The sequence below is a fragment of the Anticarsia gemmatalis genome, chromosome 23, assembly GCF_050436995.1.
Source record: "Anticarsia gemmatalis isolate Benzon Research Colony breed Stoneville strain chromosome 23, ilAntGemm2 primary, whole genome shotgun sequence".
Lineage (NCBI taxonomy): Eukaryota > Metazoa > Arthropoda > Insecta > Lepidoptera > Erebidae > Anticarsia > Anticarsia gemmatalis.
In genome coordinates this window covers 4,892,125-5,007,282 of record NC_134767.1, presented here as the reverse complement: position 1 = coordinate 5,007,282, position 115,158 = coordinate 4,892,125, and the positions used below count along the sequence as shown (strand labels likewise).

The following is a 115,158-nucleotide window of genomic DNA, read 5'->3' as shown; positions in this document are numbered from 1 at the left end:
ACGGTGCACCCAAAATTTAAAGGAGTAAAATGCAAGGGTTTCTTTTACTTTTTGTTCTTTGAACATATCTTGAGGACCATTGATGAAGTATTAGTACCTACATCTAAGAATTTTTTTTAGATAAGCGGGATTAAAACTTTCTTCCAAAATCGAATAATAATACAATCAAAATTAACGTACGTCTATTTATTAGATACATACATTTAATTCTAGTTTCCCACATCGGAATCCGTCACGGTAACTTTATTAATACCTGCGGTACGTTAAGGTAACATAATGACCATAAAATGAAATAACACTGATCTTTATCTTTGTAAGATAGAAGTGGTTTCTATAATGAAGTGTCATCGCATTTATCTCTACACTACATCGTTAAATATAAAATACCGTAAAACGCATATTTAATATTTTCTTGTTGTTCCGCATTCTTTGACAGCGGTTTTGTTTTGGGTTCAGCTGTTTCCGAGATGGTCTCGGATAAACTGACACACTGCGTTCTGCACATACCAATATGCTCTTAAAAAGGCAGTAAAATCGAAACAACGCACAGGTATTTCAAGTTATCATAAGAATGTGATTTACACAATATTTTACCCAGTTTTTACAGATTTTATTCGTTGATTCGGCCAGTGCTATTGATTCCTTTCGAATTTCCACGTTTGGTTAAGTTTCCAGTAAATGGGGGATGTATATTCGGGATTTAACACAGCTTCGGGGCAAACGCGTGCGATATAAAAAGTAAAAATGTTTTCGCATTCAAATCCATTTTCTGGGAATTTTATGTAACAAAGTGCTACTTTCTAATGCGTGGAATATAATTCGGCTCAAGAGAAAACTGTCAAACGTAATTGATTCCGGTAAATATTAAGTTCAAGACGTGTTTAATGGAAAACTCTGATACTTCGATTATAATAATAATTTAATACTTCCCGCGCGAGAAAACCTGAACGTAACTAAATTAATCCATCAAAATAGTTGGTAATATTCCATTAGAGAGTATAACTTGGAGAGTATTTCGTGTGTTTATTTAATATGTTCAGGAATTTAATATGGTTTTGCTAAAAGGTGGTAGTAAGTTGTGATGAGTTTGAACGTAACAGAGTATTTATCTTTCACTGTTTTTCTTTTATGTTATTCTCTAGTTAGGCACGATATTACGCGAGGAAATCATTCTGATTGCAAATAATGTTTCTAATTACATGTCACTAATTTAGAATCGCACTGAAAATTGATTCAGATGTCATGCTACTGCCAAAAGATAATCTTCTGTAACGTATTAGCTTGACACAACAATATTATGGACAGTTTTACAGCTTAAAAATAGATTTCAGATTTATATACAGAACTATCTGCTAGATAAAGTGAACACAAATTTATAAAAACAAGTTTCCATCTAAAAAGTTATCTAATACTTAAACAGAATGGTGAAACCAGGGATTTTTCTTTTTCTTGCGAGACACCATCAAACATGAAATTATCTCATTATTTCTATTCGTTCCAACTGGAAAATAAAGCCACGACCGATACAATACTGGTAACTACTCTAGCCAAAGACATCGTACACTAAAGGTCAAACTCCACAAACTTCTTCCAGTCAACTATCAGGTAATCTGTTCTTCAGCCACGTATTTTCCGTCTACCGGACCTACTCGTTACGCAAAATTCAATCAGAAATCAGCATAATTCCTGGCAACTAGTTCTAAGTTTAGTACACCGGTATCCGGTCTCCCCACTACTTAGTACGATTGCGGAGGTCAGGTGCCGAGCTTAGTGTAAATACTAATCAGTCTCCGGCTAGATTGGAAATCTAGCGATTTAAGTGCCAGCTCCCGGTGGAGCACTGAAGGGTTATTGAATAGAATTTCGTATTATTACTTTGTAACGATACTGGAGGACTACGTGAGTCTTTCCATCAGATTTTTGTAGTTATTTTCTGTAAACTTTTTTTTTCATTTACCCACATATTATTCAACTAATTTTTAAGCTTATGACACCTAAATTCGTTTTATTAGTTTACTTGAAAATACGGTTCGATTAAAAACATTTTAAAACGTGCTTCAAAGTTGATTTGATACCATTCGATTCAATCGTACCTTAATGTGACAAAAAAAAAGCAATAAAGTAGATTCACAAATAATTGAGTAATACAGCATACAGCCATACAATAGTATAGTAAACATCCATTCCCCCCACATAATGTCACAGCTTTGTCACAATACAAATCGAAAATTCGCGACTAATTCCTAAGAACCATTCACATCCCACATGCTCCATACAAAACGCAACAAAAGTCTTTTGACGGAAATAATTCACTTCAGGCAACGTGACGATTCAATTCAGAGCTTCAAACAATAGCTACCTATTAAACATTGTATGTACTGTTTGACTCGACTCTTGTGACTCACAATCGCATTTATTGACAAAGCTCCGACATCTGGCTCCCGTCGGATCAGTCCAATTAAGTATCTGCACGCAAACTTAAACAAAACCCAAACCATTCGAATTTACACCTTATTACTTGGTACATAAGAGTCATGTGAAACGCAAACAGTTGCATAGCAGGAACGCAAGTCTCTTCCCTCATTTTGATGCCAATTTGCAATATGAAAATGTTATTGTAATAGTTGAATGTTTCTCTTTGGGATAGGCATAGTTATGTCTGTGTTAAAGCGACATTGAATTTTATTCGGATTGATTAAACTGTTGATTAACATGTAACAGTTTCTTGGAAGATAAACCTTTATTGGTAATGCGTGGTTGTATTACTGCATTCTTACGTAATACTTCATTAAAGATCAGTACTTACATGTTTTTTTACGAACTGTATGCATAAACTAGGCCTATTTTTTAAGAACTATATTATGCATATCGTTCTTAGGCTAACTGACTAGGCTTCTCATCTAAATATTTTGGAATCAAAGAAATAGTTAATACTTCTTATGCAAAAAACGAATGATGTAATTGTTATGTTTTAGTGACCTTTGACTTCTCACAATATATTTAGAAATAATATCCTCAAAAGAAGACTAAGCGAGAGTAAAAATAAGAGTGAGAGTATGACAAGTCAATGACACATGAAAACGTCAAGAGAAGTCAAGAACAGGAATGACTGACGTAAACGGAAGATATGCAGTAAATTGATAAGTCACAATTGATGCAAATTGTACGAATACCGTCCCAGTACGAGTCTTACACAATCGTTTAATAAACACTGCGAGTCCAAAATTGCAGTCCGAATGTGGTATTCGACAGAATTCTCTCAGGAACCTCAAAAGTTAAATTGAATCTCACTATAGGACCTCATTTACGTACAGCATTGAACAGTGAGTTCAACCAATGAACAAAGCGATCAATTGTGTAAAAATTGTTCTATTAAGTATTTAAACTCGAGTTAATGAGTACATAAATTGTATAACATTTTTGTTGTTTTCTATTAAGAGGGTATTTTTATTCCTTTAAATGTCCTTTTGCTAAACAAAGGGCAGCATCACATAGCAGGTCTTAATTAAATTCTATAAATTATCGAGTTTTGGCTAGCATAAAATCCAGCCTGATATTGTCACGGTCTCATAGCAAATTCAATTTGAGCTTACAAAACATTGTTCATTGTCCATTGATTGGCTACTGCATGGTGCACTGTCGTATGCGGACTATCTGGTTTCTGAATATGAACGTGATGCAAGCAATCCTTAAAAGGAAAGGTTGAAGGTCCTTGTGTGCTCAGATGCTTATTTGTTTTATCTCTGACTTTTGTACGCAAATCTATGTCTCACCAGTTCATGATAAACTATATGAACCAAATCATCGAGAATTGCCCACCAAAATTACTGCAGAACTTTTTTTGTTATATTACTATCTTTAAATATTTTAAACAACATCAATCTTTTGTAACCTGTGACTAACTCTGCATGTACGACAGCTTCCATGGTCTTTCGATTAAGCAGTGATAACAAAAAATAATCTAGTTTAATCATCAATTAATTCCTTGATACAAATTAGTACAAATGGAAGATTAAATATTCAGATAACTAACTCAACTCGTATGCTCGGTCTAAGTATAACAACGTGAGTTGCAATTCAAAATGCCTATATTCATTGACGTAGATTCCAATATTACGAGCAAGTGAAACTGAATACCATCACCAGTGAACTAGAGGTATTGTGTTCGATGCATCGTGCTGTACAGCTGTACACGTATCGCCTTTACCTGCCTGTATATTCCCTGAGGACAGTCGGCTGTGCCACCGTGTCGATGTCATCGTCCCAATGTGTGCGTCGAGTTATGGACATATACAATTAAGCAATTCATGAGGATCATGTTCTAACATTCAGCAATTTATTAGGGACCTACTAGTCCGAGCGAAAAACGATCCGCGATTCTTCTAAGGTAATATTTTTAGTGCTGTTTTTATTTACAGAAAGATATCGATTATCTTTGCAGTATAAGACTTTGGCCTTGAATGTATGCTAAATGTTCAAACCATGGTTTGATCAGCATTTGAAAACCGGGAAGAACTTTGTAATCTATACTAATCTATACTAATATTATAAAGCTGAAGAGTTTGTTTGTTTGTTTGTTTGAACGCGCTAATCTCGGGAACTACTGGTCCGATTTGAAAAATTCTTTCAGTGTTAGATAGCCCATTTATCGAGGAAGGCTATAGGCTATATATCATCACGCTACGACCAATAGGAGCAGAGTACCAGTGTTGCGCGGGTCAGCTAGTTTAATATAATTTTCAATAAATACATGTGTTAGTTATTGGCTGATTTAAGAGGCAATGTTACAAAGGGCCCAAAAATGCTATAACGTCTAACTAAGAAGCCTTATGGAATACACTAATAGTATTATACTTTAAGTTAAATAACGAGAAGCCAATCATGAACCACTTGATACTGTAGCTCAATTCTGTACAGTCGGTATTGTCGAGTATCGAAATTTTGACATTTAGAACGTACTGCCAAAGTATTTCCTACGACACTCATCAGAGGCGCTGATCAGATTTTCATACAAAATTTCTCGATAGCAGGTCGGTAGTTGATGTACTTAGTTTCATTAATCAAACTACACCAAAGCTGTAAAATTCGAAACAAAACTAACCCAATACTTAATTTCTTAAGTAAGTGTTACTTCAATACGATTATTCATATTTGACCGGAGATAACAGAAATAAGATAACAGAACTAAAATAATCCATCTTGCGTGATCGCCCCATATCAAGCACGTCACAGTTTCTTGAACTTGCCCAAACAAATGAAATAACAATAAAAGCTCATTGATAACAGTTGGCCTACCAACGACACTCGAATTTGAAAGGAATCGTGTTGAATTCGAGTTGATGTCAAATCTTTCTTTTATATTTCAGATGAACTAATTATCTTATTATGTATGACAATGAGGCGATCTTATGTATAACAAATTTTCACAATATTATGCATGTGAATTTGGCGAAGGAGGTTGGAAAGATTCGTACCAAGTAGCGTTTTCTAGTCTCTGTCTACACGAGAATAAAACGAAAAAGTAGTCGTATTTTTTTTATATCATGTATCTCAGTTAAAAACTAATAAACGTCAAATGTCAATGGTCAAATTGATAGCCACTATGCAATACATCGCTGCTTTTGCGTAACGTGTTTATCACTATAATCAAAGGGAGAAAACAACGTACAGCAAGTCTTTCAAATAATTGTCAACCGAGATCCGTGATAGCACCCCAGATCATGCGCCCAGTTTGAAATTTAAACCACAATTTTGACATTGGCTCGAATCTGACTTGTCTGAATTCAAATTCGAGTGTCATTAGTAAACCAACTGTTTGTATTCACATTGATCGTTATTGCGACACATTTACTGATTCATCAGTTATGTGGAAACTTATCTAATTATTTTATATGTTATTCAAGTTTTTATGGTGAGAGAGTTGATGATAAATGATGCAGTTCAAACTTGAAAGCAGTTATTGTTTGAAATATCCAGCAAGATATTGAGGACCTTACTGCCTGGGATAATTTTAAAACAAAGATCAAAGGAGTTTTACAGCTTATGGACTGACATCTAAGACCTATACGTTATCTAGGACCTAAGCGATAGATAAAGTGACTGTCAAAATTCCTTTTTGTAAGCTATCGGATACTGCAGAAGTTCATAAAGTCCAAGAAAGACTATGGAGCCTAGTTTTTTTATTAATAGCTTAAATAATAAGACGATGGTGGTGGCTCAGGGTAAAAAGGAAGCGTTCATATCTTAGGACTTCAAAAGGGAGCCTATTTCTATTTTAAAAACTGGTTAGAGATTACATTTCGATTCCAATTAAAGATCAAGAGATGAAGTTACACTAGTTCGGCATCTCCGGAATCCCCTATTTTCTTGCTTTTTCTGCCCAAAATTCAACTCAATTTAAAGAATTTCGTAAATTGCAAACATTTTCGAAGCTACCCATAGATTTGTCCCATTTTCGTAGTAAGAGTTTCGCTTTGGTGGGTGAAAAAGTTAAAAAACCCAATTTGTTTAAAAATGTATAATATAATATATTTGTGCTGGAATAGATGTATCACCTTTAACAATTAGGTACATATTTCGAGTCTGTGGTAGGGTAAGTAAGTTTAAATTAATTATCAGAATATTTAGATGTGGAATCTTTTTGGTAGTGTATGCTATAAATATACGATCTTCTTCATCAACATCAATTCATAAAATGACCGAAAACGTACACCAAAATATGAAAATACTTTTCACTATTCAATCATTCTTACAATTCCCTTCAGACTATTAGTAAACAATAGGACAATTATCGTTTGTTACAAATACTATAATAATGAAAAACGTAAATCTTTGTCATCTCTCGCGTAAACAGGAGTAAACAATAGAGATATTACCTCATTACGAACAATAGGGCAAGAATGAACTAACATACGGGACCCAAAACTAAAACTCAGTGTCAATAACGGTCGGTAACGCGAGCGCGTCGATTTCCGTCGTCCCCTCTCCCTACCGAACAAACCGCACGATGTTTGCACTACACCGTACATTTATTACAAATTATAATTAATACGTCCACATTTCGAGCCAGTTCCGCCATTATAATGTCCCGATAATATTGTTTGTAGTGACCCCAAACTTTGAACTTATCGATAAGAAATCTTAGTCCGAGTTATTTGATGCTCAGCGTGCGAATCGGATGGACTAACATGGATCAATGATTTGTGCAATATGTATTTGGGTGTGATATTTCTGTGTTTGTGCATCTCCGTGGGTGTTTACGGATCGCCAAGTAAGTACCCCTTAATAAGCTATTTACTTCTAAGAATTCGTAGAACATATTAAACACATAGATACCTACATTTATTTATCGATTTATGTGATAAATCTATGTCAAGGGATTCTGCCCTATATTTAAATTTAACTTTAATATCTTGCGATTGTGTAACATGAGACCAATTTAGACTCACTTATCTACAAACAGTAACTTAGCGAGTGGCCTTTAAAACCTCAAAAGCAACCAAAAACTTTATCAAGAAATTTTAATGTTGTTTTTTTAAATGTGGTCTATATGACCCGATACCCGTACAATCATATTAATAGTCTTTAATTTAACTAACTAGGTACTGAATGAATTAATCTAGAGGTGATATGAATTTGTTCATAAATGATAAAGTGATAACTAGCTGTAGTTATAGGTGCGACTTTCTGACCGGCCTTCAATATTCGCGGTTGCGGTCTACATGCATAATTATAAACTTTACACTTCAAAGACTTATAAATACGTAAACCATGTTCATGTTTACCTAATACTCGATTTACATAATCCACGATTAGACGCATTTATATAGATTTAAAGTTTTAAGTTTAAGTAAACTAACTGCAACGAGCGTAATCCACTAGACTAGAACCAATTCGAAAACTTTAGAATTAATTTATATAAAACCTCACAATCCAATCGAGAAGTTAGTTTAGTATTATAACTACTTTTTTAATAAAAACTTTTGCATTGATCGGATTAATGTGAAGTATTTTCTAATTATTGTTGTATTATTGGAAAATGTTTGGTTAGTTTGTTTTTATATTGAAAGTAAGTAGGTACTATAAAAGAGAATGCTTACATTATTTATAGTGATAGGGATCTATGCGTTTTATAAAGGAATGCCTCGTACAATAATACATTCCGTGCGCGTGGAAACCAGATTGTTTGTCAGTGGCTCCGTGAGATCAATCATTGAATTAATCTGGGGTCTGAACGCATTAGAATTCTGTTAGCGCCTGTTAGAAAATGCTACTGCAGAGAATAAAACGTGAATCATCTTTTACGTGGCTGATAACATAATGATAAATATGTTGCATACTTAGCTGCTAACACGTGCTTTCTATAATATAACATTTCTACCAATTTAAGTAATCTAAAGTTCTATAGCCTGCCCTCATGGATGTATTGAGTTAGAAACTTGGTTCCAGCAGCACGATAACGCTTTGAATGAATAGGCTATGACGTAGGGACATGGATGGAAATGAATTAAACTCTTGCCGCATGTGGCAAAACCCTTTGGTACAGTAATCGTGATAGGGGAACTGGGTTTTACCAATCTAGCGTATGAAATTTGTATATCTAAGCTTCCACGCTAGTTACGAAATTATGATTGAAATAAATCCGGTCATTTGCGTCATTGATATTTCGCTTGTTTGACTGTTATTTTCTTGTTGTAAGTTTTAAACTAATTCTCGGAATATGCCTCGAATACAATACAGGCCTGTAAAAATCCAAGAACTATTTTTATCACATTCAATAAATCATTTTTGTACTTGTTTACAAACAGCCACACTATCCTATCGTCTGAATGACTCCACCGTGACCCTTCAAACGAGGGTAACAGATAAGGATCACTAAAATTCACTATACGCGTATCTTCTTGACTAAATCTTTGCGCATCATCCCTTGATTTATGTTTTCCATAAATAACGCACCAAGGGCGCGCGACATTAGCCCTATATTTTCTGCATTATAATTTATTGAAGTCATATTTGAAGGCAAAAGGTCCCGCGGACAAACAATATTTCCTTCAAAAACGTGTTAACCATTTGCAGTGTGTCAGTATTGTAAAATCATCTTCCAACCGAGGTTATTGACTGCAAAACTGACCTAAAATCTGTAAACAATCGCGTTTTATCGAAACATTAATTTCACACAAAATATAATTATACAATGTAAACATTTTAACATTTATGATGAATTTCTGCTTATTGTAATAGATCTACATAATCATGATAGACGATTAAATATTTCCTGTATTATCTTGGGAGACCCTAATGTTACATAGCTTATTTGAACTTAAACAGCATTATCTTTTTGACCAATTCACAATGAGGATAAAGTTATCTTTTAGTTGTAGCTTTGTTATAACATTGAATGAATAACGTGCTAATGATAAATATGACTTATCGTCATTTTAACTATTATTATCTAAATTAAAAGCAAAACTAAATATTTGTAAAATGTTTTATTAACAAAACAAGGGAACTGAAAAATATGCAATTAATGGAACTAAACGTATTTGACTGCTGTCATCTGTCATGTATGTCAGTTCACAGCTGATTTTGTTTTGCCTGAGCTGTTATTTGTAAACACCGGTAAACACTACTAAATTGTACTGAATATTTCGTAGAGAAAAAGCCGGTAAGAGTTATTTTCTTAGTATATGTTAAATTAACAATTATTTCTTATTTGCAGACTCGCTGAAAGATCCATACATTTGCGGAGCTCCTTCATGCGCTCGTGAGTACCACTTGTAAACTTTTTTAATAAAATATTATCACTGAATTCGTCTTAGCACATTTGTAGACTTTTATTATGAATATATTTTTTATTTTATCTGCCAGTATTGGTACCACCGGTCGTGCTTTTCCTTAGATAGGTACTTAAAAGGTTTGTTTTCAATTACAGCCTCAGAGAAGTTTAAGTACCTTTCCGATGTCATCTATTACTATGAGTACAAAGTGAATGTGGAAACATACTTTGCTGGCTCCAGTAACAACAGATCTACATTAGACATTAGAGCTGTGGTATGTATTTTGTATAAGAAAGTAGTCTAAACTGTATAGTTTACTTATTAATTGTTGAGCTAAGTAGATAAAAGGTTTATGCACTCTGTATATTTCAATCTAAACTACTTATAATTGAGAACACTTTTCGGTAAAGGCCATAGAAGGCCAAGAAACAGAGGCTTTATTGAATTAAATTATGAAAACTTTACGATAAAAACTAAGCAACAGTTTAGTTTTGAAGCAGGTTATTGTGGTTTGTTTAACTTCAAACTGTCATGGCTTTTGGAAGTGTCTCCGTGTGGTAGTGACACTATTCTATTGCTATATTAATTGTAAAGCAAAATGTACTAAAACAATTTGTTACTTTTCTTTTCCAGACAAAAATCCAGTTCATAAGTCCCTGTGAAGGTTTGCTGCACCTGTCCGATGTGACTCTCATTGACCAGGATGAGAGCTACCCAGTTGAAAGAGCAGAGAAGTTCATACATGCTCTGTCTTTACATGACCTCAGGTATAAACTCTTCTTTTGACTATTAAGCATTGGTAGATACAGGAGAGTGGTCTATTATATCAGAATATATTACAAAATTACTGCCGGAACTCAATCAAATCTTAGATATACTAATTGTATAGAAAATTATTGTGATTTATGCTTTAATGAACAAGATAAGAAAGACCTAATTAGCATAATATTGGATGACACATAAAAGTATTGTATGTCCATATCCTACTTATATTATAAATACGAAAAATTGTAAGAATGGGTTATTGTCCTAAAAAAAACTATTTGACAGATTTTAATGAAATTTAATACCTTAAAACCTAGATTAACACATAGGATGCTTTTTACCCCGGGGAATCTTCTCACATGCACTAAGTCGTGGGGCTAGTCCTGTAATAAATTCGGTCTCCTGATTGAAGACAATACAATTTAATTCATCCACAAAAGTCCCTTTAGTTTTGATTAGTATAAGTAACTTTTCAATTTAGAGGCAAATTAATAAGTACTCTATGCTCCCTCTATTCAAAAAGACATTCTTATACTTAATACAGTCAATAGTGTAATAATCATTATTATTTCAAAGAAAACTAATGATGCATGAATGACATACTAACACAATAATACATTATCTGTATGTTCAATCATTTCTACAATAATAGGCCGTAAATGTAAACATTGATATAAATGTGTATATAATGCGGATCTAGACTTTGGAATTCCGTTACGTACTATAGAGTTAATTATCTATTGACTAATAATGTAAACACTATCTCTGTCTTAAAGCAGATATGATAGGTTAAAGTATCTAATAGATATCATTCAGATAGATGTGTTATTGAGTACAAGAAAACTATGGTAGTAAAACTATGTCAAATTGTTGCAGTGATTGAAAATTTTATTGTATTTAACAAAGTTCTTCTTTATTTTTTAAGTTATGACTCTTTTTAACTCTTAGAGATGAAAGTTGATGATACATTTAAATTTGTCTTATAAATACCTTAAAAGAGTACAGCAAAAAAAAAGAATTGTAATAGTATCTTGTTAATACATATACTTTGATTACACAATAAAGTACTTGAATTCAAACTTTTTCTTGACATGCTTTATATCTATATTTTTTTCTTTAACTTCTGTGCATATTTTATATTAAAGTGTGTACTTATGTACGGAATAAAAAAAAGATATCTCAATTCGTCAAAATAGTTCTAAAGTATGATTTTTGTCAAAGGTTCGCGTTCCACGATGGTGCGATATCCGAGATTTGTCCAGAAGATGAGGAGGAGGACTGGGTGCTCAACTTCAAGAGAGCCATATTGGCACTCTTTCAGAACACCATGAAACGATTCGACATACACTTCAAGGGAGTTGAGGTAACAACACTATATTCTAGTACTTATTTATTAGTGCTTGTTAAGGGGTAACGCAATAAAATGTAGTTTCTTTTTATCATACTGGTTAAACCCTAAGATAGGTAGGCATCTTTCTAGCCAATAAGGCAAGGTTTTTCTGTAAGCCTGTTCATATATATTATGGCAAATAAGAAAATAGAAAATTCTAAACTACAAGGTACTGAAAATTCCATGACCGGTGAACCAAAAATCTTAAACTCAAACCTAGGCTTGGACCTACTGGACCTGATATAATCGTTTAAAATTTAACGATTAAATCAGGTCCTCAGGTAAACTCCTCTGTTTATTTATGTATAATTCCATATCTATAATCGTCCAAAGCTGGCTACATAAGCCATCTTTTTGCGCATCAGCGCCAACCTGATTAGGGGTCGAAGTGGTCGCCTTCGACGAAACAGCTCAGATAGATCATCAACATCATCTACTACGATTGTTGTTATGTTTTCTCATTAACATTTTTCTTTTACAGCAAGACGTCCACGGCACATGTAACGTGGACTACGCAGTGCGCGGTCAAGAGAACACGAGTCTAATACTAATAAAGACCCGCGACCTCTCTCAGTGTACCAACAGATATAAGTACATGTCTATACTGCAGACTGTTAGATACGACTTCCAAAGCGTAAGTAGAATTATAGTTCTTTACTTGCAATGCATTTCCAGCCTGTATCGCTCCGTACTCACATACGGTTGTGCGCTATAGTTTTGCTCGAGTTCTGTAGAAAATCGAGGTTTGGACCACAAAACCTGCAACCTAAATACGCCCATAGTAAAGTTTGTCTTAATGGAACCATCGCTTCGAGTAATACTCACGGCTTGATGGCGTAAGACTGAGCGTGAGTATGAAGCATAGGAGTACTTACAGATAAAAATATGCTCTGTTTAAGCACAAAAGCTTAAAAGTGTGCTCCCCACATTCTTCTACCACCAAACTTCCTGTAAACGGCATCATACAAAAAGCATTCACTAAAAGATCAACTTAGTTCTAGCAAGATATTTTTTATTGTGAATGTGTCTGATACACAGGTACATTCACTATTCCCGTCTTATAAATCTCACGACCCAACTATAATATAATATTATTTTCAACAGAAATTCCAAACATGGCCAGTACTAAAGTCAGAGAGCAAATGCCGCATCACGGTAGACCACCACATCTACAAAGAAGTGAACTGCCGCGAGCGCCATCTGTTCGAGCCGTTCTCCGGCAAGAACTCCGGCGCAATGACCACGGTTATACAAGACCTTGTGCTGTTGAGGGAACTTAATAAGACTGACTCGGAAGTAATGGAATCTCAACCCAAAGGTACGTATGTCCTAAGGCTAGTTACTAAAAAACAGGTTTATATAGTACAAGTCACCTCTTCGAGTCGTTCATTAGCAAGAACAACCTGCAATGACTACGGGACCAAAATGAAACTCAAGTAACGAGTTAAACGGAAATCATCAATGAACTTAATACAAAACGATGTAAAGGAATTATTTGAAGCTAGTATTGCAAACGACTTACAAATACATCAGTTTAATTGACAAAGAAAAAACGCAGCAAATCACCTTAACTTTTTATTTCTTACAGCATGGACGGTGATTCAGAAACGATCAAACTTGCTTCACCATCACGTTCCATATGTCGGTGATAACACCGCTGGTTTGAAACCTGCTAGAGATGTACTCAAACTATTGTGCATGTAAGTGATTAAGTACAATAATGTTCATAAAACTCACCTATTTTGCATTACATAAACGTCTTACTTTTTCCGTAACTTTATATTTTACACTAATATCTTATTTACTACTTCATTGTTGCTGGATAGTTTTGCTTTATCACAATAATCTCAGCCTAGGGACTTTTTTGTTTAACATGTATTACATTCACGAACATAATAATAAGAGTTAAGTCATATTGATTTTTAGAAATCTAAGAAACGTACACTGGCTACAACTTTCTTCTCATTGAAAGTGCTTTTTTTTAATGTCGGTGTCATTAATTAAATATGGTTAGGTTACTTACAAGTTTTTATTCCCTTAGGGTAAAAGACACAACGGCAGACTCGCACCCAACGAACGTAGACGCAAAGATGGACAGTAGCTCAACGGTCGGTCTGTGGGGCCGCCTGGTACGGTCCGCCAGACCACTGGACTATCCCGCACTAGCGCAACTATTAGCACGTGCACCTACCATCTGTGAAGCTGCTTCGTAAGTATTTGAATATTCAACTGACTCAAAACTGGAATGAAACTCGACGGCTTTGTGCATGTTTCTGGGTTCCGCACAAGGCTTTTAATCAAATATCTCTTTCGGTTCTGATCGTACTTTCTGTCCGCTGTGTTTATGTTCGGCAATGCTTCGAGAAGCAACATTTGTACTTTATTCTTAAGGGATTTTCTTGTATATAAAAATTTTGTGAGCATATTGAATAGGTCTGAGAATCGAAAACCAAACATAAAAACTGTTCGCTCATATTTCAGCAAGCACATCTTAGACGCGCTGCCATACATCGCTAGCCCCGGCTCAGTGGAGTTGATCAAAGACATGATTATGAAGGACTCAGTATACAAAGACACTAGACATGAGTGGCTCATGTCCATGGCGATGATACCAAGGTACGTTTAATTTTTATATTATAATTGCCATCCATTCATTTATCCATTCATGCATTTGTAGAAACAATAATAATATCCATATGATAATAGGCGATCGAAATTATCTTAATACGTGGTATTCAACCTTAAACTACGCAAAGGAATGTTAGCACTTATGCATATTTAAAATGGTTCAAAACGACAAATTAGTATTAATCAAATACAAATTATTCGGAAATGTCATTCTCGCCACATATTATTTTATTGGCCCTAGCCGAAAATCACTGTACGTTTTGAACTGCAATTACGTGTTTCCTCTACACTTTTTTCATTTTCTTTTCTCCACAGGCCTAAGAAACAGATGTTGGACAGCATGTTGGAACTACTGAGACAACAGAAGAATGACAAAGTGATCAGTTTTACCGTGTCTTCTATGGTACATTCGTACTGTAAACATAGTGGGAAGAGCCGTAAGTGTTTCACAGTCTTTGTACATTTATTTCCCTGTATTTTATTACTACTATAATCAAATAAATATCTGACTAAACACCATTTGTGTCACCTGCAATATAATATCTACAGACACAAAATCGAACAAGATTACCGCATAATATTAAATTACTCTTTTTTTACTTACTTTTTTATATATTTTATTATTTTCTTACGTCTTCTTATAGTACGTGAATGCTGCGAGGAAGAAACACCTATGGCAATTATGGAGGAGTTCCAAAGTATCGTCAAAGAAATCGCCAGCAAAGAAGTTATTAAATCCAGGGAGGATAGAAACAATGTAAGATAATTAAAATTATTGGACTACTTAGACTTGATGACTGACTTAGATTTTTTTTAAGTGTGATAGTTACATCATTTTCATTATTAACAGACTTCAAAAAAGGAGCTGATTAAAAAATATTTTAAATTGTCATCTAATAATAATAAAATATTTTTTGTGATTTTGAAGTTTAAGGGACAGTTAGTGATTTTTTTAACCCATTATTTTATTTTCAGATAATAATAGCTACAAAAGCTCTAGGAAATATCGGTGGATTCAAGCAAGAGTTCGCTGACATACTGATGGACATTATCGGCTACAGCTACGTGCCCGTGCCCGTTCGACTGGCGGCCGTGGACGCGTTCAGACGTACACCTTGCGTTGAAACACGGTAATGGAATTATGTCTAGATGGTATTGTAGTAGTTTTAAAGTGAAGAGATTTAACGATTTTGATGACATCGTATTAATATTGTGCAGATAACGTATAAATTATTTCTGTTAATAATGATAGTCAGACCTGTGAAAATATCGCTAGGATTTGTTGACAGACAGAAAGCCAAATGCAGAAACGTCTTTTACTTTAAGCAATTCCTGCAAATCATCATTGGGTCATAAATTTAAGTAATAATTGGACCATAATACACTTTATTTTGAAAAAAACTTATTAAAACGTATTTGTTACAGTGAATACTTCCTAGAAACATTCCGCGCTGACTACATGAACATAGAAGTGAGATTGGCTTCATATCTTCAAGTTATGAAGTGTCCAGATCTTGGTACACTCAGGAAGATTTTCCACACGCTCCGTCACGAGTCTGTAAATCAAGGTACAGGAATCTTATCCTATGATGTTGAATATTAATGTTTAACTTTTTACGTTCTGTGTTGTTTTTATACCTTTTAAATTATTTTAACACTACAAAAATAGTTATAAAGAAATGGTTCAAAGGCCATAAGAGATAAACATTGTAAAACACTCTAAATGGAAGGTCATTTCATGTTACGCGCCCTGTTGTGTACGGAAAGATAGGTCGTAAGTATTAATTCATGTTTTAATTAATTAAATATTTTCTCTCTCTTAGCTACAACATTTGTATGGAGTCACTTGAAAAACCTCGGAGAGTCTTCGCTTCCATCTCGTGTAGAGATTCAAGGTCTACTGACAGGCAATCAAATTCCACACCTGGATGACAGCCCGGACTTCAGAATGTACAGCAGAAACTATGAACAAAGCATCTTCTTTGATCAATATAATGCAGGTAAAGAAACAGAATAAAAGTTAACTTTACTTTGTTTATTGTTTTTGAGAATAATGAGTGCTAATAGGCCATTTTGATACTTCTTCAAGTAAATTATTTTGTTAAAGCACTTGTTCGCTAATTTATCCTTTGGAGCCCAAAGATATTTATTCCTTGCACCTCCAAATTGTCATAAACGATGTCTAATATAAAATTACTTCACTTATAATAATTTATTTTACCGATTTCAAGCTACTCGATACCCTTGTACTGATAAATTTCTTTTTTTCTACTAGGTGGTAACTACGAAGCGAACGTGATATTCTCACCTGACTCTTACATCCCACGTTCCATGTCTGTCAACTTGACTGTCGACATGTTTGGTGAATCTATCAACGTGTTTGAGGTGAGTTCTTTACATCATTGCAACAATTAATGGTTTTGTAGGAATGTGTGTAAATGTATGTACCAAAATCTATACTTATAATAAATCTGTAGAGAGGTCAATTCTGTACATTGAATATATTTAAAAAAAAAATCAACCACCGAATCTGCAATTTATAATTTTCTTTTCTGTCTGTCTGTCTGTCCTCCGTCTGTATGTGTCACTATCACGTAAAAACTACCGGATAGAATGCACTGAAATTTGGTATATCCATAGAATAAGTAGTGGAGCAAGTTTTAAGATACTTTTTACCTCATAAAATTGTTTAATTTTCTAGAAAATTGCAAATATGTAGTAAAAATCGTACACAGGTAACATAAAAATATAAGCGATAATTTTGGCACCACTCTTAAGCGTCGCTGTGGCGTATTGGTATATTGTTCCGTATACAACCATTTCGGTGTGCGATCGAACCTCATCGGAGACAGTACTTTTTGTGACTGTTTTACGTTTCAAAGTACTTTTTAAACATTTTCTATGGATTTTGTTAAGATTTTTGTGGAAATTGAGATAAATTTTATTTCATAGTGCATTATTTTATTTGGGATCAAACCTCATCGGATACAATGGCTTTTTGTGACTGTTTTACGATTCAAAATACTTTTTTAGCATTTTTAAACATTTTGGGTAAATTTTTGTATAATTTAATATTAATTTTATTTCATAGTGCATTATTTCATATGAACCTGAGTTTACATATAGGTACACATCATAGATGGCGTTGCAATCAATTTTACAACATGCACCAACCTTATTGGTTTTTGTTTTTTTTTTTTTTTTAATTTAATGTCAATCAAAATTTTTATGCATTATGTATCATATGACGGGATGATAGGTAAAATTAAATTATCTACAATGTCTTATGAATATAAAATAATGGTTAACGCGGCGTTCGCGCCGGCCGGGCCGTATCATCGTAGATCCCTACATGATTTCGCGAGTGAAGAACTTTAGCGCGGTTCCATATGCGTACGCAGTACGCTACATAGCAGGTAGGTACGCGGGCGCCGACAGGAACATGAGAGAAGACGGGTACGGACAGAAGGATAGGTCAAAACGAAAAAGTTTTTAAAGCATTTGCATGTAGGTAGGTATATTATTTTGAAAGTATCTAGGTCTAAGTGAGCTGCAACGAATGCAACAGCACGACATTCACGCGAGCGGAGCCGCACGGGTCAGCTAGTACTGAATAATACATTAATAAATAAATGCACGTAGCGTGCACGTTTGTTCGTACGTTTTGCGCACGCAGTATACGCACTCGTCAGTTCAAAAACAACCTTTATTTAGCTTGTATAACTATTGAACAACTAAAGGCACAACGCTCGATTATGTTAACTAGAATAATATTTAAGCAAAAAAATACTTGTATTGTAAAAAGTCGTGTGAGTTTAAAAAATGATTTATTTTAGTCAAATTCTAATATCTATTATTCTAAACCTTAGATGAAAGCCCGCGTGGAAGGTTTTGAACGCTACTTCGAGAGTTTCTTCGGCGACAACGGACCGTTAAACAAAAACAAATGGGCGGAGACTATCAACAACTTGCGCGTATTAAGAAATACGAATGAAGCCGATCAAGTGAGGGAGAATATTGACAATCTGGAATATAAAAATGAGGCTCTTAAACATAGGTATGTAAGGGTTAATTTTCCGTGTACATATATTTTTTGCCTCTTTCCATTTTTCTTTATTCTCATAACTGTGTTTCTTTTGTCACAATCCGACAGCTACTTTTCCCAGACCCCTTCTTTTACAAATTCTACGCTGATAGATATTATTATATTTTTACACCCACTTATTAACTAAGCAATAAAACGACCTTGCCAAAGCAAAATTATTTCCTTGCTTTCATTATTTAACCGTCTTCAACACAAGAGAAGATGTTGCGTATTTTCTTTATTTTATTTCTTTTCACATATATTATTATTACAGGTTCCCAATGGCAGAGTTAGGTATCAAAGTGTTCGGCAATGAGATATCATACTGGAATGCTGAAGGTGACGACGAGATCTTGAAGTCTTTGGCCAGACTCAACCCGCAGATCAGAGTACTCGAGATATTGTCTGGAAAGGTATGTTATGCTGTTTTAAACATTACTTACATTAATTATGTGTATGTATTAAAGTATGTTAGCACCAAACCCACTGCATTAATGGGGCGTGGTTACCACCTCCCGTACGCCAATCATGCCATTCTGTAAGTGTTAAAGAGCCAACAGTATTTTTTCTTGCATTAACATTTTTGAAAACAACTAATCAATTATTTATAACTTATTCCTATATCTTATATAAACTGTTACACAAGTTACGAGAAACAATAGCCATTATAAAAGACTTAAATTTATTTACATTAAAAACTCAAATATTTTTCTCCTCACAGGAAATATCCTACAACAAAGCCTCTCTCTTCCTGGACACGACGTTCTCAGTTCCGACGGGTTGTGGTCTGCCAATGAACATGAACCTAATGGGCACCAGCTACGTCAACACTAAGATGTCTGGTACCGTCAATGATAAATACACGCAGTCTGGAAACTTAGACTTTGAAGGAAAATTGAGACCTAGGTAAGTGACGCTATTGAATAGATAAACTATCGCTAAATGTACTCAGAAACCGGGGGTGAGACAGCTAATATAGCGAAACTCTGCTGACATTGAAAAGCTAAAGAATTGGGACAAATTTTACTACCAAAATAGGCGTACGAATAGGCATATTTAGATTATGAGTTGTAAATATATGAAACAATTTGGCGTTTTGTGGTTTTTACTTTATAATTTGCAACACAATGTGCTTAGTTGTTTAGAACACTTTGAGAATCAATATTTATGTTTCAACGCAAAAGGAAATCTGTTTTACTATGCTCTTCTTGGTTTATAATATGTCGTTAGATATGATTGTTCTAAATTCATAATCTTATAGTTATAAATTAAAGAATTACAGACCAATTTAATCTTTATTCTGAACATAAATAGTCTCCTTTAAACTACTACAGCATTATTTTCTTCCTTTCCCCAGCGTGGCAGTAAACATAGCAGCAACGATGAGCGTGGACGCGGGCGGGCTGAGCGCCAGCGGCATCCGCGTGAACTGGCGCCTGTACACGGCCACGGCCGTGGAGGCCAAGCTCAAGGTGCGCGGCCTGGCCGCCGTGCGCCTCGACCTGTCGCTGCCCACCGACAAGCAGGAGATCTTCGCTGCCAAGTAATTGACGACTTTACTAATATACAAATAAGAACTGTACCGCGATTTTCTACCACTATCGACTACTGACAACCGGCTAGCTATCGGATTATTTTGTCCTAATGCCACCCACCACTTCTTTCGCGAGGAAACCATAACTCGTTATTCCCGTGTAAATCCCGATCCCTCGGAAAATCTGGAATAAAAAGTTTCCTATGTGTTATTCTGGTCCTTCAACTACCTACATACCAAATTTCATCGTAATCAGTTCAGTATTATTTGCGTGAAAGAGTAACAAACATCCGTACGCACAAACTTTTGCATTTATAATATTAATAGGATTTGGTTTCATAATTCCAAAAACGATTTGATCTTCTCCTTTAATTAAGTATAACGCTCTTTATAGATACTATATTACTTATTCCCTGTACAGATCGGAGCTAATCATCCTTCACGGTGACAAAGAGAAGCAACAGCAAGGCTTGAACAAGAACAGGATAGAACAGAACACTTGCAGTTGGTCTACCTTTGATAAGGCTATTGGCATCAAAGTCTGTGCTTCTTATCAGGTAAGTTGAAATATTTTCTACGAGTAATTTTATATTATGTGGATTGTGTACGTAATAAATATATTTTGCTAGGATTTTATCTACTACCCTGTCAATTTTTGTCTGAAATTAGTAATGTTCTTTTAAAAAAATCCTAATTTTTAATTGAGTTTTCCTTTTTTTGCTAATTCCTATTCTGTAATATGTATTGTATGTAAAAATAACCACTTTTCTTACAAAAGATCTATCACAATTGTCATTAAACTATGTGTATTTTTCAATAGTCAGTGTACCTTTTTTTGTTCTAGTTCCCCAACATGACGAACCTCCGCAACGCTCCATACTTCTTAATGAGTGGACCTGCTAAGTACATACTCTCTCTCGAGAAGGCTGACCCTACGGCCGACACATACGCGTTCCAATACAAATGGGACAAGAACGCTACGGACAACGTTGTCAGCTTCTCTTTCGATACACCTGATAGTAAAGTAAGTATATGTAAAAGGTAGTAATAGTGATATCTTCTGTCAGTCTAATTTGTATTTTACTTTAAAGTACTAAGGTCGATTTTTCTCCAGTCATTATGCATTACAATCGGATACAAGAAGCAACTATTGACTAGTCATTTCGATTTTACAATATCATGTAACTGTGCCTATTATACAATATTAAGTTTCTACTCTGAAAAGACGTCATTATACCTTTAATGTAGGTAAAAAATGAACACCACCCCTTGTCTAGCAATCCCTAATTTTAAACGTTGCCACACAGATTAGCTTCAGAGACTTCACATGACCCACATAAACTCTTAACTCATACGAAAACTGCGTCTACACAATAGTTTCTTTACATAACAAACCCTATAAAAACAATTATTTTTTAGGAAAAACGAATGATCAATGCAGTAATAGCACTATCAAACACAACCAGCTCAGCTTCCTTAGTCCTGCAATCAGAGAAAAGCACACTTATAGCCAAAGCGATGTATCGCAACATGCCATACGACAAGTCTCTATCAGCGAGTCTGGACGTGGACGGACGCAAGCAGTTCGACACGGTGATGTCGATCAAGAGACACGACATCAAGTACGGCTTCGTGTGGATACCGCACGCGTATTGGGTCGTCGACAATGAAAGAGTCGCTGAACTATCCGGTAAGTTCTTTATGATATTTTGACCACAATTTCTCTCTAAATAGTAGGTATAAATTATCAGTACATACAGATGCAGTTCAAGATTTTTCGGTCTTATATAATAGGGGTGAAAAGTAATGTCATTTAAGGTACCCATTAGCACAATTTGGAGCTCAAAATACACTTTAACATGCCTGAGGGCTACATCCAAAGTCGAAGGTAAGTATAGTAATGATTTAATGTATCGCAACATGCCATACGACAAGTCTCTATCAGCGAGTCTCGACGTGGACGGACGCAAGCAGTTCGACACGGTGATGTCGATCAAGAGACACGACATCAAGTACGGCTTCGTGTGGATACCGCACGCGTATTGGGTCGTCGACAATGAGAGAGTCGCTGAACTATCTGGTAAGTTCTTTGACCATTTTATCCTCGAATTTTAAACATGTAGTCCCAGGAGAACATACTTGTCGCTCAAGATTTTTCCGGTGACATATTAAAAAGGTCAAAAATGTTGCCATTTAGCGCATTTTGGAACCTAAATGACACTTAAACGCCCTAGGGGTTGTATCCAAAGACCAAGGTAAGTTTAGTTTTGTTTCGATGTATCGCAACATGCCGTACGACAAGTCTCTATCAGCGAGTCTGGACGTGGACGGACGCAAGCAGTTCGACACGGTGATGTCGATCAAGAGACACGACATCAAGTACGGCTTCGTGTGGATACCGCACGCGTATTGGGTCGTCGACAATGAGAGAGTCGCTGAACTATCTGGTAAGTTCTTTGACCATTTTATCCTCGAATTTTAAACATGTAGTCGCAGGAGCAAAAAACTGGTCGCTCAAGATTTTTCCGGTGACATATTAAAGAGGTCAAAAATGTTGCCATTTAGCACAATTTGGAACCTAAATGACACTTAAACACCCTAGGGGTTGTATCGAAAGTCCAAGGTAAGTGTAGTTATGATTCAATGTATCGCAACATGCCATACGACAAGTCTCTATCAGCGAGTCTGGACGTGGACGGACGCAAGCAGTTCGACACGGTGATGTCGATCAAGAGACACGACATCAAGTACGGCTTCGTGTGGATACCGCACGCGTATTGGGTCGTTGACAATGAGAGAGTCGCTGAACTATCTGGTAAGCTACTTATAAAGTCGTCGGATTAGTGTGATATGAATGAAATAAGGTACTCTGACGTAGGGAACTCTTGCTGCGTTATATACTAGGCTTTGAAAATGCTCAACTACTCCGCAAGACCCTGGAATTGTAGCCAAAGGTCTTGTCAATTTTAAAGGTTCAAGCCTCTACTTTTAAACAACAAAATTTTAGAACATCACCCATTTGAAAAAGCCAGATAAAGTATATAGTGGAAAACAATCCTCACTTGTTTAAAGGAATGAATGCTCTTACCCTGATAAAAACTTGTCAGAAGCAATGTAACACGCAAAAGTCTATATCTCTTATTCTACCACCACCGCAATCTTAATTATATCTTCTTTTCAGGCGTAATAAAAGTAAAATCCAAAGGCAGCGTGACCCAGAGCGACATAGAAGCAGAGTTCCAAACTAAACAGCTCGCTAGTCACCTAACAGGTTACTACACACTAAACGGACCGACTCATGGCATCAAGTTGCACTTCGACTATCAATTCTTTAAGAGTCCCAAGCAAACTATCAAGATTGAAGGTGTTTATAGTGAGAAGGCTGGCGGGTATAGACATGATTTGTATGGAGATCTGTCTATGCAGTTTACGGCTTATCCAGGGTACAACTTCTATGCGATTTTGAGGAACATTGTGAGTATAAAATATTATATTAATCGTTACTTAAGACCTTTCTTAATAAAATCCTTCTACAGAGTGAGTCTCTGATCGGACTGGATACAGGCTGATTTTTTTATGGGAATGAAGTCAGTTTCCATTTGTATTAAAACTCCCTCACTACATTTTGTATTAAATATGTTCATCAACGAAAATCAGGCTTATTCATTTTATAGAAAATTTCATTTCTAGTCTTAGTACACCACCAACTAAAACTACTAGATTAAATTACTTACGTGAGCAGAAACCTGCGTAAACAAACATTTGCGAATCACAAAAAAATATACACACATTTGAAACACCAATCTGATCTTTTTTTCTTTTACACAGAAAACCCAATCTCACATGGACATAGGCTTCAACGTGTCAGCTAGTAGAGAAACAAAGTTAGACCCAGCCTTTGCGTTCGGGTTCTCCCGCGCCGAGCGGCTCAGCGGCATCAAGCTGGACACTCGTCTAACACTGTACAGACCGCGCCTTGTTGACATGAGGTTCCAGTTTGAAGGAGTGAGTATTATTTTGTTACTTATTAAAGAAGTCGTGACAAACTCTCGTGGACGTGTACAGAATAATACTATCCAGTCGTAAGGCATAAATGGAAGCCGTGTGTTTTATTTCGTTCTTGTATTCCGGAACTTTAAGATGCACTAGCAACATGCCAGAGACTTTTTTTCACAATTTTTTTCACATTCTTACCTTTTTCGTATTTAACTTACTCTCTAGTATGGCAGATCGTCTGAAATGCGGAATCTCCCTCGAAATTATTTACCAAAACTAATAACTTAGCTATCAACCATTTCCTCATGCAACTTTTTGCCGATGTTTTTCTTTTTTATTTTGTTATTATTTTTATCTTTATTCAAAGTATACAAACACTTTTTTCCAACAGATTGGTCCAAAATACACGGCACTAGCGCTACTAAACTTCAATCCTAAATCTCGCGAGATCCTAGTATCCGGCTACTTGTACTTCCCACCCGGTACGCAGCTGTACTTGGACGCCGAGTTAAACATGACACTGCCCACATTACACCCTTGTGTTATCAAGACGAAAGTTCATGAGAAACAGCCTAATGAGTTCCAGGTTAGTGTTCAAATATGAAAAAAAATGCTTTATAAAATGTTTTTAGGGAATTACGCCCTGATCTTTAAGATATTTAAGTTTTGATTGCAAAATGTTGTATGCATGAATTTTATGGGAAAAGGTTTATAACAATATGTTTTATGGAAACTTTAGTAGAGTTACTAAATCAAAAAAACATGTTTGGTAATGACAATTTACTAATGCAGATATAATGTAAACCTAGATTACAGATCCGAATCCACGAAAAAGTTTAAATCAGAATCTTATTTGCCTTAAAGTTCTTTAACATGTCACAGTTTTAGCGTGTGTTTAATTTATGACAATTAATTGCATAGTGTAAGGTTAATAATTCCCCAAAAAACGTAGGAATAACTTCAAAAAGTCAAATTACAAAATATTTACAAAAAATAAATTTGTGGCCCATGAGGGGATCGAACCCGCGACCTTCGCGTTATTAGCACGACGCTCTAACCAACTGAGCTAATGGGCCGATGGAAGAAATGTCTGAAATGACGACTACATACTTTTATCAACATACTATACAATGTCGCTATTGAAGTAAATGATAACATCTTTATCATTGTACACTTCGATCAATCACTTAAGATAAAAATAATATTGATGTACGAAATTTATAAGAACAAGACTATAATAATATACAAGTTCGAATATATAGTCCATTGAGAAACTTATCTATACTTTTAAAGTAAAATACTAAAGGAATATGCAGTCATTGATTAAAAGAAATGGTCAATGACCTTTACTATAACATAAGGTTAAAATTCATACGTCACATGTTGCATGCGTAATGCGTTGAATGATGTACCGCTACTAGGACACTATAAACAAAAATAAGGAAAACAACGCAACATCTTAATGCACATGAAAATAAAGTTCAAAATTACAACATCTTTGAAGTAATTTATGTAAGCAAATCTATGTGTGTTATATAGTTACTTTCCAAACTACAGTGAATGTTATTTTTGAGGAACTCCAATAATAAGTATACGAATCATCAAAAAATGTCTGTAGGTACTTACAGATTTAAATATGTAATAGGAAGCCTTTTATAAAAAACAAGTTAACGATACTCACAAAAAAAGGTATTTAGACTCATATAAAATCCAGGATTATCGCTTTTAAGTACTTTTATAATGAATAGCTTGTATTATTATGTGTAGGTGAACGCTTTTGGAGTATGGTTCACAGGCGTAGACTTCAACATAGATGCCCTGTACCAAGACCAGTCGAAAACCAACATGGCTTCACACAGGTAACATACATTAATTGTATTATTATTAATCCATCAAGATGACAGATACAAGACGATAAATGACGGAGTTCTCAAATGGAAAATGTTGAGTACTGGATAAAAGTATATTTAGATAGAAAATACTTTGCTACATATTTACATTTAGGTAGCCGTATCCCTCTATCTCCATCTGAAGATGTATTCGTGAAACGAGCATTTCAATGGTTACATTTTAAAACGCCTGGCATTTTTGTAGGGCGGTTTAAAATAACTATTGTACATTTTGTTCTTCACAGGTTGAAGGCGTTGATCAGTAGTAGCCACTTCAAGAACATCGCTATGGATGCAAGGTTTACTCAAGATAACAGACAAATCACTTTTATTGGACAGGTAATAATAATTATATGCATAAGACACCGGAATACTCTTCACATTAAGTAGTTTTGGACGCAGTGAGGTGTTACAAGAGCAGCAAGTTGTCACCTCCCCAGTGTTCTAAAAATTGTAGTCACATAAAAAAAACACAATTTATTTAACCCTTTAACCGCCACCGCAAATGTCGACAAAAATAGAGCGTCATGAGCACGTTCTGATTTGTCGAGTATAGCTGACCGTGGCGGTCAAAGGGTTAAGTATGTTTAAAATTCTTCTGCTTAGGTAAATAATGAATAATGAAATATTTGTGACCTACTAAAAACTTTCCATTATTCCAAATGTATTTCATTTTCAGGGAGAATATAATGAAGACAAATATCGCACGTTGATTCGTTACATACTGCTCTCAGAACAAAACTTCACAACGTATGTTGAAGTGGACATCAGTGGGAAAGCGTACAGTGTTAACTTGAACGCAGACCTTAGTAATAATACTAATCTTAATATGGATATACATTTTGATCAGTAAGTGCTTTATACTTTATTTTTACCCACAGATAGTTCATAACCTTCCTGGATTAGTCCGAACATTATTTTTTTTATGAAAGAATTGCATACAAAAGAAGTTGTTCTAAGAAAACAATCATAACTTATAACACCAATCTCTTTGCGTCGGGTGTTAAAAGACTAATTAGTTCATGTTCAACAGATGATTTTGTAAGGACTAGATCAAAAGACTTTCTTTACCACCACGTCTACCCATCTAAACTGATTGCTTAACACATCATCTTAACAGCAAGTGCCTGTTAGCTACTACGGCCTTTTCTTCTGTTATTCCCATTTAAACTTCGTTATTTCATAATTCTTCTCTTCCCAGACTCCGTGACCTCCACTTCTCCTACCAGCGTTGGGCTAAGGCGCAGCAGAAGCGTCTCTCAGCGGCGTTCAACTGGGATGCGAACCGCGACCCCTCGCAGAAGGTCAGCATCGACGTCCAGCTAGACAACAAAGGCACCTGGCACCACGCGGGACATGTGTCGCTGTATTATCCAGGAAGAATGCTGACGGGTGATGGAGAGTTTTTGTTGAAAGGTATGATGACACTTTTAAAATCCATTATGCCCCCCCCCCCCCCCTTTTTTATTAAAAGTAAATTTTACGCGTTTTTAATTAAAATATCCTTGTAGGCATCATACAGTACTTAGTTATAAAATGAAAATCTGACCAATTAAATGTGTTTATCGAGATTACAAGTATATTGCCGTTTGATCGGCTAAAATGAGTATTTTCTTGCAATTCATAGTGTGTCGGTGCGGAAAGTCAGTGTTTTAGCTCACAAAACATTTGGTATAATCATAAAACCTTTACTGCCTACCGTGGAAGCAGCTTTTGAAAACCAACAAATACTAAAACCGTTATACTAAATCATAATATTGGCGTATTTTATAGATTGGTTCTGTCAATGGCACGTTCGTATGGGCTGGTCGAGCGCTGCGAACATACTGTGGCGAGTGAAGATGTTCTCTGAAGCTCACAATGAAACGGTTTACGCTCTACTGTCCAGCCTCAACACACCTTTCGCAGGCTGGAAGGATACCAGCTTCAATGTCATGTAAGTGTAACTATTAGTGGTTTAAAAAAACAGCGTTAGAAAAAAAACGTATACGTGCACGTTACACGTTGCATTATTTATCTATAGTTTGTCTTATTTACAGAGTTACTATAGTTTTATTTATTTTATGTAAGACACGCGGTCTTGGACTTTAAGTAAAGTTACTACAATACTTGAACCGCGGTCTTGTCTGAAGTTGTCATTGAAATGCCACTAACACTTAAATCTTATGTTTAGATTAAACATTCTTTGTCACTTTAACATTATGACTAATTTTTTCTACGCTTCACTTTGCCTATAGTGTAGCGAAATTAGTCACAAAAAATGCTAATGAGATATATACCTAATATGACATTATTATCCAATCAGGTGGCGTTACCACGACAACCTCCAAGCTCTAAACGGCAGTATGAACTGGCAAGAAGACCACTTGGCCTTCAGCCTGCTAGCGGACTATCTGTTCAAGACCAACGAGTTCTACGGTGAAATCAACGCGGTCGTCAACTCCACTATACCGACGTTGCCTAAAGCGTCTGCTATAGCCAAACATAGGCATGTGTGGAAGAAGAGCGCTGATACTTTGCTTAGTTTCCAAGTAAGATTTATTTAGTGTTACTCTATAAAACATCAACTTGAAGCGGTTATTGTAAAATATGTTGCTTCTAATATTTAAGCTATGTTTTGTTCAAGACTCCTGTCTCAATGTATGTGATAAATAAGCCATAAGCGTAACTCAATAATCACTACTTTAGATCGTTTTTAAAAGTATGGTATTCCAAACTATTTGGTAAAGTATGCAGCGCATCTTTAGCGCTGTCAGCTTACTAACTTCTTCAGTTTTTTAAACAAATACAGTCTCTGCGATAAGTATTTACATTCTTCTTTAGTTAGCGATATTACAGTGATAGCTACTATACTATTTTATTATATTTATTGTTTGTGTTTGACAGTATAACGAAGACGGTCTACTAATGATCAACTCGTCGTGGCTTCTCGACAGAGGACAAAAAGAAAACAACATCACCGGCAGAGTTACTTTACTCACGCCTTTCCCGGTCTGTATAAGAAAATATCGACTAAAACTTATTCTTTATCAGATAACTTTAAAACTTTACCTTTAAGCTGCATAACTATTTCATATTCACACAATAATTAAAGTGATCTTGCATATTAATCTCGATTTTTCCTTGATGCTTCGGCACAGGCAATAATTGCCATGGTAGCAAGATATCTAAAGCTTGCTTGTCTTACATTTAATAAATAGCTTTTCTACGAGGAGAAACACATGTTAAATGTTACATTCTACTTTATTATTATGTGATTTTTCCACTAATAGGGCTACAGGAAAGGTTTTCTCCGGACACATTTCATCTTGGGTCACAAGCGCGACATCAACGGTATCACATATTTGGATCTGGAGGAGAAGGTGTTCAAGATTTATGTCAATGGTATGTTTATTGCACTATACGTGTACGGGAACTAATGAGGTACTATCATATTACAGGGATTATAGTTAAACAAGCACTATATTTTTAATTATCATACGTTCGTTAAAAAAGTCATGTGCATGCACGTATACGCTGTTCGAAAAACGTGTTGCCATAATCATAGACATTTACGAAAACAGATATAGGCTTATGCGCTGTATACTTGCGAGTTATCACCTAATCTTACAATATTGATTTGCTTACTTATGGGTTCCTAAAAAAATTACTCCTACCAGAAGCCCAATATGATTAAATATGTCTACTGAAACAAGTATTATTTCACAGGTCACATGCGTCGTATAACGAACTGCATGTTGGTGGTGAACGTGACGAGTCCGATGATCGAGTTCCCGCAGATGACGGCGCGCTTCGGCTTCGTGGAGACAGACAGACATCTCGTCGCTATGGTCGTCACTGCTAACTCTACTACCGGTAATGTTACTTTGACAGCCTATTGAAATTGAGATGTAAGGAAGTATCTTAATTCCATACTTACGCATCAAGCTAGAAGCAATTTTTCATACCAGTTGGCTTCGATATCTCGACACTCGAATTCGGTAGAAAAGGATTTAACTTATTGAATAAGCTTTTTTTCCATAAGTGCACCTTAAGATAATTTTGGAGACAAGTTGGTTGATGGTCTTCAGAACATTATTTTCCTAAAGACTAATGTGCTTAATGTTTATTCCTGGTCGAATATTTTCCTAAAGCTAGATTAGCCTATTTTTTACACGTCTCTTTGATTATATCCTACAGGTATCGAAGTGCTTCTAAAACTGTTGTCACTTCAAGACTTCCACGTGTTCGGTCATGTCGCTCTACCGATACAATACTTGAATAGAGCTATGATCACTGCGAAACGAGCTACCGAAGAGGTAAGTTAAATACGTTTAAACATAAGTATTTTGTAGTTAAATGAAAACGAGTAAATACGAAAGATCACATAAAGCTACTTACTAAACCAATTCAGTGCTCTCGTAAAGACAAAAAAATAAATTTTGTTAGAGAATGTTGAACACGTTACAATAGTCATTAATAATCGTTCCCAGTATCGATTTTCAGTTAATTATTAGTTACTGTTTAGTAAATAAAGCAGTGCCACGGTGTAATTACGAGATATCAATATGATACTGAACCAGGAATCATACCCCAATCCCTACCCTAAGATATGACATGGGCTATTGCTATAATACATATTATCTATTAATTCCAATCTCAGGTGGACTTCCGAGTAGGTTGGGGCAACATGGACTTCGGCTTCACAGGCATCTGGCATTACCACTCACCCATCAACTTTGTGTACTTATACAAGCTGTACACGCCGCTAGAAGGCTTTGAAGAGAACGGCCTTGTCTTGAAGAACTTGTACGGAAATGGTTTGGATACTGAGCTGTCTATGAGATTGTCTACTCACAAGGTAAGTGATAATAGTGTTTTTTAATTTTTTATTATTGCTTCTGCATCCGCAGTACAGACAGTCTTTCTTTGTGCATAAATGCGTATGTGATAAATATGCTTTCTGAAAGAACACACACTTATAAAACAATTTTACTTACTTCAGTTTTACATCAGTGCCATCTATTGACAAAAGTTTTGCAACACTTTTCATAGACTCTGCATAATCGCCTTTTCTAAGCCATTACCGTCCCACTGCTGAACGAGGGTCAGATACTGAATTCGGAAGAATTTGAATCGATATAACTAAAAAAAAATGACAACTTCACTCACTACATACATCTTATATACAAATAATATATATCTTACTATATCTTCTTACAGTTCGGTATAGCAATACTCCTAAAAGACAACGGCAAGGGTCTCCTAGACGTGATCAACGAGATGTACACGCATCAGTCCAAGGCGCCGGCTGACATGATCTTGGACAACTTCGACACGCGCGCCAAAGTCGTGCTCGATACACTCTACTACCCCACCATCACCTTTGATGCACATCTTATGAAGGTAAGATCACGTTACGTCATATCACGTTACGTCACGACACGACACGACACGACACGACACGTCACGACACGTCATTTTACATCACGATACTTATTGTAACGTCACTACGGGTCACGATACTTATTGTAACGTATAGCTACTGCGCTAATACAGTCAACAATAAGGGTCTACTGGACATTATCAACGAGATGTACACGCATCAGTCCAAGGCGCCAGCTAACATGATCTTGGACAACTTCGACACGCGCGCCAAAGTCGTGCTCGACACGCTCTACTATCCCACCATCACTTTCGATGCACATCTTATAAAGGTAAGGCTAGGTTACCGCATGGCATGTCGTGTTATATCAATCGCGTATCACCATTTGGCACACACTATAAACGACTGCCTCCGTGGCGCAGTGGTTTAGGTCGCCACGCCGATACCACTGCAACGGGAGGTCGTGGGTTCGATTCCCACACGGGACAATTATTTGTGCGATCCACAAATAATTGTTTCGGGTCTGGTTGTGCTTTGTGTCCGTTGTTTGTATGTTTGTAAAAGTCCCCGCGACACAAGAGCAATTCTTAGTGCGGGAGTTGTCTTTTTTAAAAAAAAAAAAAAAAAAAAAAAAACTATTGGATCTGATCAATGTGACGGACACGCGCCATTAGAAAGTGATATATTATGACATATCGCTTTCATGTCGCCACATCACATCACGTCACGGCACCACAGCACGATACGACACGATGCAACACGACACGACACATCACATCACATCATATCACATCATGTCTCAAAAGTCACTGATCCTCTACATAATTCTCGAAATATAAGCACCTGATGTGAGCAGAGCAAAAAATAATTGTTAATTTTTGTTTTAGTTCGTCGGTCCGGATACTGAAGACATTCTGGAAGTAAACGCAACTCTACTACTACCTAACAAGCCACCAATCGTACTCACAGATGTTTTCATATTAGAGGTAAATAAATAACATGTTTTGTGAAACCATTTTCATACATCTGCGGTGAAATTTTAGAGAAAGATTTACGAAATAAGTTATATTTTTGAGGTTTGACTTCATAAATACAATGCAAAAGTATAAAAGACACTTTTTTCTTTCAGGAATATGCATTATTCCGCAACACACTTAACCTGGTGACTCCATTCCAAGCGGTGAAGGAACTCAAATCGGTGTACACAGTCGACATAGTGATGGGAGAGAAGATCAACGTGACTTGCTTAGTGCTACTGTATAATGGCACTTATTGGCACGAGGTAAGAAGCATATTACTTTATTTTTACTTATTACGTAGCAGTGAATTGTTCCAGTCTCAGTCAAACGATACTTTATGGATATTCTGTTATCATCGCACTATATTTTAGTGTGATAAGAGAAGTACTAAAGCTGTTAGATCTTTTCTAAGGGGTTTTTTATTTCAATGCACTAAAACCATATTTTTATTACAGTCCTAAAGTCCTATGTTTGAAAAAAAAGGTCTTTCGGGTACTTAATTAAGTCACTGAGATGACCGGTGACTTCGCTCTGAGACACTTTAGATTCAAACAACAGTACCTTGCAACAGTGCATTGACATTGTAACAATCAAATCACTTAAACTAAACATATTTTGTACAGATTTCATACAAACTCTACTACGAATACGAATGTGGTGAAGACGACACGTATCAATCGTACGTAGCGTCGGTCGGTATAGCGACGCCGCTCACCGTACTGCCGGCGTTAGAGGCGAGAGTGGCCGCGCGGCTTGAAGACGCGCTGTGGAAGATGAACGCAGATATCAGCATGCCCGCGTTCACTATCACTGCGTTAGCTAGCTTGGAGGTAAAGAACCACTATCAAAATTTTTTATAGGAAATTAAAATGTTTACGTGCTTCCTATTTTAAGAAAACCATTTTAAGAACTCTCTTAAACGTTTGCTGACTTGTGAGTGCTCATTTGACAGCAAAATAACTATGATACTAATAACTGTTCACGCTTCAAATCCCTCATCGACCCCAGGCTCTTTCATCTGCCAAATCTGCGGTCGTGGCTGTCACTCCCGCATAGGTATTTAAAGCCACGAACGAAGATGTTACTTTGTAACAAATACTCCTATGTCTAACGCCACCTGAATCATCTGCAATAGATGGACACGGGCCAATGATGAATAACTGTTTCATATGAGAATCGAAATTTTTGCGCTCTGCACTATTTGGTTAACCTTACCATCACGTTTGCCAATACGCCTTACGGGCAGCCAGTTTATAGCGTATGAACGTGGAAAGATTACTAAACTAATATTTAAGATTGGTCATTGACGTAATTAATCATAATATTCTAACCCGTCTTAAAATTTAAGTAAGACCTTAGTCTTAATATAAAAAGTAAGTGGAACTCAAATTAAATAATGTTCTTTTATTTTAACAGTTAGACGACCCGTTCGTGGAAACTTCAGGCAGTCTGAACCTGACGTCACAATACCTAGAGGACTACTTCATCAAGATGCAGTTCAAAAAGGACTTCTCAGATCAAGAGAACGTGGTCGGTGGCGGTATTCAGATTCAACAGGGTGACCAGAATAATTATGTAAGTATTTAAAGGAAAATAGATGGAAGATATGTTTATTCTTCAGTGTAGACCTATAATTTAGACGAATGTTTGGAGCGCTTTTGACGTTATAGTTAAGGGCATATTTTAATACTTCCTTTATTAGTATATTTTTTTAAAGTAACATTAGTTAAAAAAGCATATTTTCTTCTTCTAGTATGAAAGTCGCCCAATGCGATCAAATGTCGCATTTATATATTTAACTTTATGACTATTATATTTCTTATTCCTTTCTAGCCCTTATTCATGGACATTTTAATAAAATAAACCCTTTATTCCAGCTCTTCGCCGACGTACTATGGCGTCCGTCCCCCCGGCACATTCGCTTCAAGTCCCGCGGAGCACTGGTCCCAGTACTCCCCCCTGCGGAACTAGCGCTACAGTACACTGAAGAGAACTCACAACACTCACTCACAGTCGATTTTAACAGTGATAATAATTACTATTCACTGAGTGCTGATCAAACTAAGACTTCTGTCAGTGTTGCTCTTAGTAGCCCTCATAAAGGATTTAGGTAAGGTTTTCGAGTGTACTGGAAGCAGTCAGTTTGAAACATAAATTAAGTTTTGTTAACATAGAAATATATGATCGAGCTTTAAATAATTCCTTTATTTTCCATCCATACTAATAATATAAATGCGAAAGTAACTCTGTCTGTCTGTCTGTGTCTGTCTGCTACTCAATCACGCCTAAACTACTGAATCAATTTGCATAAAATTTGGTATGGAGATATTCTGATACCCGAGAAAGGCCATAGTCTATATATTATCACGCTACGACCAAAAGGAGCAGAGTACCAGTAATTAATGTTACAAAAACGGGGAAAAATTTCACCCATTCTCTCTTATGTGACGCAAGCGAAGTTGCGCGGGTCAGCTAGTACTATATAAATTGCACCCTCTAATTCCAAACCGTATCGACATAGTCTACTTTATAAAATTATGTTTATAACCTTAGATTTGTAGCAAATTCGCTTTATTGACGTGTATGTAAATAAGTTTATATTTGTTTCAGGGCTATGAAAATCATTGGCGAGTTTGACGAGGATAATATCAGAGGCTCCTTTGTAACTGATTCTACTGAGTACAGCATTGACGGCAAAGTGTTGAATCGAGAACCACTTGAAGTAAGTATCACCTATTTACACAATTGTTAACCCCATAGAAGTAAACTGAGTAAAATAGACTATGTATATTTTCAGTGTATAGATAAACTTCAGTTTGATTAAATTGTGTCCCATATTCCATATGAGGTAGTCTCTAATTGTACTTGGACCACCAGAATTTATTGATGTTAAAGTTACAATTAACAAAATGTTAAAGTTTATTAAAGATACAACAAAATTATAATGCCGGGAAATTGGGACGAACCCTACATATTCGTTTAAATCAACACAAACAAAAGAATGTCATTAATTAAATAATTTTGAATCCTTCTCTTCCAGATGTCCCTGAACCTAATCCCCAAAGGTCAAGGCGAGCCCATCAACATCCGCGTGAAGTACGGCAGCTCGGCCACGCTGTACACCATGTCGGCGCACTTCGCGGGCTCCGTGGCGGCCACGCTGCACGCCGTCGTCGAAATACAGACCAACTATACTGATATTAATGTTAAAGTGAGTAGAAGACTAGCTTCTGTGACCTTTAGGTAGGTCGTCTTTTCTGACGTTAAAAGTTGAGGCGCCCATAGCCAGTTGCGCTCACCGGTCGGTAAACGATCTGTGGGTTAAGCAACCCTCGGCGCGGTTATTCTATAGATGGGTGACCACATAGTGGTATTTGAACTGGGCGTCTCCGTGCTTCGGAGGGCACGTGAAATGTCGGTTCAGGTTGTTATCTATTAAGATAACAGTCGTTAAGCCATGTCAAAGGCCTTTCGGGCGGCTTGAACAACTTTGACACTAGGGTGACCACTAACCATACGATAAGAAGAAGAAGACGTTAAAAGTAAGTCTGATGCAAAGAGCTCTGGTATTAAATGTGACACAATGGTTTAGGTAGTTTCATCGTGCCACTACAATGGTACACGGAACTTAATTCCCACGTAATCAAAATAATGTTGTCAAGATGTTTTAAGAATACGTATAGTTTTTGTAAAAAAGAAGCTGAATAAGGGATGCGAGGTGTCCTTAAAAGTACTTAATCTAACTTCTTAATATTAATCTTGTCCTCAAATATGGAAATGCAAGGTTCAATAGAAAACCTAAACGTTGGCATTAAAAGACCATGAAAGATGATAAAGATATGAAAAATAAATTAATAATTAGCTCAAGTGCTCTATCGTCACTGTTCACTAACTGTTTATTTCGTTTACAGTTGGACATTCCCCAGTCGAAATACAAAGACATATACTTTAAATCACGAGTGGACAGTTACGACGGTCTGCGCAAAGTATTGAGTGTTCAAGCCGCCACGCCGTTCAAGAGAATCAAATATGTACAGGGAGATACCGACTTTTTGTAAGTAGACATAATGGTTTAAAATCAAATCATTTGCAACTATCTTAAAACAATAGTCAATGACATTATATATTATTAACGAATTAATCTTACATTCCACATAAGATAAATAAAATAATGAGGATTCTGCTTATTAAAATGTTACTATACTCGGGCCATTTCACGTATACAAACGACGTCATAATGAATCCGTTAAAATGATATGACGCATTTTGTAATAGCCCGAGTATAAAGGGTTAATATATCTTGAGATTTTTAACATTATTTTCTGAAATCTTATCTAATGTTATGTTTTAGGTTCGGTCCGAAGACTGGTTATCTACTATGCAAATACGAGCTACCAGACATGCAAGGAGAAGGTGATCTTAAGTGGAGTTTCTTACTTGGCGATCTGTTTATTCGGGTAAGTTACCTATAGAAAATCTAGTAAGACATATAACACACTTTTGTAGAATCAGCACGTGTTCAATAAATCATTTGTTCATGATTTAAGCCCGGTGACAGACAAACAAACACACATACGGGCACTGTCTTAGTAATAGGATCCCGTTACTACCTTTTGGGTACGGTACCCTAAAAACAAGACGTAAAATCAAAGTAGAATTCTGATATCATTTGATTGAGTCACAGTTAAGCTAAATTAGACTTTATTCCCTAGGCATTAGGACATCAGCACATGAAAGACATAGAGAAGAGTATAGACTTGGACATTTACTTCGGTAATAGTACTACACCAGAACTTATGGAGAAGACTGATGCTGGGTTTAAGATGGATTTGGATCATGTATGGCAGTAAGTATTAAGCCAATAATCATTATTGGTAAAGTACAAAAACTAAACTTAAAATAAAAATTCCTCGTATTCTTTCCTAGCAATTAACTTTGAAAATACCACTTTTATGTAGAATAAATAAAAAAGTACTTAAACCTTTTTAAGGATGCATCTTTCCAACTCTGTTAATCTCTATATACCAGGTAATCACAGTTGTGTTTATCAACTATTTTCTCAGAATTTTTTAAAGTTACTTTTATATAAAACTGGAATTTTCATATTATAATTAAAAAAATGTTAAAAACAAAGACACAATATGTCTACTTAAACAGAGTAAAAACATTTTAATTACCATTTTCCCCACAGAATCGGTGCAAACGCGTCATTCGGCTACATACTAAACCAGCGTCTGAACCTGATCATAAACGCGATACTGCCCAAACCGAACGTAGACGTGCACACGTTGTACATTGACGCGAATGCGGGCACGGCTGAGGAGCCCGCCAAGACTGTAGAAGCAGAGTACAGGACTGATGTTACGAAGATCATTACTGGAGTTAAGGGCAATGTAAGTAACTCGTATTTGAGTATTTTTTACCTGTATTATCTTTATTAAAAATTAAAAAAAAATGTATTTTAAATAGGTTTCTACCTATGTTTTCTTCATATTTAAGACTTGTTCTTTGTTGTGTTTTTTTTTGTGAGAATTTAAATAACATGTAAGAAATTGGAACAACAACGTCTGACATATTGGACTTTATTTCATAAAAAAATATCCTATAGCCATCATTCGCAGCTCCTCTAAAGTGACGTTAAGTTAAGAGAGAGAGGCTGTTCTAAAACATCTTCTATTGAATTTGGGATCAAACGTAGGTTTACCTTTACTATCTTCGTGCTTAACTTCAGCGGCCCTTGAAAGCATAACAGACAGACATTCACATCCACACCTAACCCTTTTATATCACTCTATCAATTCCAACTGTCATGTTGACGTCAGCTTAAATGCTACTGAATAGATAAACTACTCAAATCCGGGTATATGAACATAAACACTAACCATTGTACTTTTCCCAGATCCTACAACTAGCCGAGAGCTTCGACTCAAACTCCACAATAACCTGGACATCGGACGGCACATACATGCACATAGACAACATCATAGACTACAAGTGGGACGTCAACGGCTCCCACCACGTGGACTACACGCTCACCTCGCCTATGTACATAGAAGTAGCCACGCTGAAGGTTAAAGGCTCTTATCAGAAGGACTTGGTGCATCGGTATCATATTGTCAGGTAATTTACATAAATTATAGTTTGACAGCCACGGTCAGCTGTACTCGACGTGCGACGTGCTCACGACGCTATATTTTTGTCGACATTTGCCGACGAAAGCGTCATGAGCACTTTCTGATTTGTCGAGTATAGCCGATCGTGGCGGCGGTCAAAGGGTTAGCCTTTGAGTCGAAATGTAAAAATCGCCAATGTCATCTGCCACACTTGTTTTCATCTGCTACTGTTACTTTGTGTCCTTCCTCAGGCTGTCGATTTATAATTATCTATACTAATATTATAAAGCTGAAGAGTTTGTTTGTTTGAACGCGCTAATCTCGAGAACTACTGGTCCGATTTGAAAAATTCTTTCAGTGTTAGATAGCCCATTTATTGAGGAAGGCTATAGGCTATATATCTTAACGCTACGATCAATAAGAGCAGAGTACCAGTAAAAAATGTTACAAAAACGGGGAAAATTATGATTCTCTTATGTGACGCAAGCGAAGTTGCGCGGGTCAGCTAGTTAATAATAAATTGTTTGCTAATTTATCCATTAAAGCTTAAAGAGAGTTCTCCTATTGTAGAAGAAAAACAAGGATATACTTTATTATTTATTGTATTCTTTAGTCCACCAAGTTCCAAACTCATTCAACAAACTTGTAGTCTATATGCAAATACTTAATTCAATGAAATTCTAGGGGTGTAATGCATCGCCCAGGCAACAGTCAGATCGGTGAGATCGACTTGCGATATGGAGGTATGAAACATACGGACGGACACTTCAACTTTACCACTCCGTTCCGAAGACTGCCGTGGCTGAAATCTATCTTTGATGTAAGTAGAAAGAAGGGTTTTAAGATTGTAGCTTAAAGACAACCAATATAATCTATAGATTTTTCCAAAACTCTTATTTACATGTGGTTTGATTACAAATGTTCGTTATCGTTTAAATATTTAATTTATACGTCAAGATTTTAATCATAAGGCTTATTATTCTTCCTTAAATTCTATAATTTGTGGCGTTAAGTAACTAATGTTTCAGAATAATTGCTATTTCGTTTGTTATCATGCTATTTTCTTTATCGGCCCTATTTTATTCGCAGATTAACAACTTAGAAGAACTATCAGACAACAAAGTCGATCTATTTTGGCCGAACAAAACCGCTTCAGTGAACACAACCCACCGCTACAACAAACTTAAAAACGGTTTCACACAATTTGGCGATGTATCACTTTCGATTCCATTGAGCTCTCAGCATTTAGTCAAAACCGACTACTATTACATACAAGGGGAGAAAAACAGCAATGGAAACGCAACAATTGATTTAGATGGCGAGAGATTCGTGAAGGGATCGTTCAATCAAGTTCTGAGTAAGAGTGCCAGGAATTTGGACCTTGCGGTTATGGATATAGAGGTGGAAAATGTACACACGCCTGTCGGCATTAAGTATATTCATGAGTTTGATGGAACTGGAAACATTGTAAGTATTAGAACGATATAATACATTACGCAAAAAAGTTAAGCCCGGTTAACGTTTAGCGCAACTAAATTAAAATAATTACACACAAAATATTGTATGGGTGTAAAACTCCATTACAAACGTACAAACTACGTCATAATATGTCTAAACTTCGTGCGCAAGTAAGCTGTACTCGCACTTAGCTTTTCTTTATCGTACTTCTCGCTCTCACTTACTCGTCTTATAATTTATGATACTTTTGAGTTTGACGTAGTTTGCACGTTTGTAATCAACTTACATCATCATATTCTTACTTAAATTACTATTCCCTTCCTTCTATACTATTTAACTTAAATAAATATATTTTAGGACGTAAAACAAGCAACAGTATTCCACCTCCGTAACGCGACAAAATTCAACGTGACCGGTAAACTCGACGTGTTTACATACGACATAGGCAAAGATCTCAAGCTAACTGCTATACATGGGAAAAGAACTTGGACCTTCGACAATAAGTATGAAGCAGTTGACAAAGAGTTGAAGCAAGGCAGCAAGATCAAGTGGGCTGAGGATGTGTGGTTCAATTATGATTTACATGTCACTAATATGACTACGGTGAGTGTCATTCTGTTGGTATTTGAAGAGAAGGAATATTCCATAAAAAAACATTTAGAGAAAATTCCTATAAAAAAATCAGGGAGAATAAAACATTATGGAATAATTTTAGTCACAAAACTAAATATCAATCCAGCTGTTTTCGTAGAATCATTCATGAACGAAAAAGCTTTTCTGTTACTGATTTTTTTTTATATTTATTGGGGATTTTTTACCACGTCAATTATAATCTAGCTATCAATAACAAATATCTCTTTTGTAAATACATACTTAAATCGAAATGCTAAAAAAGGAATATGTGTATTAATAAAACATGATAAAGAATGTAAAATCTCACTATACAAGATAGTTGCCTAACCAATTATTCTTCCTCTAGGACGAAACTGAATCCCAACAATTAATAATGAACGTATGGTACCCTCTCCGTACATTCAATTTGGTCGCGTTATACAACCTACAAGACACGATGTTGGACGGCAAAGCTGTTCTCAACTGGAACGTGAAGGAGGAGAATAAGACGGCCGAGTTGAGAGGACGGTGGGAAAACCCGCCTGTTACTGAAGGAAATCTACATCATGTTGATTTGTCGCTTGCACATCCTTCCTTTAGAAAGGTAAGTTGATTTAGGGGGAGTAATATACATTCGTGTTTTTTTTATTCAAAACTTACTTAATAATATAAGTACGGATACTTTCTGTTTATGATGCGTATACCAACGTGTACATTCGAGTCTTGCACGTTGCATGTTCTGAAAATAATAAATTACCCATTATCTTTTTTCCTTGGCACAAATAAGCATAGCATTCTGTTATAAAGATAAATCAACCGAAACGTAAATATAAGAATATGACTGGAATTTTATGAAGTGTTTTTTTTTTATTCTGGTTACCAAATTAATTAATTCGTCAAGTGCTAAAAATATTTTTCATAAGTTTTATAGTATCTGAGTGTAGATTTATGATTGTCTTATTTACTAGATTATCCTAATATTTAAACTGTTACTATTTACTTACACATATTTTTATGTTCACAGGACGTAACCCTAAAAGGCCAATACCTAAGCACACCATCAGTAATGTCAAACATTTCTCTAGAACTGCAATACTCGGACTATGAGAACGAATACTTGAAACTCAAGTCAATCCTCACAGACAACTCAAATGGGCCAGTCAGAGACTACAGATTCGCATTGACTTGTAAACATCCTTCAACCAACTTGGACCTTGATATGAAGTCTGATATAAATATTGATAGTAAATGGTACTATTTCAATAATTTCTATAGGTTCCAAAAGTCGTTGTTCTATGAGAAATTGAGGAGTAGTAAACTGTTGATCGATACGGCTAAGAGTGCTATTACTTGGGAGGTAAGTTCGAAAAATCTTTATTTTAATTGCTTTTTAAAGACAATACCGGACTCTGTCTACTAATTATTCTGTTATTTGAAGTTTTATTAACATAAAATGACAATACTCTGTAATAGGGAGTATCACATTAATATTGTCTGGACTATTCCAAATATCTGCTTAGAGCTATGGTTCAACCGGTATACTGCAAATGGTGAAGTCCCGGGTTCGCTTCCCGAATGGACATTTCAATTTTTTGTTGCAATAGCCCAGAACTAAAACGAGCCTTATTTGACAATAAACTGGCCCCCTACTGGTACATATAAGCGTCGGAAACGGTATTTTTTTTCCGAATGTATTATTTTATACAACTCAACTTACATTTTGGGATGAAACTAAGATACTTTTATATAAATAATAGTAATAATACTTTACAGCGTGCCAACGAGACATACTTCTACAAAGTAAACGGCACTTGGGAGCTGATATACCCAGAGTACAAACTGAAAGCTTTCGTGAGCAGACCGACTGGAAACGACACCGGTGTTGCCACACTCTCTATGCTGGACAGATCACTGATAGCGCATTATAATAGTACCGATGGTGAGTGGCTTTTGAAACTAATATATTATGTCATTACTTCTAAAGACAGATGCATCAAGTACGCAGCAACAACGAAGTTTCTTCTAATCTTTATTTATTTAATTATCTACATACATACATAAAAGAACGTCTTTTTCCACCATGGAGTTGGCATAGATTAAAGAACTAAAAACTATTTTTTTTTTTTTTTTTTTAATATTGTTGGACAACTCACACACGGTCATTTGATTCCAAACTAAGCAGAGCTTGTACTATGGTAACCAAATAACTGATAAACATACTTATATACTTCTAAATACATACTTATATAGATAAATTGACAACCAGGCTCAGAACAAATACTCGTGCTCATCACACAAAGATTTGTCCCGGGTAGGATTCGAACCCACCACACGCGGCGCTACGGTTGTTGCGGCGAGGTGACCGCTTAAACCACTGCGCCAAACGTGCAGTTAGACTATGGTGTTTAAGGTTCTATTCTAATGCTGTTTTAAGGCGAAAGTTCAGTAAACTAGCGTGGAAAAAATTAAACCCATTTACCTTCTTGTACACAAATTAGCAAATGATTAATGTCATTTAATTTTTCTTTTCCAGACATATCATACCACATGATAGGCCAAATCGTGGACACACGCTTCGCAAAATTCGATTCATGGCGAGACTTCGATGACGTCACTACCGTCGACTTAGCATCCTACATTAGACTCAATCATTCTCGACTACTAACTAGCTCTATAAAATGGCGCCCGGAGATCTTTGGCGAAGTGAAATCTTCTGCTGTATACACACTTAAAGTTTTATACAGTCAGATTAATGAGACTTTAGTCATCATTAAAGAAATGCCCATGGAAGCCCATATGGCGTTAAAAGCTATATGGACAGATGCCAAGCCGAGAATACGAGACTTCTTAGACGATTTGAACGACTTACACGTCATCAAAGATGATTTAGATGAGTTCGAAAGATTCTTGAACCAATCATACAGTCATAACGACTTCTACGTGAAAGATATAGTTGAATTTACTTATTATGTCCTTGACGAAATGGCTATAAGGAATCATTTGGAAAGTTTACCTGGTATAGTCAATGATATGTGGGGTATGATGGGCAATACAAGTCAATCTATAAAACAAAGTTTGACATTCATTGTTGATTCGATCAAAAAGGCTTACGCTAATTTCCTAGACTCAGTAAACAAAGTCCTCGAAGCTGATTTCATGGAATTAGTCTCTGAAAGACTGGAAACAATGATAATGCAATACGATACGTTTATAAGAGACTTGCATATGAAATTCTTGGAGTATTGGGAGGAGACTTGGGTGAATGCGACCAATCGTTTGTCCAAATATTGGCACGAGTTGTTGAAGTCTATTGAACCGTTGTTCTTCAAAGTCCTGCATTATACTGAGTCGTTTGTGTTCACTGTGTGGAAGGGAGTGATGGACTTTTTCTATAATAGGACTCAGGAGCTCACTGATTCGCCTTATTTCAACTATGTGTCTACGTTTGGACATGAGATGGACCGGTAAGCTTACTTTATTAACTGACGTTACTGTTTGAATTGAGTAATCAAATGCTTATTTTAACGGCTTAGGCTTTGTTGTCAGTATACATTTTGTGACATTTTTTAAGATCATGGATTTCTTACAGTAGCTGACTCTGAGCTACATAGGACACAAATTTATATATAAAACAATTTCGCGTCCGTGAATCTTTAAACGGCTGCATTGATATCTATCTTAATATGTTACTATGAAAATTTCCACTGAAACTTATATTTGTTTCCTATTATGTTTAAAAATACTATCGAAAGCCAAATCTTTGCAATCAATTTATTAACAATAATGCTTATGTTCTTCCTTTTTTCAGCATCTACAAGGACTTAATGAACAACGACCTGATAACAAACATAAAGAAATACAGCAAGAAACTGTTCGACGTTGTATGGAGTAAGATAGAGAAGTATATTCCGTTCAAAGATGAGTTCACGCAGCTGTACACAGAGTTTAAAGCAGCTTGGCAGAGCTTCTTGCAGACTAAACAGGTCGTCTATGTTAGAGAAAAGGTGAGAGATTTTATGTAGTTTTAATAAGTTAATGAAGCGGTATGTTAGCTAACTTTGACTCAACTGATTAGTAATTATTTATCATAGTAATCAATTCCAAATTTACCGTTCCTACTAAAGAAAATGCGCGTGAAGTTTGTCCATATGTATAGAACGCGAGATGCAGTTTTTAGAATGGGGGAAAGGAGTTCAATTTACTTAAGTTATTCATAGTGAATTCTTCCATATTCTACTATCATACTTCTCTCCCAAATGCGTTCAATTCCCCAAATTCATCAAGCGTAGAAGTTGAATTGGGTTGAGTTGAAAATAGCGTGATTTACATTACTGTCATATTATCAAACATAGTAATTCTAAGAGATTTTACCATATTATACTCAGGAGTGCAAATTTCAAGAACCTATTGTTGTTATTTGCTATATTTGTTTTAGTATCAAGAAGCGTACGTTCGTCTGAAGTGGTGGTACGACTACTTCTTGATCGGAGAGGCCCTTGAGACGGTTGGTGAGATATTGTACGCCAAGTTAACTGACATGGCCAAGACTGCGCTGCAGTATGAAGAGATGTAAGTATTGTATTTTAAATAAACAATTTAGCTAATATTATAATTTTTTTTTTTTTTTTTAACCTATACTGTCCCATTGTTGGGCAAAGGTCTCCCCCAAACTCCTCATTATGTGTATGGGGGTCCAATACTATCCTAGGACCCCAAGCCAACCTCACCTGCTCGCGGTACACCCTGCTGATTAACGAACGAGGCTCTGGCCCCCCCGCCAACCCGCATTGGACCAGCGTGGCGGGATATGGTCCAAACCCCCCAAATGGATAATTATAATTAAAAATTAATATTTTTTCGGATTCTTACAAACCAAAGATATTGAAAACAATATTTAATAGCAAAATCAAAATGTTAGTGTTAATAAACCCCCGTTTTTTCATTAACAATTAAAATTTATTCAAAGTTTGGTTATAATCATTATCTTATCAATTATGTCGCTTCATGTAAAATACTAGTAGGTACTCAGCTGCAACCGGTGTGACTGGAAGCGAATCCAACATTGTTAGATGAAAGGCTAGGCTGAAAGAAAATATCAATTTGTAATTAATGATATCCAAGCTCAAAACGAAGCCTTTTGCATGAATAAAACACCTATCCATTGTTTTTCAACCGCTAATAACATAAAATTGCCATCACACTCATTGGCCCGTATACGTAGACTTAATCATACAAACCTTATTCCAGCCACCGTACACCAAAAACGAACTTCATATTCGACCCTCGCACCGGAGAGATCATCTTAGAACAGAAGCTGCCAATGTCGTGGCACGCGTTCAACAGAACACCAGACTTCACTGAGATATCCGAGTACCGCGCTGTGAAGGACTTCATGGACGAATGGCTCACCACTAACAAGAGCATCTGGAGCTTCTACTACGATATCAGACCTTATATGGACTTTGATAATCTGATACCGCCTTTTGCTGGTGAGTACCTATAGTGTTTAAGGAGTATTTTGTTTTATTTTCACCTACTTTTGACTACAACCCTTTTTTACTTATAAAAACGTTATATTACTCGATTGCTGGCATTTTTCTTATCTTTGTTCTAAATTAGATTAAACATAAACGCTTAATAATGTGTGTTTTTACATCGAATGTCGCATATAACACCTGAAAGAGTAGGCAAAGAGTGAATGTTTAGATATTTATATTTTAACCCACGTAGGCTGCAGTAATGGACGCACTTAATTATTTAATTACGACATGACAGGAATTAAGAAAATTCGGTATATACTTCCTCAAAAAAACAGAATCTAGTCTGAACTTCGCAATCAGCAGTTATCTACATATACTTACGGACTATACGGCTAGGACCATAGCGGCAACCATATTCCTTTCAACGAAATTTTTCTTTACTTTTCCACCAGGTATGGCAATGATGACCGGTCAAGGTACTCTAGTGACGTTCGACAAGCGCGTGTTCACGATATCCGAAGCGGGCACGTTCCTTCTCTCCAAGGACTACAGGCAGGACAACTTCACCGTGCTGATGGAGAGCAACGATCAAGGAAGATACAACTTAGTTATACTGACTAGGAGGAGCTTGGTGCATATTGATTTGTATCGAGAGGTGAGGAATATTATTTTAATGTATATTATTCGAGAGAGAAGAGACGTCGTTTCTAAACGTTTGTTGTTTTTTGTAGCAAATTTTGTTTGTTTATTTTTGTTATATCTAAAACAAAGGTGTTTTAATGTTTTTCATTGATTTGAGAACTGTTACATTATTTGTGACGACAATTTAAAATCTAATAATATCGAATAATGATAAATTTAGCCTGTCTATATCTCACTGCTGAGCTAAGGTCGAGCGGAATGAAGAACGGGTTAGGCCTTGAGTCCACCATGGTTGCTAAACGCAAGTTGAAGACTGCATTCCCACTAGAACTTTTCAATTTGAATATCATCTACTTTTATATTTATATTTTGCTATTAGTATCAGTATTTTAAATAATTACGAGTATTCTATCAGTTTTTCCTATAACATATAAGCTAATATCAAACATGAAACATCTCTGTTTGTCTTCTAGGAGGTATCAATCGGTAACACAGTACTAAGTCTGCCTGCGTTCGTGGACGGACTAGTGGTGGATAGACAGACGGACAAGCTCACTGTCCAGGGTAACAACGGACTAGAGATACAGTGCAACCTGCTGTTCCATACGTGCAAGTTGCAAGTTTCAGGTAATTGAAAATTGTTTTATTTCTAACTATATAAGTGAAATAAAGAAAAAACTTTTTGTCGACATACAATGCAAACGTAGTTCTTAACCGTCACTTGTCGATATTATTCTATTTTTGTTGCTTTACTACGAAATATCTATTTGCAAGTTTTAACGACAAAAAATGATTGATTTTGTAGCTATTTTGTAAATAACCGTCGCTGTTGTATCATTTAAAGCAATGTTTGTAACTTCTAAATAACTAAACTTCACCTTTTATCACGCAGGTTGGTACTACGCATCGCTAGGCGGTCTCCTCGGCACATACAACAACGAACAATACGACGACCTGCAGCTCCCTAACAGCACATACACCGACTCCATCCCACTACTAGGCCACAGCTGGAACATAGCTCCATTGGAGACACCCACTGTTATTGAGAATAAGGACCTGAAGAACGACACTCAGTGCGACAAGTTCTTCTTGAATAAGGTGTCGCCGCTCAATCCTTGCTTTGCTGTGGTAAGTACTACATATTACAAATTACGTCTTTAATCATTAAGTTATGTGTTCAAAAATTACAGACGTATACAGCGTTTTTTTGCGTGAGTTTAAACGCTATTGAATAGATAGAGAACCTCTTAATATACTTCAGAAACCGGGGGTAAGAAGCGTATCTTCTCTTTAAATTCAAATTAATAAGAAAATTAAATTATTTTGTAAAGATTGCTTCAAAGTGTATACGTGTACGTCATGTGCACGCACACATATACGTCCTTTATTATATTCCAAAAGCATTACTATGCCTGTTGCCTACTTATATTAATTCACAGTCCACATCAATCTTTGACACTTAGCAATGGTTAAAATTCGCATGATCTTTTATTAACTGTTAGTGTTAATTACTTTAATTTGGATTAACGTTGTTATGTCTAAAATATGTTGTAGTATAATAAAAGTGATTGTTGCTATGTTTGTTCGTATGCAGATCTCAGCGCAGCCGTTCTACCGCGAGTGCGTGGCGGGCGGGTCGGCGTGCGCGCTGGCCAGCGCCTACCGCGAGCTGTGCCTGCACCAGCACGTGCCCACGCACATGCCCGACCACTGCCATCAGTATGTAACAACTAAACATTTGTCTTCCAGCTACCTTTCTTCTATGTTTACAGACAAAAAATACCTTTCTGTAAAACGCACAAAAAATTATTTGGTGTCGAGTCATAGAAGCGACGTGCAAGATACTATGGTAGCGAGAAGTCGCTACCTTAAACAATCCGCCACTTCCACAGCGAAAAAAATCTCTTAAAATCTTTATGGCTATAAATGAGTGAAGAAACTGACCTTAGAGCAAATAACAGTTATTAATCTTCTAAATATATCTAGAATTATGTATTATGTCTTCAACCCACGGGTGTCCTATTACTACAAGACATGGATCGAACGACACATTCAGTAGTCTTGTTCTCTCTATGTCAATATTTTTGCGTATTATTATACTCAAATTCTATACTTTTTGAAATATAATATTACTTTGCCTTTTACCCACAGATGTACAACTCCACAAGGCGACGTTATAGAAGAAGGTTCCTTCCACATTCTAACATACATTCCGAATTCGACCGACGTTGTACTAATAGTGGAGGCACAACACTGTAACAAGAATCTGCGCAAGACTAAGAATATGGACATATTCATTGAAGCGTTCGATACTAAGCTGCAGGCTAATGGACTCTCTGATAATAGGTAATGTACCTATTAATAATTTTATTAACAAATGACTAAAGCGTGTCCAACTCAAGTTTTAATTATATATAACTCCAGAGATTTTTATATTTAATTTGCGTGTTTCTGGCCGTCGTACGAATTTCTGCTAGAAAACTAGATTATCAAGTTCAATGGGGCGAATGATATTTACGAGAACAGGGTATTTGACTACTATTAAACTATTTTTTTTTTGTAGAAAATTATATAGGTTCTGGCCATTTGACCAGATTCTCTAAAATGGCCAGTACCTGTAAATTTTCAGAATTTGGTCAAATGGCCTTTGGGCTTAACGTTGCCTATAAAGACTTAAGTATATGAGGCATCAGGAATTTTCCATCAGTCTACTCATAACTTTTATAGACATTAATGAAATGTTCGTCTGATATAAATATTTTTGTTGTACAGATACGCAATCGTCGGTTTCGGTGGTCGTGGCGTGTACAAACGTCCTCGCTCACTGTACGTCAACAACAAGGTGTTCACCAACTCTATAGAGATCTCGCAACACTTCGACAACTTCGTCATTGGTAAGACACTCAGACTACTTCAAAAACAAAGAGGTTCTCTATTCGTCGAGATTTGTCATTTACTATTTTTGTTTCCAAATTATTGTTGTAAATACTTAAAAAATCATTCGTTACAGTAATAAATTGAATCCTGACTTTTTTACACAAAAATGTCATACGATCACTGATCACCGGTCAGTTTAAGTTGTTCTGGAAATAATTAACACGCACCGTTTTTTTTTTTTTGAAGATGTACCTATTTCAACTGCTTTATATACCATTTATGGCAAATTAAAATATAATTTTATTTTGATACCGTTGTACATATTTCAGTAACTCATCTTGATACATAAAATTGTACTTAATTTATTTGTTGTTCCATTGTATCAGACAAGTCGGACCTGGTCCGCGGTAACCGCACGTCCCGCACGGACATGTTCGGCGCGCTGAGCTTCGCCACGCGCCTGCCGTTCCGCGCCGCCGTGCCCAAGACCTTCGTGCTGCTGCCCTGCTCCAAGTGTGACTCCAACTTTATGAGGGTAAGTTCATCTTATAGAAAAAAGACGTAGAAGCTAACTATATTGTTTTTGGCATTAATATGTACCTATATACAGTCATCAAACTTGTCAAATCTCTGTTTCATATCTTTTGTGCACAAATAACTTAAATATTGGTAATTACACTTTAAAGGCGAACGGCAGGTTTGTATGAAGAATTCGTACAGCTTATAAAATGTCATGTTTAGGTTTACTTTTTGTTTAAATTGGTAGCTAATATGATAGACAAGCTTATTTTAAAATTATTATATTTTTAAAAGTTGGGAGGTAAGAGTTATGTCCATTTTAAGAAGCCCCGATTGTTCGCTAAATTGCTCAGATGCTGTCAAAACCACAATCCAAAACAACAGCAAATTAGCGGATGCATAGACGTCAGAGTAACAGTGACGTCTCATGAGATTTTCTTTTTCTTTATTTGTCAACAAATATAAGCCATAGACCAAAAATTATTATTTAAATAAACAAATACTTTCTAATTAATCCGGACTTCTAAAAATAATACTCCCAAATAAAAATAGGTGACTTAGTCCCCTTAATAAGTGGTACAAATTCTGTTACGAAACAACACAAACTTTAAGCTGTACGAAATCTGCCGATCTCCTTTGAATATCGGATAAAATCATATTCTTAGTCCTTATATACAGCCGACAGCCTAAACTAAAATCTTACTTGGTTCTAATTTTGTCATATTTTCTTTAATGTTATGTTTTGTTGTAGTTGGACTACTCGACGATATACCACAACTTGATGGAAAGTTCGGTGACGCTACACATACTAATGGACGGTGACTTCATGCTTTCCAAGAGACGGGCAGCTAAGTACTTGTTCGGTAAGTTGTAATGACTCAATATACTGAATTCTGAACTATAATCTCGGTGTGACTGTAGAGAATACGACTGCCTCGGCAAGGTTCTAAATGCCCACCTTGGCCGGGTCAAAAACGACTTTTAACTTTTCTACCAAGAACATTGTAGTTAGCGTAATATACGATTTTCAAACTATTTGACTACATAGCATAAATTGTTATGTATACAGGAGTGGACAATCAATTGGCGTATACAAATAAGGACTACGAACACCTGGTCGGTGACGCTGCATTGAGGAAGCAAGTCAAACTGCCCAAGGAGAAACTTGGATTGTGCACTTCACTCGCACTCGAGACTAACGGTAAGAGTATTGATATTGAGCTAAAAGTTCAAAAAAAACTTGAAATAATTTGATTAAATTTCAATTTATAAAGTAGGTACTGGTTCAAAAGTAGTAATATCAATCATTAATACCTATTCTTAGTATGTTAATAACGTAATTACTAGCCTTAGGTAGCTTTTGATAGTGCGCAGCTGGTAAGTCGATCTAATCAAGGAACTTCGCCACGAACTTCTAAGTTCTTTGCCACGAAATACCGTAGATTGAGGTTATACTTCTGCTCTTATTGTTTATATATTAGCGAAGTAACCAGCAAATCCCTCAAAAACTTAGCCAAAACGTTTATGATGTGGTATGTCCCCCAGGCACGATATTCGCGGGCGCCAAGCTGCAGGGCGACCGTCCCACGGCGCGGCGCTTCTCCACCGTGCTGGGCGCGCGCGCCGCCGCCGCCGCCGCGCGGTGTGGCGCCGCTCCCAGGTGCGAGTGTGCCGAGGGACGCCTGCTGTGCCGGCCCTGCGCCGACACGCAGAGACTTGTGAGTCTACACATTACTTATTATGTGATAAGTCTTATACAAACCCTGAGCCAATATATGACTACGAAAGTGCAATGTGCCAGAATGTCAAGTAATCATAGTAAAATGCAATTATTAGTCTCATATTGGTACCTACACAACACTAGTAAAAAATGGACATCAATATTCGATGTTTCACATGGAAAGTAGCTTAGTTATCCTATCTCAATAGAACTGTCCCTTGTCTGCTTTTGAAATGTTACCAAATCTCAACAACTCAATACGAAACAGACACAATACCTATATCCTCATTGTACCTATACTATTCTGCCCCCGATAATATAATTGAAAAGACGCATCTGAACGAAAGACGGATGCCAGTTCGTATCTTTATTCTGTTCAAATAAACACACACATAAATAATAGAACCACACGTGTAGATACATTTTAATAGAAATTGCGTATATGCACATAAAAAGTCAAAACGAACACGTGCACACAACTTACCTACTGTATGAAGCATTCACAATTATTTATCCCAAGTTCGACCTTGAAATAAACGTAATAAAATTCAAAAACTAAAAACTCGATATCACTAATGTTATCATCTAACTAACTTAGGTCAAATTCCATACCAAAAAATAAGCATAGTAACTATCTAATATGCCTAACTCACCAAAAAAATATCCCTTCAAAACTTTGAAAAATATTTTAATTAGATACAAAATATAACTCATACACATGGCTACTGATAAAATCATTATGTAACCTACAATCTGACCTTTCGGTTATCAAACAAAACGTGTAGACTTTGTTCGTTGATTCAAATACAAACTAATTTAATCTTATATTAAAAATTAATATCTGTTAAATGTATAGAAGCGAATGGAGCTATGGTTTGAAAAGATCGTAGCGTTCTCGGGTCTCTGCCTACCCCCATGAGAAAACGGCGTGATTTTATATACGTACAAGTGCGGATTGGGGACTTTGCATGCCCTCAATAAATGTATTAAACTATTTTTTAGGCATGCAAGATTCCATCACGATGTTTCCTTTCACGGTTAGAGCAAGTGATCATTATTTCTAACATACACATAACTTCGAAAAGTCATTGGTGTGTTCAGTGTGTTGCCTCGAACCTGCAACCACTTGCATGGGAGGTGCCAAATTAAACCATTCGGCGTGTACGTTACGCCAGCAAGAAAGTGTCACCTAGAGTGATATAAGTAAAACGTATAATTAGTGCGCAATCTGCTGTAAATGTGCGCCGCATAAAAAAATTGTGCGTGTTGTAGTTTTGAAAAAAAAACGTAAAAACGATTCCTGCTGGAGTAACGTTGTTCTAGCAAGAAAATTCTAGACGAATTATCGCAGAGATAAAATACATACATGGGCAGAGAGCTTATATTTGAGCAAGTATGTGCGCCATAAATATAATTTGTGCGTCTTCAGGTTTTCGAGATATTGCGTTTCTCGCTGCAGTAACGTTTTGCGAATTCGTGTATCTCTAAGACCATTTTATGTGCGCCTGTAGAATGAACATACACGAATAGCTCTTAATTAGTGCATATTTGTGACATAATTAGATGCCAGATAATATTTATAATTTTCAAGTAATCGCGCTTTATTGAAAACTTAAAAAAATATTGTAGCCCCTAAATGAGAAGACGTATAAGCTCGCTAAAAACTGTATTCGTTCCATCTTGTTGTTTATAATTACCATAAAAAGTTTCAAAACAGAACCTACAAGCGTTAATGAATAATATTACTAAAAGTCGAAACGACGGCATCATAACTTTGACGCCAACAAACAAGAAACTGGCTCAACCTAAGATGTGTAGATGTAAACCAAAAATTAGTGCATTTATCAAATAATATATAGTAAAAATATCCAGCTTCAACTGTTTCGTGTTAAGTAAATATTAATACCAAACCAAAACAGTTATTCAGCGCAGGTTATCCGACCAAATTCGAATGACTACAAAAAAGCGACGGATTCATACGTATCGATGACCTCCTTTATTAAACGTATTACACCTAAACTGTGTTCGTACAGTCACGCTCAAATGTTCGAGAAATTCAAGGTTTCAAGGTCGATGTTTGATTCCCGCGTGTTTTTTTCAAAACACTGAAAGAATCACTTCAGTAAAATAATTGAAAAAGAGAGCTATTATAATAGGCTTTTATTTAGAAAATTTGATCTGTGATTTGTTGCCATAATTACTTTAAGAATCATGATTATGATAATAAAAATAATATTTTTTTAAACCAACAAGCTCTTTGATTTCATATGATCAGAAAGTACATTTAATACCTAGATATACATATATTATATTTTTATTAGGTCATTGTAATAATAATTCCCAACGAACATTTGAGCGTGACTGTACGAACACAGTTTAGGTGTAATACGTTTAATAAAGGAGGTCATCGATACGTATGAATCCGTCGCTTTTTTGTAGTCATTCGAATTTGGTCGGATAACCTGCGCTGAATAACTGTTTTGGTTTGGTATTAATATTTACTTAACACGAAACAGTTGAAGCTGGATATTTTTACTATATATTATTTGATAAATGCACTAATTTTTGGTTTACATCTACACATCTTAGGTTGAGCCAGTTTCTTGTTTGTTGGCGTCAAAGTTATGATGCCGTCGTTTCGACTTTTAGTAATATTATTCATTAACGCTTGTAGGTTCTGTTTTGAAACTTTTTATGGTAATTATAAACAACAAGATGGAACGAATACAGTTTTTAGCGAGCTTATACGTCTTCTCATTTAGGGGCTACAATATTTTTTTAAGTTTTCAATAAAGCGCGATTACTTGAAAATTATAAATATTATCTGGCATCTAATTATGTCACAAATATGCACTAATTAAGAGCTATTCGTGTATGTTCATTCTACAGGCGCACATAAAATGGTCTTAGAGATACACGAATTCGCAAAACGTTACTGCAGCGAGAAACGCAATATCTCGAAAACCTGAAGACGCACAAATTATATTTATGGCGCACATACTTGCTCAAATATAAGCTCTCTGCCCATGTATGTATTTTATCTCTGCGATAATTCGTCTAGAATTTTCTTGCTAGAACAACGTTACTCCAGCAGGAATCGTTTTTACGTTTTTTTTTCAAAACTACAACACGCACAATTTTTTTATGCGGCGCACATTTACAGCAGATTGCGCACTAATTATACGTTTTACTTATATCACTCTAGGTGACACTTTCTTGCTGGCGTAACGTACACCCATTCGGCTATCAAGTCTCTGTATGTTGATTATTTATGTTTTATTTCACAGTTGGAGCTTTCATTCTTCAATTCCGAAGACATAGATGAACTTATCGACATGGCTATGGAACCGCCCACGTTACCATCGTTCAGGTAGAAACAATTACTTAGTTATATGTATGTAAGAAATAAATGAAAGTTAATCGAAATCTACTATTATAGTGTATGAAATTATAGTGAAATATTATTGAAATTTGTGTAAAGTTACATATAATTGAAAAATAAAATTGAATATAATGATGACATGAATATAATCGTTGATAAATATTTAGATTATTGGAAAGATAGAGGGTAATATGTACCCTACAGTTTTATTTCACGAAGTCATATTGCTGTGTTGATATAAAATTAAATAGTTTACATATTACTAAACCTAATAGTATCTAGTTCTGACAGTTCAAAATAAAGTTTAATATTTAAAAGTTATAAGATTTAATCATTAATTAGTTTATATCCAGCGAATATTAAATAAAATATATTTTATGTATAAGAATGACGAACTTAATCGGTGCCAATGAGTGTTAGCTGTGTAAATATTTATAAGTATGACATTCCTTAGTGAAGTTGTAATAAATATTTTTATAAACAATTACTTGTTTTATTTACTTTCATTCCTCATTTACAGCTATGGAAAATGATATTCAAGCTATCTATATTTAAGCTACAGACTATAGTCACAAAAAGAGTGAAAATTTGGTAAGGTTGTGTTTATTTTTATGCAGTTACTCTGAAACTTCTGAGTTCCTAAGGAAAACATACATTTATGCTATATGATCCATAGAGAGAGTATATGGACATAGTTATGTACAATACTTATATTGAGATATACAAATGAAATAAAACATTAAATAAACAAGACAGACTTTATTACCAACTAAATTAGTCTTAAGTTACATAAGTCTTATAAAGAAATAAACATCTTCTAATAATAAATCACTAACAGGGTATTGCACACTCGCAGGTCAAGATGCCGTTACTCCAACAATATGTATTTTATATTTGTAAAGATGGATATAATAAAGATGTCTACTTATGCATCTTATAAGCTACAACGACACTAGCAATTAGTAATGCTACAGCAGAAAATTTATAGAAAAGATTATATAGGACTTTGTTTTGCCCTCCAACCGAATTCACGATAAGATTGTTCATAGTGAATACCATATTACTTTCATCAATAAATGCGTTTTTCTCTTCCTCGGTCATGGTGTCAGCTATTTCGTTCATGGCCTTCCTGAAGTCCTGTTTTAACTGACTGATGTCATTGCCTGTGAAATCTGTCACTTTGTCTGTGTATGTAGCTTGTTTGGCTGTATCTGAAATATTAAATAAGAATTTTAGAAAAATGTTAATGATACCTGAATCTTTGTTTTTGGATAACTTCTTATCTGTGCAAGAAACTTAGTTTTTTCTCTTGTGGATAGGGTTTAGTAACTTCCCAAGGGCTAAGGTGATGAGTGAGTAAAATATCATAGGATTATATGCCGCACAAATCAAAATTGCTTAAACAAAAAGAGTGATTTTTAATATTATAGGTTGCTGTAGTGTAGATGTAGTAGATAAAATAAGAAACGAATTTCCATAATTAAATAGACTTCAGTGTTAAAGCTAAATCACACCCAATGAATTATGCCTATAAATCTATAATACATAATATATGTTTTAACTACTTACCATCACCAAACACCCTTCGCTTCTTGGCCAATATCTGTCCACCACTGAGCAGTCCTAAGTACAGATGGTACACATAAGCCAACAGTAGCCTTGGATTAGATCTCTCTAACTCTTGCAAGTGATCTAAGTAGTTATCTAATGCCATGGCTTTGGGTATTGACTTCCAGTTTTCACCGAGATAGTGGGCTAGGTCTTCCTCAAAGGCTTTCTTCCTGTAAATATTTATTTAGGTTTATAGTGTTGTATATTGTGTGAAGATTATTATAATCATTGAGTTATGAGGTATTGTTACAGGTAATTGTTTTTGAATCAAATCAAATTGACTAGAACCATAGCATAAAATTGAATGTAGTAAAAACTTTGAAATCTAGAATATGAAATATTGTTATGCTAAAGAATTCCTTCAGTTTTTTTTATTATTTGAGTTTAAGACTATTCTTGGAAGGTGAAAATAAGTATTAGAGTATTGCAATATACAAACCTGTATAAGGACTTGTGTACAAAGAGTTTATCAAACTCCTCCATGTTCAGCCTTGCCTTAGCATCTTCAAGGTAACCAAAGATATGGTAGAAAATAAATAGCCCACCACCCCATACTTGCTCATCTCTCAAAGCTGGAATAATAAAAAATGAATCAAAAGATTTGCTTTTGGATGTAAAATGGAAAAGGATATTAGGTGTCACTTAGATATATAGAAAAAGATAGACCTATGATTAAACATCAATAAGCTATATATGAACATATTTACATATAGCTACAGTAATGAAGATGACAATCAAATCTCACTACACAAAGAAAATTACTTTGTTGTGCTAGTGACTAAAAATAAAAGCATTTAAATAATGCGGCACAAAGTGGCGTCACGTAAGTACATTTTAAGTAAGTGAATTTTATGAGTATCACATGTGCGTGTTTTAAAGATGATGAATGTAATAAACAACCGGCAAAACGTAAAATGAAGTAATGAATCTCAGCAAATCAATTCATAAAACAACACAAATTCGACATTTGTGAGTATGGCAGTTATGATGTAATGAAGCCTTTTTGTACAGTTACGATATAAAATAATAAATAAACTTACAAATAGCGAATTTTGCGTTCACTAAAGCATCGCTGATATTGTGTATTTTCCTTGTGGCCTTCCTCATGCGTGTTGTAAAAAGATCTCCATTTTCGGTCATTTTTGCGGCTCGTAGTAAGCAGAATTTCAAAATGTGACCACAATCGCAGAACGATAAACTCCAATAGCCCCAAAATTAGGTATTTTGACGACAAAGGAAAACAAGATGATAACTTTTGTCACTTTTGAACAAAATGATCTAACCCTAAAATACACAAGGCAGTCGCAGTAAGAAAAGTATAAAAATTTTGGAGCACAAGATCAATGTGATTGTAAATAAACTGAATTAACCTACCGGTTTATCAGTTGCTAGAACTTTTGTTTACGGATTTATTGTCATTTATATTTATAAGAGAGGTAAGGATTCGATTTTAGAATAATGAAACAGTTCAGATCAGATGAAACGATCCCCATTTATAGTATCTATTAGCATTTTAGGGTTAACAAATCAGCTGTTCTAAAAAGTGACAGCTCAGTGTGACCTGCAAATTAAATTGTGTGAACAGTTTTCATTGGAACGAGTAAACAAGTAACAATAATAGGAAATATAAAATAACCATATGCAAATAGCTAATCAAAGTGCTAATTCCACAAGGTTTGGTCTTAGCTGATGGCAAAACTCAGTTTTTATTAATATTTTCTCCTGTTATCTCCTTGAGGTTATATTTTTACGCATCTACGTAGAATCATAAATATTAAATATCTGTGGCATGAAACAATCGGATATTGAGATATAAATAAGTAGGTACCAACGAGGAAGTAGTAATTGTTATCAATAAAATAAATTGGATACTTTGACGCCGATTCACTATAGCAATAAACTAGCGAAGCATCAAATTGTTCCGCAGCTATTACCAAGACCTACAAAATAATTTATAATGGGAGACTCCAGTAAAATTAAGGTAATTACTCGTTTGTTATCACAATAGTATATTATATTAAACCGGTGTTTTAATAAAAAAACTTCAATGAATAATATGTTTTAAATAATAATATAAATTTTGCCTCATTTTATAACCCTTTTACCAATTTATGGCCCAAATTTATTAAAAAAGGATGTCAACGAGTTTGTTTATAAATTGATAAACTATCGGGTTGACTTTGACATTTCCCTAGTTGTTATCTAACCTCAATGAATTGTATTTGATCTTACCTAAAAAAATTAAAATCACGATGGCTTTTGACTTAAAACAAGAGGAAGATGTAAAGCAGTACATAGAAAATCTTGGTATCGAATATCGTTTCGGGTGTTACAAAGAGAAAAAGCCAGAAGTGTGTCATCTTCTAGGTGATTACCTAGAAGCCATCAAGAAAGATTATGATAAGGCTGGAAAAGTGTATAAAAGCAACTGTGTTGATTACAAATTTGGGAAGTCATGTTTGAAAATAGGGAATTATTCATTAGTGGGTCGCGGGAAAGAAAAAGCTGACCTTGTGGAAGCTTTGAATTACTTTGAGAAGGGATGTGAATATGGTGAGCCCGGCGCATGTCTGCACGCCGGGATGCTGCTCACAGCCACTGGACCTAATGTTAAAGTGAAACGAGATGTACCTAAAGGTAAGCTATACATTTCTTCTAAAAATCGTATCAAACCTGATTCAATTTCATTTATTAAATTCAATAAAGGCAGGTATTAGAAGATTGTCCTGTACTGATATGAATATTAAATGTTCTTTAATTTTTTCAGGATACAATTACTTGAAGAAAAGCTGTGAACAGAATGATGAGATGGCCTGCCACTATCTATCAGGAATGTACATGACTGGAGTTCCCAAAAATGTTGCAGATTACAACCCACATAACCCAGAGAAGAACAAAAATATAGAATATCTTATTAAATCTGATATGAAACAGGCATTTACGTTTGCTAAAAAAGCATGTGAGCTTGGGAACATGTACGCATGTGCCAATGTCAGTATGATGTACAAAAAAGGTGATGGTGTAGAAAAGAATGTTGATGAATCTAAGAAATTCTTCCAACTTGCACAAAGTTTACAAAAAGCACACGAAACAACCAAAGAGCTCAAATTCCAGCAAGGATTAGATGGAAAATAGTATTATAATAACTCATTTATAACTGCATTTATGTTGACAGATTAGTTGTATAGATATTGTTTGTAGTGGATCAATGTACAAATAAATTAAGTATTTATAAAACTAAAAACTGTGTTTTGATTCAACCTAAGATAGCATATCTACAAGTAAGTATTACAAGTGTCTACAACAAACATGAAAACATGTAAGAAACTATATTTAAAAAAATATGTATATATATGTAGGTACAAAGGTGGTTACAGACTGAAGAAAGTAACTTTCATTTGAAATTATAATATACATAGCTGTTACTTTTTTGTATTGGGCTATTGCTATTAGTACATTTTTTCGTCTAAGTACTGAGAAATGTTTTATAATGAAATTGAACAGATTGGCATCATTGGCGGATCAGGGTTCGATGACCCGACACTGTTCGAGAACCAGGTAGAGAAAGAAGTGACTACACCTTTTGGGAACCCCTCAGATGTCCTGATTGAGGGTCTAATCAAAGGAGTTCCGTGTGTACTCCTAGCAAGACATGGTAGAAAACATCAGTACCAGCCAAGGTATTAAATGTATTTTATTATTGCAACTACCTATTACATACAGATACATTAATATTCGTAGATTTTTGGAGAATATTTTGAAGAAGTAAATAAAGTTGCAAAATTGTCTTTCGACTCCAAATTCCACTATCTCCACTGAATCTGGGTCAAATTGTTATTTTGATAAATGGCACAAGTTGGGCCTCTTAGCGTCAGTGAGCGATATTTCTATCTACCCTTTAAAAACAAGCATACGTTATACAATCGAACTCTAATTCAATCGTTATTTCCTCCCTAGTGATGTGAATTATCGCGCTAACATCTGGGCGCTGAAGCAAGTGGGATGCACGCACGTGCTAGCCACCACTGCAACAGGTTCTCTACGCGAGGAGTACAAACCCGGCGACTTGGTCATATTGGACGACTTTATTGACCGGTAGGTAACCTAATTATTTATACCTAACTTGTCAGTTGTTTGGCTACCATAGCTAAGCTTTGCTTAGTTTGGAATCAGACGACGGTGAGTATGTAGTCCTGAGATATGAGATGAGATTACTATCATCAATTTCTCATAGAAAACTTGTAGAAACTCATCTTGCATAATAATCAAAAATATTTCTTTAATATACATAAGTATCTTATTGTTTAACAATAAGTTCATCTCATCATCTCACCATCCATGAATCGTAATATTAAACCTATTACTATTTTCAGAACATGGGGTCGCAAGTGCACGTTCCACGACCGCACAGAAGGCGGACCTCGAGGCGTCTGCCATCTACCGATGCGGCCCGCATTTTGTGAGCGGGCGCGCCATGCGTTGCTTACTGCAGCCCGTGCTAGGGGATACTCGTGCCATGAGAATGGTACCGCTGTTGTTATACAAGGCCCTAGGTGTGTATACCTACTAATTGTCATTAGCTTCTCTGAGCTGGCTAAAATTCAGGTCGATATCACTACATCTGAGATAGGTGGGAGTTAGCTTATTCAGCAAATATTGACAGATATTTCTTCACACATTTGCTGTTACTCTATCTATCAGATTAAGTTTCCGATACTTATCCAAGAGTCGTGAAACTTGCCGTTAATGTAGTAACATAAACCAGTACCTTATTTTATATTTATTTGGTTTTAGGTTTTCGAGCAGAGCTGAAAGCTTGATGCATCGTCAGTGGGGTGGACATCTGGTCAACATGACTACAGTACCTGAGGTTAATATAATCAAACATATTGAATACTTAAATTCATATCATATTGTATTATAGCTGGAACTATTTCTATCATATTCATTTCTTTGTATACAGGTGGTACTAGCAAAGGAAGCAGGTCTGAGCTACGCGGCTGTCGCACTCGTCACCGATTACGATTGTTGGAGGGAAAACGAAACCTCAGTAAGTATACGAGTATCACAATAACAGGTGCAATTTAATCTGCAAATCGTAGCTAGACATCTTTTGATAACATAATCTACATCAGTGTAATTACATTGAATTTTGCATGTTTTGTTTCTATGAATGATTAAGATATTAAGCACTTGTTAAGGATCAACTCGTTTACACTATTTGCTACAAGCACAAAAAAATGTAGAGACAATAAAACACGAACTTACAGCGCCGAAAGTATATGCTAAATTATGCAAACAAAATACGAAAGTACGAAACAGGAACACTTGTATATTTAAAATAAAAGAGCTAACTTTTAGGAAAGTACATAATGTTATTTCTGTTATTGCACCAGGTATCAGTGAGCGAAGTGCTCGCTATGTTCGCCAAGAACGTGAAGAAGGCAGCTGACGTCATCATCGACGCTGTGCAAGTGCTTGCTGCTGAAACTGAACGTGATTATTTGGCCGCACATAAGGTAAGACTTGCGTGCGTTATATGACTTGGCTTATTACGGGTGTCTAAACTGAAATTCTTTCTTATTTTTGTATTAAATAATATATTTGTATGTTACAGGAGCAAGTGTCCTCCGCAATCATGCTGAAAGAATGATAGCAGTGCATTTTTTTCTATATAAGTTACAAATATGTCTATGACCTATACTTACGTATAATAATTGTAAAGGATATCAAAATAAATCAACATTTCCTTAGCAAGTATCCATTTATTCGTAGCCTAGCTTAAAAACACATCATATAAAATGATCAAATCATTCTTATCATCTAAACATTTCACACAAATACCGTTTTCCCACAGAGTGTAGCATTACACTGCTGGCCAAAAGTACCAAAAAAAAGTTTTTTAAAAATATATAAAAATACATTATCTGTGTATCCTAAATTGAACTAAAAAGTAATAACGTGTATTCCATATTTGAGTAATTCGAGCCTAGCTGGCGGATATCATAAATAAACAATTATATAACAATTTTGATTGTAAAAAAATATTTGTCCAGCAATGTTTCTATTGAGATCTTGAATGTTCGTTCTGAATAGCACTCGAGTCTGTCATTATAAACTAGTCTAAGCCATTTTACGTATTTAAATCTTGTGCATCAATTTGTTAAACGTTGAAAAATGTCCTTAACACTAAATTATTACACTAGTTTTATGATCTATCTCCTTAAAAATGCATTCTTTTCCACGGTGTATTGAATGTATGCAGTTAGTAATTTTGTCCAGCTTTTGATACCTTTGCGAAACAGCCTTAAACCAATCAAAGTTATATAACTATAGAGCATATAGGCTGGAGACGGCTTTGAACAAACAAGTGCTAAAAGAAGTCGATTAAAAATAGTTTATTAGTAAATCACATTGAGTTTTTTAGTCACTTGACAACCCGTTCTAAAGTGCCCAAAATCCGTCAAATTAACTGGCAGTTACCACTGACCGATATTTTTTACATAACAATTAGTGTGAAGGATAAGTTATAATAAAAGAGGTGGGTATCGGTAGTCATACTTTTCCAAACAAAACTTTGTTACCTACATAAAAATACGAATCATATTATGCGTACAAATTAAAAGTATATCATATAGTGCTAAGACGAGCGCGTAACTTAAATGCGCGGTCTCCAAACTAAATGCCGTAATGTATATAACAAAACATATATTTAAAAGTTAAGTTTTAGTAAAATTTCAATAATAATTGGCCTCCGATAGGGCCGAAGTCAACTTCTTCACTTCATTTGCTTACAAAACATTTTTAACACGTTGTTGAACGAAATTTTAACTATCACTGCTCACTGTCGTTTTTCACGTGAAGTTATAATCTCGTTACTGCTGAAAAAGAAAACTGGTTTTAATAAATATTGATGGCTGCTATTATTGTAAAAGTATATAATAGGAATAGTATATAATACTCTGAAACACTGGCTAAGAAAACATTTCCCTGAATATACAAAGAATTTATGAATTAGATAGATAGAAAATTCAGAAGTCTTAGCTAGTCTTGTTTTTCAGTCACTTGTTTTAACTTAGAATGAATTTAAAAGGCAATTTAAAAATAATACTTTGGACAGTTTCGAGTTTTATATCTTTACATAATATATACATACAAATACCAAAAATACTTAGAACAGAATTTAACATCTTTGCATATAAATACACACAACTTGATTTTAAAAATGAACTATCATCTACTAAGATTTTGAAACTACCCAGTACCAATTTTCAATAAATAAGTTTTAGTATGGAAAAAAAAATCTTTTTGTTCAAACAATACAGGGAATATACCTCTTTTAAGTATAGAAAAAAGTCAGTTTTTTGGGTACAAACAATGCAGATAATATTACCGTTAGTTCTTAGTCCAGGGGTTCCTGGCGTGTTGTCCGGGGATCATGTCGAGCAGGTACTGGCGCTGCGCCTCGGCCACGCGCTGCATCTCCGCCGCCATGGCCGCGCCGCCCGCGCCGCCCGACCCGCCCTTACCCGCTACGGACACAACACAGTGAGCAGTACACGATCATCACATACAAAATAAATCTATCTATTCAAAACATATGGCATCTTTTTTTGAAATATTGGAATGTGAACGTTTATTACTAGCTAACTCGAGTATCTGTTTACATGAAGGAATAGCCCATGTATAATCTTGGGTCTTCAAATAATATATTCCAATGTAACATTCCAATGTGAACAAACGAACTAATATTAATGATATTTCTTCAAATATCACAAACATTTAGAAGTAAATTAGTTCATCACTTTAACCATTGAATGGAACTAGGCAGATAGAGTTTCAGAGATCGATTTAATTCCTCTATATGCAAGAATTAAAAAAATACCAACAACATTTATGTTGTTTCTCCTCAATTCAAGTATAGTAGAAAATCAGAGTCAATATCAAAAAGATGATGTGTAGAGAGATATAACAATGATAGTGACAGTACAACCAACTGATGTAAGAAATACAATGGATTACTAAACATGAATGTTCGATGAACAGAGCGAATAGTACCGCGATGATGAGTGTAATATGTAATGTAGTAACAAATGGTGTTGGAATACGTACAACGCTTACCGAGAGCGGAGGCCTGTGCCATCGCTAGCTGGTACGTGTAGATGAGCGGAGAGAACTGCATCATGGCCGCCGCCGCCGCCGCCGGGGTCATGCCGCTTGAACCGCCCGCGCCGCTCAGACCTGAGGAACAAGTTGCTAAATCGTTAGTTAAGATAAAGTTATATACATATGTGTTAGATATTGGTAACTACTGGCTGGTTCTTGACACTTGAATTATTTCTGTATGAAAAAAAATCGAAGAAATTATTTCAGTTGTAGCACAAAAGTTGTAGCTTTTGATATTGGCTATCTAGTCCTGCGAGGTCTTTGGTGTTTTATAGATCCTGCATAATATATTTTCACTAAATATATCAAAAGAAAGGGTTGCACGTACCTCTAAGCAATTGATGTTGCAATGCTTGCATAGCGGCAGCGCTGTGTTGCTCGAAAGCCATCTGCGCGGCTGCGGCGGCCGCCAATTGCTGGAATTTCATTTACAAGAAAAAAACATTATTACGATATTTCGAGCAGTTAACTTCGGCAGGAATCGTGATAAGGTATAACAAAAAACGTTAAACAAAATGAAAACAAAATATTGACCTGATGTTGTTTGCTGCTGCTGCTGTTTTGACTGGTGCTGCTTGATGATGATCCTGAAAAATATCAACAGAATTGAGCATACGTTTTTAATTTTTAAGTTATTTTAAGTTTCACAGATACGCTGGCTACTAAGGAAGTATTTTAGTAGCCAGAACATGAAAACAGTTTAGTAGACATAATTATTTATACCTTTTCCTTTCTTGGCGGGTACTTCACTGGTTTCTCTAGAACGATCTGAGTGGTGATTACGAAGCGAATCTGATGATGACATTGGTCTAGAGGAATAGAAAGAAAAGTTTTGAGTATGACATACCTATATGATGAAAAAACAAATATTTTTAGTACATAGAAGCGTATAGTTACCTGGGAGCCGGTGGGGGTGCGGGGGTCTTAGCCGGCGCTGGAGACGCCGCTGCAGCGCTTCGGGACGAACTGCGCGACACCGACATCTGTTGTACAATGATTTAATTGTAATGATCGCTTTATGTAATTTTCTTTTGAGGGCGTGAGTGTTTTACAGATATCAGTGAATAAGCGAAATCGACGAAGACTTATGTTTTCGGAGCGTAAATGCATAGAAACCGGGTCATATGCAGATAACATCGTTCGGGGTGGTTATATATCGCGGGCCCCGCCAGGCGCGGCCAGGCGGCGCTCGCTCTCAGTACGTACCTGCAGCGGGCGGTGCGAGTGCGCGGGCGGCGGGGCGGCGAGCGCGGGCGGCGCGGGGTCGGCGGGCGCGGCCAGGCGGCGCTCGCTCTCAGTACGTACCTGCAGCGGGCGGTGCGAGTGCGCGGGCGGCGGGGCGGCGAGCGCGGGCGGCGCGGGGTCGGCGGGCGCGGCCAGGCGGCGCTCGCTCTCAGTACGTACCTGCAGCGGGCGGTGCGAGTGCGCGGGCGGCGGGGCGGCGAGCGCGGGCGGCGCGGGGTCGGCGGGCGCGGCCAGGCGGCGCTCGCTCTCAGTACGTACCTGCAGCGGGCGGTGCGAGTGCGCGGGCGGCGGGGCGGCGAGCGCGGGCGGCGCGGGGTCGGCGGGCGCGGCCAGGCGGCGCTCGCTCTCAGTACGTACCTGCAGCGGGCGGTGCGAGTGCGCGGGCGGCGGGGCGGCGAGCGCGGGCGGCGCGGGGTCGGCGGGCGCGGCCAGGCGGCGCTCGCTCTCAGTACGTACCTGCAGCGGGCGGTGCGAGTGCGCGGGCGGCGGGGCGGCGAGCGCGGGCGGCGCGGGGTCGGCGGGCGCGGCCAGGCGGCGCTCGCTCTCAGTACGTACCTGCAGCGGGCGGTGCGAGTGCGCGGGCGGCGGGGCGGCGAGCGCGGGCGGCGCGGGGTCGGCGGGCGCGGCCAGGCGGCGCTCGCTCTCAGTACGTACCTGCAGCGGGCGGTGCGAGTGCGCGGGCGGCGGGGCGGCGAGCGCGGGCGGCGCGGGGTCGGCGGGCGCGGCCAGGCGGCGCTCGCTCTCAGTACGTACCTGCAGCGGGCGGTGCGAGTGCGCGGGCGGCGGGGCGGCGAGCGCGGGCGGCGCGGGGTCGGCGGGCGCGGCCAGGCGGCGCTCGATCTCCTGCTCCTGCTGCAGCGCGCGCACGAAGGCCGTCTTGAGGCGCGCGGTGTGCTCGGCCTTGAGCGCGCGCTTGACGTTGCCGGACACGCACAGCTCGCACAGGCGGCGCGCGGCGGGCGGCGGCGGCGCGGCCGTGAACGTGGCGTCGTGGCGGCGCGCGCCCGAGCCGCCCGCGCCGCGCTCCCAGCGCCACACGGGCGTGAAGTCGCAGCCGCACTGCGCGCACACGGCCGGCACGGACGAGCGCGGCATGCTGCACACACACACAACATACACTCGTCACATATTGTGCTCTATACGACCAACGGACACATATACTATCATATGACAAACAAGATACTGACAAACAGTACCTATGAACATTCAGCGTGCATACCTTATGTGAATTCGTTACATAGGTTCTTCTCATAATAGCTGATGGCAGTACTGCCCAAGCCATCTGATTAAGGTTACGGGAAAAAAAATCGACGATGTTTTTTTTTATTGATTCATGATAGTACGAGCATGCCTTCGCACTTATACGCATACAACTAGCCGCTACCATGGCTTATTTCCATCAACGTATGTATAGGACTAGAGGTTGATAATCATGTGACAAACAGAAAAATAACATAGGTAGTTGGCTTATTAGAAAAATAAATGTTACACATACTAAATAAAAAAATAATGTAATCAAAACAATACCACTCTATACCAACATTCATTTATACGTATGGCCCCGCCATGACTACAAACTATTACCTTCTCACGCGTACGCTCACTGGAGCAATAGCGGCAACGTAACAAACAAAGCAAACTCGCGAATTCGGCGCCGGCGTGTCTCGATTCTGTGACGCCACTCATATTTCGTGCGTCGAATGCATTGCCTACCTACTAACAAGTTATTATCACGCGTTGTTACTTAATAAACACCATTGTATCATATCATATTAATACTAACACTCACTACCTAATAATGATAAACCATCTATAAAACTATGGCGTCCTTTGCAGTAAGAAAACACTTATTATTGAAATGTCTTTATCACACACAATAATTACTATTTAATTACGCTAAAAACTAAATCAAGAACTATAAATTAGCGTCCTTTTCGCGTCAAGTTAAGCTTATATTTTAGTTTTTAGCGGGTGGAATGTACCGGTCAGTGTGACAGAGTACATGTTCGGGCGGAACTGGCGGGATTTAATCAACTCGAGTTAATAAATCTTCTAAAATTTTATAAAATTCAGGTGACGTAAAACAATTAGAATTGTGTGATATATATTTTTCCAACAAAACCAACCCAAGTCATATTCATTATAATCAATCTATTCGCTTTTTTTTACTCGTTTCATTTCATCACTGAACTCGAGTATGACTCGAGTGACACATGATCATGAGCGTCCATGGTTTTCTATGTCAGGAAGCAATGTGTCGTAAAACGTTAGAGAAATAAAAGTAAGTCTGAAATGCCTGATGCCTGCGCGAGGTCATTGGTCGCCGCGCTGCCAGCTGATAGCGCGCGGTCGTGTAACGGCGAGTTGCTGCGTGTATATGCGTAGTTGCGAGCGACCGCAACAAAAAAATCGTTTAACTGATATTAGATGCATTGGCAGTACCGCCTCCCAAAATATCACCAGCTATTATGAGAAGACTCTGTATAATAATCGTTGCCTGTTCGACCCGAAGTCAATCCGAGCCGTTTTGCCGGAAATATAACCAAACTCAAGACCAGTAACAAGGTAATTGAATATAAATTAGAAAAAGACTAATAACACTTTATCCTTTACGTAACTTTTTTATCGATTATGCGGACTTTGTCTCACTGACTTGTTGTCGTGTCATGATTAAAAAAATCTTTAACTCGTTTTGCATACAAATTTAAAATCATAACAAAAAGACTAAATGCATGTAACTTACCGATCTTCATTAGTAAGATAGTCGACAACGTGTTCGAGCCCCACCAGATACACGAAGTCGGTGTTGCTCGGAGACGGAATGAAGTTCATCTCTGGCGGCGGGGGTTTGGGAGGTGGGATCTATACAGACAAAACATTACAAATTAACTCCAGCATTTTTCTCTTAACGACAAATACTGGCTATCTTTGACTTAATTTTTAAGAAACCTTATGTATTCGCTCTTAGTTAATTGAAGTTGCAATCGCTTTTTTCTTGGTTAAGGAAGATGTTTTCAGTATATTATGTAAGCTAATTTATTTTGCAATTTTTAAAATCTCAATCTCGTATTGACACTGTCTTATGGTACACAGGTATTTAAGTGATATTTTTACCTGCAACAAGGTCTTCTCCAACTGCTTACGTAGTGCGAGTTTGGCGGCAGCCTGGCGCTGCGCCGGGGTTTGCGTGTCTTCGGAGCTGCGGGAGCTAGCCTGTGAACGTTATATACAAATTAATAACAGTGTTTAATAATGTTGTAGATTATCTAACTACAACTACATTGAGAAACAGTTAGACTACGCGGCACGTATAGCAGATTATACAATACTTTTGAAAGATGTTTTATAGAACTGTTTCAGTAGGTTGAAACCGATATAGTGTATTGTTGATAGTTGAATTTCTTCCCAAGTCAACGCATTATGCATTTCCCAATGGAGACCTAAGTGATCGATCGAATAAAATCGTGTAGAATAAGTTTGCCGATGACTGTCAAATCCGAAACCGCTACGTTTATACACTCTATACCGCCAGATAGAGCGACCTCGTCAAAAACTACCAGCAAACTTACTGACACAATATTTATGAAGAAAATAGTAGAACTTATATTAAAATAAGTAGATAATAGTAATAATAGTAATATGAGTGAATTTGACATCACATTTCCATACTCACTGCATCGCTTGTGCTACTGGTGACGGAGGAATTGTCCTGAGACGGCTTGCAATACAACCAACAACGTAAATATACGTGTACTACTTAATATAACTATTTTATAAGTATAAACTATAAAGGCGAACGGCAGGTTTGTGTGAAGAATTCGTACAGCTTATAAAATGTCATGTTTAGGTTTACTTTTTGTTTTAATTGATAGCTAATATGATAAACAAGCTTATTTTAAAATTCTTATATTTTTAAAAGTTGGGAGGTAAAAGTTATGTCCATTTTAAGAAAGCCCCGGTAGTTCGCTAAATTGCTCAGATGCTGTCAAAACCACAATCCAAACCAACAGGGATGCGTAGACTGCAGACTAACAGTGACGTCTCACGAGATTTTCTTTTTCTTTAGCTGTCAAATATAAGAAACAAATATGACAAATATAAGCCATAGACCAAAAAATATTATTTAATTAATCAAATCTTTCTTCCTGAATTATTAATTAATCCGGACTTCTAAAAATAATACTCCCAAATAAAAATAAGCGACTTAGTCCCCTTGATAAGTGGTACTAATTCTGTAACGAAACAACACCAACTTTAAGCTGTACGAAATCTGCCGATCTCCTTTAACCCATTGATGTCCAACTGCCCTGTAAGATTCACCTCCCAAGCAAGCAAGGAGGGAGGGGTTAGGCCTTGAATCCACCACGCTGGCCAAATGCGAGTTTAATAGGTATTGTGTAAAATATAAATTCGAGTTATGAATTACTACGGTTAGGAAAGGTTGGTAAAGTAACTGTCGTTCATCACGAATCACGATCTAACGTACTGAATTTTATTTTCCTTTAGTCATGATTGGAGAGAGGATTCATCAATCTATTTTTCTGTACTTATTTAAAAAGTAAACGCTCAGCCATCGTTCTTCGTCATATAATAGCAAGTATACTGCACTTTGCACTCGTAACTTTTTCTTTAGCTCTATGAAAAGTTTTCAAAGTGCACTAAGTCAGTCGGTTGACTTTTTTTGACAGAAAACCATCGTAATGTCATATCATTAGTAATAGGTTTAATGCTATTATAACCTTTGATGTGTTCTACGTATGATAGGCAGAATAAGTATAAGATAGTATAGTGTTGTTACCTTAGAAGACGCATGTTGTGTGGTGGGCGGAGGGGCGGGAGTTATCGTTACCGACGGTGTTATGCTCGCGCCGCCGCTTGTCGATGTCTGCGAACAGGATAATTAGTTTAAATGAATGTGAAAATTTATTTTAATTAATTAATTTAAACAAGATGTTCGCTAATCAATCAATCAGTGACGAGTAATGGACTCAATAAAATCGGTACGGAATGTTTTTATATTTTTTTAAAACCACTCTATATACTATCTAAAAGTACCGAATAAGAATGCTAATTAAAAAATCCTCAGCAATTTCTTAAGCAACATATTTTTATAAAAATAGGTCTTATTTGAATGTTATTAGAAATATAAACTTCTTACTTTTGTTAATGGCATAGATAATAATTCCACAATAAAGAATTGTATTGTTAGTAAGTGGCACGTACCTGTGAGCGGTAGGGCCCGGGCGTGAGCGTGGCTCCGCCGGGCAGGCTGGAGGTGCGGCGCGCCGCGTTCGCGCCCGCGCTCGCCGCGCCCGCGCCGCTCGACGTGCGCTGCCACAGACACAACAGATTGTACTACATGACAACGCATCTCAATGACTACTGCATTCTTACATCGCACACTACATCATAAGAGTGAACTTGAATCGTTTCCAGTGTTTCTATTCTAAATTTGAAAGAGTTATTGTCAAAGGGTCGATTGTTACTGTCTTTTTAATAAGTTTTGATTGTGAAAACAGTGTTTTGGATTCATCGTCAAAGGGTAAATTTAAAATGTAATACTCTAATAAGCTTTGATTTTTTATAAAGCGTTTTGTCACTTTCTCTCATATACAGCTTCAAAATTGAATGAAAGTAACAAAACACTGTATAACTAATCAAAACTTAACACTACATTAGCAATACAAATGTAATATACCATCCAAAAGATACAAATTAGATAAGTATTAATAGAAACAGTATCGTACCTTGCTTTGTTGATGCGCTGGCGGTGGTGCGGGAGTGACGGTAACACCGGGGGGCACGACACAACCACTGCCCGCCAACGCCGTGCCTGTTGCTGTATCCTGAAATAAAATAATAATATTTACAAACAGGTCTCGGTCCACGCGTTAATACCATTAACTAAAGGCCGATATAAGTAAGCTGAAGCGAGCTGAACAAGGGAAATCGACCGAAACAGCTCTTCATCTAGTGATAGAACGAGCAGAGGCAGCACTGGAAAGCAAAGAAATATGCGTGGCCACCTTTATAGATATAGAAGGGGCCTTCGACAGAACCACCTTCGAAGCTATTCAAGATGCTGCTATAAAACATGGTGTGAACCCAACCATCTGCAGATGGATCGGGAAAATGCTGCAAAACCGAGTTATCAGTTCCACGTTAGCTGGCGATACCATCCACGTCAAAACAACCAGAGGCTGCCCACAGGGAGGGGTGCTGTCACCTCTGCTGTGGAGCCTAGTGGTCGATTCGCTAATGAAAGAACTGAACACAGGGCCATTCTACACGGTAGGTTACGCAGATGACCTAGCCATTATGGTCAACGGAAAAATTCCGATGATCGTCTCGCAGTTGTCAAAAGAAGCGATCAAAATAGCAGAAAGATGGAGCAGAGATAACCACCTATCCATCAACCCTAGTAAAACCACCGCGATGTACTTTACTAGGAAAAGAGACCTCAAAAACTTCAAAAGCCTAAAGATGGCCGGAGAAGAACTACAATGGTCGACACAGGTCAAATACTTAGGACTAATACTGGACAAAGATCTGACCTGGAAAAAACACCAGGAGCATATAACCAACAAATCCCTAAGAATTTTTGGCATGCTCAGGAGGGCCTATGGCAAAACATGGGGACTCCAACCAAAGGTACTATACTGGATCTACACAATGATGATCCTACCCATCATCAAGTATGGAAGTGTAGTATGGTGGCCAAGAACCAATAAAGAGACATGCAAGAAAGCGCTCAGCACAATCCAAAGGGTTGCCTGCATGTCTATAACAGGTGCCTTCAGAACAACACCAACGGCAGCAATGGAAACCTTACTTGGAATCACTCCATTGCACCTTACAGTCCAAAGAGAGGCAATCAATGCGTTGAAAAGACTCAAAGATGCAAACCTCGGGACAAGGAAGATGATGACGTGCAACCATACAAACATGGGCATAAAACCTCATCTAAAAGAGATGCTAGATATGAACTCTGACAAAATACAGACAATACTAGTCACTCACAGAAACTTTAAGATGACGATTCCGACGAGAGAAGAATGGAGTCAAGGTCTCTACACACAAACCAAATCGAGACAGATATGGTACACCGATGGCTCCAAAATGCAGAACGGCACAGGAGCAGGCGTCCACTCGGAGGACTGCAGCATAAGTACTAGCCTAGGCAGATATGCTTCAGTCTTCCAAGCAGAAGTACACGCAATCATCGAATGCACCCAAGAGATTATAAAACGAGATACAAAAAATCGCGACATTTATATACTCAGCGACAGTCAAGCAGCTATTAAAGCTCTTTGCTGTTCTAAGGTCAATTCGGGACTTGTACTGAATTGCATAAAGAACCTGAACAAGGTAGGTCGTACAAACAACGTTAGGCTAGTTTGGGTACCAGGCCACGCGGGCATAGATGGGAATGAGAAAGCTGATGAACTTGCACGGAAAGGATCAGAATCACTCCCAATAGGTCCAGAACCAATAATTGGACTACCTGATGCGACAGTCAAACTGGCAATAACCAACTTCACCAGGGACCAGCATCTGAAAGAATGGAAAGCCATATCTGGACTAACCCATTCGAAACTGTTCATAAATAACGTCAACAAAAGCTGGAGTAATAACCTAATAAACCTCAGCAAAGACAGCATCAAGAAAATACTTGGTGCTTTCACAGGACACTACGGCACGAACTACATGTTAAACAAAATAGGAGCCATAGATGACCCCAAATGCAGGCACTGCAATGAAGAAGCAGAAACCATGAAACACATACTGTGCGAGTGTGATGCTTTAGGAAGGAAAAGAATGGATCTTCTAGGATGCGGTTACCCTAAACCAGAAGACTACAGGCTGCTTCCGGTGGGGTGCATAGCAAAACTGATAAGTTTTGCCCTGCCCCCCAACGTCTAGAGTAGCAAAGGAGGGGGTGACACAAAGGATCAGGAATGGTCGAAGTGTCAGCCAGGCATTAACTGGCACCCCCACCCCTAAGATAAGATAAGATACGCTGTAATCGTAAGGTAACTTATAATAATTAAGCAACGTAAAAATGTAATTAGTAAAAGTGATGAATGTTTAACGTACAGGTACCTTAGCCGGCGGCAGTCCAGTCGCTTGTTGGGACTGTCGCAGTTTCCTTAGCAAAACTAGGCGCGTTTCTTCTGCGCGGAGCTTCTCACGTAGCGCCCGCAACCGACGCTCACGCTCCCATATCTCGGCGCTTGATAATTCCTGGACACAGAGATTATTTTATTAACTTACAATAGTAAAACGTGCATAAAATCATGGCCTTTCTTCCCATGGGGTAGGACGGCACTTGCTATGATCCCTACAATCTAATTTTAATTGATTTTCATAAATATATTTTAATATTGTACTTGGTCTTCGTAGGGTATTAAAGAAGTTTTGCTTTTTTGAAAGTTGAAAACTGAATTAATAGTAAAGGAAGTTACTGTTCTGCTTTTGACTTCCACTTTACAAAATTATATTAATATCGCGTAAGAAATGGTGGCATTCATAAACACATAATAATGTACTGCTAACATTATTTAAACAACAAATCATTTAAGTTTCATGGTAGAAGAAAGATTGACACAAGAGCGAAGGCCTCTTCATAATTTGCATTATAATGAAGTCTTAAAAATGATGCTATAATTCTTGAGTACCAATTGAAGGTGGATATAACAAAATCCAAATAAATGAACTTTAAACCGCGTTTATTTGCACATTAATTATTCTCTTGTCTTATAACGTTCAAGTCGCGACCGATAATAATCTCAAACAAACTGTTTCTGAAAGCGTATTGTGTAAACAGGTGGGGCAATGAGATAATCAAAGGTGATTTCGTTCATCGATTTGTTTATGAAACCTGTTGATTGTTTGACCATTGTTTATTCAAGAAATCACTAAATACACGTCATTTTTAATTGCTAACCTACTATCATTGATCGTTATTCAACAAGCTGAAGCATAATATATGTATATTGAAATATAATTGCTCATCAGCCATGTATAAGTGTCAGGTAAGATAAAGCACACACATTTAGCACATCAAAATATGCACACAGTTCAGAACAGACACCAGTCAGAATTAAGCATGCGATATTAAAGTATTAACTGATTCTTGATTAACACACGCTATTTATTATTAGGATACATTAGCAAGCCTACTCTGCAACCGTGTAGTAGGATCATCAGAAAGAAGATCATCAGTCTTTAGCTCTACGTGCACGTGCACGCTTGATAATACGTCCACGCTTGGTATATCTCTTGTGCCCTAAAAATTATAAGTCTGTAGCTTATTTTATCTTTAACAAAGTAAAAGCAAAGCGCAAGCTGTTGCGGCCCTGATCATTTTAGTTTATTCAACAACTGACTGGTACCAAACTTCCACTTCAAATTTTAATTTGCTATGACATTATAATGGCAATGTTACAACAGACTATATAGCACTAATATTTTCATTAATTGTGTTGCTTTAGCGTATGTATTATTAAGTTCCTCCGTGTTTCGGAAGGCACATTCAATTATGGGTTCCAGCTATCGTTTTCGAAGATCTCTGACAGTAATCACAAGTTTAAAAGTCTGACAACCAGTCATAATGAGGGGTGTGGTGTTATTTCCAGGTAACTGTGTTGTGTGGCTGAAATTCGGTGAGCCTGGATGCCGACTCCAATATAGTTAGAAGGAAGGCTAGGCTGATAGCTTAAGTATAGCTCCTGTACTAGTCTACATAAATAAATCACTCGTTACGTCACTTTAACTCACTCTATGTCCAGGTATGGGCAGAGGTGGGTCATTCTCGTCCTCTTCCGAGTCCTCATCGTCGCGGGGGTCGCGGGGAGACTCCGGCGCCGGCGCGGGCAACGTGCTCGGTGTTATTGACACGTTCACGCCGCCCGAGTTTAGTTTACTGCTTACATCTGATGAGAAAATAGATGGCTTTAGATAACAGAAAATTATAAAATTTGATATTAGTCAATGAAGCAAAGAGCACGTAGTCGCAATGGGTTTTTTAAAGCTCAAATAACATAATTAACTATTACTATCACTAACACACTCAGGAAAAGGTTACTTTTGGAAATAGGTGAGTAGCCATGCCTTAAGTCCATAGTCCGTATGTGAGTGGAAGGAGTCATTAGTCCATTTCATCTCCAAGTCATAAGCACTTATGGAATTTTCAGTTTGATCCTTCTGATCCTGCTCGAAAGTAATGTAATTCTTTAAATACTTTTTAAAGTTATATTTCATGCTCTTAATAATCTTGTATGGTCATTCTCTTTGATCAAAGGTTAAATATTTATATACCTAATAAGTATATTTTTCCTGCATGTGACTATAATCCCTGTTACGATGATTAATGAAAGTTACAAGATATCGAATGAGTAATATCATAGAGTCTATTTGGTTTTGTTAAAAAAATACTCTAACAGGGATAATCCAATCATGAGGCAAATATGAAAATCACAGCCATTCGCATATTCGATAAATAGTGACTTGCAATAAAACCAGTTCATTTGAGTATGTAGTATATACAAAAACTTAAAAAAAAATTAGCTAACACAAATATCTGGTGTCAGAATGAAACTTCCGGTACTTTGTGCAAGAACTACAAGTTTCTGGGGCGAACGACCCTTATCTTTGGCGAGAAGCATCATATTAATTGTCTGTGCCATATACATTTTGAAGTAAAACATTGCTTTCAACGGTAACGGGGGCCGAGAGAAAATGGCTACCGTTTTTAAAATAAAATATTTTTAATTAATTATCTGTATGTACCAGTAAAAGGCGCGGGTGATGGCATGGAAGGTTTCCGGTGCGGCGGCGCCGCCGGCAGCAGCACGATGTCCGGACTCTCCGCATAGCTGCGCTGTTCCGACCGCGGCCGAAGCACCCGCTTGCCACTCGAGCCCTGCGAAAATGTGATAGCATAAATACATTTGTACATAAAATAAATAAAGTCACATTAGTCTATTGAATAACCCTTACTTTCATATTTATTTATATTTATAAATACAATAAGCCTTGTCCTTAGATCAGACCTTTATTTCTATAAGATAATAAATCTTTAGATCGAGGTACAGAATAAATATTATAATATAATTAGTACTTTTAGTAGTAGTAATTAGTATTTATAACTGAAGTTTAAATCATTATTTTATTAGCACTTCACAGCGCTTTACTTAAACAATCACTAAGTAATATTCTGCAGATACAGCTCAATTCAAGGTTGCTTGTTGTTTAGTAAAATGCAAGCTATGTCAATACTATGTAAACAAAATGCTTGGACATGTATGCTGTTCAGAATGTTGACTATTTTGCATCATACATTGATACTGTGTTATTATGTTTGGTATTGTTTGATCAAACTTTGATACATTTTGTTCAATAATAACATAGAAAGGAGAATTCCTAGTTCTCAATGATCTATTTTGTATCTCAATGATGTGACTCGTGACAATTCAAACACCAATCTGAATGGGTGACAAGAAATACCCGAAAATCGTAACTGGTGGAAGAGTTTACATGAGACTATTGCCCAACAGTGGGACAGTATAGGTTAGGAAAAAATGTATATCTCAATAGTAGAATAGTTAAATTAGACGTTCCTCCATTAATTAAATATTCCCTCATAATATGTTTACTTTAGTATCATAACTATTTCAATAAATTAAGATTCACATGTTTATTTAAATGTCAAGGAAAATGAGGTATTCATGTTAATTTAATGTTATTAAAAACAAGATTTTTAAATGAAGCTATTTAAATAACTGCAGTGTGATGAAGTTTGTTTTGATCTTTACACAGATCTATATAACAGGAGGAATCATAATAAAGGAAGGTAAATAGCAATACATTCAACCTTCTATAATACCTAAGTACTAAAGTCTGACAACTTAGCAGAGCCTTGGCATGCACTGTTTATCTAGCTTATAGTAAATAGTTTGGGTTATTACAAAAAAAGTAGCCATATCAAATAGACCACAGTCAGCTGCATAAGCCAGCGCGTGACTGTTGTTCTAAACCCTAAATATAGTATACCTCAGCCAGCCGCGAACCTTGCACAAAGTCTTTCTACTAAGTTGCTGGACTACAATAAATTGTTTTAACAGCTGTACACATACTTTCTTTTAAATAAAATTTAAGTAGTAAAGTAAATATGTGTCATAGCATTCATATGTATACAAAGAAACATCTTATAATGAGTTTTATCTGTTAAGAATATACTCTATTGTTTGTTGAACAAATAATTATCATAATAACCTAATTTCTATATTGTATGTTTCACGAGTCCTCTCACAATCAGTTGAATGGTTGATATCTTTGTGTTATAAAATAATAGTATTAGGAAGCATGTTTGATGGAACTGACCACATTTTTAAAAAGATAATATGACTAGCTTCTACAAGTATTGATAACTAGAGGCCGACCGCGACTTCGTCCGCGTGGAAACGCTTTCCGGGTAAAGACTGATCTCTAGGTAACTTCGGGATAAAAAGCCTATGTGCTTTTCTGGGTCTTCAGTCACCTGTATACCAAATTTCAACGTAATTGCTTCAGTAGTATTTGTGTGAAAGAGTAACAAACATCCATACATTCTCAGAAATGTTCGCATTTATAATATTAGTAGGATCATAATAGGTAACATGTTGACAGACTTCCATGAATTTCTTGACAATCGAAGTGTGAGGCAACTATAGTCCAACAACTTAGTAGAGAGCTGCATGTATTGTATGCCAGGTTCACGATCAGGGTAGGTACACAAAATTTTGAGCATATCGGATCAGTGATCCAATGTGAATTCCACTTAGCTTATTAATACTTATTTAGATTTGTTGAAACCAAGGAATATGTCTACAAAATTATTTTACAACGATTTAACTAGAAAAAGAAGCAAATGGGAAACAAAACAAGGGAGTTTGTTTGTATATTAAGTGTTAGTGAATATCTTTTATAATATTCTAGTACAATACAAAACAGATAAAGATAAAACAAGCATAAACTATTTTAGTACAGCAGATAAAACAATAAAAGATTATTAATAACAGTGGAATAAGATTAAGAACACAAAGACAACATAATCAATCATTATGATAACTGATAATTAAGAAATATCTACCTAATATCTTACTAAATGGAAAATTTTACTTACAAAATTATAATAGGTTTTTAATTTATGCATACTCACCCTTTCAATCTTTCATCAGAATGCAATAAAGATTATTATAAATTAGTATTTCCTTATTTAATATACATAATTTTCTTAGTTTCTATCTTAGTAACAGCATTTCTACATTCATCTTGCTTATGTACAATATAAGAAAAGCACCCTAATTTTACCTGTTAATGGCATGGCATAATTTTATGAATGGATCATATTTTATAACAACTTTTAAACTTGAAACCGGCAGTTAGGTAATACGCACAAATTGATTAAAATAAGTAAATGTTCACTATTTGGTAAACCATATTTTCCTTAACTAATATTATTAGGAGTACTAATGTATTAGTGTACTATACAGGAAAATGTAGCTTATTACTAGAGTTCTCATATAAAAATTGGTACAAGTTTACAAGTATATACTTTTAACATCATCATTTGCACAGCTTTAGTAAATGATTGTTAAATATCAGAGCTCATCAGAGTTATAATGTCATTTTATTTGCAAATACGTGATTGTGATCTGATTATCATCTGAACAATTAATAGTTTAGCAACATAGATTTATGATTGTTTTACAACTATTATTAGTATACGAATGAATTATAATAATAACAATATCGAAGCTTCCATTATTCAGGTAATGTTTTTAACTCTATACCTAAATTTAAAAATAGAAAACTTGTCTAATCTTATACCTCCAGCCAAGACAAAATCTACAATGCTGGCCATGACATGTGATCACAATAATTCTTGTTGATCAGTATCGTTTTTTTTTGTTTATTTACTATTTCAGGTTTGTATTGATGAGAAATTATTAGATCTAGGAAAATTAATAAATATACTCACATGAGGTGGAGGTTGAGCAGGGGTAATAGTAAGTCCACTAGCCGTTAAAGCCCTCAATTCACTCAGCTCAGGTGGCAATGACCTGGCCAATAAAAAAATTACATAATTTCAGATAACAACAATGTAAACAAAAATATCAATTTCAATAATAAAATCACCTGACGCTCAGGTCGACCGCCGAGTCGTCTACGTCCATTGTGGTTAGTCACCTCTGTAACAATTACGTATAAAACACCAATTATTTAGAACATCAATCAATATAAACAATACATATTTTAAGTACATCACTGTTAGCAATCACTGTTTAGACATCAGTAAATGCTGCAATACATGTTTGGCAATTGATTATGTCGACATAACAATGAAATTGGTAATCATTTAGATCGATTTTTTGTTCAAATGTAATGCACACGCACGCATCACCGGGATGACAATTGACAAGACAACGGTCAACGGGCGCGAGTAACAACATCCACTTTTAATTTTAACAATAAATACCTAATTTTACACACTGCACTCTTTTCACTTTTATGTTTTGCACATTAATGTTTGAAAGATTATTTTTTTGCTAGTATAGCAGAAACACTCGCGCAGTCACAACAGAAATTCTTGAGCGGCCATTGACAACAGATAACACAAAAATTATTATATCACAGACTACCGGATACCGATTACACAGGATTACACATTGGTCACCGAGTTAACCTTTTGTTTTAATATATCGATAGTTTTTGTAACTAATATTTTCTAATATGGAAGACAGAAACAAGAAGTTAAACGTAGCATTCATAATATAAGAACAATACCTACTTAATCCCTGGAGTACCTAAAAATACAGAAAGGTACCTCGTGGATTTAGCACATGCATTAATATTTACCTGTAGGGAAACGTGGAACGTGACCTTTATGTTTATTTGACAGACTGTCAAAACTAAACTGACGTTTCGCTGTTTACAAAATCGCATGTGTGCCGTGCTGTTATACGATTACTTTGGTTATTTTATATCAGAATAATTTGCAATCAAGATAATGCCAGGTCCTGACTTGCTATCAAATCAAGGTCTTCGCCTGGACGGCCGAAGACCTAACGAGTTGCGTCGCATTATATGTAAGCTGGGTGTTTTTACACAACCCGATGGAAGCGCTTATTTAGAACAAGGGAATACTAAAGTTTTGGCGGCTGTTTATGGACCACATCATGTAAGTTAAACCCCATACAAGTAATCCAAGCTACGATATATTACACAGAGCCATTCACATCCCTTTTTTATGTCGTAGCTGTAGTAGTAATTTTGACTTAATTAATCTCAGATGCTTATTCATAAATTTGTTCTAGTTACATTATACAGCATTGGCTTACTTTTTCAGGCCGCTAAATCAAAGAGTTTACAAGATGGAGTGGTTGTTAATTGTCAATACAGTATGGCCACATTTTCAACAGGTATTTAGAAATTATTTTTTAAGGAGTAACCAGCTTTACTGTAAGACTATTGACATATAGGTACATGGATGTCTTTGTATTCTTTTAAGGTGAAAGAAAGAATCGGCCACGAGGAGACCGCAAGTCTCTAGAAATATCAATGCACCTAAGACAAGCCCTCACTGCAGCTATCAAGACAGAGTTGTATCCACGATCTCAGATAGACATTTATGTTGAGGTTTTACAGGTAAAAGAGTTAGTGTTCAATAAACACAGCAGGGCTGTGTGGTGTACCACGGCCACTGAGCTTGGGGGGCCCCCGGACACTATCTACTACTACACCATCAATAATCTTTTTTTTTATTGTCTTGTATTTAAAGTGTAGGTAGATTATTTTGCACCAAGGCCCTAGACTACTTGTATATATTATCATAATACTTACTTTTTAGTTTAGTTATCTTATCTTATCTTTACTGTTGCATGTGCAGATATTTTTTTATAATGAGGTACATTTTTCATTTAACTCTTGAGTGTTACCATACTACAAATATGTATTGTTTCTTGCAAAAAACATAAAAGCCTTTCATTACAAAACATTTCAGTAATATGTAAATAATGTGTATTTTATTTTCCCTAGGCTGATGGTGGCGCATTCTGTGCAAGTGTCAATGCGGCGACTCTCGCGTTGATCGACGCCGGTATTCCGTTGCGTGCGTACGCGTGCGCTTGTTCCGCGTCCATGGCCTGGCTCAATGGTGAACCAGAAGCTTTAGTTGATGTTGGACATGTTGAAGAGGCGGCTGGTGGTGTTGTGCTTACTGTTGCCAGTTTACCTAGCACAGGTAAGTGGAGTGTTACCAGTCTACACTATAACTTCATCCCTTAGGTGCTTCCAGTTTGAAGGGTTTTTCTCTCATGGAATTTATTTTTTAGTAAAGGAAACTTGAGTGTTTTTTTTAATACAGATCTTTGTTATAGGGAGCATAGGTTTGCTAGAACAATCCCATAGACTTCACATGGATTATTTCAACATTGTGATGAGTAGAGCAATGCAAGGCTGCAGAGATATTGAGGTAAGATTGTTACATCTTTTTATGATAAGATGTGGTCATCAAGCGAAATACATACCAAAGTCGACGTCCTGCCGACAATACCCGGCGGCATACGTTCAGAAGCGCGACAGGTCGGCGGTTTTGGCGTGTATTACGCTATAAGTATAACAATCTAAGTATTGGCATGTGTTGTGCTTAGTTGCCTTGTCGTATTTATTTTGTGTAGTTAATTTTGCCATTATATTTTTAGGTAATTTTGGATAAAGCTGTGAGGGAACATTTGGCAGAGGGATGGACCAAACAAGATGTTGTCACTATATGAAATAAACATTTTTCTTTTAAAATTGTATTTAATTATAAACATGCTTCATTCATGCCTCCACTAGAATGAAAGAAAGAAAACAAACAAAATAGACTTACATATTTATTAGAGATCTGAACAAAATAAGAAATTAAATTATATGTACAGTCTATGTTAAAACTAACTAAATTAGAGGTAAGTTAATAGGTACACACTTTTTCCATTACTTTGCTTATTGTATGGTGAACAAAAAACTTATTTTAGAATCGAAACATTCTATGGCAAACGAAAAAGTGACGTAACATAGAGTCAGCAAATAAATGTTACAGCAATAGCCAGCAGAACTAACGCAAAAAAGAAAAGAAAAATAAATATACTTTTTTAAATATCGGATGTTAATATCAGTCCATCCGTTCCTGTGATTGCACACACGAAATAAATAAAATGTAACTTTGAATAAATAAAACGAAGTACTATATTGTACTCAATGAAGTCCTCATTGTACAAAATCCTACAATATTGCACACAAGGGACATACTAATCCAAAATAAATATTGCTTCGTCCAAAGCCTTTGTTAAAACGGTTATTAATATTTATTATTATTTAAAAATGTATAAAACTTTCGACATTACCGCGTAACATAATTGCAACATTTTAAAACAACTTTACCATATAAAATATGCGTATCATATGACAATGCGAACAACCAACGTTGTTTTTAAGACCAAAATATTATTATGGGATATAAAAAATGTTATCTTAATACACTGAGTTGCTAAGGCACTCATCTACAATTATCATCTATATATAGAAAAACTTTATGCGTAAGCAAAAGAGAAAAAAAATGTGGGCATTTAAAAAAAATCTCGTCCATCGCGTTACATGCAAAACAAATATCTCTCAATTCCAAAGGAGACTTAACCTAGTTGTATAATACGAATAAATGTTTTGTCACATCCCTATGGCTCATTATGTAATGCTATCGAATTAGCGACGAGACGGCTGGACACCGCAGCAGGGTGAAAGGACGTAGTGTAAACAATGCCTACATACCGTCAATTCTTTGTATAAAAAAATATAAGACTACGTCCTATATGTGATGCTGTTAATTACTTTGACAAAAGTCTTTAAAAAAAATTGACTATGTTAAACTAAAATTGCACTTTCCTATAACCGAGTGATGTTCATTAACTGCTTGGGCCTATCAACAATAACAACTGTAAATAAATAAAGGTATATATGTTGTATAAAGAATGGACGCCGTCCGTTCACGTTGTTCGGATCGCTAACCCGAGAGCGGCTTACGACACTAAACGACAGCTATGGTAGAAAAGTCTAAGCTTTAATTGTGAACATGTGACCGCAGTCGTTAGTTGGCCGCCACGGGCTCTGGCGCCGCCGATACTTTTTGACTAGGATCGCCCGCTGCCACATCTGTAATACAATCAATAGTACATATTAATTATTTAGACTTCAATAGCAGCATAAACTTATTTTACAGAAATACAATATTATAACAGCATAACGTAATCAAATTAATCAAGTTATGATGTAGGAACATTGCTCAATATATAATATTGATCAATAATTTAGTTGCCTAAAAAAATATTGTTGTAGTGTAAACAAACCATTGCTAGTCTTGTTAGGCGAGTTGTGTGGCGAACTGTTCTGCGACTCACTGGTGCTGCCCTCTGCCTCACCCGTCTCACCCGCTGACGACGCCGCCTGACAACAAACAACACAAAATATAGCACACATCAACATCGACCTTTTCAAATCTGTACAGTCTAGGCAACTTCTTTCTATGTAAAAAATATATTATAACCTTAGTGGAATAAAATACATACCCTGTTTTTATTCCTAGGAATTCTAGGTTTAGGACCTTTAGGCTCTTTGGCAGGGTCGAAATGGCAGTCAAATATCTCAATCAGTTCTTTTATGTCTTCTTCTTTGGCCGAGACAGTCAGCCCAGCGAGTTGCTTCTCTAAACCTGTACATAGAAAACTTTATTAGAATCATCCATGATTACTCCACAACATACCATTTTAAATCAAGTCAGAATAATCTACATAAACATATAGTATCTTTTTTAGAATGGGATGAGTAAGCTAATCTATAATAAAGTTTATAAACGCTGTAAGCGTACCTTCCAGCTTCTGGTCCTGCCACGCGTCCTTGAGCTGGTCGTAGAGCAGGCCGGCGTCGGCCAGCAGGCGGCGCAGCTGCGTCACGCGCTTGCGCTCCGGCCGCGCCGAGCGCAGCAGCGGCGCGAACACGGGCCGGAACGTGTTCTGTCTGCACCGGGCACATACACATACACGTGTCACTTACACTCATTCTATATATATATTATGAACATTTATGAAGGAAGGCATTATTACATAGTTAAGCTAAACGGCGAAGATTACCACTATCTACCAGACTAACTAATCACTACCAAATTAGTGGCGTCAGCTTATTGTCGAAATGAAATCAGAACTCCTTCCCAATTTTACGGCGATGGCGAAATCCGCCAACCGATCCGGTTGGCGGATTTATTTATAGGATATCGAAGGTGAATAGTAATGATCAAGGCACATCTCAAGATGAAGGAAGATACAAAGGTGTACAAATTCGTCAACTAATGTATCTTCAATAAGCGACTTCTGTAGTGGAATCTAGTGGCTACGGTCTACAGAGCTATCTCGCTGAATATTTATGCTAACATATTTGAATCAAGGCTTTACCTTTCCAACAGTTTCTTAAGAGTGGCAAGCGCCTCGAGCTCAGTATGCACGGGGCGCGCCCAGGCACGTGCGGTCTCCACCATATCCTTACTAGCTGAGACACCTTCGCCGCCCGCACCTACTTCTTGCTGCTCACCTGCGCAAGTTACAACACGTTAAATATATATTCATTCGATTTACATAAAAAGCCCTTGACGAAGTAGTATTACGGATTTTGGTATTAATATGACGAATCGGATATCGGTCTTATGTTACATAAGGCCCAGTTTGTCAGTTAATTTTAAATACAATTATTTAAATATGCAATGTTATGCAAATTGTATTCAAGTTTCAAAGAATTGTGGGTCATTTCAGTCATATTATTATGATTATTGTAGAAATCACATGAGTAATAAGACTGAAACAATGGCATTCCAATGAAAAATGGGATACATTTTTGTCTAGATAATTCTTGTTCTTTCCTGTAATACCAATAACTAACAGGAAATATAATACATATATTATTATTATTTCCGACGTGATAATAATGGAATTCGAGTGTGTATTTTTTTTATCTTTTTCCACAAATACCTATAATAGTAAAATTAGATTTTGCCAAACCACCTTCATAGTTTTATTCTTTAAGTTTCTAAGTTATTAATGATATAGTGCATACCTTGTGCAAGGTGCTCAACAATCCTATAGGCGGCCGTGGCTCTCTCCAAGGCACTATCTACGGACAAAGAGTCGGCGTCGAGTAGAACTCTCGCCAACACTCTCAGCGACACGGACTTCACCGTCGCCTTACACTTGTCCGCCGCTAAAGCGTAGCTATCCGCGAAACCGGCTACTATGGATTTGAAACGGTCGAGAAGCTTGTACCTGTGAAATAAAATTAGTTTCACTAAATGTTTGAAGTTCGAAAATTGTGTAACATTTACACTGCATTGCTGTATTATTTACTCATGATAACAATATCAAGGTCATAACTATGCTGGTTTTGAATTTAATTGTTTGCCAAATACACATAAAAATATCCTTTCTTCCCTGTATGGAAATAACTAGGTATACATATTATATTTTTAGACTATAGCTTCCTTTTGAAATTATCAAAATTTGTCTTTAAATTGGAATATGCATAGCTAATTCAAATGTTTATAATTTCATAGTCGTGTTTTTCGTATCATGCCTATAATTATCTTAAGGTTGAAGTTAATGTAGACACTAGATAGTTTGTACAAATATTACCAAACTATGTTTGTCATTGTTATAACTACATGTTTCTATATATTCGTGAATAGTTTTATTTACCTAGTGAGTGCTTCGAGCAGCATGGTGGGGCTAAGGCGGCGCGGCTCGTGGTAGATAAGGATGACGCTACCATCACCCTTCTCCTTCTCCAACCAATCCAAGAAGTCCGACAGCGCAGATATTTCAGACTTTGTTTTTAATATCTGAGAAATAAAATAGTCAAAATGTAAAATATCGTGAAAAACATTGGTTTCATTATTCATTTATAGTCAACATTTTGAACACTTGTGAAAACTCCAAAAGTACAGTAGATACATTTATCAATCAAAAATGATGTTCATTAACCAGTCAGTTAGAATGTTGTATGTACATTAGTGACTCAAAAATCTCAGTTCTCTTTAATTACCAAAAACCTTAGTATTTTTTCCCTTCTTCCGCGCATTCACAACATATCCTATTTAACACGTCTGTGCTTACCTTATGAGTATTAGTATCTTTGAGCATGCGGTACCGTCCAACGGTGACCACGCGCACGTTGTGACGACGGCGCGCGCCCGGGTTCAAGTCCCCGTACGGCATTATGTACTGCGAGTACGACTGCTTCGGCGTATACGCCGCAATCTGACATATCTGCAACAACGAACATGCAATATTACAACAACAGTAATCAATCACCAACAATCAGTCTAAGTATGTCTTAAGAAAGAACTAAGTTGAAAAACAGATTCAGCAGAAGTTACTAAACATTCCTACGCGATTATTATAAAAAATAATTTTGCCGTAAATTGACAACAGTAAGTCAAATAGATAAGTCAAGATTGAAACCTTTAGGTCCTTTCTAGGATTTGGAGGTCGTTGATCCTAGCTCCTATTGTACAATCCAATACCTCTAAGAATGTCTTAAGATATTTGTTATTATACAAAGTGGTATTTATCAACGCGCAAATATTTGTTTCTAATCCATTACTTATGTAAATAGAATGCTGCTACATTCCTCTAAGTCTCGTGGTCTTAACGAAAATAGAATCGCATTATCAGTGTTGTGTAAGTAACAAAGTAATCTCCACCTTTGAACTTTGCAACACTAACCAAAACCTTGCAAGGCTACATGAGTAACATAACATTTTATGCGCGTTTACTAAGAGTGATAACAATGTGCTTCTATTTTGCAGTCATGTGTATGTGCATTTATTTAAGTTTTTAGTAACACAGTTTATTACAAAAACACGTGTTTAGTTATCTTGTTTTTATATTCTGGAAACTAATCCTTGGTTTTAAACTAGCAAAGTCCGGTATGATACGATCGAATACAGTAAGCGAACATTCTTACGAGGACTTGAGAGTTTGCCTTGTATTCATATTCTGCTAGAGGTAAGAAATGAGTTTTGTTCACAAAACACAATATCTGACCTTGAACCGGCACAAAATCCAGGAACGCAGTCATGTCGTAAATACTCGTAGATGGCAACGGGATACCCACATCGAAGTGTTCAGTTCCGAAGCGCATAGGTACCTAATATAACTAGTTACCATCAGTTATGTGAAACTATTCAGATAAAGCGATACGAACGAGACATTGCAATGACTGTATTTTATCACAAAGCCGTGAATTGAAATCACAGGTCAATGTTCTATTATCGCGGTCAAAAAACTGCACGAAAAATCTGTGTCTACATTTAGCGTTATTATCACAAATAATAACGACAGCCTGACTAGTTATGAGATAAATTGAGATTAGCTTAGACCTTATTAGAAATTTGTAAAAGTCAGCTTAACTGGCGCAAGTACTCATCGCGAACTTATAGGTATGGGTGTAAAATTCCCGTTGATTTTATGAGTATGTTAAACAAGTCACAATAAGACAACAGAATTTGTTAAGTTCAGATTAAGTCATAAATCTCCTAAGCTGAAATGCACAAATTAAAAAAGCATGACTATATTTTCCTTGGAAATACAACTTTTGATGCTGATGTGTAGATGATGTTCTCTGATCATGAAAATGATTTCAGTGAGAAAATACCACATACCTCATCAATAAGTCTCCTGCCAGTAGTATCCATGTCCCATCCGACGAGCGCATACTTGCCGGGCGGCAAGCCGGCAGGTTTCTCGGCGAGCGCCGGCGGCAATTCCGCCGTCGTCTCCAACTCGCCGCCATTCACCTTCGCTTCAGACACCATTGCCATGTAATCTATGTTACACTGTTGAACATACAATAATGTTACACTACATTCACAAAATAGAAAACTGTTTATTTGTAAAACCTTTCCTCTATAACAGTTGTTTTCAACAAAAAATAGTTTTATCAGATAAAAGATTGATGCCTACATAATGCAGATAATACGCGAGTTGAACGACTTTTGATCCTGAAAATATGTTTCCAATGTATGATGTATGGAAACTTTTAATCCTGGTAATCCATTAAGGTTAAACAAAGATAACTACTTATTGGTTGTATTTTGATAGTTTGTAGGTGGCATTTGATAAATATCTATGAATAGTTTGTAGGTACATAGTAAAGTCTTATCTTTATGTTACAAATAAGACTATTTTCTTTAAGCCCTTTTGATTAGTAAAGTAAAAATATAAGGAAGATACTATAATATTGCCACTTGTTATGTCTAACCCACATGCCTTACTTGCACCAATGATATTAAGGGGATTTCCACAGATATCTGACAATAAAATTATGAATTCAGGGAATTCCCCTTAAAATAGAATTATAACATGCATATTTATTTAAGTTATACAATAATATTCATTGCATTTACATCATATCTAAGATTATAAATCCACAAACTTGAATATAAATATTGAATGCTTGTTAAGCATTAAGTTCTGGTATCAGTTTAAAAAAATACACCACCAGTCACTACAGTGATAGTAATTCAAAAGGATACCTACATAAATTATCATCATAAAAGTGATATGCAAATGGGTCAAGGTTAGGGGTCCGACAGTCAAAATATTACCCTGGTCAATAAGAACACCTTTGCACATAAAAAACTATTCTGAAAGTATTACATACAGAACATCTCGAGTACACGGGACATTTACAAAGACTCAAAAAGACCCAAAATTCTTTCCTTACAATGCTACAATGGAATGCTTTATTGAAAAGAACATTTATGATCCGGTTCTCCCTTTTACATATTGAATAAGTCCCCAACAGGTAATTGGCAGGTTGATTTTAGGGTGAGGGTAACAGGTAAACACTTGTGACTGTTTTTCAATAGGGTTTAAAGACAAGTGCATAAGCTTCTATTGTGAAATGACTATATTATTTTTGTGTTTTCACTTTTGTAACTATTGAACATGTTAGTTGTTTCTGGGACTTGTAGCATTGATTTAATAAACATTACACCTGAAAAGAATTTTAATGGACAGAATTGTGTACTACAGTCATGTTGACAGACTTATGTTAAAACTACCTACTTACATATTGGAATAAAAAATGATCTAATACTTAATTAATGTTAAATTATAACCAGAAAATGCTTGAAGTGTTAACTTTATCTGTCATACTTATAAATACCTACAGTGATAAATATGCTACCTACATGATAAAAATGAAGGTATTTATAATATTTTAAGTGCATTCTAACAATCATGAACTGAATTATCGTACAAATCTAAAACGAGTAGAAATTAATCAAATGAAAATACGAAAAAACATTTGTTGCACAGGTTACAATATATAAATAAATAGGTGTATAGATAAATAAAGACATACCTACGCGCTCTCATATGAAATAAATAATTTAAATTAATACTTTATGTCGTCTATGTTGTTGTTCTAAACGCCGAAGTAGCGCGACTGCAAAAAAAAACCGGCGCCCAAAAATAATCGATCATGTGAAAACAAAATAATTACGCTGAACATAGACTATAGCTCCCGATGAATGTGTAATAAAATATATTTCTACGAACTCCCTATCTTTGCTAAACTCATCGCGTAATATATTTTAACCTTAAAATAAACGTAAAATAAAGAAAAATTAAAATATAGGACACGTGGCGGTCTTTTTCTAGAGACATTTTGCCCCACCCCAGCACGTCAAAATAATTTCAATTTCATACTTACAACCTAAAAGGCGTGATGATTGGATGTTTCCAAACAATATCTGTTTACAGGAGACTTTTGCGACGTCCCGCTAACGCTGCAAAGTAAAATAATTTGGTAAAAATATCACAAAATCTCAGCACGTGTGCGGCAAATGGCAAACCGCAATAGTGAGTGATGTGAAAAATTATTTGTATGCCGACAAGAATTCGATAAAATCGAATTTTACAAAAGATTTTGCATAGCGACGATTTGTTTGGTAATAACAATTAAAGTTAAAAATAATGTCTTGAACACTTACGTTGCGAGATAGTCCGATAATAACTCGTTTGTTTTACGTTTGACAAATTGACGATTAATAGCAGAAATTTCAAAAACACGCAAAACAATTATGAATCTTGTTTTTTTAGCATATGCATTGTGAATGATTGTCATATGAAGTTAAGAATTAAAATGGAAATATAGATTAATCGATTTTTAAAAACCGTATTTTAAATAGACATCACTACTCTAACAATAAAAAATCGCAGGGAAAAAACATCGCCGCGTTCGAAAATTGAGTATACAGACCATAGAGGTTGCGTTGTAATTGTATGCATTTGTATGTAAATTTTCCGAAATACATATAATTTTTCTGGGAAGCAGCGGAAAGTTAGATTTTCCTCGATTTTTTATATTTATACACCTATGTTACAGTTTTAGTTAAAATTTAAACCTTATTTACTTCTACTGTTTACGCGTAAAACAAAAATATTTTTAAATTTATGTTTTAAACGCACCCAGCAAAGTGTTCCAGCAACCTGCACAGTTGAAACTTTATCATTGTAGCATCATACCAAGGTCATCTTGTTTTAATCGATAAAGAACGACAGAGAAAGCGAAATCATAGTTATGCCGATTGTCAAAAAGGTGGTTTATCTGAATTGCATTTGTCAAACGGTTAACAGTAATAAAATGCGCAGGTTTTGCTGTTTTGCGTGAGTTTTTGTGTGTATTTATAAAATTGGTGAATAAAATGACTGATAATATAGAATATTATCGGAACCAAATCGCTCTAGCCAGGACGGAAGTAAGAAACTTGCGGTAAGAATCAAATAATGCTGTTGTTTTCATTGATCTGTTTTGGGGACTGGTTGAATTTATTAATTTGGTTGGTTTTTTTTATAGGCAGCAGATATCAGCACTAAAACATGAACATTTAAAAGAAATAAAATCAATAAAATCGACTCTGAATGGACTTCGCTGTTCAAGTTGTGGTGATACAGGTCTGTTATTAATCTGATTGATTTTTCCCATCTTATTATTGCAATCTAAGCAATTTAACGGTTCCTAGCTTTTATAGAGCGTATAGATACGTTTCAGCAGAATTGAATGATAATTAGCTAAGTTTCTATGCATTTGCTAATGTGTATTTCTTTCTAGACTTTTTAGTGCTCATTATCATCTGCACTAATTTCTTCATTCGCAGTAAATCTTTCATTTATATTTCGATTTAAAATAAATATTCTAAATTGTGTTCCTGCTAACTACCTAACTTAATTACATGCTTATGATTTTTTGTGATAAAAAAGCTTATTAAAACTAAATAAATACTTCTTTATTATTTACAGCAACAACATTTGTCGCTCAGCAGAACGGTGGAACCGTATCTCCTATTGACTCCGATGGCATTTCATTCCGACCCATAGGAGTGATAGAGACATCATTTCAGAACAAGAGAGGTGTGCCCCGGCAGCCATCAGTGATGGGGAAAGCTAGGGGTGTAGTTGTCATTGATCCAAGTGTGTTCAATAACCCTGAACATGCTTTGAGTGGACTGGAAGAGTTCTCTCATATGTGGTTAGTGACTATAAAACTGCTTAATTAAGTATTTTTAATGTGAAAGTGATTTTGGCTACCTATAAAATTTATAAATTTACTATAGTCCTAATCCTTTTGGCAGCCTGTTCGATACAGCTACTTTATTTTGAAACATTCAGAATTATTCACCATCACCAAATAATGAGTGCTCTACTAAGTTGTTGGACTATTGTGTGATATTTATGATAGGTACTACGACTGAGAATCATTTTTGTCATGGGACTAACCTGGGCAAAAGCTAGTTAAAAAGAAATTGCCACTAATGTTTAAATTTTTCTTAAATCATGTTAGTAGATCCATTTGTGTCAGCTAGCTGATAAATAAATATTCTATGTTATGTAAATTTAAATATTCTTTCAGGATTATATTTCACTTCCACGCAACAGAGAGTACAAATGTGCCAGCTAAGGTGGCGCCCCCTAGGCTGGGAGGAGAGAGACGGGGAGTGTTCTCAACCAGGTCTCCACATCGACCCTGCCCCATAGGACTGTCTCTTGTAAAAATACAGAGTATTGAAGGTATGTAAATATTAATATAAAAATTTAACCCATTGACTGTCCCACTGCTGAGCAAGGCTCTCCTCCTGTAATACTGCAGTAGAAATACTGCTGAGCGTCCACCATCCTGGTCAAGTGTAGGTTGAAACTTTGCATTACTTGAAGAACTACATCAGTCCTTTAAAATTTTAATTGTAACTACTGAAGACTTTGGATAGACTTAAACACACTGTACAATATAAAGCAGTTCATTTCTAGGCTCTGTGTGCCATATTTCATCTAAAACTGCTCAACAGTTTTTCCATAATAAGATAATGAAAGTTCAAACCTACAAAGTTATGTTTTAAAGATACCATTTTATTATTGGGTATTTACTAATAAAGTTGAGGTTGAATACACTAGAGTTAGTTACTGCCCTGAGCCAAAATTATTTTTCCTCATTTAATTTAATTTTTTGTTCACAGGAAACAAAATATTCTTCCTTGGTGTTGACATGGTGAATGGTACGCCTGTGCTCGACATAAAGCCGTACATTCCTCAATACGATTATCCAGCGCAAGAGCTTGATACCGGTATGTCGTCGTTAGAGCGACCGCCGACAGAGGGCATTAGTGATGTCGCTGAAATTGCTACATTACAGCTTGATGATGACACTGCCGATTTGAGAAGGTAAAATATAACTTTATTGTTCTCCTAATAATATTATAAACTAGAGGCCGCCCGCGACTTCGACCGCGTGGAAACCCTTCCCGTGTAAATCCTGATCCCTCGGGAACTCCGGGATATAAAGTAGCCCATGTGTTATTCCGGGTGTATCAGCTACTTAATATACCTATACCAAATTTCATCGTAATCGGTTCAGTAGTATTTGCGTGTAAGAGTTACAAACATCCATTCATACATACATACATACACACATAAATACATATATTCATATTATATATATATACATACATACATATATTCTCACAAACTTTCGCATTTATAATATTGGTAGGATTTTATCAGTCACACGACATTTGATTTTCATTTTCGTTTTCAGACTTTCAACGATAGCAAACCCGATAGATTTAGAGACATGCAGTCCTCTCTCTCGGTCGCCATTTGAAGACGACCCTTCGCCCGAGCAGCCAAGTAATCTCATCACACCTATATCTCCTTCACCTGAATCTCCTTCAAGTGTCGATTTACTCGACGGAAATTACCGATCGCCTCCGATTCGAAGGCCTGATACTGAAAGAGGTGCCCCAGACGGCCAAGAAAGATATACTCCGCCGCAATCAGCCCATCTCACCAATATCTCACATGATGGAATAAGAGTCGCTCCTTGGATATCTAATCCGCCTTCACAAAATTATGAAGTGAGGTTCACAGATGATGCTCTCGCCAGATTGAATGACTTGATTGGAGAAAGAGCGCAACCATTTAAAGCTAATATTGAATGCTTGTTATCAGAAGATCCGAGGTCCCACTATGTAAGAACAAGGTACCCTGATCATGAGTACAGTTGTGTACTAGAAGATCTGTGTATTTCCTGTGTTTTCGACGCGAACTCGTCAGTATGCACAATCATAGCTGTAAGAAACGCTGAAGAATTACAGACATAGTGTACATTCTTGTATAATATTTATTGAAGCACACAAAATAAATTATGAGCACATGTTTGTTAAAATTTTATTGTGAATAAAATATAAATTGATTGAACATAGTAAATATATTTTTAATTTATTAAATACATTTCAGTTTACACAAAAATAATGAATAAATAATTAGCTTTGATCATCAACATTTATGATGCCAATAAAAAGACAACCCCGCACTAAGAATGCTCTTGTGTCGCGGGGACTTTTACAAACATACAAACAACTGACACAAAGTAGGTACAACCACTCAATGGTAGCGGCGGTAGCGGCGCAGTGGTAGCGGCGGAAAGCATTTTTTTAAGAATCAATTTGCGGCTCTCTGAACCTTGCAGTATCCACGAAAGTGCGAAGGAATAAATGCTTTTAACATATTATCACATTCTGTTACACCATAATTACACATTTCAATAACTAATTCTCATATACAAGTGACATGCAATGCTTAATAATCTATCAAAATACAAAATTTATTTCAAAATCATACAGCATTATTTTCCAAAATAACATACGAGTATATAATTTAAATATTCGGACGAATTACACCTTATCATAATTTTACTTGAGCCTAATAATATATTTTGTTCTCGTATTTTCTATGTGAGATTAACTAATAGCAAATGTGTTTATATGTACTAGGTACACATAAATGTGGAATTTCACATGTGCGCTAAATGTACTTCAAAAGCTATTACTAAGATTTTTCAAGTACTAATAGAAAGATAAGGCAAAACATCACAGATTACATTACTTTTAGTTAACATTTGTTTGCAAAAAACAATAAATTTATACCAGAACCAAAACCGCCAACGGTTTCGAGAATGATTAGTTCTACAAATCTCATCTTTTGATTATTCAGAAGAACTGTTTTTACTGTTGGGTCGCGCTTCCAATCGACGGGACTAGACATTGAACTATATTCTTTATTGTCAACCGAAAATCTATATTGGAATTTGAGAATAGTGCCATTACCTGCATCATCTCTCGGAGTATATTCCATTCTGTTGATGTCATACACTTCACCCAAGTCAAATTTTAAGTCAATTGTTTTGCCCGTCTTAGGATCGGCCTGGCCAGGTTTTCCCCAATGCGTGTGCCATAAGGAATCAGGATCTCCATCAGTGAGATAAAACACTTCTTGACGCGGCTGACATGGTATATTACAAACTACTTTTACACCTTCTACTAAATATTTAGCAGGGTCTTCCATTGTTTCAACAAGTATGTAGTAACTCCATTTAGAAACGCCTTCGTCGCTTACAGACCGAATTCTAAATTTATGTTCTGTTGCAGGTTTGAATCCTTCAAAAGTAAATTTAGTGCCCTTGATATTTGTGAACAATGTGCCATCTCTCTCGATTTCGTAGCTAACGTCTTTCACTTGATCCCACTGGAGAGTAACCGATGTTTGCTTTATATCTTCATCTAATGCTGTAAATCTGCCTGGAGCTTTCATAGTTTTATTTAAAACTGTGTTGCTTCCGACTATTTTGCCCTTATTCTGAAATCCTTTAAGTTTAATATGTATATCGCTGGCTGTAACGTCAGTTTTTTCAACCTTAATCATCAAACATTTTTGCTTTAGCGTATCTCCTGCAAAATCTTTGAGATAGGGATTTAAAACATACTCTTTGTTGAAGAAATAAGCATTTTCTTTGGCGTTAAATTCTTCTACCGTTTCAACCTTCGGAATATGTAAAGCATTGTCGTTTATTGTTGCCTTTATGTGTGTAATATCTTCTGACGCCATTACCCTAAATATGGTTGACCTTTCTTTTACAATATTATTGTAAGAACCTTCAGTTTTGTGCACGTGTATGAATAAGTCGCCATGTCCATTTGAATTAGGGCCGACGACTGTAATTTCGGTTTTGGCATGATGACCTTTCAAGTAGTCGGGGGATTTTCCATCGTCTTCATAGACTTTGAAGGTCGTTTCACCATTTGGATAGATATTGAAAATTCGATTTTCTCTTTCGATTTCATTTGGATTGTTATTTGGATTTACCATCGGAATTATGGCACCATCTTTTACGAAAATAGGAATCTTCCACAGTGGTGTTTTTAAATCGTTCCATATTTTTCCGCCTTGATATTTTTCGCCAGTCAGTAAGTCTACCCAGACTTGATCGGAATTCGGTAAGTAAACACCATGGCGTACCCATTGCTTATCATTATTATATTGTTCTTTGTACACAGGAGCAACTAATATGAAAGGTCCCCACATGTACTGGTACTGCGAATCTTTCGTATAACCGCAGTTTTCATCTGGAAATTCTAGAAACATAGCTCGGACCATCGGCAATCCATGTATCGATTCATGACCTATTGTGTAGTTGTAAGGCATAAACATCGATTTTAATTTCAAGTACGCTCTATTAATTGCTTTAGCTTCGTCATCAAAACAGAACGGAGTTTTCTGTGCCTTACCCCACCCGTCCATGTTCAATTGTAGTGGTGTAAAAGCTTTCCATTGATAATCGCGAACATTTATATCCTTGACGCCACCTCCATAAATACCATCCATATCAGATCCCACAATAGGTATTCCGGAAAGTCCAGAGCCAATGTAGGTCGGAATGTGAAAGCGTATGTACTCCCATTGTCCTCCAGTTTGGTCGCCGCTCCATATCCCAGCGTATCTTTGCGTGCCAGCCCATCCGTCAACCATTATAATCATTGTTCGAGCTTTATGGTTCGCCCCTTTATTAAAAACCTTAGTTGCATTATCGACAGCAGTTAAGGCAAAAGAGTATCCGGATCCAATCCATGCTACGTCACACTTAAGCGCTACCACCCCGGCAACGCCGACCTCTTTGGCTAAATCACGGTCACCTTTTACTGGATGATCGGGATCTTTCGGCTCTAAGTTCGATTCTGTCCACAAAGCAGTCTCTACTCCCTTTGTTTTTGAATATTCTTGAAACTGTTTTAAATTATCAATGTCACCCTCGAGAGAATCTGTTTGTCCGTAGCCACAACCGTAACCATCATTGGGAATAAACCATCCGAGTGGCATATCGTGTCTTTGATACCTGTCTACCATAGCCCTTGCAGAGAATTGGTAGTTGTTTTTTTCTCCGTTCAGTGATTCCAATATGCCTTCTTTCCCCTCCATGTCATTGGGTTGATAACATTTGTAATAAAATCCGTCTTCAAATAAAATCGCATTCGGTTTGTCCTTATCTACTTTCACCCAGTAATCACGGTTAAATGCATTCAAGTGAGCTTCGTAAAAGGAATATTCTGGCATAAAGGTAGGTTGGCCAGTTAATTCATAATAGTCTTTTAAAATATCTCTAGCGTTGGAGCTTATAAAAAAGAACGCATCGAAGTCATTACCGTTATGGGTTATTTTAACGATATCTGTATTTTCGGTGCCAAAATCGTAAACTCCTGCCTGCCAAGTGTTTATTAAAACAGCGTAACCATTAGTAGACCAGTAAAATGGACAAGGGGAAGTAACACCTCCGTCTACCCATTTGTTTGAATTAACTATATTAATTTTCTCGCCTTTGTGTGAGAATCTACCATTCTGCATTCCTCCGCCGAAGAAATATTCGCTTTTGTGTTGAACTAGCGTCTGTTTGACTATGGTATCGTCGTAGTACAAAGGTTCAGACTGTATCAGCACGTCTTTATTGGTTCGTAAGTCCTGCACCGTCATAGTACCACGTTTCTTATCGAAACTTATTGATATTTTATTAGTGTAAACATGGTAACAGTGCTCTGATTCCTTGAGTATAGAATATTTAAAGGGTTCAGTATCGTAATCGGTTATTTTCTTTATATTTATCTTTGCGTAGTCCTCAGGATTTTTCGGTTTCGGGTAATCGAGGAAGTCACCTGTTGGTGACATGTAGAACTTGAAAACATGGCTGTTCAATATATTGAGCTTAGCCAGTTCTCCAGTATCGTATTGCAATAAATATTCCGTGTCCGTCTTTAGAAAAGACTTGATGCCTCCCAAAGTGACACTCATCTTTGCAGTCTAAATATTCAGCAGTCTGAAACAAATATTTTTTATTGTTAATTTAAACACCGAACATTAGACCAACAGCTGTAGCTACGCTTTCCACTGTTTATAATAAATATAAGAATATAATATATCTATTCTTTGTTAGTTTCGCCGTTTAAACTCACAGATTATATTTACCCTACAATGGACTATTAAACTCAAGTAAAACTCTGTTAAACTATATCGTTAATCTAGTAATATGCTTGCAAATGGTATAAAAAGTTATTTTGTTAGAAAATACGATTTTGATAAGCGTGCAGGGACCAATTACCTCTATGTGGCGGTAGGCTACCTATAATTTAGTTTTCCATTATCCTCGAAACACTACCTAAAGGTAATTTTAACTTTTCGAGGTCGCAGGGTTATTACCTCGAATATTTATTTATGGTATATCTGATTACACAGGTAGGCATAAGTTACTCAGAAATGTATTGAGGGTTGTGGCTAGTTTACTAGGTATGAATTATTCCAGGTAACAATATTGATGTAGACCGCACCGATTGAGCTATGTAGACCGTACTAGCTCATTAAAAATGAAAACTACTACGACTACAGATACCGCCACACAACTTGAGTAATTTCGCTATATCATAATGAAGTATTTTAGGTCCGAGAGCACGACGACGAGGGTTTTTGCCTTAACGTTGACCGTTGTATCGATCGCCCTACTGGTAGAACAGTCAACCAAAAGTACTCTAAACTAGTTCTACAATTACTTTGATTTCTTAAACGCCTTATTTTTATTTTAAAGACAACTCCTGCTCTAAGAATTGCTGTTGAGTCGCGGGGGCTTTTATCAACGTACAAACAACGGACACAAAGTACAACCAGACCCAAAACAACTATTTGTGGATCACACAAACATTTGTTTCGTGTGGGAATCAACCCCACAATCTCTTGACGCTCTGATAGTGGCGCGCTGAACACCTTAACCACTACGCTACGGAGGCCGTCAGCGTTTCGACCTATAGTATGGAAAGGTCAACTATATATATAACTTTTACGATTGAGAGTTGGTAAATCTTAGGTTTTACCGGAAAATCTTAGGATTTACCACAGTTGGGGCTTTTACAGTAACATACATACGTAATATATGTATAAGTAGATGTTTGTTACTCTTTCACGCAAATACTACTTACTGAACCGATTACGATGAAATTTGGTGTACTTATAGGTAGGTAAAGACCCAGAATAACACATAGCTAGGCTACTCTTTATCCCGGAGTTCCCGAGGGATTGGGATTTACACGGGAAGGTTTCCCACGTGGACGAAGTCGCGGGCGGCCTCTAGTTATACATTATAGACAGCACTATGTGCATAAATAGACAAAATAGTTTGTAATGATAAGAACTACGTATAAAGGTTCAACCCACGAGCATGATGCTTGTAAAAAAATACACAACACGACTACAAATATAATTATCTTTTATCTACTTACATACATTTTCTGATGGTAGATGATCATTACGCGTAAATAACTAGGTAGCTATAGATACTACTGGGTATTCCCCAACTCGATAACATTACCGGACTAATATATAATATTGGTTAATATTATGGTTATGATTAATAATAACAGGCGATTTTTTTATTCATATTTTTACCACCTTTATTAATTATCAAAAAGGGTGATAAAAATATGACTAGCCAGATGAGTACAACAGTATAAATTAAGTCTAAAAAAATATCTGGCATTAAATATGAAAATTATATTTTTTTACAAACAACCCTTCCTCCAAAAATATTAGTAGACACAGTCTTATCGCGGTGCTCTGTAACTAAGCCTTAGGTATAATCCTACCAGCTTAAAAGCCGGTTTTGTTAAAAGCACGTAGAAAATTAACAAGTTTATAAATACCGCAATTATTTTTAAATCTTGTTTCCGATAACCGTAACCAATATTAATTGTTAGGTCAAAATAAAATCACTGAAAATACGTACGTGGTTGGTGCAAACAAACTTGTTTCACTATTGAATGGTAACTGAAGACTACGCGCTTTAAGCAACAGACCCATAAATATATAGTTTCAATGTACTTGCTCGCGCAGACGTAAGACACAACGGAATTGTTGTATTTACACGATAAACAATAATTTTGATGTTACAAATTAAGGCTGCCGACAGCTGTCTGTTGATAACAAGATAACAACAATGATTTTGACAATCAGTACTATCTATGCACGAAATTGAACACAAAAAACTTGTAATCGACTAAACATATTTAGCTGAACCATTCAACTAAAAAGAAGATATTCATATTCAATAAGACAGTCTTAAGGTTTATAAAGTGCGTTTTAAATTGTGTTTTCGAAAAAAAATATTTTAGTAGGTATCAAAGACCAATAAAATTATTTATTAGTTCACTCGACTACCGGGACAAACCTAGCGGTTAGTATGACGCTGACGTTTCGATTTTGATTGTTTTTTGACGTTTCACTGAAATTTGTTTGGTTGGTTGCTTGACGGCCGGAGTAAGCGAAAAATTGACTACTCATTTAGCAAGTAAAGCACATATCTATTTGCGAAATCTTTTAATCTTCAGAAGAAGTATAACTCAAGGTAAGTACAAAGCAGTGGAATAACTAAATACGAGAAAAAATAAATGTAAAAATATCTAAAACGCTTTGTCATGATTCATAACCTAGACCGGTAAATATTTTTAATAAAATTTCAGATGTTTCTTACACGCTCTGAATATGACCGTGGTGTCAATACATTCAGCCCAGAAGGAAGGTTGTTCCAAGTGGAATATGCTATCGAAGCCATCAAGCTTGGTTCCACCGCGATCGGTATTTGTACTTCGGAAGGAGTCGTATTGGCCGTAGAGAAAAGAATCACTTCTCCTTTGATGGAACCTACAACTATTGAGAAGATCGTGGAGGTTGACAGACACATTGCTTGTGCTGTATCTGGTCTGATGGCTGATTCCAGGTATGATTTCATTATTTTTGTTTATATTCATACAATTTTTTTTATTTCACATTAAAGTAGAACTTGAATAATTTATTTGGACGTACAGTATAAACGGAACTACTTATATCTGTATTGGTCAAAATACACTTGCCAGCAAGTGTATGAGTTTAACATGTCCAAAAGTTATGTCAAAACGAAAAAATGCAGATTCATGGTTTCTAATCCTACTTTACACTAAACCTCTTCTGTATTACTGTATAAAGAATTAACATATGACAAACTCTTTGGTATAATAACTTTTTTATTTCATAGGACTCTAGTGGAGCGTGCCCGTGTGGAGTGTCAAAACCACTGGTTTGTGTACAATGAGCGCATGAGCGTGGAGTCTTGTGCACAGGCTGTGTCAAACCTTGCTATACAGTTTGGTGACAGTGATGATGACAGTGGCACTGCTATGTCCAGACCTTTTGGAGTTGCTGTTATGTTCGCTGGTTAGTAGACTTATCAAATGATACTAAACAAGAGATATACATACATACATACATAATATCACACCTTTCTCACGTAGTTATAGGTGGAGGCCAAAGAACTCTACTTGGTACAATGCTTAACAAACTTCCTGTGCCTCATTCTCATCCATTTATCTTGTCGTACGGGATCGCCAGTTATAAGTACTGTGCACCTGACCTTTTTTCAAGACATTATTACAAGATAATAATGTAACAAATACTGTAGTATCAATTCCAGATTGGAAGATTTTCTGTAATAAAAAATAATCTGTGATGATTAATGTGACAATTTGATTTTGTTTCGTAGTTTTAACATTATTTTTATGAAACAAATTAAGTTCATCACTTTATATTGTACAGTAATATGTATTTGTTATTTATTATTGTATTGTCTATTCTCTAAATGTACGTAATATTATTTCATACTGTCATTAACGGTGAAGTGTTACTTACTGACAATGGTAATATATTATATTAATACAATTTACTATTGTTATATTTTTCAGGTATTGATGAGAAAGGTCCCCAACTGTTCCACATGGATCCTTCTGGTACATTTGTGCAGTATGATGCTAAAGCTATTGGCTCAGGCAGTGAAGGAGCCCAGCAAAGTTTGAAGGTACGCTATATTCATATCCCTAGAGTGCTTCATCATATTTTCTGTTATTTATTTGAAGAATTTGTAAGTAAATCAATTCTGCACTTAATCCATTTAGTAATCAATTTAGAAGAAGGTCATTCATACATTTGATTACTGTTTTTAAGATTAAATATTTTTAATGACTAAGGCTTTACCATTATAATTCTTAAAGGGACTAGTCAAAACTCTTGCAACATTTGCTGACTTGTAATGGAAAAATCGTAAAAATATAGTTGGCAATTAAGAAGAGTGGCCAATCCACCATTAAAGCCTACCATTCAAACTGCCAGTAAATTCACTCTCTATATCATTGACTATTGTAGGTGTCAGGACTTAACATATTTTTTTTATTTTTTAAAATTAAGACAACTCCAACTGTTAGGATGGATTTGATTTTGATTCTTTATCTATGCATGTTATAATATAATTTTTCTGTTAACAGGAGGTATACCATAAGTCAATGACGCTGAAAGAAGCCATCAAGTCTGCTCTCACGATCCTCAAGCAAGTGATGGAGGAGAAGCTCTCTGAGAACAATGTGGAGGTGGTGACCATGACTCCAGGGTCTATGTTCCACATGTTCACGAGGGAACAACTTGCTGAGGTCATTAAGGACATCCCTTGAGTTGTAGTACTTTAAAGGGTAGTCTCGGTTTGGTGATGTCTTCCTTTATTATAGTCTAACAGCCAACATTTTTTATCTGTTTTACTAACATTTATGGAAGAATAAAAATATAAAGCAATACTTCATGAATATACTGCCAAATAAAATTGTTAAGCTGATATCTTCAAGCGTTTGGTATTATGATTACTTTGATTTTGTTTCAAATATTCTATCCCAGGCCTGTTTGGTTTGACTGTCAAGTTGTAAAAGAACTTGGTATACAGATTAAAAAGTCTGGCTTGTAGACTACAATGAAGAGATTTTCACCAACCAGATTCTGCCTAAAATAGAAGTGTATAGAAGTAATGTTTGAAGTAAATTGTGTAAGAAACTATAAAACATTGGAGTACTGTAGCATTGCTGTATAACATACATACATTAGCCATTGAATTTACTATGAAAATTGCTAAATTACATTCCACACTTTTTTGATAGCAATGACATATATTCAAAAGTAAATATAAATTTATTTATTTTCTTATAAAGCAAATTCAATGGAACATTTTCAGTAAATAATAAAAATCAGTTTATAATAGAAACAAAACTATCTAGTGAACAATAACAACAAGAGAATATATTATGTACTTTGCATTTAGACTTTTATAAATTATTGTATGTATGTACTATCAATTATAATTGAAGATTAGCCTAAGTAATTTATTTCAAATAGTACTTTTATGTGGTGCGGGAGACATTTTGGATCTTACAGTAAGTATTCACTTGTTCAATAAACGAGAATCATTTTTATTGTATGTGTATTTTATTTGAATTGTACCTTTAGTTATAGTACTACATTTTATGAACTTAGTTAGTTAGTTATGGTATAGTAACCCCTTGGTATTTTATGTTACATAGATTTAGTTATATTAACAATAGTCTATTTAAATATTAGTTTTTTTTAAGCAGAACAGTTTTAGAAATTTTAGTAGTCTATCTAAGCAACAAGAATGCTACAGGGAATTGGCTGAATTTTCTACAATGACACTGAATAGAATCATCTATAAAAAGTTCTGTCATCTGTAAAATGTCTATACAGAAGTGCCGAAATTTATCGGAAATAACAAATTACTCACCTACTTAAGAATTTTATGAACACTTCGTGATTCGTAGTAGCGCGTATCTACGCTGGAACTATAGAAGTTTAATATTTTTCGTTGGTGGTGTTTTCTCCATGTCTCTGCTCTATAGTCAGATAATTTAGTGTTGGTATACCTGTTTGCTGTACATTTCAATTAATGTTATAATTTCACATAACTACAGATGATAGCAGCTATACCTGAACTGCAGTGGAGTGAAACAAGTTCTCGCAACACTATACAAGACCTATCCAAACTGAGGCTCGGCAGGCAGACTGTTTGAGTATGTATGTCCTACCTCTGTCCATGTTGAATTCATTATATTGCAGTTCCTCATTAAAACTGTTGTCTTATTGTTTACTTCATGTGACTATAAGTTGTTTGGAAATTTTAAAATATTATAGTGTATTACAGCTTCCTTTGTCTTAAACTTCATAACATTTTGGGGTTTGAGATTTAAGTAGTAAAAACCCACAGTGCTTATTCTAGAGCTTTATTATCTTAGACATCAATAACATTTATATAATAGTAATCCTAGAATATAACTAAATAAACAATAAAAAAATAAATGCATTTCATAGTTCCAAATATTTAAAACTTAATTGGTAAATTTGTATCACAATAGCTTAAAAATAATTCAATTTTGATATGATTGTCCTATTTCTTAAATAGTAGTCTGAAATAATAGTGTTTTAGTAAAAAGATTTTATAAATCAATTTATAAAATAGTTCAGTGAGAATCTTCAAGACGAGTCATGAAATATCTTATCCATTCTAAACATTGAGAGTTGTATATTATTGAATAATTGTCACAATTAGTTGCAGTGATCTATTATCAAGCTGCCCAAAAAGTATCAGTTTTGATTACATAATCTTAGGTCTATGTCTAATCATGAATATCCATTATGGTCTACTACAAAAATCAGGCAAAAGGTAGGGGACCCTGCACATGGTTTTATATACCATCGGGTAAAACACACATAGGGAAAAACATTCATCTAACATGACGATGACACAAATAATTTGCAAACTATTGTTACTTTGATAACGTTTGCAGGCGTCAAACTAGTTGCAGAAGTTGTCTTAATAAGACTCCTGCAATAGAGATCATTCTTTGACGCTGGTATCATAATAAATATGGAACTACAGAAATTTATTTTGTGCTTAACTAGTTTGGCCGGTTTGGCAAATATCTTTTGGTAAACGTATACCGCCATGGCGCGGTATTACGTTTAGTCTACTTTTAATAATTGATGTTTGAACAGATAACTGTTTAGAGTACCTTAAAAATATTTCTCCAAATAGGGCTCCAAGTCAATTGGATCAACATTGGGACCGAAACGTTCCACAGGTATTCCATTACGATCAATAATGAATTTAGAGAAGTTCCATTTAATGAAATTGCCAATAGTTCCTGCCTGTGATTTCTTCAGGAATTCCCACAATGGATGAGTATTCTCGCCATTGACATCTACCTTTTCGAAAATATCGAATTGCACATTCTTTTTCTGAGTGAATTGCAGTATTTCTTTGAGAGTGCCTGGTTCTTGTCCACCGAATTGGTTGCATGGGAATGCCAGAATACGAAGACCCTTATCCTGATACTTTTCGTACAGTTCGTTAAGTTGAGTGTAGTGTGTATCGGTGTATCCGCATTGAGAAGCCACGTTGACAATGATCAGTACTTTGCCCCTGTATTTCTTGAGACTCACTTCATTCCCATTAATATCATTCACTGTAAAGTCGTACACTGTGGGTTTGTTAGATTTTGGCGGCTCAGGAAGATCGTCACTGCAAATACACAAAATGTAATTATCATTTAATAGTCCCTAGTTATGTAAAAGAGGATATCAAAGCATTTCATTCTTGTTAGAATGTTATATTTGACGGTAAGTAATCAAACCAGTTTTAGAACGGCCTTGATTATTATCAAATATAACTTTAAGAAAAAAAAAATAGCCCAAAACCCTTTGAAATAGACTTAAGATAGTTACTTGTGTTTGCGGAACTCTCTGAAAGCAGCAACGGCGTCGTGTATATCATTGGCCAGTAGTTGAGGTAGTTCCATAGCGGGGAAGTGTCCGCCGTCAGCCACGTGGTTGGTACGTAAGTAGTTTATGAACTTCGATTGCAGCGCTTGTTCCGGTGTGTAGACCAACACGTTTTTGAACTTTAGACCCCAAGTTGGGACTTTGGTTGGTATGCTGTAAAAGATTGCTTTATAAGTATGATATTGTATACTTAGCTAGTGTGAAAGATTTGCAAAAAATATTGTTTTGTTTACTGCAATGATGAAAGTGATAAAAAGGGATATAATACTAGGGAATATTATGAACAAGTTTATTGAAATTAGATTTTTTGTGTTACGGGATTATATATTTTTGAGACCTAATTTAGAATTTAAAGCCAAATACCAGGTCATAAAACCTACCGATCCAAGCCAACCATTTCGACAGTGTAAACAAAATGGGGACGCATGCTGGTAGTTATAGAGTTCGTTGTCCAGTAAATCATAATATTATCCAGTAGATGGGTCAAGTGATATTTGTTCAGTAATCCTCCATCTTCGGCCTTGCGGTTATAGTTATAGTTAGTCCAAGTTGAGAATTTTTCTAGAATATATGCCGCTAAACCAGCAGGAGAATCGGTCAGTGCAATACCTGAAATGGTTTCAATGTTGTTATTTGAGCATTTTAGTACTTTCGGTCAATGATTCGATTGTTTTTCGTACTTTCAGTATACATGGAGTATATCTCACCAACAGTATCAGACTTAGTACTCTGCAGAAGGTAGTACCCAAACTCCTCAAAATACAGCGTCAGTCGGGTAACAAGTGACATACGGTCGTCCCACCGGAACGTAAATAAAGCCTTAAATTCGTCTGTAAATATAATATTATGTTAGTTTTACTTAACATTATAATCGGCCAAATCTTACACTCAATATAACATTAGCCCCCGTTGCCATATTCATGCCCTGATAGATGAACTGAATGATAGCATTTCTGCACTGTAGATATATTGGCTAAGTACTTTGTCTGGAAATAGTATTAAAAGGTTTTCACTGCTCTCAAATAGTCAGTCCCCATTATAGAGTACCTTAATAAAAGTTAATGCAAAACCCCCCCCCCCCCTTACTGCTGATTTAAGTTCTGGCTACTGCCTTAAAAATTGTTATGCAGAGCAGGAGAGTAATTTGCCAAGTCATTATTTTCAATTCGACACTTAAAACCACAAGGGACCAAAAAGGTCATCACTTATTAGTTTTCAAGCCTCAAATATCTCAAGATCCGAAACAATATAATTTCAAAACATATGTACCCCAGAACACATATAACGGCGTCCATTGGTTGTAAATAGCAATAGGTGGTGTAATATGTAGTCCAAGTACTTCCTCAGGGAATAAAGTAGCCATGACTGAGCCTATGGACTGTCCCAGGTCTTCGCCGTGCACGTAGTAACGTTCGTGGCCGATCCGATGCATTAAGTTGCGAAGTACCACCGATATAGCTATTGGACCCATGATGTCGCGGGTTGTAGCCTGCCAATAAAAATAAATAAATTAACTATAATTATATCATCCTTTTAATCTAACAATATTTGTTATATTGGATAGCTACTGTAAGATAGTATTATTGGAAGATTGTGGATAGTCTCTATTCCAGATGACTAATGAAATGAAATCCTTGTCTAGTAATAACATTGACATCACAATTTCAGTTGGAATATAAACATTTGCATTGCAATAATATGCACTAGCACTTCAGCCCAATGCAAAATTTATCACCGCCATATCACTATAATAACACAATAATATATTTCCAGTCACAATGTCAATAATTTATTTAAATTATTCATTTATCAATAACCTCATTAAAAAAAAATACATTAAAAAAAAAAACATCAAATACCTTAGAGTATCCGAAGCCAGGTAGACTAGGAACAATGATTTCAAAGACAAAATTTTGTTCAGGTTTCATAGCAATAAGGGTTGGAATCATCTCATAGAAATATCGGAATGACGTTGGCCAGCTATGAATCAACAGTAGGGGAATTACCTGTAAATGTATATTAATATTAAAAGTGTTCCAGGGGAAGGGTTTGCTCAGCAATTGGACACACAAACAGGATAAAAAAAAATACTTAGGGAAAATATGCAATCCCCAACAAGACACAGTAGTATATTCATTTGCTTAAAACTTGTATTTCAATACATCTAATGATAAGAATTTTACTGAATTATATAGTTGCAACGACTTGCAATAAAAACTAAATGACTTTCCCAACAACCTAATACTAGTACCATTGTTAATCTCTGCATATAGAATTATATCTCATTGATTTGAAATTAAACTTTATTCAGACAACATTTTATTGTTTTGCAAATGTATCCAAATCTCCAATATTGTCTTTATTAAAATCTTTAGAGTACAAAAGTTGGTTTCAAAGAGTACACTATGAGATTCTTATAAAATTACATCTAGGAAAGTCACCTGTTGGTTTAATCTATGTATATAGTTTTTAAAGTATACTTACTTCCACATCAGAATCAGCCTTAGGTTTCACATGAACATAGTGAATATCTAGACCCTGGATGTTAGTAATGTAGTGGTTATACTTATTGATATATCTCTCCCTCTCCTCAAAGTTATACTTGTTTTGCCAAAAGTCCAATACAGTCGTCATAAAATCAGAGTTTAATCCATACTTGAAACCAGACTTATCTATGGGTGGTGCAAATGGACGCCGATGTAATAATCTTTCTCTGAGATCATTGACTGTCTACAAAAAAAAATAATTTAAAAATAGACCATCGCAATATTATTAAGTCGGAGCATAATTTGTATAAAGTATTTACCATATCAGAAAATTCAACGGAGAATGGCCTTATTGACTCATCAGTTTGCATATCCATTGGGTACGGACCCCACCATTCTTGTAAGTCAATTTCAGGTTTTGGTGGTATCTCGTTTAGTTTGTAAAGACACCAGGCGATTATCAATCCCAGTATCAATATAATACAGAATGCCTTGCTGTCCTAAAAATAGAATAAATTATCTTAATTAAACAAAACACTGGTTGGTGTAAATAAACACTGTAAATAAATTATGACTAACTTGGCCGAGTTTTTGTTCGATCCACGATCCTATTTTGGTTTTCCTCTCGGGAAGCTTAGTATTAGTGCTCATCTTGAAGCTGCAAATAAAATGTTAAATGGAAATAAAAAAAAAACCGGCTACTTTATACTTTGTATAAAGACATCGCCGGGAAGAATAGAATATATTCGCTGTCCGTCATTTACTTATTCACTAGAGCTTAGACTAATGCTTAGAGTCGATCTTACCTGGTTAATTGAGCATCATTTGTTCACTAACACAGATTTAGTTCACCGGCACCCGGCGAGCGAGCCGTTTCCAGCTTTGACAACTGAATGAGGTGACATGACAGAATTGACAGACCAAATCAATAACCACTTTGGTACGCTAGGGATGTTGTAAACCGTTATCGATATTATATTTTTACTTACTTGCTAATATCTCATTATAAGAAATATATACTTTAAGCTTGAGAGGAACAGCCGCTTATTTAAATTTTGACCGGAATGTATTTTTTTTAAATATAAGATAAACTAGTCGTTTTACAACTTGTTTTGTCGCGGAACTTTTAATAACGTAACAAATGGCGGCAACTTTATTACAGACCAGTTCATTACCTATAATAAATATGGATCAAACAATTATTTTGTTACCTGTAACCTTTGTAAGATTCGAACCACTAAGCCCATAATTTTATTCTCGTGTGATCACCATAACAACTACACTACGATCGTCGTCCCAAGCCGTTTCAAGTTAAATATTTTAATATCACGATCTCTTTATAAATAAGTTTATTTTTGGGTTATTACATTATCAATGTTAATCTAGCTATAGGTAAAACGAGTGTTAAAGTTAAAAAAGTTAGTTACCTAACCCGCGTTTGTGTGTTATTACTGGGATGGTTTACCTAATGATGGAGCTCGATAATGGATCTAGGTAACTGGTATGAAAAATAAGAAAACCTTTAACCCCATGTCTAACGTATTAAAAAAGAAAAAGAAACAAATTTAATTTCTTAGACCGTCCAAGACCTGCAATAATATTGTTTTTTTTAATAAGATCAAATTGATGAAATTGAATACTGCACTATTTTACTGTAAACTCTAAACGGTCATTAATATTGTGAAATAGATACGCTATACTTTGCGAGCTTACATCTGTTGAGGTTCTGTGTTACAAATAGTAGGTATAAGGTGTTAGGAGTAGGACAGAAAATAGATATACTTACAAGCTGTATTGCACTTTATCACCGGTTCTTTCACCTACCGACTAACTTATCAAGTGGATTAATGACGAATATCTTCAGTCTGCCTCTAAGGCGCGGTTGGTAGTGTATCCGTCTGCAGCTCATGACGTCTTCTGTTCAATTCCCGGGTCAGGCAAAGTAATGTTTTCTAATTTATATAAGAATAAGAACGGTACCTAACTATATGACAACAGGCTCGCCTCCTATTACATGGGAGAGGACTAACGTTGTGAATGGTGAAACATGGGTGCTATTATACCTCTGCCTACATCTTCGAGTATAACAGGCGTGTTATCAGGTATGTATTTCTTCGCATAGTTGTTGTTACTTTACATATTTTATGAGATGCTACCCGACATTTATCCAGGAGTCGTGAAACTGGCTCTAATTCGCTACATTTTGTCCACCGATACTGTTTGATTACCTACTTTACATGCCGTTTACTTTTGAAACGTTTCCCGAGTAGGTATAATTTATGGAAAGCATGATATTCTGATTTAGGGGACGCGGGCCATCCAAAAGTTGATTTGGTTCGCTTCTACGCCGTGAATTGGCCATTGCATGTAGCGGGAGTGGATAAACAGCTTTTTAAAAATAATATTATTTTAGATATCCTAGATTTCTAGAAAATGACATTGGCCAACTCTAGCGTGACTTGCACAAGCAGACGCATTCAAATTTACATTCACAGCGCATCCCAAAGCGCATAGGTTGCAGTCATGCGCTGTAGCCGCGTAACATTTAAGTTATGGCTATTCAATTTATTTATGTATGTCCTAGATTACAATCGATACCCTAGTTCCCAGGATGTTCGAGAGCTATCTACGACTGCGCCGACAGCACCAGCATCCGCGTACTTTACGTGTACTTCCACCATTGTATTTATTGCTAGGTTATATGTTTATAGAATTGCAGCGCGAGATACGAAACAAGCGAGGCCATGATTTGGACCTTTATTTAAAGTTTAAATATTGTTTTATCCGGTTCATTGTGAAGCTTCAAATTTTTTTGCAAAAATGCATCACGTTCGTTTTCTTATACCTACTTACGAGTATAATGTATGGCTCTGAGTGTTGGGCAATGAAAAAGACAGTTGAAACAAAAGAATGTGCGATATTTGGAAGTTAGCCAGCTACAGAAAAAATGCAGAGCATTATGGTTATTATGGTATATGGTATGGTATATATATGGTGGGAAGAAAGCAAGATGACGATTTATTAGTATGAACGTAAACCGCAATGTGTCATAAGGGCATAAAAGAAAACTGAAAAAACATGATTAGGTATTTATGCACATGATAGTAGATGCAGAGCGTAAGAAGATAACATGTTGTGTTGTCCCATGGGATGAGGGCAAGCAAATACGACGTTTATTAAACTTACATTTCATACTGAAAAACGTTTTGAGGTTTCGATTACCTAAACAATTAAAACATGACCTCAGTGCCCGTTCAGAAGTTTGGTTTAATTAGAAAAAAAATATGCAACTATTCTTATTTATTCTTTTACTTACAGTAACCTGCGTAGGACTATCTACATAATATGTTATTAATCGTTTTACAGATATCTCAGCAATACTAATGGGTTTGTGAGGACCTCTTCTGTTGTTGTTGTATGTGTGTATTTTTAGGTACCTAGTTAAGGTTTTACTCGTAAATTCGTCTACCCGCACTTACCTTGGCTTAAAGTAGTACAGTATTTACATTTTTGAAGTTCTTACTTGACTTCATTTGTGTTGAAATATAAGGGATTTTAAGTCAGGCTGCGTGTGCCATTAAAAAAATTATATAAGCGGATTCTGTTGTCAGGGCCTGTAGTTACTCTGGCTTTTTATAGCGCCCTAATAAATAAGGGAAATCGTTCTTAATATGTTTGAAAAATATTCGTCTAAAGTAGTCAGGTCAAAATTTCAACTCGGTGCACTTCCCAATTTTTTTCACACACTTTTGTTTCACTAGCGCCATATTCAAGGGGATTAGAAATTGTTAACAGCTGGACGCTTTTCCAAAGATGACCTCTATGAAATCGTTTTTCTTAATTGTATGTTCATCTTTTAACATTCTGAGCGTTACGAGATATATTCCGCCCATAATCTTGTATTACTATGCTTGAGTACGAGTCATTTAAAATTGAAATTACAAAATAGCAGCAACCTTTATTTAAAAAGCAATCTCATCATCACGATCCATTCTGAAAACATCAGCATAATATGCGAAAATAATGAAGAAATTATTGACGTGTGAAACGAAATAAATCCGAATGAGAACGAATGAATGGAAACTGTCACAATGGCGGCCGCAAGCCCGCGTTAATTGAACTTGCGGGGCCAATATGAATGCTCGACTTTTTATTTTTTCACTCAACCGCTGCTGGATATGCAGTGATTGAGGGCTGCGAGTTTTAATTACGGGTTTTTAATTTATGTGGGAATTTTTAAAACTTTAAAAATATATTTAATTTTTATATGATTTCTCTATGACGGTAAGTTTGTTAGTGTTAGGTAGTGATGGTATAGTATAATTATTAAATAAGGTATGCTGAGTGTTCAAATCCTTGGCTGCTAAGGAAAACTGGTTAATAGTGCTAAGGTAGGTAGTGTGGATGACGATTGGTACGTTAGATAAATTGAAGTGGAGTCAAATAATATGTTTACTGTTTATTTGTTATAGAAACACTCATAATGATTCTGATTATGAAATTTCAAAGTAGACAATCATGCACCAAAGTATTGCAGGAACCGAAGAGAAGTTGTTTAACTTTTCCGGTAGAGGCGCTGTCTAGATGCTTATTCATTTATTTGGAAACCGAACTGTATATTTCCGTATGTGCTAAAAGCAGCATCAACCATGCCAGCATGCAAGTTATTTATCTTGAATATTTATTTAACTGTTACATTTAATAGTCGAGGCGTCAACCCTAGTGAACACCCACCACGCTTCCAAAGCGCTATCACGGCTCTCAGCCCTGTCAACGTTTTCCCATTTTTCCCGCCCACACATACGAATACTCAAAACATATGACCTCCCAACTCACGCATTCAAAAATAACCTTTAACTTTGACACTAAAAGTTATAATTCCAGTTCTTTGTTTTCGGTACTTACGTCGTTTATATCCGAGGGTGGTTTAGCGATGCGGTTTTTCGAATGAAAATCTCTTTCGGTGGAATTGACATCCGAATTTAATATCGGTTTTAGCGTTGTTAATAATATTATTGAATATGAACAGTTCGATAGTGTGTGGTTACTGTGTAAAGCGAGATAATGAATGTAGATAATATTTTAAGTGCACTCATGATTGATTTTATGCGAGTACTTTTGTATTCGTACCTATTGAATGGAAGTTTTTGTTGCAGGTATAATTCAATATTTTATAATTAGATTACTGTATAGTAAGTACATGCTAGTAATAGGTACAATAAAAATGAAATGGTTAATTTGTATATTGCTAAATAAGTTACTAAGCATGTGTATACGTAGGTAAGAGATTTGTTGCTATTTTAAATTATCAGGCGCGTCTTATTAAACCGCAACCAAAGGCAGTGATGTTAATAATCCTTCCATTATTTTAAAGTAATACGATTATAATAAATCATAACGTGCTATTGAAGCAACCATCACAAAAAAACATAATCGGGTTCATATTTTTGATGAATATTTTCAGTAATAGGTAAGCAAAGGTATAGGTTTTCTGGAACTCTACTTAGTCGAAATTTAGGTACTTAGTAAGCGCTACATAGTATTCCTCTGGGAAGTAAACTGTGAGTGAAGGGTGACAGGGCCAGTTATCTGCCGGTCGCACTGCCCTCGTCTTACCGCGCCACTGAAATTGGGTACACCTATATAATTACCAAAATAACACTAACTTGAAGAATATGTTTAATTAAAAAATTGCAATGTTGTTTTAAATTAAGTT

At 36.1% G+C, this 115,158-nt stretch overlaps 11 protein-coding genes and 1 non-coding gene across 13 annotated transcripts; 6 read left to right on the top strand and 6 right to left on the bottom strand.

Moving 5' to 3' along the window:
- Nucleotides 1-6,987: 6,987 nt before the first annotated feature.
- Nucleotides 6,988-55,733, top strand: Apoltp (Apolipoprotein lipid transfer particle). The gene is made up of 71 exons (XM_076130154.1): nucleotides 6,988-7,270; nucleotides 9,719-9,763; nucleotides 9,932-10,050; nucleotides 10,410-10,543; nucleotides 11,763-11,904; nucleotides 12,413-12,565; nucleotides 13,036-13,249; nucleotides 13,520-13,631; nucleotides 13,973-14,140; nucleotides 14,413-14,547; nucleotides 14,875-14,996; nucleotides 15,204-15,316; nucleotides 15,535-15,689; nucleotides 15,985-16,127; nucleotides 16,383-16,559; nucleotides 16,835-16,944; nucleotides 18,429-18,616; nucleotides 18,918-19,056; nucleotides 19,365-19,549; nucleotides 20,001-20,186; nucleotides 20,599-20,734; nucleotides 21,022-21,201; nucleotides 21,597-21,867; nucleotides 23,359-23,651; nucleotides 24,006-24,182; nucleotides 24,565-24,759; nucleotides 25,941-26,032; nucleotides 26,308-26,401; nucleotides 26,742-26,911; nucleotides 27,264-27,478; nucleotides 27,836-27,998; nucleotides 28,368-28,593; nucleotides 28,949-29,053; nucleotides 29,335-29,446; nucleotides 29,771-29,917; nucleotides 30,242-30,360; nucleotides 30,705-30,902; nucleotides 31,265-31,447; nucleotides 32,315-32,413; nucleotides 32,557-32,709; nucleotides 33,070-33,276; nucleotides 33,863-34,021; nucleotides 34,324-34,556; nucleotides 35,057-35,168; nucleotides 35,487-35,657; nucleotides 36,358-36,500; nucleotides 36,798-36,903; nucleotides 37,159-37,292; nucleotides 37,638-37,839; nucleotides 38,346-38,566; nucleotides 39,244-39,379; nucleotides 39,649-40,026; nucleotides 40,375-40,620; nucleotides 40,997-41,233; nucleotides 41,654-41,986; nucleotides 42,403-42,568; nucleotides 43,163-44,093; nucleotides 44,438-44,633; nucleotides 45,065-45,198; nucleotides 45,877-46,118; nucleotides 46,562-46,764; nucleotides 47,225-47,378; nucleotides 47,644-47,879; nucleotides 48,346-48,470; nucleotides 48,903-49,097; nucleotides 49,524-49,645; nucleotides 50,015-50,163; nucleotides 50,899-51,010; nucleotides 51,217-51,348; nucleotides 51,693-51,865; nucleotides 55,155-55,733. Exons 1-71 carry the CDS (start codon nucleotides 7,210-7,212, stop codon nucleotides 55,239-55,241), a joined length of 12,504 nt encoding a protein of 4,167 aa, XP_075986269.1. The 5' UTR covers nucleotides 6,988-7,209; the 3' UTR covers nucleotides 55,242-55,733.
- Nucleotides 25,176-25,249, bottom strand: TRNAI-AAU (transfer RNA isoleucine (anticodon AAU)). The gene has a single exon. It is a non-coding gene; the product is annotated as a tRNA-Ile (tRNA).
- Nucleotides 55,734-55,993: 260 nt separating the features above from the next.
- Ho (Heme oxygenase) lies at nucleotides 55,994-58,388 on the bottom strand. The gene is made up of 5 exons (XM_076130160.1): nucleotides 58,235-58,388; nucleotides 57,901-58,144; nucleotides 57,300-57,432; nucleotides 56,819-57,030; nucleotides 55,994-56,460 (listed from the first exon to the last, which is right to left on the bottom strand). Exons 2-5 carry the CDS (start codon nucleotides 57,998-58,000, stop codon nucleotides 56,171-56,173), a joined length of 735 nt encoding a protein of 244 aa, XP_075986275.1. The 5' UTR covers nucleotides 58,001-58,144; nucleotides 58,235-58,388; the 3' UTR covers nucleotides 55,994-56,170.
- Nucleotides 58,389-58,653: 265 nt separating this feature from the next.
- Mtap (Methylthioadenosine phosphorylase) lies at nucleotides 58,654-62,613 on the top strand. The gene is made up of 8 exons (XM_076130156.1): nucleotides 58,654-58,841; nucleotides 60,365-60,540; nucleotides 60,818-60,955; nucleotides 61,234-61,413; nucleotides 61,655-61,730; nucleotides 61,824-61,910; nucleotides 62,257-62,379; nucleotides 62,478-62,613. Exons 1-8 carry the CDS (start codon nucleotides 58,818-58,820, stop codon nucleotides 62,511-62,513), a joined length of 840 nt encoding a protein of 279 aa, XP_075986271.1. The 5' UTR covers nucleotides 58,654-58,817; the 3' UTR covers nucleotides 62,514-62,613.
- Nucleotides 59,043-60,120, top strand: Coa7 (Cytochrome c oxidase assembly factor 7). The gene is made up of 2 exons (XM_076130159.1): nucleotides 59,043-59,497; nucleotides 59,628-60,120. Exons 1-2 carry the CDS (start codon nucleotides 59,113-59,115, stop codon nucleotides 59,993-59,995), a joined length of 753 nt encoding a protein of 250 aa, XP_075986274.1. The 5' UTR covers nucleotides 59,043-59,112; the 3' UTR covers nucleotides 59,996-60,120.
- simj (transcriptional repressor p66-beta simjang) lies at nucleotides 62,606-80,952 on the bottom strand. The gene is made up of 19 exons (XM_076129750.1): nucleotides 80,793-80,952; nucleotides 80,453-80,505; nucleotides 80,295-80,376; nucleotides 77,063-77,195; nucleotides 76,052-76,206; nucleotides 74,375-74,515; nucleotides 72,019-72,117; nucleotides 71,495-71,602; nucleotides 71,070-71,156; nucleotides 69,386-69,484; nucleotides 69,015-69,133; nucleotides 66,233-67,367; nucleotides 65,924-66,009; nucleotides 65,750-65,835; nucleotides 65,561-65,613; nucleotides 65,355-65,442; nucleotides 64,973-65,101; nucleotides 64,254-64,392; nucleotides 62,606-63,738 (listed from the first exon to the last, which is right to left on the bottom strand). Exons 2-18 carry the CDS (start codon nucleotides 80,488-80,490, stop codon nucleotides 64,256-64,258), a joined length of 2,775 nt encoding a protein of 924 aa, XP_075985865.1. The 5' UTR covers nucleotides 80,491-80,505; nucleotides 80,793-80,952; the 3' UTR covers nucleotides 62,606-63,738; nucleotides 64,254-64,255.
- Nucleotides 80,953-81,219: 267 nt separating this feature from the next.
- On the top strand, nucleotides 81,220-83,110 carry Ski6 (exosome complex component Ski6). Its single transcript, XM_076130158.1, has 6 exons — nucleotides 81,220-81,494; nucleotides 81,663-81,735; nucleotides 81,825-81,961; nucleotides 82,352-82,556; nucleotides 82,693-82,787; nucleotides 83,017-83,110. Exons 1-6 carry the CDS (start codon nucleotides 81,324-81,326, stop codon nucleotides 83,086-83,088), a joined length of 753 nt encoding a protein of 250 aa, XP_075986273.1. The 5' UTR covers nucleotides 81,220-81,323; the 3' UTR covers nucleotides 83,089-83,110.
- A 67-nt stretch (nucleotides 83,111-83,177) lies between these two features.
- On the bottom strand, nucleotides 83,178-91,268 carry exu (maternal protein exuperantia). Its single transcript, XM_076130155.1, has 10 exons — nucleotides 91,109-91,268; nucleotides 89,052-89,225; nucleotides 87,502-87,654; nucleotides 87,085-87,227; nucleotides 86,450-86,655; nucleotides 85,795-85,930; nucleotides 85,215-85,363; nucleotides 84,916-85,058; nucleotides 84,697-84,793; nucleotides 83,178-84,502 (listed from the first exon to the last, which is right to left on the bottom strand). The coding sequence occupies exons 2-10, from the start codon at nucleotides 89,208-89,210 to the stop codon at nucleotides 84,438-84,440; spliced, it is 1,251 nt and encodes a 416-aa protein (XP_075986270.1). The 5' UTR covers nucleotides 89,211-89,225; nucleotides 91,109-91,268; the 3' UTR covers nucleotides 83,178-84,437.
- A 717-nt stretch (nucleotides 91,269-91,985) lies between these two features.
- Nucleotides 91,986-95,151, top strand: LOC142983041 (tRNA (adenine(37)-N6)-methyltransferase). The gene is made up of 6 exons (XM_076129835.1): nucleotides 91,986-92,170; nucleotides 92,255-92,352; nucleotides 92,698-92,926; nucleotides 93,308-93,465; nucleotides 93,909-94,113; nucleotides 94,487-95,151. The coding sequence occupies exons 1-6, from the start codon at nucleotides 92,103-92,105 to the stop codon at nucleotides 95,049-95,051; spliced, it is 1,323 nt and encodes a 440-aa protein (XP_075985950.1). The 5' UTR covers nucleotides 91,986-92,102; the 3' UTR covers nucleotides 95,052-95,151.
- Nucleotides 95,105-101,237, bottom strand: LOC142983040 (alpha-glucosidase 2-like). Its single transcript, XM_076129834.1, has 2 exons — nucleotides 101,045-101,237; nucleotides 95,105-99,091 (listed from the first exon to the last, which is right to left on the bottom strand). The coding sequence occupies exon 2, from the start codon at nucleotides 99,064-99,066 to the stop codon at nucleotides 95,842-95,844; it is 3,225 nt and encodes a 1,074-aa protein (XP_075985949.1). The 5' UTR covers nucleotides 99,067-99,091; nucleotides 101,045-101,237; the 3' UTR covers nucleotides 95,105-95,841.
- A 268-nt stretch (nucleotides 101,238-101,505) lies between these two features.
- Nucleotides 101,506-104,579, top strand: Prosalpha5 (proteasome alpha5 subunit). The gene is made up of 5 exons (XM_076129785.1): nucleotides 101,506-101,662; nucleotides 101,778-102,034; nucleotides 102,329-102,507; nucleotides 103,032-103,144; nucleotides 103,608-104,579. The coding sequence occupies exons 2-5, from the start codon at nucleotides 101,778-101,780 to the stop codon at nucleotides 103,788-103,790; spliced, it is 732 nt and encodes a 243-aa protein (XP_075985900.1). The 5' UTR covers nucleotides 101,506-101,662; the 3' UTR covers nucleotides 103,791-104,579.
- An 803-nt stretch (nucleotides 104,580-105,382) lies between these two features.
- On the bottom strand, nucleotides 105,383-110,360 carry LOC142983018 (juvenile hormone epoxide hydrolase-like). Of its 2 annotated transcripts, none has more exons than XM_076129782.1 (10): nucleotides 110,249-110,360; nucleotides 110,022-110,100; nucleotides 109,763-109,942; nucleotides 109,441-109,686; nucleotides 108,816-108,962; nucleotides 108,226-108,445; nucleotides 107,637-107,786; nucleotides 107,337-107,565; nucleotides 106,900-107,109; nucleotides 105,383-106,696 (listed from the first exon to the last, which is right to left on the bottom strand). In XM_076129782.1, exons 2-10 carry the CDS (start codon nucleotides 110,091-110,093, stop codon nucleotides 106,189-106,191), a joined length of 1,962 nt encoding a protein of 653 aa, XP_075985897.1. In that variant the 5' UTR covers nucleotides 110,094-110,100; nucleotides 110,249-110,360; the 3' UTR covers nucleotides 105,383-106,188. The 2 variants fall into 2 exon arrangements, with proteins under 2 accessions (XP_075985897.1, XP_075985898.1); XM_076129783.1 differs by having other exon boundaries at nucleotides 107,664-107,786.
- Nucleotides 110,361-115,158: the final 4,798 nt, after the last annotated feature.

Excerpts from the sequence above, each read along its gene's own strand:
- LOC142983041 (XM_076129835.1), top strand. The coding sequence starts at position 92,103 with ATGACTGATAATATAGAATATTATCGGAACCAAATCGCTCTAGCCAGG. Across the intron at positions 92,171-92,254 it reads ACGGAAGTAAGAAACTTGCG|GCAGCAGATATCAGCACTAA; the intron begins GTAAGAATCAAA and ends TTTTTTTTATAG. Across the intron at positions 92,353-92,697 it reads TTCAAGTTGTGGTGATACAG|CAACAACATTTGTCGCTCAG; the intron begins GTCTGTTATTAA and ends TATTATTTACAG.
- Ho (XM_076130160.1), bottom strand. The coding sequence starts at position 58,000 with ATGACCGAAAATGGAGATCTTTTTACAACACGCATGAGGAAGGCCACA. Across the intron at positions 57,433-57,900 it reads GAACGCAAAATTCGCTATTT|CTTTGAGAGATGAGCAAGTA; the intron begins GTAAGTTTATTT and ends TTATTATTCCAG. Across the intron at positions 57,031-57,299 it reads GTACACAAGTCCTTATACAG|GAAGAAAGCCTTTGAGGAAG; the intron begins GTTTGTATATTG and ends AAATATTTACAG.
- Apoltp (XM_076130154.1), top strand. The coding sequence starts at position 7,210 with ATGTATTTGGGTGTGATATTTCTGTGTTTGTGCATCTCCGTGGGTGTT. Across the intron at positions 24,183-24,564 it reads TGAGGTTCCAGTTTGAAGGA|ATTGGTCCAAAATACACGGC; the intron begins GTGAGTATTATT and ends TTTTTCCAACAG. Across the intron at positions 32,414-32,556 it reads CAGATGTTTTCATATTAGAG|GAATATGCATTATTCCGCAA; the intron begins GTAAATAAATAA and ends TTTTTCTTTCAG.
- Coa7 (XM_076130159.1), top strand. The coding sequence starts at position 59,113 with ATGGCTTTTGACTTAAAACAAGAGGAAGATGTAAAGCAGTACATAGAA. Across the intron at positions 59,498-59,627 it reads GAAACGAGATGTACCTAAAG|GATACAATTACTTGAAGAAA; the intron begins GTAAGCTATACA and ends TAATTTTTTCAG.
- Prosalpha5 (XM_076129785.1), top strand. The coding sequence starts at position 101,778 with ATGTTTCTTACACGCTCTGAATATGACCGTGGTGTCAATACATTCAGC. Across the intron at positions 102,035-102,328 it reads GGTCTGATGGCTGATTCCAG|GACTCTAGTGGAGCGTGCCC; the intron begins GTATGATTTCAT and ends TTTATTTCATAG. Across the intron at positions 102,508-103,031 it reads AGTTGCTGTTATGTTCGCTG|GTATTGATGAGAAAGGTCCC; the intron begins GTTAGTAGACTT and ends TATATTTTTCAG.
- LOC142983018 (XM_076129782.1), bottom strand. The coding sequence starts at position 110,093 with ATGAGCACTAATACTAAGCTTCCCGAGAGGAAAACCAAAATAGGATCG. Across the intron at positions 108,963-109,440 it reads AGGCTGATTCTGATGTGGAA|GTAATTCCCCTACTGTTGAT; the intron begins GTAAGTATACTT and ends ATACATTTACAG. Across the intron at positions 107,787-108,225 it reads GCCGTTATATGTGTTCTGGG|ACGAATTTAAGGCTTTATTT; the intron begins GTACATATGTTT and ends TTATATTTACAG.
- Ski6 (XM_076130158.1), top strand. The coding sequence starts at position 81,324 with ATGCCAGGTCCTGACTTGCTATCAAATCAAGGTCTTCGCCTGGACGGC. Across the intron at positions 81,736-81,824 it reads TATGGCCACATTTTCAACAG|GTGAAAGAAAGAATCGGCCA; the intron begins GTATTTAGAAAT and ends TATTCTTTTAAG. Across the intron at positions 82,557-82,692 it reads TGCCAGTTTACCTAGCACAG|GGAGCATAGGTTTGCTAGAA; the intron begins GTAAGTGGAGTG and ends TCTTTGTTATAG.
- Mtap (XM_076130156.1), top strand. The coding sequence starts at position 58,818 with ATGGGAGACTCCAGTAAAATTAAG. Across the intron at positions 61,414-61,654 it reads GTTGTTATACAAGGCCCTAG|GTTTTCGAGCAGAGCTGAAA; the intron begins GTGTGTATACCT and ends ATTTGGTTTTAG. Across the intron at positions 61,911-62,256 it reads GGAGGGAAAACGAAACCTCA|GTATCAGTGAGCGAAGTGCT; the intron begins GTAAGTATACGA and ends TTATTGCACCAG.
- exu (XM_076130155.1), bottom strand. The coding sequence starts at position 89,210 with ATGGCAATGGTGTCTGAAGCGAAGGTGAATGGCGGCGAGTTGGAGACG. Across the intron at positions 87,228-87,501 it reads AAGATACTAATACTCATAAG|ATATTAAAAACAAAGTCTGA; the intron begins GTAAGCACAGAC and ends TTTATTTCTCAG. Across the intron at positions 86,656-87,084 it reads CTGCTCGAAGCACTCACTAG|GTACAAGCTTCTCGACCGTT; the intron begins GTAAATAAAACT and ends TTTATTTCACAG.
- LOC142983040 (XM_076129834.1), bottom strand. The coding sequence starts at position 99,066 with ATGAGTGTCACTTTGGGAGGCATCAAGTCTTTTCTAAAGACGGACACG.
- simj (XM_076129750.1), bottom strand. The coding sequence starts at position 80,490 with ATGGACGTAGACGACTCGGCGGTCGACCTGAGCGTCAG. Across the intron at positions 66,010-66,232 it reads ACTCGCACCGCCCGCTGCAG|ATGTCGGTGTCGCGCAGTTC; the intron begins GTACGTACTGAG and ends ATTGTACAACAG. Across the intron at positions 65,102-65,354 it reads GCAACATCAATTGCTTAGAG|GTCTGAGCGGCGCGGGCGGT; the intron begins GTACGTGCAACC and ends CTTGTTCCTCAG.